General features: G+C 41.4%; 1 protein-coding gene and 1 pseudogene across 1 annotated transcript; both read right to left on the bottom strand.

The window, feature by feature from the left end:
- Positions 1 to 9,397: 9,397 nt before the first annotated feature.
- Positions 9,398 to 9,510, bottom strand: LOC132361403 (U6 spliceosomal RNA; annotated as a pseudogene).
- Positions 9,511 to 14,045: 4,535 nt separating this feature from the next.
- Positions 14,046 to 57,858, bottom strand: KIF5B (kinesin family member 5B). Its single transcript, XM_059909915.1, has 26 exons — positions 57,304 to 57,858; positions 50,502 to 50,589; positions 42,405 to 42,478; positions 41,297 to 41,401; positions 40,751 to 40,799; positions 40,172 to 40,227; positions 40,000 to 40,087; positions 39,711 to 39,835; positions 38,218 to 38,322; positions 37,764 to 37,909; positions 36,969 to 37,117; positions 36,379 to 36,572; positions 35,457 to 35,525; positions 33,276 to 33,482; positions 31,240 to 31,383; positions 25,609 to 25,797; positions 24,839 to 24,956; positions 24,228 to 24,289; positions 24,022 to 24,131; positions 23,159 to 23,260; positions 22,099 to 22,159; positions 21,917 to 21,988; positions 21,664 to 21,768; positions 20,570 to 20,786; positions 19,912 to 20,025; positions 14,046 to 16,506 (listed from the first exon to the last, which is right to left on the bottom strand). Exons 1-26 carry the CDS (start codon positions 57,427 to 57,429, stop codon positions 16,490 to 16,492), a joined length of 2,892 nt encoding a protein of 963 aa, XP_059765898.1. The 5' UTR covers positions 57,430 to 57,858; the 3' UTR covers positions 14,046 to 16,489.
- Between the last annotated feature and the right edge of the window lie 66,877 nt (positions 57,859 to 124,735).

A 124,735-nucleotide genomic window follows, 5' to 3' on the forward strand; every position in this document is an offset into this window, starting at 1 on the left:
TGTAGGACCCGGAGAAGAAACAGAACCGATGAATCCATCTTCGCCCCCAGAGCCAAGAACTTTGACTCCCCAGCCTGGGAGTGGGTAGTTTGCCCCAGAATCGTTGCAAAGCCAATGTGGTACCAGCTCAGCACCATTATGGAGGGATTCTGTGAACCACCACCTTGATTTTACATTGAAAAGCTAAGGTTTCTTTATCCCAACTCCAGATAATTCCACAGAGAGTTGGTTATGGCCTTTTTTTGCCGTGCAGCTTGTGGAGATCTTAGTTCCCCGACCAGGGATTGAATCCGGGCCCTCAGCAGTGAAAGCGCCAAGTCCTAACCATGGGACCATCAGGGAATTCCCAAGAGAAATGGTTATTATGTACGCTTATTAGCCTACTTAAAGCAGAAAAGACTTCTATATATAACAGGAAAGAAAAAAAGCCATAAAGGGGAAGACAAGATTTTGCTACAAAAAGAGGAAAAACATATGCAAGTATAAAATATATATATATATCATAAATAAAACTCACAGGGAAATGAAAATGATGGCAGGTATTTGCAGAACGTATGGCAAAGGATTAGGGCTAATGTTTTTAATACACAGAGAGTTCTTTCCAACCTCTATAAATAAAATTAGGCTTCTGTTTCTTTTCGCCTTCTGGGTGTAGAGGCAGGTGGCAATGTCTACGTTGGGCGACAGTCCTAGGCCGGCTTACGACACAACCGCCCGTCGAATCAGGCGGTCCTGAGCCCCTGGCGTCAGCGTTGTTCACTTTTACACGAGGCCGAGTGGGGCAGCACCGGAATCCACATGTGGCCTGTGCCCGGGTCAACCCCAAGGGGTTCGCGCCTGAGACTGAGCATTCCTATGAGATGCCGAAAACAAAAGCCCACGTCATCCCGGCCCACTCCCGGCTGCTAAGCGTGTCGGTGACAGGGTCAAGTGCCCTTTTCTTCTGAGGAGCAGAAAATCACTAGGAAAGTATTGCAGGCACAAGCGCAGACTCAGAAAAGCTAAATTTAAGTGTTTTTTCTTTGCAGACTGTATTGAAGTAGATTTGGTTTACAGCGTTGTGTTAACTTCTGCTGTACAGCAAAGTGACTCAGTTATACGTATATATTCTTTTTCATATTCTTTTCCATTATGGTGTGTCACCAAAACCTAAATTTAAAGATGAGCTTTTTTCTGAATAATAATTTTTTTTTTAAATCAAAAGGCTTGTAAAAAAAATTGTCACGGGAAAGTGGATGGGCATATTTTCACCGAATTGGGGGATATGTTTGGGGTGATGTGACTTTAAAAGTAGTCTATGTGTTATACCAGGAACCCAGCTGGGGGACCCTGGGGAAAGCCAAGGGAGGTGGGCAGTCCTACTTATGGCAGCCGAACCTGAGGTTCAGAGCAAGGCTCTTGGGGCCCCCGCTGGTCAGAGACGCCTGTGAGCGCGGTATTCACACCAGGTAAACAGAGAGAGTTGTCAGGACCGGATGAGATAACCCAGGTGGAGGGCTGCCCTCGGTGCCTCACACGTTCACTTATTTGTTCATTTATTCAGCAAATTTTTATTGAGTGACTGCTGAGTACCAGGAACTCTGCTAGGTGCTGGGGATACAGCAGTGAACAAAAGAGATGCTAGTCTTTACCCTCTCTGGGCTTACATTCTACGGACACATAGTAAACAAGCATAAAATGTAGCTGGCGTTATAATATAATACAAAACATGCACAATTTAAAAACCAAAATACGAACCCTACCTGCACTGTTGACGGGAATGTAAATTGGTGCGGCCACTATGGAAAACAGTATGGAGGTTTCTCAAAAAAGAGAGCTACCATATGACCCAGCAATTCCACTCCTGGGTGTTTATCTGAAAAAAACCAAAAACTCTATTTCAAAGAGATACATGCACCCCAATGTTCATAGCAGCACTATTTACAATAGCCAAGACATGGAAACAACCTAAATGTCCACTGACAGATGAATGGGTAAAGAAGATGTGGTACCTAAATACAATGGAATATTACTCAGCCATAAAAAAGAATGAAATTTGCCATTTGCAGTAACATGGATGGACTTGGAGGGTGTTATGCTAAGTGCAATAAGTCAGACAGAGAAAGACAAATACTGTATGATATCACTTATATGTGGAATCTAAAGAAATATGACAAATTAGCAAATGTAACGAAAAAGAAGATGCACAGATATAGAGAACAAACTAGTGGTTACCAGTAGGGAGAGGGGAGGAGAGAGGGGCAGTATAGGGGTAGGGGATTTAACTGCTATGTATAAAATAAGCTACGGGGATATACCGTACAACACAGGGAATATAGTAACTATTTTTTAATAACTATAAATGGATTATAACTTTTAAAATTGTGAATTATTACATTGTACACTTATATAATGTTATACATCAACTATACGTCAATTAAAAAATAAATAAAAATCAAGATACCTTTTTTTTGCACCAGCTAGATTGGCAAAGTTTCTCTGCTAAACATGATGCCCACCAGGTTTGGCCAGTGGTGTGGGAAAGGAGAAGCAGTATGAGTTGATGTAACTTTCAGGACAGCAGACGACAGTACGTGTCAAAAGCCTTCACTCCCTCAGGTCCACACCTCCTGATTTAGTACCCTAAGGAAATACTCGTGGATTGCCCAACTATTTCTACATATAAAGGAAGGTAGGAGGTTCAAGCCCAAGCCTGGAAGTGGACAAGCCGGGGTTGACAGGCAGGTTCTACATCTGCCATCTGTGTGACCCGCAGGCTACCTGGTGACTGTCAGCGGCTGTGCGACCTTAGGCAAGTGACCTTAGGCAAGCCTCCAGGCAGCGTGTTCCTCATGGTAAAATGGTGATAATAATAGGATTTACCACACAGGGATGCTGTGGGCAGTAAATGAGAAAATGCCCACGAAACACTTAACACAGTGCCTGGTGCATGACGGGTTTCAGCATACATAAGCCAAAGAGGGAAAAAACAAGGAATATATGTTCAGCCCAGCATCATTTACAATGGTGAAAAGTAAAAGAAAAATTGCCTAAGTGACTTAAAATAAATATAGAGAAGAAAGACCACCCCAACATCGAAAATCACATTGCAGATGAACAGTTAATGGCATAGAAAATGATCACGGTGCATTGTTAGGTGAAAAACAGTTGGTTATAAATAGTACAATAGTTCAATAGAATTCCAATTTCAGGAAAAAATATAGAAAGACAATACTATGTATTTTCCACAATGAACAGGCATTATTTTATAATTGAAACAACACTGCACGTTATTTGCAGCAGACATATGTAGGGTTTTGGATGTCCAGCGTCATCCCACTTTTTGTAACACCCCAGTTTTCTGACGGGGAGTAATCTTTCTCCTGCTGGGAGGAGTCTTGGCAAGAGGGCAGTCTGTAGCTCCAACATCCACCTCTCGCTTATGGAAGCCAAGAGGGCTTTGGCCCCGGAGGCGGTGATACAAGAAGGGTGGGTCTTTGGGCAGATGGTCTTAGTGCGGTGATGGCACTGGGGATGGGGAAGTGGGTGGGGCTGGGATTTGCTTGATCTCTGCCCTTTCCTCCTCCTATAGTGTTCATGAGCCCCTCCTAGCCTTCCAATAAATTCTTTTCTGCTTAAGTACACCAGAATCTATTTCTGTTGCTTGCAACTAAGAACTCTTACTCGTAAGTTATTTTTAATAACTGGAAAATGAAAAAGGCAAGCTGCACTTAATATAACAGCAGCTACAGGACCATTCTTTGCAGGGATAGTCTAATCCCAGGTGGGGCTGAGAGGGTCAGGAGGAAATGCTAAATGATCTGGCTGTGCCCACTGGATGCCACACACCTGGTTGGAGACAAACATTCATGAAAAAATTATAGATGTTGTGACACATCCAGTTGTTTGACATCGTGTGACAGCTGATGATCGTTATTCATTGATAGTTGTGATTTGGGTTGATTTAGAATTTAGAACAGTAAACTAAACTAAAATGAACAAAGACCTTAAGCATGATGCTAATTACCCCCATATACTAGTAGGTACAAAAGCTACCCCTGTATACTGCGTTATGAAACCATAGACATGTAGCTAATATGCTTTCAGACTCGACCCCAGGAGGATGATCCGAATGACAGCTTTGTCATTATGCTTTAAGAATAGCAAACACCTGGGACTTCCCTGATGGTCCAGTGGCTAAGACTCCGCACTCCCGATGCAGGGGGGTCCGGGTTCAATCCCTGGTCAGGGAACTAGATCCCACATGCCACAACTAAGACCCAGCTAGCCAGAGAAGTAAATAAATATTTAAAAAACTAATAGCAAACACCTGCATATATTCATCTGCACTTAACTTTGATAGCATGACACTATTTGTTTTTGAAAGATTTGAAAGCCATCTGCTATTAAAATGATTACTGCCCTTGATACAGTGAGTTTACTAGATATTAGTCACACATCCTCAGTGTTCATCTTTGCAAACTTTCAGGACTGTTGGCCTCTAAAATTTTTTGGCTTGCCTCAATTATTCTGCCAGTTTTTTCTCTCTCACGTGGAGAAGATACCCTCCAACTGTGAGCCTGACCCAAGCTTTGGACAAGTTCTAACACCTAGAGAACACAGCAGATTTAACAGAAAATAATTACCCAGCTTTCTAGGAATAATTACTCTTTATATGAGTTTCACTCATTATGCAGCTTTTCATAATTTGCAATCAGTGACGTTGAGGGCAGTAGGAGAATTCATGTTACCCAATTTTACTTAAACCAATACTTCTCACATTGTAATGTACACATGAATCACTGAGGGCTCTTGTAAAAACGCAGACACCAGTTCAGTCAGTGTTCTGGTTATCTGTTGCGGGACAGCAGATTGTCCCAAACATAGTGGCTCACAACAGCCATCAAATGATTCATCATTTATGTTGCTCACAGGCCTGCACTTTGGGCAGGGCTGGGCGGGGAGAGCTGGTTTCCATACCTGTTCAGATGGGGAAGTTGGATACTGAAGGTGGGAGCTGAATCATCTCACTCTGCCTGGTGGTTGATGCTGGCTTGTATTTTTGGCTGTGCCGCACGGCATGTGGGATCTTAGTTCCCCGACCAGGGATCAAACCTGCACCCCCTGCAGTGGAAGCCCGGAGTCTTAACCACTGGGCCGCCGGGGAAGTCTGATGCTGGCTATTGCCTTGAGATGCCAGGCCCGGTGCTGACCAGGAAACCCACACGTATCCCTTCCACATGGATACTTGGCTTCCTTACAGCATGGTGGTTGGGTTTCACCAAGTGGCCTGTTTATGACCTAGCCTCAGAAGTCACCTAACATCACTTCCGCCAGACTCCATCGGTGGTGGTTGTCCTAAAGATCTTCCCAGGTTTAAGGGGAAGAGACATTGCCCCTGTCACTGGATGACAGGAGGGTCAACCTCACAGCATGCGGGATGGGACGTATTGTAGCAGCTATATTTGGACAATACCATTTGCCCAGTAGGTCTGCTGGGGCCGGAGATTCTTCGTTTCTAACTTGCAGGTGATCTCAGAGCCGCTGATGCTGAGCCCACACTTTGGGTCGCGAGGGTCTAGACCACTGCGTGAGGCCACATCTTATTATATACAGTAGCCACTTTGGATTGCTTTGGAAGTAGACAGAAGACACTTACATGTATACGTGAATATTATGGATATTCTTGACAGATGCCATGTAATTTTTCTTCTTCCTTTTTTTTTGGTTTCATCTTTTTTTTTTCCGCACTATTCCTTTAGCTTAATATCATTTACTCTTCTTTCTTCATAATCCCCTTAAAGAAAGAATTGCTTCATATAATTTTGGTTAGATTCCTCACCTGTAGAATATTGCACCACATGTTTCATAAAGGGTACTTGACATTGTATTATAGTGTGTTTTTATTGAATGTTTATGGAAATAAAGATTTATTATTGAAAGTCACGATCTGTTTCTTTGGAGCAAAATTTGTGAATTCTACAGCTACTAAGTTTTATTTTATTTTTTAAATTAATTATTTATTTATTTTTGGCTGCGTTGGGTCTTTGTTGCTGTGCGTGGCCTTTCTCTAGTTGCATCGAGCGGGGCTACTCTTCGTCGTGGTGCACAGGCTTCTCACTGCGGTGGCTTCTCTTGTCGCGGAGCACAGGCTCTAGGTGCGTGGGCTTCAGTAGTTGTCGCTCACTGGCTCTAGAGCGCAGGCTCAGTAGTTGTGGCACACGGGCTTAGTTGCTCCACGGCATGTGGGATCTTCCCGGACCAGGGCTTGAACCCATGTCCCCTGCATTGGCAGGTGGATTCTTAACCACTGTGCCACCAGGGAAGTCCGTGGCATGTGAACTCTTCGTTGCAGCATGCATGTGGGATCTAGTTCCCTGACCAGGAATCGAACCTGGGCCCCCTGCATTGGGAGTGCAGAGTCTTAACCACTGCACCACCAGGGAAGTCCCCTCCTTGGTCCATTTTCTTCCTGGGTTTTCACCTTTCTTTTTCTTGTTAATTTCTAAGAGCTCTGTGTATATTAGGGATATTAGCCCTTTAATGTCATATGTGACAAAGTTCAATAATCACATATTCACAAGTCCAATAGCTAAGAGGCTCTGAAAATTAAGTTTTTTGTAAGTTTGGTGCAACTCTTTTGATAATAAAACATGACTTCAACTGACATGACACTTTTTTCAGCCTTTGCATATTCCGCTGAATGTGAATAGTGGTACATTTTGCTGAAGAGAAAAATCATGTTTGATTCCATGGTACTGGCCTAGACCTCACTGGTACTGCTGTATACATACTATGTATTACCTTTTCTAAATTCTGAAGAACTCAAAATTCCATAAAACATTTGTCCCCAAGGATTTCAAGTAAGCAATTGTGGACTTTATGCACATAATCCCTGGGGTTTTTTCAGTTCACTTTGGACGTGTTGAATTGCAGGTGCCTGTGGGGTCTTTAAGTGCAAATGGCCTGCAAGCATTTGGATACATGAGTTAGGAATTTATGGGAGCAATTAGGCTTGGAAAAGCAGATTTTGGATTTATCAGCATATAGATAATATTTAAAGTCATGAGGGTACGTGTTAGAAGGCGTGTTCTGCCAGAAGAGCGAAGGGAACATCCAAATCCAAGGGATGGATGAAGGAGTTCCTGGGGGGAAAGGGACAGAGGGAAGAGTGGAGAAGAAAGTGTGAATTGGACAGGGTAGAGGTGCCTCGTTCTGGGCTGGGCCCAAGGCTGCAGCCGTGAAGACACGGCAGTGGAGCTGCCAGCCGCAGAGTTCTCAATGGAACGATTGTTAGACATCAGAGTGAAAACAGAGCCTGGAATGTGTGTGGCGGGCAGAGTAGGAAGGCTCTCTGATGGTTGCCTCTGTGTCCAGGCTCAGGAACCAGGACCTCAACATTCCTGAATAACCAAGCATCCTTTCATCAGGCTTCCTAAGCAGGGGTCTCCAGCTCTCCTTCCTCCCCTGGGAAAGTCCTCTTAAAGGGTCTGCAGCAGCAACGTGGATGGACCTAGAGACGATCATACTGAGTGAAGTAAGTCAGACAGAGACAAATGTCATATGATATCACCTCTATGTGGAATCTAAAATATGACACAAATGAACCTGTCTATGAAATGGAAACAGACTCACAGACATAGAGCACAGACTTGTGGTTGCCAAGGGGCAGGGCAGTGGGGGAGGGGTGGCGTGGGAGTGTGGGGTGAGCAGATGCCAACTCCTATATACAGGACGGATAAACAACAAGGTCCTACAATATAGCCCAGGGAACTATATTCACTATCCTGTGATAAACCGTAATGGAAAAGAATATGAAAAAGAATATATATATGTGTAATGGGGTCACTTTGCTGTACAGCAGAAATTAACACAACACTGTAAATCAGCTATACTTCGGTTACATAAATTAAAAAAAAAGAAAGGGTCTACAGCAGTGTCCCAGCCCTGTCAGACCTCTGTGGGCCCCGCTGTCCAGCAGGCGGCTCAGACCTTGGGGTCAGCAGGTGGTTCCAGCGGTGGGTGCGGGAAGGAGCTGGCCCTCCCCCCCCAACGGGGCCGGGGGCACCAGAGAGAGGGCCCCGCCTCTTCCTGTTTATTCCTGCAGAGGGGTCACCTCGGGACCCCTGACAGGGGCATTTAGAAAGTCCTTGCCAGTGGGCAGCTGCCTTGCAAAGAGGGGACTGCTGAGAGGCTGCAGGTCAGCCCCCAACCGGCCTGCTGCAAAATTTTTCCAGCTGGTTTTCTATCAGAAGAAAAATCCGTTTTTCATTTTCAGTTGAATGTTCTCAGCCTTAAAATGTGCGCCTTTTGTTCATTCTAATTCGCCTACATTTGCATAAAACAAAAGTTCATTTTCAGAGCAGAATGCAGGGCGGCTGTGCACAATTCCAGTTATTGTAGAGAAAAGCTGTGTGCCTAACTTTTTATTCGGCAAGAAAAGAATATATCTAAGATGGTAACGTGGGTGTTTCCTGGAACTCATACTGGTGATGTCTTGTCTGCCGCTCAAGAAACAATGGGCACTTATTTGGGATTTCTCAGATTTAGTTACAGTATTTTGATTTTTCATTTCCAATGGCTCTTGACTGTTAAGTGGGTGAAAAAAATGAGTTAATTTCTTGAATATTTTAAATACTTGTCCTCAGTTCTGATTTTACCTACAGTGGAAACATCTGAAAGTTTATAATGTTAATAACATCATTCCACCAAGCTAATATGAACTGAAGAACATTAAATAAATATTTTGGTGTAGATCATGACACAAATATTTCCAGTCCTGAGCTAATTTCTGTGTACACACACACACACACAAAAACCCCCAAACCAAACACTTTTCTTCCAACACTACTGAACTGTACACTTAAAAACGCTTAAGATGGTAAATTTTATTTTATGTGTATTTTACCACAATTTTTAAAAATCCACTTCTCTTCTAAATCTTCAAAATTTGGAAGCATTCATTTAATGAAGAAAGAAGTACTTTCTGGGAATTCCCTGGCGGTCCAGTGGTTAGGACTTGGCGCTTTCAGTGCTGACGCCTGGGTTCAATCCCCGGTCAGGGAACTGAGATCCCGCAAGCAGCACTGTGCAGCCAAAAAAAAAAAAAAAAAAAAAAGTACTTTCAAGAACTGCTTACTTCAGTTTGAGAGACCTGTGGATTTATTTCCACATAAAGTCAGTGATTATGAAGGCTTAATTTCTTTCTTTCTTTTGCAGCATTCAAACTCTTAGTTGCCGCATGCATGTGGGATCTAGTTCCCCAACAAGGGACCAAACCCCGGGCCCCCTGCCTTGGGGGCGCAGAGTCTTAACCACTGGACCACCACGGAAGTCCCTGAAGACCTAATTTAAAATAAACAAACCTTTCAGATGTGATCTACATATATATATTTTTGAACTCAGAGGACATTTAATTAAAAGTAGGCAACAGCTCCACGAATTTGTGCATTATCCTTGTGCAGGGGCCATGTTACTTAATCTTTGTTGTTTTGTTCTAATTTTTAGCATGTGTACTGCTGAAGAGAGCACCAGATGTTAAAACTCTAGACCAGATTACTTGGCATCTCAGAATTACAGAACAAGAGGCCTAAGAGTCACCTCGAGGTTTTCAAGTGTTTTTCTACAAATGGGCAAGTTGAATTCTAGGTTGGGTCAAGAAGCTGGGACATGCTTCTGAAGTCATCCTCGGAGGAGAGCCACCCTACAACAGGATACAAACTGAGCCCTGAAAAGTCAAACACGCTCTAGAAAACTTGTTTCAAAAACAGAGGTTCCTTCCACCCCTAACAAAACAGCGGTCCCCTGCCCCACTTCACCTCTTTCCCACTCTCCAGAAGCAGCCACTTTCATTTTGCTTCATCTCCAAATCTCTGCTACTTATTGATTAGTCATGGTTAAGTGGTGCCAGTTGTCTTATCCTGTGGAAGATGAGGATTGAACCCTCTTTCACCACCATCAACACACAGACACAACCCCTCTTCCTCTCAATAAGGTCATGTTGTAAGTTCAGTTACTAATCCATGTTTCCATTACTACTACGATGAAATGTGCCAATCACAGCTGAGTCATGTAATATACTATGGTGACTTTTCCTCTCCTGCTTATCTTAGGATTCTTTTTTTTTTACACTTATTTAAAAAAATTTTAATACAATTTTTAAATGTTACTTCTCATTTACAGTTATTACAAAATATTGGCTATATTCCCCACGGTGTACAACATATCCTTGAATCTATCTCACACCCAATGGTTTGTGCCTCCCACCCCCCCAATGGTAACCACTAGTTTGTTCTCTATATCTGTGAGTCTACTTTTTTGGGTTATATTTAGGAGTCTTTTTTTTTTTCTGTTTTATCATTTAAATTTTATTACTTTATACAGCAGGTTCTTATTGGTTATCTGTCTTATACATATTAGTGTATATATGTCAATCCCAATCTCCCAGTTCATCACAGCACCACCACCCCCGGATTCTTTTTTGAATAAGTAACTCTTTTTTTAAAAAAAATCAATCAATCAATTTATTTATTTATTTATTTATGGCTGCGTTGGGTCTTCGTTGCTGTGCGCTGGCTTTCTCTAGTTGTGGCAAGTGGGGACTGCTCTTTGTTGCGGTGCACGGGCTTCTCATTGCAGTGGCTTCTCTTGTTGCGGAGCACAGGCTCTCGGTGCATGGGCTTCAGTAGTTGTGGCTTGCGGGCTCAGTAGTTGTGGCTCACGGGCTCTAGAGCACAGGCTCAGTAGTTGTGGTGCATGGGCTTAGCTGCTCCGCAGCATGTGGGATCTTCCTGGACCAGGGCTCGAACCCGTGTCCCCTGCATTGGCAGGTGGATTCTTAACCACTGCGCCACCAGGGAAGTCCTCTGACTTTTTTGTGTGTATGACTTTTCGGCAACTTTCTCAACTTCATCTTCTAACCTTCTTATTGTTTCTATTTTCAAGACTTTTTTTTGTTTTCTCAGTATTTCTTTCTTATGACCCCTTGGTTTTTTGTTTTGTTTAGTGGAGACAAACTCTTTTTTCACTATGTCAAAATCTTGAGGCTCTTACTATTAGGTTTTTTTTTTCCCCCAAGTTCTAGAATTTATATACCAGTGCTATTCTCAATAGACACAAACTGAAAATCACTCATATTGTAATACATATTGGAATATATTAATTGTTAAATGTTTACACTATGGAATCCTATGCAACAGTGGCAATGCATGATCACAACAGGCAACCATATAGGTGTATTCCCAAACAACATAAGGAATAAAAAAGCCCAATCCAAAAGTGGTTATACTGTGTCATAACATTTATATAAAATACAAAATACAGGTAAAGTGATCTTTTTGTTAGATACCAGAACAATATTAAACCTTAAGGGGAGTCACTAGAATGGGACCAGGGGGCCTCTGAGTATCTGGCAATTTTCTGTGTCTTTATCTAGAAGCTATGTATAGAATGTATTCAGATTCCGAATTCTCTGAGATTTGTCATTTCCTTACAAACTGTGCATGTTTTTAGTTGTTTTTTAATACATAACAAAAAGTAAAAAAGATATACTAGGGAAGGTAATTATATTAGCACTTTAATATCCATGCTTTTCAAGGTGGAAGTGAAAGGTATTAAATTTAGTATTAGTTTTTAAAAATGTTTTGTTCCCCTTTCATAGTTCCACTTTCCTCCATATTGTTGTTATTATTTTCTGTTCTGATCCTGTCATCGTAAAGGCTTTCTTCACATGCTTCGTGACCCTCGGCTGTCTGTACATATTTAAGGTGGGGACACGACGACGCTGACTGGAAGCAATTGGTTCATAGGAGAAGGACTGTTGACTGTGGCATTTCTGAAACTGTGCTTCTTTGGGTACTCCTCGTAACAGCTGTCAAACTTTTCACCGAAGTCTTCTCATCTCCTGGCTGGAAACCATAAGCCTGGTTGCCAGCATTCAGGTAACCAAGCAATGGAAAAAGGTTGGGGTTCTAAGTATTGTGATTACAAACGTTCGTATTACCCTCTGTATCAGGCCAGGTCAGAGAGGATTAACTATAAATGGGTACAGAGAACTTTCAAGAATAGTCTAGGGCTAAAGGGAGAGTACCCAGGGAAGGAACAGACTTGGAAGGGGCTCCCTCCCCATGTCAGGGGTTCAGGTCTCATTGCAAAGGCATGGCTGCAGCCCACTGGATGGTGGAGAAGCTTGCTAGGTTTCCCAGGCTAGAGCTGGTCCAGTCACCAGGTGAGCGGGAAGCATCCCTCTGGGGTGCGCGCAGGCCAGGTCAAGACCCTGGCTGGGACTGGGGGGAGGAAACACCTCACTGGATCCTAGTGGGCCAAGGCTGCCCTTCCCCCGCCCGCCACCATAGATCAGGTGGGCAGGAAACTCCTCTCTGAGGCTGAAGGGCAGGCTCCCAAAGGAAGGCCACCTGCTGCTGAAGCGGTGGCCATGTGGCCCGGGCTCTTCGCTCACTAAGGGACCGTGTACGCCTGGTGCCCTCCACCTGCCCCCTTCACACCACTGACAACTGGATGGTATTAACAAGAGGCAAACCGAAGGAAAGAAAGGAGGAATGCTTAGAGGGTCCAGCTCACTGCCAGTGTCGGCAATCACATTAGTCTGCTCGGGCCGATGAAAGCAAGCACCACAGACTAGGCGAGGTAATAGAAATGGTCTCACAGTTCTGGAAGCTACAAGCCCCAAACCAGGGTGTTGGCAGGGTTGGCTCCTTCAGAGGGCTACGAAGGGAGGACTGTTTCAGTCTCTCCATGGCTTGTAGATGGCCATCTTCTCCCTGTGTCTCCCTCCACGCATCTGTCAAATTCCTCTTTTATAATGTCACAAGTCACATTGCCAAGAGCCACCCTGATGACCTTTAACTTGATTACGCCTGAAAAGACCCAATCTCCAAGGAAGGTCACATTCTTGAGGACTGGGACTTTAACATAGGAAGTTTGAGGGAACACAGTTCAACCCCTAACAGCGACGAAGGGTAGCTCTGGCAACGAGGGAATACACTGCTAACTGGCACGCTCCTTGTTTTCAGCGCGTCCCCCCACCCTCAACTGCTGCCAGCGTCTGCATCTGGAGACGCTCTATTTCAGCCTTTCTGGGGAAGAAACAGGCTCACGCTGGGATGTCAGAGAGGCAGTGGCAAGCCATGTGGCGCTGAAGAAGGGAACTGCGGGTCAGACGGAAAGGTCTAGACAGACTTCCGACTAGTCCGATTTCAGCCTACTTCCACTCCTACTTCCAGAGGTACCGAGGTCATATTCATGACCATTTAGGGGTGCTCTGGGGGGGGACACCGAGTCGCTCCCTGGCGTTCCCCACTGCTGGTTGAGTCAGGTGTCTGCTGAGTTTTGCTCTCCTGCTTGTGGTCTCCTCTGTTGCTCTTTGTGGCTTGATGCCTTATAAATTAGTAAATAAACCTTTTATTTCAGAATAATTTTAACTTACAGAAAAGTAGTCAAGGTAATAGAGTCTCCCTCATACTCTTCCTCCTAATGTACCATCTCACATCAGCACTGCACCTTTGTCAAAACTAAGAAATTAACTGGCACATTACTGCTAACAGATTTCACCAGTTTTCCCCGATGTCCTTCTACCGTTCCAGGGTCCAACCCAGGACACCGCCCTGCGTCACTGCGTCCGGCTGTCAAGTCTCCCAAGTCTCCTCAGACTTATCTTCCTGGTTTTCCACGACCTTTCCACTTTAGAAGAGTACTGGTCAGGCATTTGGTAGAATGTCCCTCTATTTGGTTAGTCTGATGTTTTTCTCATGATCAGACTGGGGTTAACAGTTTTGGGGGAAGAATAACACGGCGAAGTGTCCTCATCACGTATCAGGCTACACTAACGTAAAATAACATAAGTGAGACTGATGGTTCATCTCTAGCTCTTAATTCTTCAGCCTACATATTTAATACTTGATGTCCAAAGCATATGCAATACATTAGGAGACAAAATACACGTGAATATAATGACATATTAGTCACTGTTCTGTCAAGAAAGAAGGCCACTTGGTCATGTAAAATCAACCTAATACGTCACTGAATTGAGTTTTAAGAAAGTCATCACATTTCAAAACATTTTTTCCTCTTTATTTAAACATAGAAGACATTTACAGCATGCAGGTTAACTAAAATTATATGGTGCCTTCCCAAATCAATTATCTTTGAATGTATCTTCAAGCACTGAAACGAAACCAACACATTCCACTGGTGGACTCAGACTCTTTTCTATCACCTCCTGTCAAATTGAGAGTTATGCACAGTAGTTTTCTTAAATTAGGCAAATAATTTAATTGATCACCATGAATAAATATTACTTTTATTTCACTGAGTTTCTGTTCTGAACCATTTATCAATACCATTCAGAAGAACATTAATATAGTCAGTCAAAACAAAGACACTGCAAATTGAAATAAGTGTCAATGTTCCAGATGATCAGAAATTTTCATTTATAAGAGTAAATGCTGTGTTTAATGACCTACCATAGCAAAAGCAGTTCAGTGAAAACAAATTTAGGAAATTCTCTGTACATTTTGTGAAAGTTTGAAATTATAAATAGAAAAGAACCATTAAGATATTTTAAAAACCCTAGCATTGTATACTCTGAACCACATGCTAGTTACAATTCATTGTTTGTTACACAGCACCAATACCATGATGTATCTTATAAGAATGACACTACCATATTCAGACAAAAGAGAGAAAAAAAATTCTGCTTCATTTAACAATATTGCCCAAAAAAGCAAGCTTTCGTTTGAAAACAAAGTACAAATGTCTATGTGAATGCAGCCAAACATTTCTCCATTTAGAAAACTATCATCACAAATAGGCGGTAGCATTTTTTTTTTAGTGAACTGCACTGCTTCAATCTTGCTGCTCTACAAGGTTTCATCTCAATTTTTGGAGTGTTTCTTTTGATCATTCCTAAAAACAATACAATCATTTTTAAGGTTGCAGATCATAACAGCAAGGATTTTTGACTGTTAAAAAAATAAATTTATCTTTTAAATCAAAACTATTATAAAAGTGGAAATTGCAACAGTTAAGGAAATAGAAAAATATGCCAATTATGATCTGAGTCTTCTGACTACGGCTCCAAATTTAATACAAACATCTGTATATAAAACTTTTTCGAAAAGTTAATTCTGCCACCCAGATCCTAACACAGAACTTTCCAACTTTCTCTTCTGAGTAACCTTAAATCCCCATTCTCTGCAAATTTCTGCTACCACAGTTGCAGTTACCCACCCCCAAATGATGAAGCAAATATTGAAATCTCTTTCCCTGTTACTTTTATAGCTTCTAAAACAAACTGCTGACTTAGTTTAATCATCTGAGGAAGAAGAACAGGTACACCTAACAACAAAATTACCAGCTACCGCCAACAAAATAACTTATTTGAGGATTGTTAGTGACTTGCAAATAATTTACTACTTCTAGACTAAACAAGAAATAAATTATAGTGTATGACTTAGTGTACCAGGTAAAAAACCTCAGGGATTTCAGACCAAAATTTAACCTATGTATTTATAAATTTACCATATATTTGTCTTGTCCTTCCACATTTTTTCTCAATTTCCATAGGCTATAAATTTAGATCAACCAATACAGTACTAACAATATAAAATTATGTTTAATCCTATAGTATCTTAGTTCACTTCACTATATTAAGATGACAAATCATTATCCGTCCAATTCTTATATTAATTAGTGGGCTCACCAAAACAAAGCAGGGTGTTTTCATTCCGTTAATCTATGTGGATTAAAGCACTGGGAAGAACAGAAATAAATTCCTTTTCCAAACTCTCCTTCTTAAACAAAAGCAAAAGATTTGCTTTTGATATTGTAAAGTATTTCTATTCAAGATAATTCAACAACAGTCATTTCATGAGATAATTAAGTAGCCTTGCTCAGTCTCAAATATCTAGTTAGGCAGTTTTAAAGGTTACAGTGCTCAAAGAGTAGTTTTCAGAAGCAAACTTCAGAGATGATACAGATAATTTTTAACTCCGAAGTCATTTCAAGGGATTTTAAAGTACAGTACTGACCTGATATAATTTGTGGGCATGTAGTGTTATAAGTGGTAAAATTTAAGACATTTAATCTAAAGGTTCCATTTCCCCTAAAATATTGTTTTAATAAGAAAAGAAAAACAATAAGCAGTAGCAGCTAGGTAACTTAAACTGAGATTAAAAAATAAACACACAAAAAAACAAGTACAAAAAGCACAGTCCTGTATGACACAGTTAGGTTGGCACAGTGAAGACTAAATTTAAGACATGAAAGACAAACTGTGTAATAAATAGGGCCACAGTTATAAACTGTCGTTTTTCCCTTCTAAGACACCAAAATTGCACTCTAGTTGTGTTGGGAAGCAGCAGAGTTTACGAGAAGAGAGGGCAGGAAACAGCTGTACAGGCCAGGTACAATTTATACACTAAAAATAGGTTATAATTCTAAAGTTCCCAAGGGATACAGGCTATAGTCATTGATATAATGTCCTCTTCATACTTCAATTACTTTTAACACCTGAAGATGGAAGAAAGCACAGAGAAAAATATTTTTATTTATACAAAACTTGTGTTTGAGATAATCATGAAAAGAATTAAATAAAATATACCAATGAGTTTAAAAACATTTAGCCAACAGCTTCGACCACTCTCCCCAAAACAGAAAAGATGGCAACATTAAATGATTGAATTTCTTTTCCTTTTATATGCCTCCGAAGCAGAGCCATTTAGGGACAGTACAATATTGAAAGGAGGTCACCCTGCATGTTTTTACTCCCCACAAGAGCTATGAGTGAGTGGATGTATAAGTTAGATTTTTTTTAAAAAGAAAAAGATGATTAATAAAATGGCAGCCAGTAGACAGTGGCAGTGACATTAAGCCAAGGACCACTAACTAATTAGCAATGTTACATACATGGTAGCTCTAAGAAACAAAAAGGGGTGGGGGAGGGATAAGCAAGAGGTACATGTGGTGGGGAAAGTGACAGTGAAATGAACAATCCCAGGGACTTCCCTGGCGGTCCAGTGGTTAGGACTTGGCGCTTTCACTGCTGTGCCCTGGGTTCAATCCCTGGTCTGGGAACTAAGCAGCTGCAAGCCGAGCGGGTGTGGCCAATAAAATAAAATAAAATAAAATAAACAATCCCAGCAGCAGGTGTTACCTAGAGGCATCCTTGTGTTCAGCTGCCTATTTACCTCCGTGTTTATTAGAAAACCTCCACCTGTCCAAAGCATTACGCAGTTAGAAGAACCAGCCATGTAAAACTGGGTACTGAAAGTATCAGTATCATTCATACATTGCCATCTTTTCCCAAAATAAACCCAGTGTTTTGAAATGTTTTTCTTAATAATTAAATAATTTTAAAATCTCTACAAAGTATCTAATTTTTTCAACAAGTTATCACTTATGTAGACCATATACTCCTCAATCATGGCTTAAGATTGATCGATGCAAGACTTTAAAAAATAATAACCATTATCCTTTGGACCAGCAATGAAACAAACCTGTAGGTGGCTATACTTTTATAGTTACTTCAAGTCTTTGAAAACCTGGGTGAGCGAGCTTAGCCATCTCCCTCATGTGCTTAAGTGCTGTCATTACACTGCGATCAGCATTCTACTCTCAAGCTAAAACCTAGCTATATTTAACAAAGGCCACGGACTATCCTCTCTGCAAATGAGACAGGAGTTCAAAGTTCACATGTGAATTTTAACGTGAGGACAATATCCAAAACGGATAAACTTTTACCTGTATTTATAATTATCCTTTGAAAATTCTTTTGCCCACCTCCACTTCCAGAAAAGGCAGCTTGCATCTACTCAGCACCCGTGCTGTACTAGGTAATGACATCTTAACTTGCGTAATTCTCAAGAATGACTTTCATTTTATTAGTAAAGGGGCTCAACAAGTTATTAATCCAAAGGGGGAAAAACAGAGGCCATCTCTTAATTGGCAGGAAAACTCCTGTCATGTCTGCTGATGTGACACAATATTAAACACGTATCACCCACAGTGTAGTCTGTAAACATGTTTAAAAGAATCCAATAAATGCTTCTAATAAACAGGGAATAGAGGAACAAGGCAACTACATACAGAAACAACCGAACACATCCGAGAAGGCATATGCTCAAGGCAACTGGCCTCGTCTATTTAGTAAGTCAGTGTCATTAGAAAAGGGGGGGTGTTACTCTAGATTACAAGAGACTTAAGGGAAATAACCTCATGTAAACATCAGTCCTGGATTATTCCCTGGTGTAGACAAACCATCTGTAGAAGACTTAACCACAAATAATTAGAAAAATCTGAATATGGATTGGTATATTAAAAATATTTTGTCAAGTGTGATAATGTTATTGTGGTATGTAGAAAAATGTTTTACTTCAGAGATACATTAAATAGGTTATAAATCCGTAATTTACTTTTACACTTAAGAATTTTTTAAGAATTTTAAAAGGAGTCAAAACGAGACAAATTAACTGTTAAAAAGTAACTTGCTCAAACTCATAAAAGTAGAAAAATCAGGATGCAAACTTAGATGGGACTCCAATATCTGTACTCTTTTCACTGTATCAATCCTCTACCGTGTGGACAAAAAACTGTATTAAATTTATGGAAATGTGATTCCTCCAGAATACTGCATAATTTTCCACTCAAACTGAGAGCCAATGTTATGCAAAAATGACAAAGTAAAGAGCAGGATTAAAATAAACTGACTTTAGTACTGTTAGAAACAAACCCAGTCACTATCTCAAAGTTATCTACTGCTTTTAGTTTCCAAACCACCTACACACTTGGGATTTGCTGAAGAATTTAATCTGAATTCCTGTCATATGATAAAATATTAGGCAGCTATAATCAGTCATGCTGTATAAGAAAATGTTCAGAATATATTGGCAAGTTAAAAAAAGCTGGCTACAAAGTAGCATATATAGAATAGCGTAGTATGTTGGTAGTATGTTATATTAGAATGTTTATTAGACACTTTAAACTTTCTAATTTAAAAGTTATAATATGTAAAGAAAGCTCCAGAAGCATATATACAATATATTGGGTGGTGTCTCTGGATGACATTTATCTTCTGATTATTATTTTTTTGATAATTCTTCATCCCCCTACAGGGAACAGATATTACTTGTATTTAGAAAGAAACAAACAAGAACTCATAAATCAGTTAGAAAAACCACTCACAACAGGTAAATGGGAAAGGACACAGAAATAATTCATAAAAAACATACGTATATAAATGGGCCAATAAATATACGAAAAAATCCAAATTCATTAATAAATCAATGAGACGCTTATTTTAGCCTATTAAATTAGAAACTTAAAAACTATTAATACTCAGTACTGGCAAAGATGCAACAAAATGCACAGTGTCCTTGGCTAAATACAATTTGGTGCAGTCTTTCTGAAGAGCAGTGTGTTAGTATGTGTAAAGAGTCTTAAAAATGTTCATTTTCTCATAATTCCACTTATGGGAATCTTCTGGAAATAATCTGAAAGTGAGGAGGTATAAAAAGATGTTTCATGCTTCAAATTTCATACACAGAAATTTCAATTTTGGAAAATTTCAAGTATGGAAAAACTGACATAATTAAATGTCCAGTAAAATAGTTATAAACCATGGTATATTCATTAGACAATACCCAGAGCTTTTAAAAATGACCCAATATTACGTTAAGAACAATAGGAGCACAAATTTGAATATACATATAGTATGATCTGAACTATGAAAGAACTAGATGAAACCATGCTAAGTTACTTTTATAATCACATACATTAAAAAGAAATCATAACACTACTGTGAGAATCCAAAACACTGTTTAGCCACCAATGGCTGAACATCTCCACAGACAGCTGTGACTCTGAAGCCAGACAGAGAGCACAAACCCGAGGGCGCCACGTGAAGCCACGCCTGCTCACCTCCTCCGCCTCGCACGGCCGGCGGGCCGTTCTGCACAGACGCACCTCCCCCACGAACTGCACTGGGATGAGCCGGAGAAGCTGCTGGATGCTGCCCAGGACGAATAGGTTTAGCTGGGATGAGAAACAAACACTGACTTCAGAACAAATAACACACGACCCCAAGGACTTGTTAAGTCTCTTTTCTTATTTACAACAAATTCCCAAATGTCTTGTTTTTCTTTGCCTTCTTGTTTCTCAGCGAATCCCTCTATCTCTCTTTTTCTTTTCAGTTACACCCTTTTCTCCAGGACCTATACAATCCTTAGCCTCTTAAAAACCTTATTCCTGCATCAATGCCTAGCAATTAAAGCGTGAAATACCGTGCATGACATTTTCTTGCAAGTCTCTTCATGCTTTCATAACATCGCTCTACACAGTTGCTCCTACACCTGACCAGTCCTGCTTGTCTAGTTCTGATTTATCTCCTTGTCCTGTTAATTAAGGTGGCTATTCCTCAATGCTCTGCATTCCCAACAATGCCACTCTTTGGTAAATTAGAAAATACAGACAAAAACCACCGTGACATCCCATAACAAATCAATCAGATTATGTTCTCAAGTAAATAAAAACATTCAAACCAAAGCAAGGTTTAAAGGTTTTATTGCGTCCTACTAACCAATTTGTGCAGAATGCCCTCTTCTGGCCATATTCTTTGACCTGACTGCTTCCTTTATACGATCTACTTCCTGCTGATAGCGTTTGCGATCGCGAGATGCATTTTCTTTGGCCTCTTTCAGCGCTGACTCCAAAGCTTTCACTCTCTCAGCTGTAGCTCTGAGTCGCTTTTCCAGCTTAGGAAGCTCACAGCGAAGATCTGCGTTATCACGTACCAGCTAAAGGTATACAGGAAAAATAAGGATTCTGGCTTTAACGATGATTTGAAAAAACAGAAACATTTCATAATTTCTCTTGAAAGAAAAACTACATTTTATATTAAGGTTTTCCCACTTAGCTAATTTAAATAATTTAGACAGCAACAAAGAATACATATACCCATAAATATCATCCTCACACATGTTTCTCCCCAAAATATAATTTCACTCAATGCTGGGGGAATGGGGAGACTGTTCTTTCTCCCTATGACAATAATATGCTACAGCACAGTGTTAGGTCTCCTCATTAAGATACTGATCTGGTGGAAACAAATATCTTTTTAGATACAGCAAGACCCACAAGTACACATAAACTTGGCAAGTCCAAACATCAGGTTTCTAGTAACAAAGACATACAACAATAAAGTATGCCAAGAAACTTAAAAAGTAAGTAACTGAATCAAATATCAAGCCTTAATAAAAAATAAGCAAAAAACCCCACAGTAAGCATTATTTAAAAAAAAAATACAAACTGCCTCATTATTATAGTATTTCAGACTCCAGGGCATTAAATGTATAAACACCAAAAAAAAAAGGGGGGGGGGTATTTTAACTCAAAGACTTGTCTACCAGAGATTTTAAAATGACCACGAATAAATTAAGAAAACTAACAGACCTGAAACCCTACAAAGAAAACAACACATGTTTTCATTGACCTCTTGCTAAAGGCTGTTAGGAATATTAACTCCCATAAAAACTGCTAGTTGTTTGTTTATACAATTGCGTGATAAAATAATGGAATGGCTCAGGGTATGAAAATCCTTAGGACTCTGAAGACTCAAATACTTGCCACTCTTCAGATTTTATTGCAGCGAACACAAAATATTCTCCTTGTTACCTGTTTGTGGACTTTGGTGAGTTGTTCAAGATTATTCTCAAGAAAGGAGATTTTTTGCTTCTGAGCGGCACTGCCTCCAGTGTCATCCGAATCAACCTCTGCGCTCTAGAGAAGATGGGCAAGTGTTATGAGACCAAATAAGGGCGACGCTTACCCCCCAACTCTTATGACAGTGTGAGGCTACTCCACTCAGAATGCAATTAGACACAGTAAGCACCACTATATAAACACCGACCCAGTATTATTTTATTACCTTTTTAACCCTGGTGGCCAGGTCCTGAACAAAGAGCTTCCGCAGGTTGTGTAACGTCTGAAGTTCCTTCGCCTTGAATTAAGAAAGCAGTATTTTTAGAAGTAGGTCTTCAAACTGAGTATAACCAGGGGAAGAACCCATTAAAGATTCCCCAATCCTATTTATATCCAAGTTTTTCTTACCACTGTCTCTTCCAAACCCTTCAGGTCTTGTCTCGCTTGTTCTCGTCTATCTTGCATAACCCTAAACAGTGGAAGAATATACAAATACACTTTCAACTCTGAGTCCATAAATTCTAGATTTATTTAGCAGAAATATTGAATCAAATGTTTTTATCTGACAGGATCAATGCTTACATTCAAATAAGTAAAAGATCATCATAGTTTTAAAAAACAGCTTACCAGTGTTGTGTCTTTCAAAGAAATTTCTATATGCCTTGTAATTTTCTAAATCTATGGTTTATTAGAAAAAAACTGTCCTAATATAGCAATGGAAGCGATGAAAGAAAATGTGGCAGAATTCAAGGAATAAGGAGTGGTTCTTTTTATATTTTAAGAATATGCATTATCATATAGCATACTGATCTTTATCCAAAATAATTCTGATTAACTGAAAATTAGAGATTATAAATTATTGCAGACTAAAACATTTTATGCATTTTAAGTTAACATTACTCTAAACAAAATTATGGCTGAGATTCAGTAGAATTATTAAAAAATCAACTCTGAGCTGGTCCTGTTGGTGTGCCCATCCTAACCAACTGTTCCTTTATAAATTGTCTCTGATAAATTCAAGGTATGTGAAAGTTATAATCATGAGTTTTCTACCTGCTCAGATTACAGAAAACTGTGTGTTGACTATACTTTTAGTCAGTAAATCAAAAACAATAAATGGCAAAAACCTCTGTTCAAAAGGCAAGGCTAAAACAATAATGTTCTTTTATTTATGCAAGATCAAATCTGACAAAAATTCAGTTTTTGTGGCAGATCCTGAAATCTTCTAAATTACCAAATGTCATGTTTTAGGTGATAACCAGTGAAATATTAAGACCTGGCTTTCACTAAAGTACAAGAAAGTATTGCAAGTTTTTAGGTATAAATCAAACCAACTCAGAGGGTTTAAGAAAAACATCCTTTAGCCTACACGAAGTGAAAACTTTATCCACTGGATATTTCTGAGAGTAATGCCAGTAACACTCTCGCTTAGCTTTTATTTTTATACTTGAATGAAGGGTCTACTCACGTAAGTTCCCGTAGCTTTCTGCTCTTGTCCTGCTCTGCGGCTTTCAGCTTCTCGTGCTCCGCTCTCAGGCGCCCCTGCTCCAATGCCATCTTCTGGTTCTGGCTGACAAAGTAAAAACCTCGCAGCGTCAACATCCCCATCTTCTGGAGGCTGCCATTAGAGCTTTCCAACTCTTCAATTCCATAGTCTCGCCATTCAAACGCGGCAGGCCTCCTCTGTTAGGATGTGCCCCCCAGCAGCAGAAAGAAAGAGGGCTGGGCTACGTTCAGCCACACAGTACTTTTTATACTTTGGTTTGAAACCGTAACTTGATTCTGTATCTTTCATCTCCCTGAATTCTTGTCCCTAAATCCATTAACAATAAGCCCCATGTCCCAAACTTTGCCATTGTTTTTTGTTACTCTCCTCTGGTTCCTACTCAAATCATGATTTGGTCACAGATCTCAAATTTCTATAAATTCTGTGCTATACGCATATGGTTCTGGAAGTAGGAAAATGTGTCCCAGAAAAATGGAGACGACAACTCCTATTAAAACACACACTTCTAAAACCCACAATTTCCAATAAAGTTTTTCTCAGTTAAGAATATTTTTTAAAAGTTAAGGAAATGATTCAGAGGAGACAGTGGTATCTATTTGTAATAGTGGCTGAAGTTGGGAATTCTTTACTTTTTACTGAATATTTACATCAAAAGACCTAAGAACATTTTTCAATAATTTCCTATGGAACTTAGAAGTTCCACTCATAAATGAAAAGATTCTTTATTTTCAAGTCAAAAACTGTTTCAAAGAAAAATGCAGGTTTCTAATAAGGATATATTGTCCACCAGTAGTTTCTGCTATCTCAGAGGAAAGCATACTTACTCTTGAAGATCAGTGATAAGTTTTTCTTTTGCCTCGACTTCATCTCTCAAACTACTAATTTGTTTTTGATGCGTTTCTCTGTGGCTTTGGATCTGCTGTTCAACAGCTTGCTAAAATCATTGGGGGGAAAGGATATTAAGTCAGATTACTCAAGATTAACAAGGATGAATTAAAACTGTGAGAATCCAATGCTACATCAAACTTGCCTTAACTTCATTTGCAGTCTGAACTTTATTCAAGTGCTCCTTTTCCATTTCATGCACTTTCTCTGTTTGGGTAGGGAGAGAAAACAGAAGAGAGGAAATGAGCCTTAGAGTTCTTGATATAAACCAAGGGGCAAATGGGTTTTATGAGGCTATGTTCCTTAACAGTACTTGACTTTAAATTATCCAAATGCCAAACGGTAAATCTTGCTCTCTACGCTCAAGACATACTGACTAGTAACCTTAGTTATAGTCTTTGTGTTGATATTATGGTTTCCTTTACTTTCTTTGCCGAATCCTGGAACAGATGGGTTAGCACATGGTAGGGAAATGAAACAGCTTTCCCCTGTGTCAGGACACACACACACACACACACACACACACACACACCACTTTACAACTTTGTGGGAAATTCCTAGACTGGTCACTTGACTATTCAAACACGATTTCAAAAATATGTTTCAAAGCCACATTAAAATGTGTTATTTGTTTACTATTCCAAGTTATCTGTATTCCTACCAATCTCTATCAGTGTGAATGCTGACTACAATCATACTAAAGTCGGTAACAACTTACAATAGAGATGTAACTCATAAGTAACTGGAAGCGAGTACCTTGTGCTCGAAGCTGGACGAGTTCTTCACTGAGGGAATCCACAGACTCCTCCAGCTGTCTTTTCTTTTGCTCCACATTTTGAAGGTATTCAGTCAATGATCTGATTTTGGCTTCATGCTTTTGGGAAAAATATACTGATATGAAGTGGAATAAAATCTCTGACACATACTTTGTTGTTCAGAATATTTGAAAGTAAGCAAGTTTTATCGACATTATCTAAACATATAATACATTTACAGAATAAGATATTTAAACCTAAAATGTTCAGGGGCAAGATTTACAATGATAAAGAATTTAATCAATGAAATGGTCATGCGTACAAGTTTTTAACACTTACAAAATAAGGCACTAAAGGCTGACATATGAGATAATATTCTTACTGTTATCTCCAACTAACATTATTACCCTCATCCCTCCTGCTACAATTCCTATCTTGGTGAATGGTCTCACCCATGTAGTTGCCAAAGCCACATAACCAGCCCTGCATTTTTATTCACCCTAGAATTCTTCTAGATTCTTCAACAGTCACATCAGTCACAGCTTTCTAGTAAATTCCTATACGTAACATACACGTTACCAAACATAACCCACTTAAATCATTCATGTTATTTTACTGCAGCTAGAGTAAGAAAAACTAATTGAATTAACCTTTTAATGTTGTTACTCAAAATAACCTACAGAAGGTCATTTTTATTAAAACATTTACAATAAATAAAATTTACATACGGCTGTTCAAAAAACTGAGGAAACTTTGCTCTGTAACACATACTTGAGAGATACGAAGCTGGCATGCTGCTAACTCCTTTTCATTTTCTTCCATTTTTTTGTTGCTCTCAGTTTGTGTGCTTTCTAGCTGTTTGCAGCGCTTCACCATGGTTTTCACTTCTGACTTCATTTTGCTAATGTAGAGCCTTGCAACAGTGAACTCTTCATCTATCATGCCAGTTCCCTCAGGCTGCTGTGAGAAAAAGGGAAACAGAAATGAAAGACAGAAATGTCTAGTCTGTGTTTACCCAATTATGACTCTAAAATCTTAAACAAAATTAAATATTTTTAATACTACTCAACATTTGTAGGAAGTCTGGAATTTTTTCTTTTATTAAATATTGTTTTTAATAAAGGGTGAGTAAAGCAGAGCTTAATTTTTGCCTTCCTTACTTCCTAAAACTTAATGTTAATACATGCCTACAAGGAAGATGGATGTAAGCGTAAAAACAAACAAACAACACTAATGAACCCTGCCTCTTTCAATTTTTGGATTTCCTCCTCAAAGGCCCTCTTCAGTAAATTCACTGTTAATCATGTATATGTCCAGTTCAAAACTTAACAAATAATGATGTTTAGGTGGCAGTGAAATGATGACTTTTAAGTTCTCCAAGGAGGAACTGTGGTCAGTGTACATTCCTTAGTAACTTTCATTACAAAATATCAGTACAATATTCAGTGTCAAAAATAAGGAGCTCAGGGGAATTCCCTGGTGGTCCAGTGGTTAAGACTCAGCACTTTCATTGCTGGGGCATGGGTTCAAGCCCTGTTCAGGGAACTAAGATCCTGCAAGCTGCACAGCGCGGCAAAAAAATAAGAGCTTGACCTTCCTGCTAAAATCTGGAACAAGACAAGACACTCTCACCAATTCTATTCAACACAGTATTGGAAGTTCTAGCCAGAGCACTCAGACAAGAAAAAGAAGTAAAAGGTATCCAGACTGGAAGGGAAGAGGTAAAACTGTCATTATATGTAGATGACATGATATATACTATATATAGAAAACCCTAAAGACTCCACACAAAAACTACTAGAATTGATAAAAGGACTTCAGCAAGGTAGTAGGATACAAGATAAACATATAGAAATTGGTTGCATTTCTTTACACTAACAATAAAACAGAAAGGGAATGTAAAAAAACCAGTATCTTTTAAAATTGCACCAAAAAATTAAAATACTTAGGAATAAACCTGACCAAGTAGGTAAAAGACTTAACTGCCAAAGCAATCCTGAGGAAAAAGAAAAAGGCAGGAGGCATAACCTTCCCAGACTTCAGACAATACAAAGCTACAGTAATCAAAACAGCATGATACTGGCACAGAAACAGACATATGGAGCAATGGAAAAGAACAGAGAGCCCAGAAATAAACCCACACAACTATGGTCAATCACACAGCTTTGACACATGAGGCAAGAATATACAATGGGAAAAAGACAGTCTCTTCAGCAAGTGGTGCTGGGAAAGTTAGACAGCCACATGTAAATCAATGAAGTTAGAACACTCCCTCACATCATACACGAAAATAAACTCAAAATGCCTTAAAGACTTAAACATAAGACATGACACTATAAAACTCCTAGAAGAGAACATAGGCAAAACATTCTCTGACATAAATCGTACCAATGTTTTCTTAGGTCAATCTCCCAAGGCAATAGAAATAAAAGCAAAAATAAACAAATGAGACCTAATCAAACTTAAAAGCTTTTGCACAGCAAAGGAAACCATAAACAAAATGAAAAGACAACCTACGGACTGGGAGAAAATATTTCCAAGTGATGTGACTGACAAGGGTTTAATTTCCCAGATATACAAACAGCTCACACAACTCAATATCAAAAAAAAAACAACCCAATCAAAAAATGGGCAGAAGACCTAAACAGACATTTCTCCAAAGAAGACATACAAATGGCCAAAAGACACATGAAAAGATGCTCAACATCATGAATTATCAGAGAAATGCAAATCAAAACTACAATGAGGTACCACCTCACACCAGTCAGAATGGCCATCGTTAAAGTCTACAAATAACAAATGCTGGAGAGGGTGTGGAGAAAAGGAACCCTCCTACACTGCTGGTGGGAATGTAAGTGGCTGCGGCCACTATGGAAAACAGTATGGCAGTTTATCAAAAAATTAAAAACAGAGTTGCCATATGATCCAGCAATCCCACTCTTGGGCATCCCCTTTTGGTTGCCAAGGCGCAGGAGGGGAGAGAGGAGTGGGAGTTTGGGATTAGCAGATGCAAACTATTATACAGAGAATGGAAAAACAATAAGATCCTACTGTATAGCACAGGGATGTATATTCAATATCTTGTCATAAGCCATAATGGAAAAGAATATGAAAAAGAATGTGTGTGTGTGTGTATATACACACACACACACACACACACATATATATATATATAAAAGTGAATCACTTTGATGTACAGCAGAAATTAACACAACATTGTAAAATCAACTATACTTCAATTTAAAAAAAGAGAGGAAAAAAATAAGGAGCTTGAGAAGGAAGAAATAAACCTGTCTTTGTCTGCAGATGACACGGTTGTTTAAATGTAACATAATATGTATAAGATCCAGATGACAAAAGAAATCAAAGAAGGACTACATAAATGGGAGACGGTCCATATTCATGGACAGAAGACTCAATGTTGAGATGTCAGTCTTTCCCAACTTGATCTATAGATATAATATAATCTTAATCAAAACCCCTCCAAGTTATTTTGTAGATATTGACAAAGTGATTCTAAAGTTTAAATGGTAAGACCTTGAATAGCCAACATAATATTAAAGAACAACAGAGCCGGAGGACTTGATGCCACCCAGCTTCAAGACTTATTATAAAGCTAGTAGTAATCAAGATGATGTGGTATTGAAAAAAGAACAGAAAAATAGGTCATTAGAAATGAATGGAAAGCCTAGGAATAGACATACACAAATACAGTCAATTAATCTCTGACAAAGGGAATTCAATTCAATAAATAGGCTTGGAGATGAGTTTTTAGATATAACACCAAAACCACAATCCATGAAAGAAAAAAATTGGTAAGTTGGACTTTGTTAAAATCAAAAACTTCTGCTCTACAAAAGACACTTAAAAGAATGAAAAGAAAAAAAAAAAAAGAATGAAAAGATAAGCCAGACCGGGAGAAATATTTGCAAAACACATATCTGATGAAGGACTATCATCCAAAACATACAAGGAGAACTCTTAAAACTGACGGTAAGAAAACCAACAACCAAATGCAAATTAAAACAACAATGAGGACTTCCCTGGTGGCGTAGTAGTTAAGAATCCTCCTGCGGGGCTTCCCTGGTGGCGCAGTGGTTGAGAATCTGCCTGCCAATGCAGGGGACACGGGTTCAAGCCCTGGTCTGGGAGGATCCCACATGCCGCGGAGCGACTAGGCCCGTGAGCCACAATTGCTGAGCCTGCGCGTCTGGAGCCTGTGCTCCGCAACAAGAGAGGCCGCGATAGTGAGAGGCCCGCGCACCGCGATGAAGAGTGGCCCCCGCTTGCCGCAACTAGAGAAAGCCCTCGCACAGAAACAAAGACCCAACACAGCCATAAATAAATAAATAAATAAATAAATAAAATAAATAAATAAATAAATAAAATAAAATAAAATAAAATAAAATAAAATAAATGTAAAAAAAAAAAAGAATCCTCCTGGCAGTGCAGGGGACACAGGTTCGAGCCCTGGTCGGGGCAGATCCCACATGCTGCGGAGGAACTAAGCCCATGCGCCACAACTACTGAGCCTGCGCTCTAGAGCCTGTGAGCCACAACTACTGAAGCCCACGCGCCTAGAGCCCGTGCTCTGTAGCAAGAGAAGCCACCCAATGAGAAGCCCGGGAACCGCAACGAAGAGTAGCCCCCGCTCACCGCAACTAGCGAAAAGCCCGCGCGCAGCAACAAAGACACAAGGCAGCCAAAAACTAAAAAAAAACAAAAAAACAAAAAAACCCACAACAATGAGATAATATCACACATCTGTTCAAATGGCTCAAACTAAAAAAGCTGATGACCTCAAATACTGGTGAGGATGTGAATTAACAGAACTTTTATTCACTGCTGGATGGAACAAAAAATGCTATATAAGCCAGTTTGGAAGACAGTTTGGGAGTTTCTTACAAAGCTAACATAGTCTTAACATATGATCTAGTGAACCATAATGTAAAAAACACAAAACAAGTAGAGCTCAAGCAGCACTTACTGATGCTTATTAACAGGAAAAGAACTGCATGAGAAACACAAAAATATCGAGGATCCTTTTTTTTTTTTTTTTTAAAGAACCTATTTGCAAGGCTGACTTGTTTTCAAAATACTGTAATGGTTTAGTGAAAAAAGCAGTTTAGGTGTCAGGGTATCTGTACTATTATCACTGGCTCTGCCACTAGACATAAGCCAGTCTTACTCTTTATTTTCTCTATCTTTACCACTTTTTCACTTAAATTAAGATTATTTGAACATGAAATGGAAGGATTTTTCTAAAAACAAGTCACAAATCTACAAAGCAAATTTTGAACAACACCTTTCTAGTGTTCAGTAATATGAAGGAAATCTACTTTTTCATCCCAGAAGATTCCCACAGAGCTCGACCAATCTCACATTGCTTCACCATAAACAGGACAGGGCAGGATGTTCAGACTGATGGGAAAGAAAGAGCAAGCCATGTCATCCAGCATTTAATAACAACACTTTGCTCTGTTTCGATGAGGTGAGCCAGCATTAAAAAATGACATGATTACGAGAATGAAGGCTTGCCTCCATCAACAAACAGTAGCTCTGAATAACATCTAACAGAAGGAACGTGTGCTCCACAGTGAAAACTTTTATTTCATTTCCAATTCTTGTTAAACTGGGCTGCTTAGTTGGTTCTCACTATAAACCCAAGTTTAAGTTTGTTCTTTTTGTTACTATTATTAGACTTTAATCAAAAAAGGAAGTCTAAACAAATACCTACTATAACATACAAATCTTTCATGTTACGTGTATGTTTTTGCAGTTAAGAGTCTTTGGTTTTTTGGGTCTAAGTTTTAATATCTACCAGGTCACAATTTTTTTTTTTTTTACCACAAGCTAGTGCTAATATAACCAGTATTAGCATCCTGAAAAAGATTATTAGAAAAGAAAAAATAAGTGTGGCAAAATTTTGATTACTGATTAACTCTAAGGTTCATATTATTCTCTTTATTGTTATATGTTTGAAATTTTTCAAAATAAAGAGAGAGAGAGAGAGCATTAATTAGCAGTGCTCACCTTTCATCTTTTTAAACATTTAAAGCAATCAAATTCATTCACAGTTTACTCCTTGAGCTAACTTTCACTGTTGTTTCAATTACATACTTCCTGTGTGGTAATTTATTAACATAATCTCTAAGCGCAAAATCTTTACACAGAGGAAAAAACCAAACATGGGGTCCAAATAAATGCTACTTACTGAGCATGTCTCCCCAAGCACCCCTTATTCTCCCCCTTGTTCCTCGGCTATTTAAAATGAAGTTAATACCATCTACTACAAATGGCTGCTGTGAGGAGGAGATAATGGGTATGAGAAGAACTCTGTGAAAAATGAAAGTATGAATTGTGGAAAGATTATCATACTTAATATTTGGTAGTTACAGTTACCTTCACGTCGTTGTTTCCTACAGCAATCCCTATTTCTGCCAGGTCTTTCAGTAAAGATGCCATCATCTCTGCTGCTCGCTTTTTCTGGTGGTTGGTCATTTCCTTAAGTTTCTGAAGCTCAGCATCTATACTTGCTAAACTTGCCTAACAGAACCAAAACAAAAGGTACTGTTAAATCTATTAAATGAAAGATCAATTCAAATATTGACACGTATTTCAAGTTTTCACCTAGTACTCACAAAACCATTATTTTCTGCTTTCATTTTCTTGAATTCTCTACTGAGTCTGCGAAAGCTCCCAGCTCAAACTTAAAAAATATTTTAGGCCTAAGAGACCATGTAAAGTAGCTATATTGTAATTCCATTAAGGGCAAACAGTTTGTATTATTTCACTCATTTTTGAGATTGGGTAATGTTTTCTACTTAGAAATGGAAAACTTCCGAATTAACTATATTTGATTTTCATTTATGACCACAGTATGGTATGTTTGTGGAAACTGAGTCTGAGAAAATAAATGTTAGAATGCAATTGACAGTTTTCTAGATGGCTGGTATGTTTTCTTCATCTGCTTTTTATATACTACTTAGTCTCTGAAAAGAATCCACCTGATAATTACTACTACTTTTGTACTACGATACAGGCAATTATCCAGGAGAGAGTGATAAAGTAGCATTACTATCTGAGTTTAATTACTATAATTATAAATTTAAAATACTAGCTAGCTTACCAGCAACAAAGTCACCACAATTTTGAAAACCCAACCGAATCTGGTTGCTTTAAAACTATTCATTATATCACAGATCAGATACTGCATTTTAAATGCAGGTTATTGACTTTTAGTCAATATCTTTTAGTAAAGATACCATCATTTCAGCTGCTCATTTCCTTAAGTATCTGAATAGCGGTATATTGTGTGTTCACTCAGTTTGACCTACCGTGTAATACCAGGTCTAAATTACCAGACATTTTCTCTAGCAGCTGAACAGCAATATTGTAAGCATATAAAAAGATGCAGAACACTCTAGGGGTTTCTAACTCCTTACCAATACAGTGCTGATATATAAACTGGGACACAAACAGAACTGTCTTAAAGACTGAAATCAGTGACCAAGGACCCACTTACAGTTTACAGAGTTGTAAGAAACTCCTATTGTTCTTCCAAACAGAAATTAGGTTTGCTAATAATGCAACTCAGTTAAGAGTTATAAAGGTGTCTTGATCTCCATGGTATTAAATTGTAACTTCAAGCTAACTGTAAGCTGGGAGGTTAAAAAGGGAAAAGGAACTTCTCCAGGGGCAGGAAGCCTTTTAAAAATGCCATTTCATAGTGTTGACTGCTTTCCTTTAGACACTTGACACGGATAGGGAGATAAATAGTGAGCAGTGATCCTGGGTCCAACTCTAAATGTGATTCGTAAACAAGAAGTTAGCATTAACAACAAGAAAACTTTTAAGAAACAGAGCTCATCCATGGTGATACTCAAAATACTGCAGCAGCAATCACAGCTATATACTATTCCTGGCATCACTGTTGGGGGGCAGCAATCCCCGCCTTACAGCTATGAAAACAAAACCCTCATCCCCTGGGGAATCACAAGGAAGATCCAACTACACTGTCCTAGGAAGGCACTGGTCCGAGTACTGGAAACGTAACAGTGAACAAAACATAAGTTACATATCCTGCTATTTTATTTTTATGTGCACATTTTTAATTCTAGTTTGAACAATTAGCTAATAACTTTACTGAGCAACTAGAAGCCAACTTTTACTTTTTTAACAGTAGAATAATATTTGGAATAGTCAATATGTTTTAAAATATCATTTAATTACGTATTAATAGATGTTTAAAAACTAAAAAGATAACCCTCCTCCCTCTACCTTTAAGGCTTCACATATGGGAGGAAATAAAGTTGACACTTGAGTTCCTTAAGAACTGACGTTATCAATCTTGAGCTTATATAGAAATAAGTTACTGAGGTAATTTTTCAATTAAGAACACTTGTAGTATAGTATTAGGAAAGAAAACTATACCCTACCGACTTCTGATTCAGCTCATCACTAAGTAATTCATACTCCTTAGTTTTGTCTTCAACTTCCTGAGACTTCTGATCATAGTTGACAGCAAGTTCCTCTAAGGCTTGTAAAACTTCCTTTACTTCTTCTTTAGAGGCATCGTTTTCTGCCTGAAGACGATTCAGCTCAGCCTGCATATTATCTTGATCCCTTCTGGTAGATGCCAGAAGCTATACAAAGGAATAAAAGTATCTGTTTTACCCAAAGTACACAGGTTTTTAAAACGTATACAAGTTAAAAATAACCTATTTCCGTTATCATCTGCAAATCACAAAGGGAGTGAAATGTGGATGTTATTATGCATGGTAACATTTATTCATTCAACCGATCTCCTGAATGCAGGCTCTGTGCTAGACACTGTGGGAGATGGAAAGGAAATCAAAGATTCCTTTGAGGAATCTAGTGGAAGAAAGACAGGTACACAAATAAATGCAATACAAGATGAAATGTAAGAGCCATAAAGGAGATAGGACATGACAAAGTGCTTGGTAGTATAGGAAAAGGGGGGGGATATTTCTGGACAGGTATTCATGGAGAAGGTGGCCATGACAGGAAGATTTTTGTCATGTACACACTAACATAACAGAAAGAAAAAGGCATACAAGGCTCACAATAGTGGGCACAGAAAAAGAAAGAACTCAGTAATGTTTTAAAAGTTTAGATTTTCTTTGGGCAACAGAGGGTGGCACCTGAGCCATGCCTCATGAAAACATGTTATCAGTAAATAAAATTTGAACTGGAAGAAGCCAAGAGACTAGTTAGGAGAATACCGTAATCGCCCAGGGTCGGCGGCTCTTAAGTAGGGGCATCTGGAAATGTGTAGGAGTATTCCTAATGGGGCAGAATGACAATGGCCCTTCAAAGTGGGAGCCAGGAATGCCAACTGTCCTACTATAATGTGCGGAACAGAACCATATAAATGACGAATTACGCACACGTTACTAGTGCTCCTCTGAGAAACAATGCTAGAGGTCAAATAAGAATAAAGACGATCTGACAAGGATTAATCTGACTGATGCTGGATGTCTCTCACTGAAGCTGTATAGTCTTTGCTCCCATCCCCAGAACAAACCTTAAACAAAGGACCATTTTTCAATTATCCCCCCATTCTGCCAAGTGAGATAAAACGAGGGTCCAAAGTGAAAAACTAGAGAGAAGGAACTTGAAAGAAATAAGATGAAAGTGAAGATGACAGAAATGAACAACAGGTTAGATGAGGGTAGAAATGGTGAAGGGGTAAAAAATGATCTTATTCATTGACATTCTCATTTCCATGATAAAAGTCATACCCTAAACTACAAATTACTAAAAACAAAGGCAATACAATTCAGAAATCAGTATTTTCTTTAATAATCCCTTTAGACATATATCTGTGTTTCCCTCATCACTTCCATGAGGAAATACGTTTCATAAAGGGAGGGGGAATCTAAGGTTACTCCAGCTCAGTGTAGTAAGTCTTTCCCAAGGATGAGTAAGAAATGGTTTGGGGGGCTTCCCTGGTGGCGCAGCGGTTAAGAATCCGCCTGCCAATGCAGGGGACACAGGTTCGAGCCCTGGTCCGGGAAGATCCCATATGGCGCGGAGAAACTAAGCCCGTGCGCCACAACTACCGAGCCTGCGCTCTAGAGCCTGCGAGCCACAACTACTGAGCCTGTGCGCCGCAACTACTGAAGCCCATGTGCCTAGAGCCCATGCTCCGCAACAAGAGAAGCCACCGCAACGAGAAGCCCACGCACCACAACGAAGACCCAACGCAGCCAAAAATAAATAAATAAAATAAATAAATTTTTAAAAAAAGAAAAGAAATGTCTTGGGGAAAATAAGACAAAACAGCACTGTACAAGGAAAGAAGACAGAGTTAAAAAGAAAAAAGTCATCTTTCCCCCTCCAGTTAGAACTCAAACTGAAAAAAACCAAAAAACCCAACCCCAAAAAACCTTAAGAGGAAGTCAATCTTTGCTTCAGTCTGTATGATGTACCGGTCTCATAGAATATCCACAGTGAAGCATGAACATATTCAAAAATTTTTAAAAATGTACTCAAGTATATTCCGAGCTCTGTAGATGCCTTCATCTTTTATATTTAAGTGATAATGACAAACTATAAAGCTTTTCTGGAAGCAATATGAAAGGTATTCAATTTACCTCTTCCTGATCCAACATTTGTGTCTTCAGTTTCTCTACCAATTGGCTCTGTTGATTAATTTCTTCATCCTAGAATTTTTAGTAACAGGTTAACAAAGTAGCTCACACCCTGGTTCTAACTGATTCCTAACACAAATTGTGATTACTACCCATCCCCCCAATATTTCAAAGTCATTTTCTCCAAATTCAACATAGCTTATTCCAATCTCTTATCTTAGGACAGTGTTGAAACAGATGGAATTTCAATTATCAATAATAGTAACATACTTATCACACAATAAGAAAAAAGGCTTATTTTTATGAAAGCTATTCATTAAATACTTTAAATGCTAAAAAGTAATAAACATGTTTAAAGCTTTGTATTGAAAATAAAGCCATGTAGCCACTTCAAACCTACCTACCATCTGTTTAAAATACAATAAAAACATCAGCTAATAACAAAAACCAAAAACAAAGCCAGAACAATTTTCTTCTGGTCTCTTTACTGTTGTTTTTCCCACCCTCTCTACTTGGTTCAAAATTGTGCTATTTTTCACACTACTGATATAATCAAAGCAGAAGAGGTTATTTCCACTCCATTCTGTTCCCTCTGTCTAATCTCTTGCATCACTTTTATTATTAGAGCCCTCAGATCTCTGACTCTAAGAACATTTCATTAAGGCTCTCCAAGGACCCATGCCAAATTTCCTTTTGAAAGTTCTTTTAGCTTAAAGGGAAAAAAAGATATGCCTCATATACAGTTTCTACATACAAACAGAGATTGTGATTTTATATTTTTTGTTAATACAATGATCTTGAAAAGGTTAACAGAAATCTAGGAAAATGTATATAGGTCACAAGGACCCATAATATTGAAATTAGAACATAAAAATACCTATGTCAAAAATGTTCTAAAACAGAATTGAACGTGAACAATACCTACCTTGTCATCAAGTTGTTTGTACAACTTAGCAATTTCTTCTTCACACTTTCTTCTTTCAGAATCAGTAAAGTTTCCAGTAACTCCAATTGTGGCTGCTGGTTTATCATTGGTAATAGTAATATCCTTATCCACTGCAAAAGCTTCCAAATTGGCTTTCTCTTTGTCAAACTGTTCATCAATAGGCACTGTCTCTCCTAAAATAAGACAACAGAATGGTTAATAAAACTCACCTGTCTAAAACTAATTTCAATTTTACTCAATTTCAGCAGCTCTTACCAACTTTATCTGCTCAGTCCCTGAGATATGAAAAGCTGGAATTACCTTTGACTCTCCCCCATCTTCTAAAGCCAGTCATCAAATCTTATCATTTTAATTGACTTCACCCTAAGCTAAGCATCTTGCCATCTTGAGACTTTTATAGCTAGCTAGTTGGCCTTTATGCCTCTATTTATTATTTCAGGTAAAATCAGAATTTAATGTAAAAGATTTTATTCATTTTTATCTGATGATCCCTAATGCCTTTTAAATTTATAAAACAGGTCTAAATCTGTATTCAGCAAACTCAAAATGACAAATTCATAAGTTATTACCATTACGCCATCGGTTGAGTTCATTTTCAAGCCACTGAATGGTGTTCCGCAGGGTCTTATTTTTTTCTTTTTCTCTTTCATACTTCTTTTTCCACTGTTCTGCAGTTAACTCTACATTGACACAAACTGTGTTCTTAATTGTTTTGGCCCTAAGAGAAGTAGTTGGGGAAAGGGGAGGGGGGAAGAATGTGACAATTACTTTCACAATCTACTTTCAGGTAGATTTGAATATCTACCTGAAACTTTCCTAGATTTAATAAACAAAAGGCCTATCTACATTTAGATTACATTTTCTTTTCTTTTCTTTTTTTTTTTTGATATCCCATTCAATTTTATTTAATTCAACAAGCATTTTCTACAGAGGGTATGTAAATGTAATACTTGGTTTTCAGGTGATTCTAGTCCAGAAGAGGAGACAAAAATATAAACCAGTAAGTTAAAATATGGGTGATAATATCAATCACATAAAGACTTCTGTTGCACTTATAACAAGATAAGAAGCAATTGGGATTAACATATACATACTACTATACATAAAATAAAAAACCAACAATGACCTACTTTATAGCACAGGGAACTATACTCAATATTATGTAATAACCTATAAGGGAAAAGAATCTGAAAAAGAATATATATACATATATATGTATATAACTGAATCACTATGCTGTATACCTGAAACTTACATGATATTATAAATCAACTATACTTCAATAAAAAAATTTTTTTAAAAAGATAAGAAGTAATTGCAGCAGAGAAGGAAGTGGTATAGACTACATTTTCTTAACAACAAACCTCTGACCAAACAGGAGTGTAGATTTTGTTTCAGATTCATTGTACGATGATGGAGAGCAGCAAATTACAATAGTGGTTCTACAGTTCCCACCTAATGAATCTTGAAGGATTCTTGTCATTTTACTATCTCGATATGGAACATATGTCTACGTACAAAAACAAACAAACAAAAAAACAAAGAGGACCAATGGGTTTCTACGTAATAAAATTTGTTGTAGAAATATGCTACTTTACAATAACTACAAAGTGATTTCAGTTGTTTTAAATGCTAGTTATTAAGATGGAAACTAGGATATACATACTAATACTATAAAATAAATCCCTAAAAGACAACTTATTCATACATACTGATTCAGTGAATCCCTCTCTCACTCACACATCCATGCACATGTATGTATCTATCTGTAATTCTCCACTAACTAACGATAGGGAAATAGAAGACAAGTATACTCACACTACCCTCAGCCAAAGCAGAAATGACATTTCCAAGAGCAGAAAGGGACTTGTTGATGTTCTTAGCTTCATCCAGCACAGCACCTTCAGCTCCAGTTTTACTAACCTATACATAAGATTTCAAAAAAAACAAAACAAAATTACGAGTTTAGGTGATTTTCTTTGATTTTCTAAAAAGCTCAGAAGTCATCAGTAACTAGTAAAAAAGAAAAGGGAAAGGTTCATGATTTTATTTGCCAAGTATTTACTGTAAGTTATCATTATTATTGAGTATGACTCTTCTGAGACCTTGGTCAAGTAACTAGCTGCATGACAAAAATGGGATTAAGAAGATACCAAACTTTATTTTTAGGTGTGCTCCTGAAATTAACCAATTTACATGTACATTTGTAGTTTACTAATTTGTTACCCCGCCCCCCCCTTTTCTTGGCTGCATTGGATGTTCGCTGCTGCGCGCGGGCTTTCTCTAGTTGTGGCGAGCGGGGGCTACTCTTGGTTGCAGTGCGTGGGCTTCTCATTGCGGTGGCTTCTCTTGTGGAACACGGGCTCTAGGCACGCGGGCTTCAGTAGTTGTGGCTCGCGGGCTCAGCAGTTGTGGCGCATGGGCTTAGCTGCTCCACGGCATGTGGGATCTTCCCAGACCAGGGCTCGAACCCGTGTCCCCTGCATTGGCAGGCGGATTCTTAACCACTGTGCCACCACGGAGGCCTGTTAACCCCCTTTAAAGAGAAACTTTAAAAAATTTACTGAAGCATAATGTTGATGTTTTAACTGTTAAAGAGAGAGACCAAATTTATATTATATAAGCAAACTTGCTTCTATTAAAAAAATATAAAATATATATATTAAAGATAATAGAATAATATGTTAGCAATGATGGCTGAAAAAACAGCCTCTCAGTATTCACAAAATTAGAGACAGGCTTTGAAGTATGTGTATAAGACTTTGCGTAGAAGGGAGCAGGTATGTCATTCTAATCAGAAGAAACAACACATTAGCAGAACAACAAAAAAGTTTCACATATAGGTCAATATTAAAACATTTGAACTTATTTTGATTTTGACATAAACTAGAATCAGATTGTATTTGACTGTAATAGTTAAATAATCATCAGAAAGAAAGAAGTACAGCAAAATCCGAAGGACTAATGGATAGTTACCAGTTTTCAGAGAGAGCCCACTGCCAATATGAATAAAATAGATACCAGAAACTAGGAAAAGGATACCTCGTAAAATTCTTAATGACATACATTCAACACATTCTCAATAAAAGCACACACCTTAAGTCAAGGATAACACTTATTGGTTGAACTGGACTGTGGCCCCAATGACAGTAAATTTGTAATGACAAAGCATTGGCATAAATGCTTGTAACTCTCAAAATGTATAATTGGATATACATTTTCAATATATGACAATAAATAATACACAAGCCCAAATCTGAGCTAAAGTTCGTAAAAATGCTTAGGTATCTATCAGAATATAAAGATTTTACCTTTTCACTACCAGCTAAATCAACCAGATAAAGTTTTCCACTCAGCTTTTGTTCCGTTTGCGTGTTCTCTTGTTTTACATTAATAAGAAATATACTGTGACTCCTAGAGCTATGTTCATTCATATCTGCAAAGAAACCACACAAACAACTATCAACAAACACGGCTTTCCCTTACTAATAATTTCTAAAGCATTATTTCACCTAAGAAAAATCTTACAATTAATCAACTTGATAAAGATATTTTAAGGCAGTCTGTACGTTAACTAGTGTTAATACATAGGCTACTTACTTGTAACCGCTACGTGTCTGTTGGATTTTCCTTCATCTATGGTGTCCATAACTTCATCTGGACTACATACGAAACGCTCTGTACACCCCTGTAAAACAAATTTTTAAAGTATGTCACTATCCTAAAAAAATGTTATTGTAGGGCTTTTCTAAATATTCTGTATCATACGTACCTTTACATAGGGAACTCGGTTTTTATCTTCATGAACTGAAAGATTGGTCTTTGAAACTGAAAAAGAAAAATAAATAACATTAACAACATTTCCCTAAACTCTAACACTGGCTGTGAAATAGTCAATCAACTGTTTGTCTCCCCAAGCAGCCTAATAATAATACATAAACTTCAAATATATGTAAATATCACTATAAAAGCAAGAGCCTATAGAAACAGTAGGAGATGTATATAGAAATCAATGCAGCAATATAGAATTTTAGGTCCAGGCCAACGTCCGCCACCCACATTTTGGAGTGGTTCAATGGTTTGCCAAGGACAGTATCTCTGACCGACAGCGGACAGAAGATGAGGGCTCAAGACTCAGGCTCCCGGACTCCAGTCCAATGTGCTAATTACTACTTACAAAGCGCCCACAACATATGCTTTCAGTAAGTCCAAAGGCATTCAATTAAAACTTTTTCCTATAATTTAAGTCAATTTCATGTAGGTTACTAAGAAATGGTCTCACATTTACTACTAAAAAAAAAGCAGTATGTGGTATATTGAAAAATGATTGAAGAGCAAGAATTTAACTTACCATCTAACAGGTCCCTTATTTTGTCCAAATAAATTTCAAAATATGAAACCTACAGGGCAGAGGGAATAAAGGAAAAGAAAAATCAACCACTTAAAATTACAAAGTAATTTATTCACTTATTCATTAAATATTTATTGGGGTCTGAGTTCCAGGTACCATCTAGACTATGGGGACAACTCAGCCACAGCTCTTATTCTAATGAGAAGCCCTAAATCCACTAAACCCCTTATGTAACTAAAGTACATTTTCCACTATGTATCTTCTCCTAAAATTAGACTAATTAGGTGTAATTAGTCAGAACTTTTGAGCTTTGTAGCCAAACTCCCTTATCTTACAGAGAAGGCGGCTAAGGCAAGAGAGGCTCAGCTTAACTTGTTTACCACGGCAGATGAAGGATCTGAGTTTACTAATTCTAATAATCTTTCAGCTACACCTGCCCATAAGATAATTTTTAAAATATTTTAAAATACTTTTTTAAAAGAAAAAGTACTGAACAGAATTATTCTAGGAATAAAATAAAATACAACCTTTCCCCAATGATTTTACCTTAATATGAAATTCCAAATTTTCATCCATGGAGTAAATATAATTAAAAATATCTTGCACTATTCTTGGAATAATTCCCATGCCTTCTGGATCATGAAGTTTACCCTAAACAGAAAACAAAACCAGTTCTTAAACAAACTGTAACATACAAATTAAAAATCAAAACTTTTAATCTATAATTTACAGTCAACAGAGGACAGGAATTCTAATAGTTGCCATTTTTTGGTGAAAAAAAATGTGGCTGTACAAAATACCTAAAAAAACCTAATTCAACTGTTACATATTTTCGTAAGTTACACATAAATAATATATGCCAACCATATGGGTTACCAACTGATCTTAGCCTTTTATTTAATTGTTAGATCAGATTATGCACATTTGTAAATGAACACATTCTAGGAAAATGTTTGTTAGTTGCTCGGCATATAAATCTGCATTGTTGCATCTACTTCAAGTCAAATTCATCCAAATGCTAGGAATGTGCTTGTTCTCTGACGTTATGGAAATGAGTAACATGAGTGACACTAAAATAAGCAGTCATTTACTTTATATGGAATGCTCAGATAAATGATAAAAGCAGATACTCTGTAGCAGTGGCAGAAAATTACAGGCTGTCTTCTAGAAGCAAAGCTTGAGCAGGTTCACATTTATTATTAATAGCAGCTCTGATAATTTTGGAGACCTTATCAGAGAAGAGGGGCAAGTATTTGGCTGGGGGTGGGGAAATGGGACGGACACACGGACACGACCAAGGAGAGGAGGAAAAAATTAAGTGCTCTGAATAGAACTGAAAGCACACAAACATTAAAAATTTCAAAATTTCCCATTATAAGGTGACGGAGAATTCTTACTTAATTCTAAAACATTCATAATTTTGTGGTTATGTGGATAAAACAAAGCTAGATATAATTTCAAATATACGGTTTCACCATTCAAACTCAGGAACTGATTAGATTGCAACAACGATGTTACTCATATATAACGTGTATGAGACAAAGCAAAAGGGTAAATAAAGCTGTTTAAGCATATGGTAAAACGATGTCACAAATAATGAATGAGTGCACCGCGCGCAGCCAACTACATCTAAGTACAGACTGTGAGATGTTACCTCCATTGTGTGTGTCTTCCCGGAGGAGGTCTGTCCATATGCAAATATGGTTCCATTGTACCCCTCAAGCACATCTATGAAAAAATAAGAGATTTTATACATTAGGGATTTTTCTCTCCCCTTAAGCGAGGCATTAAAGGACATAAGAATATATTAATAGTAATCCTCTTAGTGATGATCCACCTAAGGAACTCCTTTCTCTCCAGCCCAGATTACTTCCTGTTGTCAGTAAGAAGCAAATTTTAAATTCCACTGCTTATAATCGTCTCTCCTGTCAATGTACATCTCAGATGTCATTACACCTGTATTCCAAAGCTTTATGTGACCTAAAAGAAAAAAAGTGCTCTGGCAGCTTGCATACATACATGAAATAGCTTTTAGAAGTAGGACTGATTGGTGGTTAACTGGTGGTTAAGCCTCACAAACCCACACAACATACCTCCTTATACAAAGTGTAACAAGCCCAGTCCTACCTCAAAACCGATTATCAGGGAGGTCCCGAGGAATTAAAAAAAAAAAACAAACAAACAAACAGCAAAAAACTTTTCTAGCCTTTTGTGTATCCTAAGGCCTACCATTAACATTTAAGCATCTTCCTTTACTAGGCTAAAGGGGGGGCTGGGAGGGATGTGAGTGAACAAGGTGACCTTTTAATTTCCAGTTTTCAGGGATTCAGTTTGTTCTGTTTTTTTGTTTGGTTGTTTGGTTTTGCTTTTGTTTGTTTTGGTGAAAAGAAAGGTACTATAAAATTACATTCTAGGACTTCCCTGGTGGCGCAGTGGTTAAGAACCCCCCTGCCAATGCAGGGGACATGGGTTCCAGCCCTGGTCCAGGAATATCCCACATGCCGTGGAGCAACTAAACCCGTGCACCACAACTACCAAGCCTGCACTCTAGAGCCTGCGAGCCACAACTACTGAGCCCGCGTGCCACAACTACTGAAGCCTGCACACCTAGAGCCCATGCTCCACAACAAGAGAAGCCACTGCAATGAGAAGCCCACGCACCGCAATGAAGAGTAGCCCCCGCTCGCCACAACTAGAGAAAGCCTGTGCGCAGCAACGAAGACCCAACGCAGCCAAAAATAAATAAATAAATAAATAAATTTATATATATAAAAAATTACATTCTATTTTAGAGGAAGCCAAAGTAAAAAGAGAAACCTCAGTTGGAAACAGCAGATGGTAACAGTGGAAAGTAAACCTGTTAGTAAGCAAGTCAATTCTCGGTTTTTTTTAATTGATTAGTTTAAAAAAGAAGAAGAAAAAAGAAAAGAAAAAACTTTTTAAGGGTCCCAACGTTGGGCACAGCTAACTAGGTAACAGATTTGCTACAGAAATATTTAATAAGGAAAAGAAGGTATTACTACTTACTTCCCTGGGAAGATTTTAGGAGATCTCAAACATTTGAAACTTTCATTCAAAATCTTTTCAGTTTTATGAAGGGAAGCAAAATAATTTCAAGAATCACATTTAAAACAGGTAAGACTGGACTTCCCTGGTGGCACAGTGGTTAAGAACCCGCCTGCCAATGCAGGGGGCACGGGTTCGAGCCCTGGTCCGGGAAGATCCCACATGCCACGGAGCAACTAAGCCCGTGGGCCACAACTGCTGAGCCTGTGCTCTAGAGCCCGTGAGCCACAACTACTGAAGCCCACGTGCCTAGAGCCCGTGCTTCGCAAGAAGAGAAGTCACCGCAATGAGAAGCCCGCGCACCACAACCAAGAGTAGCCCCCGCAAGCCGCAACTAAAGAAAGCCCGCGCGCAACAATGAAGACCCAACGCAGCCAAAAGTAAATAAAAATAAATAAAAATATGGTACATTTGTTACAATTACCAAAGCAATATAAAAGAATTTAAAAAAGAATAAAATAGATAAGATTACAGTATTTCTGTAACTCTGAAGAAGCAATCATCTGGAGAAAAAACAAGCACCAGACCCTTTCCAATCCACTTCCTTTACATATAATTGTTCTCAGCATGTCGGTATCATACCCTCTGCTTAAGATCTTTTAATCAATCACATAAAACCTAATTTTGTTAGATCTATACATGAAAGGTTCATTCATGATACGATCCAATTACCTAGCAACTACCACAATAAGTACTTAATAAATACTGTTAGGTGAATGAATAAGTGACCTTCCCAAGATCATATTAGTAGCATATGTCTATAGGATATTATGGTAATTTTGTGTTAGGTGAAACACATCATATGAGGGCTCATAGGATAAACAATGTATGCCACATGTCTGTATTTGGGACTTCAAGCAAAACTTAAAAATTTTATATGATTACAGAGATTACGGGATAGTCAATGTTCAAGTATTTACTGAGCACTATGATCTAGGCTCTCTGTTCCGGAAGCAGGGATGTAACAGTGACTAGGTGATTTCTAGAGGCACCAGGCTATCATTAAAGTAACAACTGTTATCAATTAGGAAAATAATCCCTTCTTGCCTACCTTCAAATCCATTCCTGACCTTTGCTTTCTATAGTGATTTAACTGCCAACACTTTATTATAAAAAAGTCTAAACATACAGAAAAACGGAATGAATTTTACAGTGAACACCCCTATAACCACTACCAAGATTCTATCATTAACATTTTATCATTTTACTGTTGGCCTTAATCATCTTAATCCGTCTTATTTATTTAATGCATTTCAAAGTGAACTGCAGACTTCATTTCCACCTAATACTCCAGCATGCATACACCATTGGCTAGAATTCAGTGTTCTGCAGTTTTTATTCTTCAGAGATAAAATTTGCATACAATGAAATGCACATATCTTAAAAGTACAGTTCTTTTAAACACACACACACACACACACACACACACACAAATAATACTCATCTCTTTGAAAATCCCAGAAAGCACTCACCTGTAATCAGATAAAATTAGGCACCTTTGGAACTGGCTCTTTTTTGCCTACTCAGCTCCATCTCCCACCATCCTTCCCCTCACACTGCTGTTTTTGTTGGTAAAAATGGTTGAATCTGACAATTTCAAACGGTTCAACGTCACAGTCATACCATAATGTATGTTCTTCCCTACACAGGTGATACTTTTCTCATGTGGGCTGCCTTAGTTAGCCCACATGCATCTCTCTGTCTGGAGTAAATCCCTCACTCTCCTTCCCACTCTTGTGCATCCTTAAGACTAGCTTAGGCTTTACTTCTCTCCAATCCAATTCCACCCCCAAACGAATCTGGGTAAGAGTCCCATCCTATGTGTTCTTGTAGCACCTGCATTTAATCATAATACTGATGACTGTGTATTGCAACCATCAGTTTATTTGTCTGCCTTCCTCACTAGCCTGTAAAATCCTTGAGGCCAGGGCTGTGTTTAACTCCTAGCACAGTGCCTGGCACTTAGTAGGAACTCAAATGTTTGTTGAATGATTACTACTATTACTCATACAGCATCTTTCTAAAGTGTCCCTCCCCTTCTATAATATACTTTTGCCTTTCTTGTGAGAAACAGACAGAGGTGGAACTATGGACAAATATTACTTTCATACTTTGTAAACAAGAAAAACATATTTAGCAAGTGAAGGAACAGCTTATCACCTTCTAAAAGTCACTTAATCCCTCTGAACTTCAGCTTCCTCATCAGCAGAATGTCTGCTTAGGGGAAGGCTGTGAGAATTAGAAGTCATCATATAAAATTATTACTGCTGGGCTTCCCTGGTGGCGGTAAATGCCACAGAGCAACTGAGCCCGTGTGCCACAACTACTGAGCCTGCGCTCTAGAGCCTGTGAGCCACAACTACTGAGGCCGTGCGCCACAACTACTGAAGCCCGCGCACCTAGAGCCCGTGCTCCGCAACGAGAAGCCACCGCAGCAAGAAGCCCGCGCACCGCAACGAAGACCCAACACAGCCAAAAATAAATAAATAAATAAATAAAATTTAAAAAATATATACATTACTGCTAACATTTGAAAAGCATTATGTGCCAGGCTCTAATAATCTTTCATATATGAATGTACTTAATCCTCACAAAACCCTATGGAAGGTACTATTTTTAGTCCCATTTTATAGATGAGGAAACTGAGAAACTGTGGCCTACAGTTCCACAGCCAGTAAGATAGAGCTGGGATGCAAACCCAGACAGTCTTGGTTCCAAAGACAAGCTCTTAACTACTACATTATATTCCCAGGGAACAGAGGAACCAAAGTAAATGCATGGCAGGCTACACCCGGAAAAACTAAGGCGGACACAGCGGCGCCCAGTCCAGGTCAGGAAGCTATGGCGGGAAACTGGGGACTCCCTGGAGGCCTGGTGAGATGCCTGGCACAGAGCAAACACTGAATACGTGGCACTTACTTTATAAGAGGGAAACCAGCTTGTAGACTTCACTCGGGTTCAGAGTTCTAGAGAATACAAGTGGATAACCATGCTCAAAAGAAAACAAACAAAAAAAATCTATCTGATGAATCTACAGAAAGGAAAAGGTAACAACAGCCCTATACGTAAGTTACACACTTGCACAGATATTTACGAAACAATGCCACCTCGGTGGGCTGGCAGGAGCCCAGAGAACACCAGCTGCTCTCACCTCATTCCTGGCAGCTTGCTCATCGAATCCACATCGCGGAAGAAGCACCAGCTCACCCATCATTTTGCCAATCCTTGCCTACCAGTTTCTTACCATGGCCTTCTACTTGATCTGTGTGCCAGTGAGTATCCCAAGTCCAGCGCGCCATGTATTTAACTGCTTTCCTGCCCTGACACCTCACCTAGCCCCCACCCCCATCACTCTCCTTAAAGCTACGTGTTTACTGCTAACTCCGCCACATTTGTGTCTTGTCCAGGGCGAGTCAGTACTTTTTCATGAATCATCTTTTAAAATCCTCATGGTACCCTTATTTTGCAGAAGAGGAAATGGAGACTTAGAAAGGCTGGGGAACTTGCCACAAGTCACAAAGCTAGAAAGTGGCAGAGCCTAGACTTCAACCTAGGTTTGTCTGATTCCAAAGCCTATGCTCTTAACCATACTGCAAAGAAGGGAACTGCTATCCAGAACTCAGTTCCCAACAGTAAAGCAGGAATCTGCTGGTAAAACGTAAAAAGTAAAAGGAATCAAAATGTTGAGAAAAGGAGAGAGATTTCAAAAAAAGAATGATGTCATCTCAGAGTTGTAAATAGAAATGAAACAGTACAAAAGGTAGTAGAAACAAGTACCCTAGATGTCAGGACCACAGACTGCAGAGTTCTGAGAAAGGTAGGTATGAGCCTATTGTTAAGAGACTACATAACTGAATATGTACAAAAGAGATAAAAATCACTAGAACAGTATGAGAAAGGTAAAAGCCCAGGATAAGTGAGTCTTATAAAAACAAAACAAAATAAAAAGTAAGGCCCTAAAGAGAGCTTTTAAAATATTCAGAAGTGAGTAGACCTGCACTGCCTAGAAAAGGTGATTATGTCAACAAACGATGTATTACCGTCTTCTACAACACCATCTGCAAAATGAACAACAGAAAAAACACTGCTGAGAGCGACTTTGGGGTTGAGGTGGGTAGGATAGCCAAAGAATGGTTTTAAATGAGCCCAAGTTTCTAGTTATAAGAGAATTACATCCCATGGATAAAAATTTCACAAAAACCACAGGGAATGGAGGTAAAAGAAGATGACTAACTTGTAAATGCTACACTCGTTTTCAAAAAGCAAAAAGTCAACAGATTCTGGGAACCTCAGACAAATATACCAAAATTTCACTGAGGAAAAGCTATGGCTGAACTAATCTCATTTCCTGTTTGGGTCACTCAACCAGTACACTTTGGGGGAACACCAGAGTCATGCACCATGATTTCACAAAAGAATGCAAGTTTTCATCATATTCTTGTGGATATGTTGGCAAGCTAAGAACTAGACAACTGTACAGGTAGGAGAATCTGAAGTTGGTTAAATACCACGTATGATTTAACAACTGCCAACAACCTTATTCCGTTTTTAGAAGATTAGGCTAAGAACCATGGCCCATTAAGTACTTTATAAATGATTCATAGTAATACTTTCCAAACTCCACTGTGCTTAAATAAAGACCTTAAAAAAAAAAAGCCTTCAATATCCTTGTCACCATAACAGACTTATTAAAACATGCTGATAGCCAACTCAGATCCCTTGTAAGACAACTGTAAAAACAAAACTCAAAATAGGATTATGAGCTAAAATGAACAAAATGGAATCTGCACTTTAAAGCCTTGTGCAGATGCCAGATTAAAAAAATGTGCAATGCTGGTTCTATGCCTGATGAAAAAAACTCCAATACTTAAGTGTGGATTGGGGTCTAATGTTGGCTGCAGCAGATGTGAAAAAGTTTCATACATTTAAACTGCCCATGAATTCATGAATCAACAACTTCATGTTATTAAAAAAGCAATCTTTTGCTGTACTGACGACAAAAGTTAAGTCAAAATCAAAGAATGTAGTATAACTACGTTCCATGACAGACCCATCTGGAAAACTCTGTGATGCTCACAACGAAAGCTGACACTGCCTGCTCCTCTTTCTTGCAGTCGTCTACAGCATCACCCATTAACTCTCCCTCCAATCTGCTGTCTCTCACCAACTCCATACCTGTCGTAATTCCTGGTGGTTTCATGTCCACGTAGTGGGTGATCCCACTACTAGATGTCCATGTACTAGATGATACTCCGGCCTCTAGATCCGTGAACCTAATTTTCTCCATGATCTTATCCTTTTCTCCTTCAGATGCCGAGTCCATGGTCACACTCTAGACCTTTCATTACTAACTGCACTGCCTTCCTAACACCAAGTATCCACTTCCTTTTACTCCTTCTATTACCCTGATTCCAAAAAACCTTTGACTCCACTGAGACTATAACACACTAACCTTACCACCTTTTTTCACTGTCCCTTAAATTCTGCCTCCCCCCACCCAGGCAGCTTAGATTCCAGGGTTCACCATTAGCAGCACTCTCGACTACATCGCTTGCCCTTCTCTCCCTCTTTTGTACTTGCCTGGCAAAATACAACTGGGTAAATTCAACTCTCTGGCAGCTAACCTAAGTGGGCTCTTACCGTTGCCTGGCAATGCTGCCACATTTCCCTAATCCGTTCACCTCCACACCTGCTAGAAGACTCTGCACCTTTTCCTAGAACCTCCTCTCCCAGCCTCACTCCCTGTGATGACTTTGCTCCCTACATCAGAGACACACTGGAATTAATATGAAAAGAACATATACATTTTCCTTCCATCACACGAATGGACCTACTTCTATCCATAAACTCTGCGTCTTCTCCTGTTACTAGATGAAATGTCTGTGCTCCTACTTAATCCTAACCTTCCACTTGATACTGAATCCCAACCCCTCTACGCTGGTGAACACTATAGGAAGACAGATGTTGCCTCAATCTCGTAAGTACTCTTTAACAATTAGACCTGTCAAAAAGTGATATAAAGCATTTCACGAAGTAATGGCTATTTAATCATAAGATCTCTTTGATGTAAGATATTTCTGCAGTAACTGGAAGTAAGTTCAGATAATCACTTAACACCCGCTCAGCTCTAAGGTTCTATGGTTTTAGAAAACATAAACCTGAAAAATACCTTAGTATAGGTTAATAGTATTAACTGGAATGTACACACTTTTCTCATCTTTGGCAACCCCTGTTGAATTCCTCAAGGGTTTCGCAGTTGACTACAAGGTAAGTCCCTGGGGAAGGAATAACAATGGAATGGGAGAATGACAGACTGCCATTTCCTAATACATTATAGAAACTTGTCTAGCGATTCTGTCTTCATCCTCATGCTGCTGTGTTTCTACAATTGCTACCTTAGAAACTCTCCTGGCAATATCTAATAGAAATGCATCTACCAAGAACATGTGTGTAACACTATAATTATCATAACACCCTTTAATAGGTACTGTATATAAATTAGTTCATGGAATATGAGCAATAGGTTACTAACTATATTTGACCTTTTTATTATTTAAACAACCTCTGCAATTAACTAAAGGGAAAGGGAACGTAAAATGAAAAAGAGAACGTTGGGTAAACAGGAGAGATCACAAACAAAATTTGACTTATTGCTGTGACAACTCAGCAGGTTAAATATATTTACCTTTAACAATCTTCTTTGCACAGTCATTATACACTTGCTCTTGAGATGTGTTTGACTGGAACACCCGGTCAAATGCATAAGGCTTGGACTGAAAAACAGAAACAAGGGTTTCAACTACACAGATTAAAGGTGAACAGACAATTCTAAGCTCCTTTAAAGATGTCATCATATATTCAACCTTCAAATTAGGATACCTACTATGCCTCACTTCATGTCACAGAATCTTTGCGGAAAGGACCTTAGGGCCCAAGAACAAATCTACTAGAATAAACTCCACAAAAACAAGCATGTCTGTTTTAGTCTGTGTTGTATTTCCAGAGCCTAGCACAGAAATTAGCACTACTGTGGTGGGCACTCATATTGCTGAGTGAATTTTTATTTAATGCGTATCTTTTCTGGCAGATATTGAGACCCTATTTTCAATACTAACATCATCTTGCAGGTAAGGAATTAGCATCGTGAAAGGTCCAAAAGTTGTAAATGACAAAATTAAAATTCAAACCCAAATCTCCTGTCTTCCGGTTCAGGGCTCCTTCCACTATTCCATTCAGCTTTTCAGTTTACTGCAACAGCATTTCAACCGTTCATCCACTTAATAAGTATTTATGGAGTGCCGATTATGCCGGACACCATGCTAGAATGATGACCAAGACAGATTCATTCTCTGCTTTAGTGGAACCTAAGTAACAGTGGGGCAGACATCAGACAAATGATTAAGTGACTAGAATTCCGACTTGCGCAACAGAGTGATAACGAAAGTGCTATGAGAGCACTTAGAGGAGAACCTGAGACTGGGGAAGGCAGAAGAATGCCAGAGACACACTCTGGAGAAGGGATGTTAAAGAACTGAGGAATAAGAAGCACCCAGCTCACTGTCATTCTCTTCAATGTTACTCATGAGGGAGGGTGAGCGTGGGGAAGTACTCCAGGCATTGGGAACAGGATGCTGAAAGAGCCTGAGGCTGAAGGGAGCTTGTAGCATTCAAGAAACCAAAGGATGTTGTAAGTTTGAAGTGCAAGGATGCAAAAATCAAATGCAAATGTCAACACGGTGAAAGAGGCAAGTAACATCTGAGTGTTATTTTGAGAAGTTTTGATCTTGTGGCCCCTTAAAGGCTCTTGGGGACACATTTAGAGAACTGCTGACGTAGCCTGAGAAGGAGCCAGAGACATGAAATGAAAAAAATCAAGATTATGATGTCCATGCAAGTCAAGGAAGAATTTTCAAGGAGGAAGTGATTGTGTCAAATTCACCTGTGAGGACAAGCAAAACTGAAAAGTATCCAACAACCACAAAGATCAGATTGGAAAAGGTTGAAAAAAGAATAGGAGATAACTGAACAGAAATCTGGCTGTGGCTCAAAGAAAGCTGTTTTTTAAGATAGACAAGACCTGAGCAAGTTTAAATGCTGGCAGGAACAATCTAGTAATCTAAGAGAGAAAGTGAGCATCTAAAGATGAGAGAGGGAGCAAGGGGATTCTTGGTATTGAAAGTAAGTGTATGACGGCTCTCTAGTCTCTTCTAAAGTAAAGGAAGGGAGCTGGGCCCCAAAATAAAGTCACGACCCCAGAAATAATCCTTAACATTATCAAATACTTCCTAGGTCTCAGCTGGAAAAGACTATACTTTTTAGAAACTCTACCCCACAATTCCCCTCCCCAAAGCTTGGAATAACAGTAAAGATGACGCAAACAGCCCCTAAAGGCCTGTCCAAAGCCATTCCCAATTCCCCGTCCCCTTCCGGCCTCCCACCAGACAGGCTGGAAGCTAACCACCTGCTATCTGAGTCTCCTTGCAACTAGTGTCACATGACCCAGCTCTAGATACCATGAAGTGAAGCGATGGTCTGCTGGGAGGTTTCAGAGAAGGGTTTTGTTTTCCTGATAAAAAGGACTGCCTCAGCTGAAGCTACCCTTTCTCCTTTCTGGAATGAAGCTCTGGAACTGGAACATCCATCTTGCAAACACGACAAATACGATGAGGGAAAGTCAATAACTTAGGATGACAGAAGGTAACAGAGTCAGCAAGTAGAACTAAAGGCCCATCTCCAGACTTCTTATGTGAGAAAAATAACCTCTTATTTATTTAAACCACTATTAGTTTGTTTTCCCTCTGCAGCTGAAAGCATTCCTGAAGGATATACTCAGATGACCTCACTTTGACATCAATTAAATGTAGGCATCTCAATGTCTGATTATTCTTTGGCTACGACATACATAAAAGTGTCCTTTTGCTAAGATTCTGAGACATGAACATTCAAATCTACAGGTGTGGCTAATAAAAGATAATCTATTGTTTCACTGATTGTACAAGATGTATTCACAATAAACAACTGTGAAAACAAACACAAGTACAGTCAAAATAACAGAAATAAACTATACTAATATTTTTTCTATCAAAAAGAAAGTAATTTTCCCTCTTCATTTATCCAGCAAACATTTATTAAGCACCTATAAGGTAAAAGATATTGTAAATGAGTAACAATTTTAGAAATGATATTAATTAGTACAGAGAGTAGGGTTCAAAAAATAATAGAGGATAAGGCTGGATAGATTCTTGAATACTAAGCTAAACAACTATATACTAGGATCGAATATAAGTGATCAAGTAATGTTAACTAAATCGAAATGGAGACAGCTTCTAGGGTTAAAGAACTCATGATTAATTTTAATTTTACTTGCAAGAAACAAGTTAACAAAAAACAGGTAATAGTGTGACAACTGCATCTCTCCAAAATAAGGCAAATAATATTTTTTTGTTGCGGGGGAGATTTTGTTTGTTTAATTTTTGGCTGTGTTGGGTCTTCGTTGCTGCGCGTGGGCTTTCTCTAGTTGCGGCGAGCGGGGGCTACTCTTTGTTGCAGTGCGCAGGCTTCTCATTGCGTGGCTTCTCTTGTTGCGGAGCACGGGCTCTAGGCGCGCTGGCTTCAGTAGTTGTGGCATGTGGGCTCTAGAGTGCAGGCTCAGTAGTTGTGGCTGGTACACATGCTTATTAGCTGCTCCACGGCATGTGGGATCTTCCTGGACCAGGGCTCGAACCCGTGCCCCTGCATCGGCAGGTGGAGTCTCAACCACTGTGCCACCAGGGAAGCCCTTACCTTAGATTTCTTAAGTGAAGTGGTTCCTATTTGAATCTGCACGGACCAGGCTGAACACCAAATTTGGTTACAAAGGATACCCTCTGGCAGGAATATGTCTTTCTCTGGAATTCTGAATAGTGATTTTCAGATCACATGGGATTACATCATATTAGATTTTCCTTAGTTAGATTCCTTAGATAGATTATGGGTGAACATTCCACAACTGTAAAGGTATATTATGATGGCTCCTTCTCTATTAATTTTCGTATTTAAGGTAATCAGGATCAAACACCAAATCATCATTCATTTGAAAGGGGAAATCATGTTGTGCTAGAGGTTAAGAAACTGGGTCTAACTTCAATGAACTACAACAGCCTGTTTTGGGTTCCGTCAGCCTCTACAGTATACCCACATAAGGAATGATGATTAGTAAAGATGCTTAACGATGCAAATATGCATGTTCCACTTTCATGATGCACAAATAAATGTGGGAATAACCTTTTCTATTGATTTTTTTATTTGGTGTTTTCAGCAGGCTCCTTTGAACTATATAAGGTGTTGCCCTGGTCCCCCAGTTTTTGTGGATAACAAGTTTGCATATCTAAAGCAAAGCTGTATCATTCAAAGTTGTTCAAAAAATAATGCATTTATTTCATTCAATATGTGATATTTATAGCACTTCACTGAGCACTTAATTACAAAAAAAAAAATCTGTACAAAGGCTGTAAAGCACAGAGAAACACTACAAGATTACATTGCCATGGGGTCACATTACATTAAAATCCCTGATTATATGAGTAACAGGAAAAAAGTTTGGACAAAATATTGGAAACTGAACTTATAGGAAAATCAGAATCCTAAAAAATTATCTCCTACGTGAGCACTGATTATACGCACAATTCAGTTAACACCGTAAACTAAAATACTTATTTTTTAAATTTTGATTTAACCAGAAAGCTGTGTACAAAATGTTGTAAAATCGTTTAGATAATTTAATTTTAAATGCTGCACTGCAGCAATTCCTTCTTAAACTATTTACTTTGAATCAGGATCAGGATCCTGTAAAATGAACAAAATAAACCACGAGATGACTTTTACCTAGAGATTTTCTAATTCCACTCCTCCTAGCTGCCCTTATAAATTCCCAGACAACTTTTTAAAAAGATAAAATGAAGCACTTTAAAAAATTGGAAAAAAAAAAAAGACCTCAGAGTAATTAATGACTTACTATATGCAAAAGATTGGTTTCAGAAAATAATGAATTAAACATGTTGCCTTACACTTTTTAAAGCTGTATCACACTCAGTTGTAATGTATTTTTGCTTAGACTTAAACAAAAAACAAAAACAAACGACTAAAATGCTTACCAGTTTATCTAAAGGCCAACTGTTCATTACTGATTCACAACTCAAATCACTCACCCATGATTTCTAATATTATCACTTAAATTTATTTAAATGTTAAGGAAACCTAAGTAAAGAAATTAAAAGGAAACAACCTAAAATAAACGTTATAATTCCTGTGGTAATTGTTTATATTCTTTTAACTCTTTCCTCATATCTTATGTCACATTTGGCCTGCGTTAGAAGGTTGCCTTCTAACCTAATCATAAAACATTTTGTGAATCCTAAATTCTATCATTCCAACACATAAATCTTTTTTTTTTTTAAAGAAATTCACGTTCTTTTATTTATTTATTTATTTATTTATTTATTTATGGCTGTGTTGGGTCTTCGTTTCTGTGCGAGGGCTTTCTCTAGTTGAGGCAAGCGGGGGCCACTCTTCATCGCGGTGCGTGGGCCTCTCACTATCGCGGCCTCTCTTGTTGCGGAGCACAGGCTCCAGACGCGCAGGCTCAGTAATTGTGGCTCACGGGCCCAGTGGCTCCGCGGCACGTGGGATCCTCCCAGACCAGGGCTCGAACCCGTGTCCCCTGCATTGGCAGGCAGATTCTCAACCACTGCGCCACCAGGGAAGCCCCAACACATAAATCTTGATAATACTTATAGATTTGTGTAAATACGCACACAAAAAAAATCTGAAGAAATAAGACATTCTTACTACAAATCTGACAGGAAGACAGCTGTGATGTTGAACCACTGTTGAGAGGCTGAATAATCATATAAACTCTGTGAGAAACTAGCAGCCTACCAGTGTTTGCCAACTAACAACCCAGGCCTTGCAAGCGTCCTCTGATTCCACGCACGTACAATATTATCACCCTAAAGGAAAAGGATGACTATTTTCGTGCTTAACTTCTTGGCCTCGCTGTGATGTCATTTATAGCCTGAGTTTTTCTGTGGACTTGCTAACAAAGAACCAGCCTGACAGTCCTCACACAGTAGTAGCTGGCAGTTGTTGGGAACCTAACGACTTGTTTGCCAAAATCCTCCTGAGCCACGTGGAACTATGACATTCATATTCTAGAGCTGAACTTTGGAAACGTTCACATGAAAACTCTAAAGAACTTGAGTTCTGTCTTACACGTCAATGCTTTTCATCTTCCATGTTCCATCTCCCGTGATCCCTTTGTCCGGTTTCCAAATTAAACTATCCAAACATATGCCAAATGTGGAATACCACTAGAGAAAAAGTCAACGTTAAAACTGGGTACCATGACAGCAATGTAGAAGCAAGTTGTGCCAAACGGCATCACCAAGAAAGATGACTTTCATTTCCAGTCACAGTTCACCGTTCTGTGGGCAGTATCTTGCCACCCATTTTAATCTCCGTGAGCTGGGGATGTTATTTTCAGAGACCTTTCAATACCAGAGATCAGACCTCAAAAAAAAAAACAAAAACAAAAACAGACACCAACCCCACCTTACTTTCTGGTCTCTGAGAAGTTGACAATGATCCGCCAACTCTAGTCATGTTATGGTTTATACTACGAAGGACAGTATCTCACCATCCTCGGCATTATCAAGTTCTTCAAGGTAGCTCCTGACTGTAGACGTAGGAAGCTGACACTAACAAGAAACCTAGTTTACTGGTCCAATTTTACCTTTTTCTCAAAAACCTGCTGTTGTAATGCTTTGATATACACACAAAAGAGTGAACACTCTTTCCCATACTGTTACCCCGTAAAACCCAGTGAGAGTGAGACTCATTTATAACCCAGCGTGAATCGGCCAGATCCGATGCAAGACGAAACGAAGTCGAGCGCTCCGAGTTCAAAAGACACCTACTTCTTTTCGCAGCCCTCCCCGTCCGCCGTGTGTAACTGTAAACCCGAAGGCGGGCTGGGCGACCACCCAGGGCACGGGTCCAACTGCGCCTGGTGCAGTTTCCCTTCTCCCGCAGGGGACACGATGCAGTCTAACGCACACGGCTTTCCCCAAGACCACGCATCATGACTATTTAAGGTATGGAGGGCAGGTCTCAGAGCTCAACGCGCCCGAATGGAAAGTCGGGGGGAGGCGGCGGCGCGACCCCCCGACAGCACCTGCACCAGGACCCGCACGCGCACGGAAGCCGGCCCCGGTGCCCGCAACCCGCGCCCCGCACCGCCCCCCCCGCGCGCGCCCCAGGTGCGGGAGGGCCGCGGACCCAGGGCGGGTGCTTCCCGTCGCTGGCGCCGCAGACCAGGGCGGGGCGACCCAAGAGCACCCGAGGAGGCGCCGCGCCCCTCCCCGGGGCCATCGGGGCCCCCAAAGCTCGCTCCCCGCTTCCCTGAACTCCAGGAGCGGCCGGGCCCGAAGGAGGTGGCCAAGGGCACTCACCGCGATCATGATCGTGTCTTCTCCCTGAAACTTGACGATGTACTTGTCGCCGCGGTTCACCTCGGACTCGTTCAGCGGTCTGAAGCGACACATCACTTTGATGTTGCACTCGGCCGGGTCCGCCATCTTCCTGGCTGCCGGGGTCGGAGGCCGGGAGCCACTCCCCGCCGCTTAGTCTTGAAGGAAACGGGCCGAGCCGAGGGGCTGGGGTCGCGAAGGCAGAGGGCCCGCGGTCCGCGGCGTCGCGCTTCCCCGGCGGAGCGGCCGGGACCGGGGCTGCAGCGCCCGCGCCGGCACCGTCGCCCGCAGGCTCACTTCCGACCCATCATGGCAGCCATGGCGGCGGCGGCGGCGGCGGCGGCTCCTCAGCTTCTCCTTCGCCGGCGGGGCAGGCTGCGGGGCTGGGGGATCCCGGAGACCGGGAACACGACCTCCTCTTTCCTCCTCGGAGAGAGCAGGCCGCGCTCACCGTCGGCCCGCCCTGCTGTCCGCTCGCCGGCTCGCCGGCTACCGCCTTCTCATTCCAGAGGCCGCAGACTGGCAACGGGCGGTGGGAGGGGCGGCGCGGGGCGGGAGGAGCATTGCGCACGCGCGGCGGGCCCGGCACCCCGGCGACCAATCCGCGCCCGCGCCGCCGCTCCGAGCCGGGGTCGCAGGGCCAAGTTTCCCGACGCGCACGCGCAGAGGGACCTGTGGACCCCGGCGGAGGATTCGCCGGAGTTGGCTGAAGCGCTAGCTTTATTTCCTTTAGAGTACAAGGGACTTGTTAAGACTGCTTGATGTTGTGGTTTAAGTAAAACACTATATTCCTGTTGGGAAGTGTTTGCTTTCTATTTGGTCTGGAAATACATTTATTCCTAGCCCACCTTTTTAGAGCGCTTTGCCGGAAAAAGGAAGATTTGAATGAAGGGCGGTACCTGGCTTCTGATTCAAGCGGTCGCTCATTCCCGAGAGAGTGGGTTGGGAAGACAGGACAAAGCAAGAAAAAGGAGATTTCGTCTGAGGAATACAAGGTGCTGAAGAAATGTGGAACAGTAGGGTGAGGTGGGAGAAGGCCCTCGGGGAACTGGGGGTCCCAGTGACCCCGTAATAATCGTTATGGAACTCGTCAGTCTCGGTACCTGGAGTGTAAAGACGGAAGACCTGCAAAGACAACTAGAAACCCTTCTCCTGGTCCCCAGGATTTGTCTGTGAAATGGAGGAGTGTACGGTGAAAGCCTCCCATGCTCTCTGTCCTCGCCCGATCGTCCTAATACCCCTAGAAATGAATCTAGAATCCACAGATTCAGGTTTATTGATCCACGGTAATGGGGGAGAGTTCACATCTAAGGAGCCCTGGGGCATCTCACCAAACACAGAAAAAGATGGAGTTGTTACAGGACTTTCGGGGAAGTGTGGAGTTTAGGTAAAATTTAAATGAAGTTGTGTTTTGATCGGTCCCAACAAAGCAGAGCTGTGAGTGGCATCATGTCTGGACTACAAGTGGACCCAAAGCCTCGTTTCCTTGGAACTACAAGGTTAAGATAGATGTGGAACGTTGTCTCCAGAAACCCCTTACCCGCAGCTCTGCACCTGGCTTAGAAATCAGTCAAGGCTGCCTCTCTGTGTCTGAGACTCTTCGGCAAGAGTGGGATGTTTTCTTCTTACTGATGTACTTTCAAGGGGCAGTTTCTGATAGTCTGTGATTTTAGAGAACAACGTTTTCAGTAAGAAAGCAACAGTCACTCCAGGAGGTTGACGTGGCAGGTGGGTCACCACTTTTCATCCTTCGTAGCAGGGTCTCATAAAGCTTCTGTTCTCAGCTCTCTGCTCTTTTCTCTCCGAACTCACTTCTTCAACAGTTGTTGGAATCTCTTATCTACAGCCTTGACCTTTTCACCTGTGTGACATTCCCATCTCTCCAGCTGCTTCTAGGCCACCTTGTTTAGAATGCTCTACCTTAACCTCCGATTTAGCATTCCAGAGATGAAAGTAATTATCCTCTGCTCCCTGCCAATACTGAGTGCTACTACTCAGCTCTCCATTTTTGATGACCAGCATCAGCAATCTTCCATACTCCCAGGCTTAAAAAGTTCCGAGCGGGACTTCCCTGGTGGTGCAGTGGTTGGGAGTCCACCTGCCAATGCAGGGGACGCAGGTTCGATCCCTGGTCCAGGAAGATCCCACATGCCGCGGAGCAACTAAGCCCACGTGCCACAACTACTGAGCCTGCGCTCTAAAGCCCACGAGTCACAGCTGCTGAGCCTGTGTGCCACAACTGCCGAGGCCCGCGCGCCCAGAGCCTGTGCTCCACAACAAGAGAATCCACTGCAGTGAGAAGCCCGTGCACCACAACGAATAGTAGCCCCCGCTTGCCGCAACTAGAGGAAGCCCGAGTGCAGCAACGAAGCGTCAACACAGCCAAAAATAAATAAATAAATAAATAAATATTAAAAAAAAAAAAAAAAGTTCCGAGCACCTGTCGTTCCCTCATCCCCTCTACGTGCAGAAGAGAAACATGGGAATCTGTGTATCTGAAGTTCCTCAACCTCCGTTCCACCATTCCCGACTGTTCCCCAACTCAGAAGAGCTGAGGAATCATGGTTCCAGAGCAGTGATTTTCAGATTCTGCTCCATGGAGTAGAGGATCCAAAGAAGTGACTCAGGAGGTTTCACGGGTCTGGCGAGGGGACGGAGGTGGGTGGAAAGGCAAAGCCGTGAAGCTCTGGGAACCTCTGCTGTTCAAGGTCCTTTTGTTGCCTTTCGACTCTCGCCTTTCCCCTCCTCCTGCACGACAGAGTCTGGAAGCTCAGGCTTTATGAAAACACAATCCAGAAAGGGAAGTGTCTGCAAGAGTCTTCTGCTTTCAGGTCTGACATACACACTTCTCCTGTGCGAGGGGGCACAAAGGGCCTGATTGCAGAGAACCAGGAAGGAGAAGAAGGCTCTGTGAAAAACAAAATCTTTCTTTTTCTTTTTTCTTTCTATCTTTTTTTTTTTTTTTGACTGCACCGCGTGGCTTGCGTGATCTTAGTTCCCTGACCAGGGATTGAACTCGGGCCATGGCAGTGAAAGCGCTGAATCCTAATCACTGGACCACCAGGGAATTCCCAAAACCAAAATATTTCTAATAATTGCCCTATCACACGAGTGAGGACTAGCAGGCAAAAGGGTTTAAGAAATATTTTCTTAGGAAAATAGAATTTTTTAAAAATGGTTCATCTCAGTTTTTCTTCCAAATCTAGAAAAGACCACCATTATTCAACATTAGCAGTGAAACAGTAGGTTTCCTTGAGGGTATAGTTTGAGACTCATCAACATAACTTTTTTCTTATGAAAATGTGAGTGATACTTTCACCTATACAGATTTTTTTTTAAATTAATTAATTTATTTTTGGCTGCATTGGGTCGCTGTTGCTGTGCGTGAGCTTTCTCTAGTTGCTGTGAGCGGGGCAAGCAGGGGCTACTCTTCGTTGTGGTTCACAGGCTCTAGGCCTGCAGGCTTCAGTAGTTGTGGCACACGGGCTTCAGTAGTTGTGGCTCATGGGCTCAGTAGTTGTGGCTCACGGGCTCTAGAGCGCAGGCTCAGTAGTTGTGGCCCACGGGCTTAGTTGCTCTGTGGCATGTGGGATCTTCCCGGACCAGGGCTCGAACCTGTGTTCCCTGCATTGGCAGTTGGATTCTTAACCACTGCGCCACCAGGGAAGCCCCACCTATACAGTTTTAGAACATTAAATCTCCACTGTGGAAGTTAGCCTCCAAAGAATGTCCTCCAGTAAACCATGCCTACTTGGATCACACTGTTGTGTAGCCTCTCTCCTTGACTCTTGGCTGGCCCTTTTATTCACTTGTAAGCAGTACAAGGTGACAGAAGTGTGATCCTGCAGGCTATCTGAACCTGCGTGAGGAGAAGCCTGTAGCTTCCACTTAGTTCTCTTGGAACACTCTTTCAGGGGCTTCTGAAATGCCACATGAGAAGAGCAATTACCCTGAGAACACCATGCTGGAGTCAGTAGAACCCAGCTGATCCCAGCCTTCCAGCCATCCCCACCCAAGCACCAGACTTGTGAGGGAAACCACCTTGTACAGTCCAGACCAGCACACCCACCAGCTGAGTACCAGTGAGTAATCCCAGTTGGTACCCTTGGAGCAAAAGAATCACCCAGCTGAGGCCTGCCCAAATTCCTGACCCATGGAATCATGAGATGTAATAAAATGGTTATTGTTTTAAGGCAATCAATTTTGAAAATTTGTTACATAGCAATAGATAACTGGAATAATCACCTACAACTTGGAACTTAAAATTTATCTCCTGGAAATAATCCTATAAAATGTTACTTATGTATAATAGGTGTATTTAGGTTGGACTGTATTTTAGAGTAATTATAAATAGTTGGAGGGGGTCTGAGAACATAACCACTGTTTATAACATTACTATAAGAAAATTTGTTTCATATTTAATGTGAAGTGACTTTTAAAAATGGGCATTTTGAATAGGAAATTAGAGTATTTCTCTTTTTCAAATGTGTTCAGGAAATACCTGTTCCTTTCCATTGCCACTACTCATTCCTGGTCCATGGCCCTACTACTTCATGCTTATATTCCTCCAACACCTCCCAGCCTCTTTCACATTTGATCATTCAGGAAATACAGGTTGAGCTCCTATGAGCACCACAATAGGTGCTGGGGATGTAATGGTGAAAAAGACTAAACAATTGCCTCCCATATCCACTAGTTGCATACAATTTTCAGATTAAATTTCCTAAAATACTTCTTTTATTACATCATTTCATTTCTCAAGAATCTACAAGTCCCTTTTTTCTCAAACAAGTTCAAGTTCCTCTACTTAAATCCCAAGTCCTTCTTCCATCTGACTTCCCCTTATGTAAGCAAGATTTTCCCACTGTTCCACAACTTACTTTCTTGACTCCTGGCAACTGGCCATTTCACTGAACCCCCCCCCCATAATGTGCTAATTTCAAGGTCATGTTGATCCCACCCTGAATGTCTCTCCCTTGTGTCATCCAAATCCTACCCATCTTTGATCAAGTCCCCCCTTCTGCAAATGGTTTTTCAGCACAGAATTATTTCACTGATCAGACAGAAAACCCCTGTACTCTACTTACTATCATAGTTTAATTCTTTAGGACATTTAAAAAATTTTTTTTTAATTAATTAATTTATTTATTTATGGCTGCGTTGGGTCTTCGTTGCTGCTCACGGGCTTCCTCTAGTTGCAGCGAGCGGGGGCTACTCTTTGTTGCCGTGCATGGGCTTCTCATTGCGGTGGCTTCTCTTGTTGCGGAGCACGGGCTCTAGGCGCGCGGGCTTCAGTAGCTGTGGCTCGCGGGCTCAGTAGTTGTGGCTCACAGGCTGTAGGCGCGCAGGCTTCAGTAGCTGTGGCTCACGGGCTTAGTTACTCCACAGCATGTGGGATCTTCCCAGACCAGAGCTTGAACCCGTGTCCCCTGCACTGGCAGGAGGATTCTCAACCACTGTGCCACCAGGGAAGCCCCTAAGATATTTCAATAAAAATAACACATGTTCTAGTTTAAAAGTAAAATTACAACAATGAAAAACAGAAGTTCTTCCTCCACCCAGTCCAATCCTCATTTCTATTTTTCAAAGCAATCACTTTAACTCTGAGCAATCTCTTCTGGTATTTCCCTTCATATTTGTTTTCTTTTCTTTCTTTCTTTTTTTGCCAAATGCTTTCATTTATTTTTTTTCTTTATTGAAGTATAGTTGATTTACAATATCATGTTAGTTTTAGGTTACAACACAGTGACTCGGCTATATATATATGTGTGTGTATGTGTGTGTATACTTTTTCAGATTCTTTTCCCTTACAGGTTATTACTAAATATTGAGTATTTTTGTACTCAGTAATACCTTGTGCTATACAGTAAATCCTTGTTGGTTATTGGTTATCTATTTTATTTTATTTATTTATTTTTAAAATTTTTATTTATTTATTTATTTATTTTTGGCTGCATTGGGCCTTCACTGCTGCATGCAGGCTTTCTCTAGTTGTGGTGAGTGGGGGCTACTCTTCGTTGCGGTGCACGGGCTTCTCATTGCAGTGGCTTCTCTTGTTGCAGAGCATGGGCCCTAGGCACATGGGCTTCAGTAGTTGTGGCACGTGGGCTCAGTAGTTGTGGCTCATGGGCTCTAGAGCACAGGCTCAGTAGTTGTGGCACACGGGCTTCGTTGCTCCGCGGCATGTGGCATCTTCCCGGACCAGGGCTCGAACCCGTGTCCCCTGCATTGGCAGGCGGATTCTTAACCACTGTGCCACCAGGGAAGTCCCTGGTTATCTATTTTATATATAGTAGTGTGTATATGTTCATCCCAACCTCCTAATTTATCCCTTCCCCCTACCCTTTCCCCTTTGGTAACCATAAGTTTGTTTCTATGTCTGTGAGTCTCCTTCTGTTTTGTAAATAAGTTCATTTGTATCTTTTTTTTTTAAGATTCCACATATAAGTGATATCGTATGATATTTGTCTTTCTCTGGCTTACTTAGTATCGATATGATAATCCCTTCATATTTCTAAATAACATTCTTTTACTGCTGCTGCTTTGTTTTTCCTGGCTGCGCTGGGTCTTTGTTGCGGCACATGGGCTCTTCGTTGTGGACTTCTCTCTAGTTGCGGTGCACAGTCTCCAGAGCACTGGAGCTCGGTGGCTGTGGCTTGTGGGCTTCTCTCTAGTTGTGGCATGCAGGTTTAGTTGCCTGCATGTGGCACCTTAGTTCCCAGCCAGGGATCGAACCCGAGTCCCCTGCCTTGGAAGGCAGATTCTTAACCACTGGACCACCAGGGAAATCCCTACTGCTGCTTCTTGATTTATTGTTTTTTATTTTTAAATGAAGTTATAACTCCTTTGCACTGCCCTTCATCTGAATCAACACACACATTTTCTTCCCTTTATCTTCCCAATGTATTTCTTTTTCTAATTTAATTTAATTTATTTTGGGTTGTGTTGGGTCTTCATTGCTGCGCACGGGCTTTCTCTAGTTGAGGTGAGCAGGCGCTACTCTTTGTTGCGGTGCGTGGGCTTCTCATTGTGGTGGCTTCTCTTGTTGCGGAGCGTGGGCTCTAGGTGCGCGGGCTTCAGTAGTTGCAGTATGTGGGCTCAGTAGTTGCAGCACGTGGGCCCTAGAGCATGAAGGCTTCAGTAGTTGTGGCACATGGACTCAGTAGTTGTGGCTCGCGGGCTCTAGAGCACAGGCTCAGCAGTTGTGGCGCATGGGCTTAACTGCTGCACGGCATGTGGGACCTTCCCGGACCAGGGATCGAACCCGTGTTCCCTGCATTGGCAGGCGGATTCTTAACCACTGCGCCACCAGGGAAGTCCCTTCCCAATGTATTTCTATCACCATTTAAAAATTAGTGTACAGTGTTTACATTCTAAATAATCGTTATTCACAGCTTAGCCATGTAATGTACTATGATTACATTTTCTATCTTGTACAATTTTTTGTTTTTCCTGCAGTTAATAATTGCCTCACTTTCCCCCAGTTGTTTGCTTCTGACACATTCCAAATCTTCATTAGAAGAATAAAGCTACTCTTGATAGTCTGAAGGCATTTGTCCACTGTCTTCTAGCTCCTATTGCAGTGGTGGAGAAGTCTGATTTCCCCTGAGTCCTGATCATTTGTGCGTTATCTGCGTTTTTCTTCCAGGCAGCTTTTAGTATCATTTTATCTATACTTCTCTTTTCTTTCCTATTTTCCATTTCCTCAGTTTTTGTTCTCCTTTTTGAGAGATTCTCTCAACTTTCAACTCTTCTGTTGTGTGTGTGTGTGTGTGTGTGTGTGTGTGTGTGTATATGCATATATAATTATATATTTATATAGATGTAATTTTCTGAATTTTTATTCTCTAAATGGATGTTTTTAGTGAAATTGGTTCTTGCTTCATAGAACAATATCTTCTCTTATTCTGAGGCTCTGTTTTGTTTTTTAATTTTCTAAATTTTTTCTGTGGTTTGTTTTGGTCTCTGTCACTCACGTTAGAGGATTTTCTCAAATGTGTGGTGGCCCTTGGTGTCCTAATACACTGAGTGAGAAACTTAAACACTTAGAAGCTCTGTACATGTGAGTAGGGTTTGGAGATTGATGGTTTTCACCACTGTGTGATTGGGCAGGACCTAGCAATTTCATCAGGGAAACTCTAAATTGTCATTTTACGTAGACATTTCTTTCGGACTGGTTAGTTTCCTGAGAGAGGAATTCTCCAATTTCTTGGGAGGTGAACATGAGTCTTGTGGCCAGTTTTCTTTGAGGTGAGTAGGTTTGGGTGATGTCAACATTCAGTTTGTATACTTTCATTTTGTCTCCCTGTCTTCAGTCAGGCAACTCACCTCCCTCTTCAGCAGAGACTGGTGTCCCAGAATCCACAGATTTTCTGGTTCGACTTCTCCACAGTGAGCTTCCTTCCCTGTGTTGTGCTGGGGAAGCTGCAATCTCCTGGCACTTTGGCTGGGAGAATTGCATTTTAACAGCTCCCTATATAAACTTCCAACTAAATCTTCCTATTTTCAGCTCTACCCTGCACCCTGCTTCCTGATGCCTGCAAGCTTTCTGGTTTTCTGTGTGGAGAATTGACTGACTTCTTGGCTTTCTGCCCTGCAAGCTTAGGTTTTAGCAATCTTGGGGCTTTTTAGACAGTTACACACTTCCAACGTTTTGCTGAAATCCTGTTTGCTGATGATCTTTTTTCAAGTTTTCTCTCCATTTATGGCTTTAGGATTTTTGTAATTCTGTACTGTTACTTTAGTGGAGCGTCAGGGGAAATCAAAGATAAATGTGAATATTTAGGTTATCGTATTTAATTGGCCACCCTTAAATGGTCTCTAGCTGTTTAAGTGGGTTATAACCCCAGGAATCTAACATGTTCCCGGAGGGTAGTAACTGTGACTCATTTTCTCAAACAATGTTTAGCTTGGTGCCCAAGATCTCATAAGTGCTAATAAATCCTGTACTGATTGAAACTGGAATTCAATAAGGGCCTATTAATTACTATGCTCAAGAGGTAGAGGGATACAGATGTGAATAATTTCCCACTGAGGAAGGCCTAGTCTAGTGGGGGAATTAGAATAAGTATACATCACAGGGATAGGTTCTGTACAAGCGGTGCCATGACAGCACAAAGAATGGATATTTGGGGTAAACTTCCTGACATTTTGAAGTTGATATCAGGGATGACTGTCAAGATCTTTCACAAAATCTGCCAGAACATTGGGCTGGATGTACCATGATTTGACCAGGTACATCTTGGTCATGTCTTCAATGCCCAAGGTCTCATTCTTATTCAGAGAGTGACTCCATATTAACAATTAATTGTATTATAAGGAAAATACACATAATGGAGAAAGTAGAAACTGAAGTCTCTCCTATTCATTCATATATTTACTGTGATTTGACAAGCTTGTTAATTCTATTTTCTAAGAACCAGACTTGTATATATTCTACAATTTTTTATTTTTACCAGGTACACTCATTTCTAACTGGTCAGCAGAATCAACTCCTTCCAAGTATGTTTCTTAATGTTGAAGAACCTTTGGAACCTTGAACCTTGATGTGTCACCACTGCCCACCTGCCTTTCAATTCTGTTCATTACTGTCACTCCACAAGACTAGAAGTCAGGACAAAGCCTATTTGGAAAGGTAATGAAAATTTCTCTCTAATTTTGGAGGCCCTGAATTATGATAATTATCAAGAATAGAGTCTGATATTTTATCGTAGGCATCTTAGTTACAGACAGGATTAAACGAGGAGAATCTTTAAGTGAAGAAGATGACGTATCTCTTACCCTAATCCTAATCATGCTGTAGCATGTCTATTCCGGTTAAACCTTTCGCAGGAGTGTCCTACCTTTGGGTTTCACCTGTACAAATACACGAAGTAATCAAGTTACTTACAAAGCTGTATAAATACAATCTTTATAAGGGTTATGGTCTTTTTCAAGATCCGGGATGGTAAATATATCCTGTATGGGTGGTAATTAAATAAAGCCACAGTAAAATAGTACTATAATAGCTTGTTGGCTGGATGAACCTATTAGGTTTCAAACCTTTTATTCAACAACATTTAAATGGATGTGATTGTTTGAAGTTTCTAAAGGTGGTTTGTACCCAGCCCATTTGCAGTTGGTAGTTCTCCTGCTCATGAGGATGAAGAGCTACTTTACTACTGATGAATGAGGAAACCACTAGAAGGAAAATGTGTCGTTTCATTCAAATCAACAGTAAAAACAAAGATTTTAGGTAGGAGGAATCTCTGGTACTAAGCTTTTTTTTTTTTACTGGCAACTCTTCCTCTTCTTTGATTTACTCTAAAGGTTATAATAGATTTATGTATTAAAGGGAAGAGGTGTTTTTTTTTGAATAAATTTATTTATTTATTTATTTTTGGCTGCGTTGGGTCTTCGTTGCTGCGCGCGGGCTTTCTCTATTACGCACGTATCTGTGATACATACTTTATGTACATATAATCTGTAATTCGGAGTCCATCATTTGTTTCTACATTATTATTTCCTCCTTGACCCCCTCAAATCCTACTTCCCTGTCCCACTTGTAATAACCTTAGGAAGAACAAACAGCCACAAATTCTGTTCCTGCAAATCCTCAAGGGAGCTCTGTCAGCCACTGAGTGAAGTCAGGATAACCTCGCATCACTCATCACTCATCAGTGAGTTTGTTTATTTGCCATCAGAAGTCAGTGTGACAGTTGCATTAGCTCAGCTGATGAGGAACAGAAAAGAGGGTGGACTCGGGACTCAGCTCCCCGGCTCCAAGCCTCGGCAACAGCACGGATCACAGAAATCCTCCGATCCACGGCGTATCTCCCAGGACTGAGGCCTTCATTCAACAAATATTTACTCACCACCTAGTAGACACCAGGCCCTGGAGTTACAACAGAGAAAAAAAAAATAGGCCTGGAGCAGTTCAGTGCAAAAGACTAGACCATGGGGATAACTGAGGTAGGGATCCATTTTTTTATGGACAACTGCTTTTCACAGCACCATTTATTAAATAGTTAATCATTCCCCGCTACTTTATATTGCTAGTCATACACTGAGCTCCCATATACTCCTGGGTACTCTTCTGGGCTCTCTATGATTAAGGATTCTATTGATCTATTTGTGTATTCCTTTGCCTTTAATTTTTAAATTTACAGCAAGTTTTTTTTTTATAAATTTATTTATTTTATTTTATTATTTATTTTTGGCCGCATTGGGTATTCGTTTCTGCACGCAGGCTTTCTCTAGTTGCGGCGAGCGAGGGCTACTCTTCGTTGCGGTGCGCAGGCTTCTCATTGTGGTTGCTTCTCTTGTTGCGGATCCCAGGCTCTAGGTGCACAGGCTTCAGTAGTTGTGGCACATGGGCTCAGTAGTTGTGGCTCGCGGGCTCTAGAGTGCAGGCTCAGTAGTTGTGGCACACGGGCTTAGTTGCTCCGCAGCATGTGGGATCTTCCCGGACCAGGGCTCAAACCCATGTCCCCTGCATTGGCAGGCGGATTCTTAACCACTGCACCACCAGAGAAGCCCTATAGCAAGTTTTAAAATATAAAAATAAAAGTTTAAACTTACAGCAAAGTCAACAGAATTGTATAGTGAACACCTGCATAGCTACGATCAAGATGCTACATTTACAAACACTTTGCTGTACTTTATCACGTATCCGTTCAGCTGTCCATTACTCCATCCATCCATCCATTGATCCATCTTCTTTTTGGTGTACTTCCAAATAAATTGCAGATATCAGTACACTTTTCCCTAAATACAATACCACACTTTAAAAATTATAATTATAATTTTATGGTAAGGTTATAGTTTCACTGTTACCACAACTGAAATCTTCAATTATGTCTCAGAAATTTTGATATTTAAAGTAATTTCCTATTAAGACTATGAAAAATGAAATAGTTGGGACCTTGACGACTTGCTGGGTCAGGGTAAATGGAGCTTATGCTCCTCTCAAGCTCTCTTGCTTCTAGACCAACTGGAAGGAGGTGAGCTCAGATAACTTTACCCTGATTATCTGGGTCCCTGGGATCTTTAAAACTGCGAGATACTTGTAATTTCAAAGGTTCAGTTTCACTTCGCCAGAGGAGGAGGCTTGAACTTAACTCTGAGGGCAGACTGTTCCCTTGTTCCCCTGTTCTTGGACAAACATGTTAATGGACTTTTTGGTAAAGAAAGATCCTATTTTGTAATAAAAAGATCCAAGAAAATGAGGAGCTATACTGTTCTGAGTAATATTGATATTTCCAACATTTGTCTTCATTGTGGGCATTACATCCCTGCAAATCTGAGTCCTTCCATTCTTTTCTATAAAGAAATGTGATTTCTTTAGGATAATTTTTATTTATTTATTTATTTTTGGCTGCGTCGGGTCTTTGTCGCTGCGCGCGGGCTTTCTCTAGTTGCGGCGAGCGGGGGCTACTCTTCGTTGCGGTGCGCGGGCTTCTCATTGCGGTGGCTTCTCTTGTTGCGGAGCACGGGCTCTAGGCGTGCAGGCTTCAGTAGTTGTGGCACGTGGGCTCAGCAGCTGTGGCTCACGGGCTCTAGAGCGCAGGCTCAGTAGTTGTGGCACATCGGCTTAGTTGCTCCACGGCATGTGGGATCTTCCCGGACCAGGGCTCGAACCCGTGTCCCCTGCATTGGCAGGTGGATTCTTAACCACTGTGCCCCCAGGGAAGTCCCTCTTTAGGATAATTTAATGTTGACCAAAAGAACCATGCTGGTAAAATAACCACCAAAATGAGTTTACTCAGGAATAGCAGAGAATTGTAATTTGGGACAAGAAAAGTAATGGCGAACCATAGACAAGGCTGGAGAACACAGGAGAGGGGCTTGCTTATATAGGCGGAAGAGGAAATTTGGGAGGGCTGGGGTGGTTTTTCATTTGCTGCAGGTGGTGGGCAGCTGCATTGAAGGCTGGGGTCCATAAGCTGCGATGAGTGAGTGCGCCCCCTTCAGGGCTTTCCCGGCTGCATTTAAAAGGAGGTCGCCTTTATCCATTTTCAGTTTCTTTCTTAAATGTGCTTTTGCTCTTTTCTGTCCTTGAAAATTACTGAGTTTTCATGCAGATGTATATGTGTGTCTGTGTGTTCTTGTTTAAACTAAGATCAAAGTACCCGGCACATAATAAGTCCTCAATAAAAGTTAATTATTATTAATAATAAGAATCCTGGACTTCCACTGATGATACAGGATGGAGGCTCAGACTATTCCTATTTCGGCATAAAGGAAGTGAACTCTTACCAGGTTGAGGCATTGGGCATACCTGAGTCACAGATTATTACAGAGTATTATTGCCTTATTGTCTAGTTATCATGGTTAATTTTTCAGAGAAATGAATGCTACCTATTGGGAAACTATTGGCTAGAGATTTGTGCTTGAGAGTTAGGCGGATAAACAAAGGAGAACTTTAAGACATGGAGGGAGACAGAAAAAATTATGGGAAAAGTATGGAAGGACTCAGATTTCCCAAGCTCCCACCCTCTCCTCTCCTTCCCCTTCAAAACCTCTCCTCAGTAGAGGATTTTATTTATTTAGTTATTTATTTAACATACATGTATATATATATATTTTAATATTTATTTGGCTGCACTGGGTCTTAGTTACAGCATGCGGGATCTAGTTCCCCAACCAGGGATCAAATCTGGGCCCCCTGCATTGGGAGCACGGAGTCTTAACCACTGGACCACCAGGGAAGTCCCCAGTAGAGGATTTTAAGCTTAGTCACAATAAGGTACCAACTAATAACAGTTTGAAGTATTAGCCTCCCCAAGGGGTGTTTTCACTTTAACTGGGATTCAGTTTTAATTTAGACTCTACGGGGCTGCCTGTAACATGTAAAACAAGTGAGCAAAACAGCCTAGTCCAAGACCACAGGGTCTGGTGGAAGCTGTGTAAAAATTCAAGCTCAAGTTTTTAAAAATCACCATGCTAAACAAGACGTGTTGCTGGACCAGATTCAGTTTGTCGCCTGCTGGTTTATAACTCGTGGGTTAAAGAAAATCTAAATGTGGACTGGGGGAAGAGATAAATTGGGACACTGGGATAGACATATACACACTACTCTATATAAAATAGGCAACTAATAAGAACCTAGCACAGGGAACTCTACTCAATGCTCTGTAATGACCTGTATGAGAAAAGAATCTAAAAAGGAGTGGATACATGTATATGTATACCTGATTCACTTTGCTGTACAGCAGAAACTAACACAACATTGTAAATCAACTATACTCCCATAAAAATTAATTAAAAAAAAACAACAACAACAAAGAAAATCTAAACGTGAAATTACAATTATCATTCAGTGGATGGTTGAAAACGATATGTATGTGGGTCTTTTTTTAGGGGGGGTAGAGAGGGAAGGGTAGGAAGAATAGAGGGTTTAGTAGTGTCTCCAGGCCCTTATGTGGTTCCTGGGAGGTTCCCTGCTCTTAATCAATGGAGAGAGCTCAGGCTTCCAGGGCTGTGTAGCCCTGGTTTCAAACTCCTATTGGATGAAATATTGCAGAGGGAGGAACACTGCCAAACTCATTCTACGAGGCCACCATCACCCTGATACCAAAACCAGACAAAGATGTCACAATGAAAGAAAACTACAGGCCAATATCACTGATGAACATAGATGCAAAAATCCTCAACAAAATACTAGCAAACAGAATCCAACAGCACATTAAAAGGATCATACACCATGATCAAGTGGGGTTTATTCCAGGAATGCAAGGATTCTTCAATATATGCAAATCAATCAACGTGATACACCATGTTAACAAATTGAAGGAGAAAAACCATATGATCATCTCAATAGATGCAGAGAAAGCTTTTGACAAAATTCAACACCCATTTATGATAAAAGCCCTGCAGAAAGTAGGCATAGAGGGAACTTTCCTCAACATAATAAAGGCCATATATGACAAACCCACAGCCAACATTGTCCTCAATTGTGAAAAACTGAAACCATTTCCACTAAGATCAGGAACAAGACAAGGTTGCCCACTCTCACCACTATTATTCAACATAGTTTTGGAAGTGTTAGCCACAGGAATCAGAGAAGAAAAAGAAATAAAAGGAATCCAAATCAGAAAAGAAGAAGTAAAGCTGTCACTGTTTGCAGATGACATGATACTATACATAGAGAATCCTAAAGATGCTACCAGAAAACTACTAGAGCTAATCAATGAATTTGGTAAAGTAGCAAGATACAAAATTAATGCACAGAAATCTCTTGCATTTCTATACACTAATGATGAAAAATCTGAAAGTGAAATTAAGAAAACACTCCCGTTTACCATTGCAACAAAAAGAATAAAATATCTAGGAATAAACCTACCTAAGGAGACAAAAGACCTGTATGCAGAAAATTATAAGACACTGATGAAAGAAATTAAAGATGATACAAATAGATGGAGAGATATACCATGGTCTTGGATTGGAAGAATCAACATTGTGAAAATGACTCTACTACCCAAAGCAATCTACAGATTCAATGCAATCCCTATCAAACTACCACTGGCATTTTTCACAGAACTAGAACAAAAAATTTCACAATTTGTATGGAAACACAAAAGACCCCGAATAGCCAAAGCAATCTTGAGCACGAAAAATGGAGCTGGAGGAATCAGGCTCCCTGACTTCAGACTATATTACAAAACTACAGTAATCAAGACAGTTTGGTACTGGCACAAAAACAGAAATATAGATCAATGGAACAGGATAGAAAGCCCAGAGATAAACCCACACACATATGGTCACCTTATCTTTGATAAAGGAGGCAAGCATATACAGTGGAGAAAAGACAGCCTCTTCAATAAGTGGTGCTGGGAAAATTGGACAGGTACATGTAAAAGTATGAAATTAGAACACTCCCTGACACCATACACAAAAATAAACTCAAAATGGATTAAAGACCTAAGTGTAAGGCCAGACACTATCAAACTCTTAGAGGAAAACATAGGCAGAACGCTGTATGACATAAATCACAGCAAAATCCTTTTTGACCCAGCTCCTAGAGAAATAGAAATAAAAACACAAATAAACAAATGGGACCTCATGAAACTTAAAAGCTTTTGCACAGCAAAGGAAACCATAAACAAGACCAAAAGACAACCCTCAGAATGGGAGAAAATATTTGCAAATGAAGCAACTGACAAAGGATTAATCTCCAAGATTTACAAGCAGCTCATGCAGCTCAATAACAAAAAAACAAACAACCCAATCCAAAAATGGGCAGAAGACCTAAATAGACATTTCTCCAAAGAAGATATACAGATTGCCAACAGACACATGAAAGAATGCTCAACATCATTAATCATTAGAGAAATGCAAATCAAAACTACAATGAGATATCATCTCACACCGGTCAGAATGGCCATCATCAAAAAATCTAGAAACAATAAATGCTGGAGAGGGTGTGGAGAAAAGGGAACACTCTTGCACTGTTGGTGGGAATGTAAATTGATACAGCCACTATGGAGAACAGTATGGAGGTTCCTTAAAAAACTAAAAATAGAACTACCATACGACCCAGCAATCCCACTACTGGGCATATACCCTGAGAAAACCATAATTCAAAAAGAGTCATGTACCAAAATGTTCATTGCAGCTCCATTTACAATAGCCAGGACATGGAAGCAACCTAAGTGTCCATCATCGGATGAATGGATAAAGAAGATGTGGCACATATATACAATGAAATATTACTCAGCCATAAAAGGAAATGAAATGGAGGTATTTGTAGTGAGGTGGATGGAGTTAGAGTCTGTCATACAGAGTGAAGTAAGTCAGAAAGAGAAAAACAAATACAGTATGCTAACACATATATATGGAATCTAAGGGAAAATAAAAGTTATGAAGAACCTAGTGGCAGGACGGGAATAAAGACACAGACCTACTAGAGAATGGACTTGAGGATAGGGGGAGGGGGAGGGGTAAGATGTGACAGGGTGAGAGAGTGGCATAGACATATATACACTACCAAATGTAAAATAGATAGCTAGTGGGAAGCAGCCGCATAGCACAGGGAGATCAGCTTGGTGCTTTGTGACCACCTAGAGGGGTGGGATAGGGAGGGTGGGAGGGAGACGCAAGAGGGAGGAGATATGGGGATATATGTATATGTATAGCTGATTCACTTTGTTATAAAGCAGAAACTAACACACCATTGTAAAGCAATTATACTCCAATAAAGATGTTTAAAAAAAAAAGAAAAAACTCCTATTGGATGAAGCTAATTAATTGCTGCAGGACCTTAAATAAGTCACTGCAACCCTCTAGTTTACTCATCTGTCTAATGAGAATGATTCATACCCTGTGGGCTATTGAGAGGGTTCAATGAAATCACACACAAAATGCCGACCTCATTATGTAGCACCAAGCACATTCTGTCAACTGCTGGTTATTGATTTCTAAACGTGCCAGGAACCACGGTAAATAAGAGACGCTCTCCCCTCTAGTGAGCAGGGCAGGCTTTAAAACAAATACTTGCATAACTAGGCATCTAGTAAATGTTGGAGCCATTCCACATTCATATAAGAAGCCATCCCCTCCATCGTGTGTGTGCAGATACATGTGAATGGGAATGAGTCCCATTTCCCATGAGATGTTTCATTCTTACAGAGGCATCTATAAAAAAATAACTTCTGTGGTGACTGTAAGTCTGCTCCAATTTGAGAAATGCCTTCATGGTTTTCCAAATCAAACAAATAAAGACTCTAGTCAAGGTCAACCAACCAAGAAATAATTGTTGTACTTCAGGTAAGAATAATGCCCAGGGCTGGACACCATGGGAAATAGAGGAAAGCATGAAATCCATGGCCTTCAGGTATCAGGTGCTTTTAAAAATAAGCCATTATGAATGTCTGACTTGGGCATGTTTTGGGTTTCTTTTCCCTTCCTGTGGATGTGAGGTGTATAGGTTGGGAGATTAATGAACAATTTGCTATTCATCTCTGAGACTTATGGTCTGTAAACTTTAACATGGAAGACTCCCTGATAGCTAATCCTGTCATATTTTATGTAACTAATTCGTTCTATAATATAAACAAGCATTATGACCAAGAAAGATCTTAAGACCTGAAAATCAGTGGAATGAATTCTAACAGGAAAAGAAGGGTCCTGATATCTGACAGCAGCCCCGTCTGGGACATCTCTCCAGGCTCCTAGGACTTTCCTAACTTCTCAGAGTCAATTCTTCTCTGTGAAGCAGGGATAATATCCTCTTCTTCTCAGGGACTGGGGGTGGGGGTTAAAAGAGACAATGGATGTTCACACTGAGTGAATGAGAGCTATTTCAATCACCATCCCCCTTCTCTGGTGCAGTTTGAAGTCACCCATTTCAACCCCCAGCTCTTTGTTCCGATTCTGGCCTGTTCTTGCCTGGGTTCCTGCGACAGCCTCCTTGCTGATCTCACGCCAAGCCATTCCCTATCCTGCTGCTGAAATATGTTCCACAACCTCTTACACAGCAACTTAAGAGACTTTCAACATCTTCTTTTATGAAGGTATTACTTACATGCAGTCAAGTTCATGTATTTTAAGGTATTTGACGAATTTTGGTAATTGTGTAACCGCCATCACAATAGTCCCCCAAAACGCACCAACTGCCCCTCTGTAGTTGGGTGCCTCTCCCTACCCCCTCCTCTAGGCAAACATTGGTGGACTTTCCGTCACTATAGTTTCTTAGAATTTTATATAAATGCTTCCCATTACCTTTATTTATTTATTTATTTATTTTTGGCTGCATTGGGTCTTCGTAGCTGTGTGTGGGCTTTCTCTAGTTGCGGCGAGTGGGGGCTACTCTTCGTTGCTGTGTGTGGGCCTCTCATTGTGGTGGCTTTTCTTGTTGTGGAGCACGGGCTCCAGGCACATGGCCTTCAGTAGTTGCAGCACGCAGGCTCAGTAGTTGCAGCACACAGGCTCAGTAGTTGCGGCACGCAGGACCTAGAGCACACGGGCTTCAGTAGTTGTGGCTTGGGAGCTCAGTAGTTGTGGCTCATGGGCTCTAGAGCACAGGCTCAGTAGTTGTGGCGCACGGGCTTAGCTGCTCCGCGGCATGTGGGATCTTCCTGGACCAGGGATCGAACCCGTGTCCCCCGCGTTGGCAGGCGGATTCTCAAGCACTGTGCCACCAGGGAAGCCCCAGCTTCCCATTACCGTTAAAAAATAAACTTTAAAATTTTAGATTTACAAAAAAATTGCAAAGTTAATACAAAGAGTTTTCATATACCCCAGACCCATTTTCCCCATCACTAACAACGTACATTAATATGGCATATCTGTTATAATTAACAAACCAATATCAATACATTATTATTAACTAAAATTCATGCTTTATTCAGGTTTCCTTAGTTTTTACCTAATGCCCTTTTACTGTTCCAGGATCCCATCCAGGACACCACATGACAGTTGTTCATCATATTTCCTTGGGCTCCTACTGACTGTGACGAGTTCTTAGACTTTCCTTGTTTTTGGTGATCTTGACACTTCTCCTCATTCCTTTTTAATTTTAGATACATATTCATTTTTAATTGTGGTCTTGGAGGCCCTCTGATAGCCTATCCTACCTGTATTAGATTACTAGGGCTGCTATAACAAGGTATCACAGGCTGGGTGACTTGGCAATTTATTTCTCACAGTTCTGGAGGCCCGAAGTCCAAGATCAAAGTGGTAGCAGGTTGGTTTCTTTTGGGGCCCCTCTGCTTGGCTTGCAGACAGACACCTTCTCAACGTGTCTTCACAAGGCTTTTCCTCCATGTACACACATGCCTGGCGTCCCTCTGTGTGTCCAAATTTCCTCTTCCTATAAGGACACCAGTCAGATTGGATTTGAGCCCACTTTTCTGGCCTCATTTCAACTGAATAACTTCTTTAAAGACCCCATCTCCAAATACAGTCACACTGTGAGGTCCTGGGGGTTAGGGCTTCACCTGTGGATTTGAGAGGGACACAACTCTGCCTGCAACATTACCTTTCACTCTGCCTCTAGCCCCAGCCCCACATTCCTCGCTCCTTTCTCCAGCATCCGTCTCCAAGCTGCCCCAAGTTTAGCAGCTTTTCCACCAGTAAAGCTGACCTAGAGGAGAAACAGGTCACTTCTGCCCTGCGGCCACCACCAGTCAGTGTGCAGTGTCACTTAGAACTGCCTAAGAAATGGCTTTATTTATCTCTTGGCGAAAGGAGGTACTTCTGAATACAGAATCGCCATTCTTCTTGTTTGCCAAGCCATAAAATGCAACTACCTAGTCCTTGGAAAGTGTACTACAATTACCTTTTGTATAATTTATGTTGCTGTTTCTTTGCGGGTATCCTGAACTCATGGTCTTTCCTGGATTCAACTTGTCCTAACTACATTAACCATAACCTGCATTGTTCCAGAGGCTGTTTTCACAGTGGGAGACTCTTTAAAGCAAGTTGCTTTGCCCTTGAGCTCTGTTTCTGGCCTTCTTAAAGGCATCCTTGTTTTTTGGCAAAACATGATGTTCCAAAACCATCCTGATTTTTCTCGTCCCAAGACATGGAATCAGGTACCCTCCAGGATTCCTTTCTCCTATTAGTAGAGAATAATATTAGGGCCCAACAGTTGTGATTAAGTAAATAAATAAGCTGCCATTGCTGTGGGACCAGATTTAATTGTGACAGAGCTAGAAAATGTATGTCTTTTTTAAAGCCAGAGTCCCTGATGATTTTTCCATCTTTACATCTGTTACTATACTTTCCTTTTCTTATCAGCAGGGATTTTCATCTTTGTGTAGCGAAGAAAAGCCACTCCTTAGCAACAAGAAGGAAAATCTCATTCTAACTGCTGAAAATTCAATTCGCCAAAACCACTCCTGGGGAACATTACCTCCTCCAAAATCATCCATTTTGACTTCTTAGCCTATTTAATTAAACCAGTACCATAACTGGAGCATTCTGAACTCTCTGGGGCCAAAGATCGTCTCCAAAATCAGCGCACGAATGCTGTCAGTGTTACCATAACCAAGCTTAAATGATTTTCCCTCTGTTTTCTAGGGACCTTGGGAGCGCAAGCAATGAAAATTTTAGCTTGCACAAAGGTTTTGCAGACGGTTCTCAATTCTCATTGAAGGGCTTTGTGTCCTCTTAATTTGGGGTTTCTTAATTATCCAAAGGCTGAATGCTCTGAATCATTCACATGTCTCTTTCATAACATTAAAAATTGAACACTTCCATTTTTAGAGCAGGCAATTTACTTCTATTGGCATTTCTTGGGTAGTCTCCCAGCCTTCAGGACAAGTGACTTACTTTAGCTCTGTTTCTGGCCTCCTTACAGGTATTCTTGTTTTTTGGCAAAACATGATGTTCCAAAACCATCCTGATTTTTCTTGCCCCGAGACGTGGAATCAGGTACTAACTGAGATCACAGCCACATTCTCAACTGTGAGCTTCCATTGCTGTGAGTTGCCCAGACAGGGGGCACTCTTCAGCCTGTCAGCACACATTTATTGAGCCTTTATGACACTCCTGGCCCAAATATATATGGGAAATAGAGGTTGGGAGATGAAAACCATTTTTTTTTTCTTTCCTCTAAGACACCTCCAAAAGCTAGCCTAGCCTTTCAGAGCCAAGGATGCAGTACAATACTTCTAAGAGGACCAGTTCAACTGCTCAGTGTTCCGTGGGAATGGGGTCAGTCCTCACGATGACTCATGGTTTCAATCTGGCCTTGGATAGATCAGCAGTGGCCCTGATTGTGTGTTTGTTATACAGTGGGAGGAAGAAGAAAGGGGAGATGCGGAATAAGGAGGGAAGTCAGGAAGTGAAAGGACCACAGACATCCAGACAGGCCCTTTCTGGAGGGATTTGAATGCCAGATCTGGCCCCTGGAGGACCCCTTGGACCACACTGAAACAGACTCAGAACCCCAAGGCTGGAGCTCTTTTCCCATCCAGGGAAAGCTGATCGGAGGCTCATCTCATTCCGTTCTATTTCACATGAGTCCAGGCAGCTGCTCACACTAGCACCGCCTCTTTCCTGGGATCAATACTGCACCTGCCGAGAGTGTGTTTCCTTGCACTCGGAGTGTTTAGGGAGCTAGTAGGAGAACTAGTGTTTCAGACATCAAAGAAATTGTGTTTGTTTCAGAAACAAGTTTCAGCATTTAATCCTTTGGTATCTCCAGATGATGATCTTCTCTTCCTTACATTTATTCCTTCACTAATTCATTGACTTAGCAAATATTTTTTTTTAATTTGGAAGTTGAATTGTTTCATTCTTTTATTTATTTATTTATTTATTTATTTATTTATTTATTTATGGCTGTGTTGGGTCTTCGTTTCTGTGCGAGGGCTTTCTCTAGTTGTGGCAAGCAGGGGCCACTCTTCATTGCGGTGCGCGGGCCTCTCACTATCGTGGCCTCTCCTGTTGCGGAGCACAGGCTCCAGATGCGCAGGCTCAGTAATTGTGGCTCACGGGCCCAGTTGCTCCGTGGCATGTGGGATCCTCCCAGACCAGGGCCCGAACCCGTGTCCCTGCGTTGGCAGGCAGATTCCCAACCACTGCGCCACCAGGGAAGCCCCTGACTTAGCAAATATTTATCAAGATCTTTATGTGCACAGAGCAGTAATTAAGAAGCTAAGGGATTAACAAGAGCAAAATGTATTCTGTACATAGGTAACAGCAGGAATTATAGAGTGTGACAAACCCACAATTTAGGGACAAGTTTTGACAGTGACATTCTCCGAATTTGAAGTTAATTCGAACAAAACATAAAATGCATAAGATTAGCCATCGATAGAAGTTACTCCACCTGGATGATATGGATGTATCAGTCTCCCCTGAAATATCCACTATAACTGTAAATTTATTTGTGACTTGGGGAAACAGAACACGAGGCTGTGTTGTAATGCTGTAATGACAGAAGCATTAGTGTCTGGGAAAAAAAGTTGGAAAAGAAAAGTATTTACCTGCGTGACTCCAGTGCTGTCCAGGGAAGAGGAAATCATACATGAATATTCATTATCTAGATGGAGATACCTCCAGAGACAAGGCTAATAACGCTTGCAGAGTGCTTTAGTCTATGAAGTGGCTTTGTGTACATTATCTCTTTCAACATTCACAATTGCCCCATAAACTCAGTGCCATTATCAGTTCTGTTTTATTAAGGTGGAAATGGAGGCTGGGAGGCTAAGTGACTTTCCAAGGTCACACTGCTTAGGAGGAGCAGACTATGAGTGATCTGACTTCACAACAAGACTACTCTCCACCACCCCTTAGCTGTCTAACATGCACCAGAAAACCCCACCACCCTGAGTTACTGGGACACGCACAGCTTCTCGGCAACACCCAATTTCCTATCTGACTCTAGGCTCACCAAGTCACCTTTTGATCAGTAATTTGGACTCTTGGGAGAGGCCAACCTCCAGAAGATTATCATTGCACTCAGGACATGCTTCATGGGTATATAACCAGTATAGTTCCCCAGGGCTCTGTGCTTGGAAAGGCCTCTTGGTTTAATGCTTTGCTGTCACTGTCTTGAAATTTTTAAGGATTTTTGAACAAGGGGCCCAGTATTTCCATGTTTTCACCAGATCCCACAGATTAGGTTGCTGGTCCTGACTGCACAAATGATGGCTTCCGTCTGGGCATGGGTCCCTGGGTCATCAACCAATGCCTTGGGAATTTAAGGGAATGTGGGATTTAGGAATGAGGACGGGAGAGGAAGTGGAGGACAGTCTTGCTGTGGGAGAAACTTTGGGAAGGCCGAGGGATAGAGCTGACAAGCCATGTTCTCAGCAGTAATACCATGTTGCAGGCTTGCTCCCTTTGGTTCATTCCAAAATATCACTGACAGAAGAGTTCTCACAGCAGGTCTGTATGCTTACTCCTTACATGTCTCCAAAGGAACCATGATTGACCTTTGACCAACACCTAGGAATGTGACCCCTGGAATCTTCTTTATGTTAGCCATTGATAATTTTGTTATATATGCTTGGAGATAATGGGTCATGCTATACTGGCTGGTCAGGTTGCTTTGCACAGATCTCAAGAGTGATGATGTGCACCTGTGTTGATGAGTCTTGATTTTGGTTGTCATGGCTGTTTGTGTAGCAAGAATATACTTATGTGACCTGCCCCCTATAAAGGGACAGGGACATTCCACATAATCCCAAACAGCTCTGCCAGAGAGAAAGTGGTCCTGTGTGATCTTCAGGGAAAGACATCAGAAGCCTGTGCTGAACCTCTCTGGACACACGGATGCACATCTGTTTCCTGCTGCTTTAGCTCTGTGTGCTTTGCTGTAATACATTTTAGCCATGAGTGTAACCTGCCACTGAGTCTTATGAATTCTTCTGGTGAGTCACCAAACAAAACAGTCTTCTACTAACTTCAAAAACAGTTTGTGCACCATGAAAAAATGCTCAACATGACTAATTATTAGAGAAATGCAAATCAAAACCACAATGAAGTACCACCTCATGCCAGTCAGAACAGCCATCATTAAAAAGTCTACAAATAATAAATGCTGGAGAGGGTGTGGAGAAAAAGGAACCCTCCTACTCTGTTGGTGGGAATGTAAGTTGGTGCAGCCATTATGGAAAACAGTATGGCGGTTCCTCAAAAAAATAAAAATAGAGTTGCCATATGATCCAGCAATCCCACTCCTGGGCATATACACAGACAAAACTATAATTTGAAAAGATGCATGCGCCCCTATGTTCATAGCAGCACTATTTACAATAGCCAAGACATGGAAACAACCTATATGTCCATGGACAGATGAATGGATAAAGAAGATGTGGTATGTATATTTAATGGAATATTACTCAGCCATTAAAAAGAATAAAATAATGCCATTTTCAGCAACATGGATGCAACTAGAGATTATCACACTAAATGAAGTAAGTCAGAAAGAGAAAGACAAATGCCATATGATATCACTTATACGTGGAATCTAAAATACGACACAAATGAACATATCTACGAAACAAAAAGAGACACCAACGTAGAGAACAGACTTGTAGCTGCCAAGGGGGAGGGAAGGTAGGGGAGAGGGGTGGGAGTTTGGGATTAGCAGATGCAAACTATTATATATAGGATGGATAAACAACAAGGTCCTACTGTCTAGCACAGGGAACTATATTCAATACCCTGTGATAAAGCATGATGGAAAAGAATATGAAAAAGAATATATGTATTATGCATAACTGAGTCACTTTGCTGTACAGCAGAAATTAAATACAACATTGTAAATCAACTATACATCAGTGAAGTTTTAGAAAACAGTTTGTGGGCTATTTTCTGCTTTTTTAGTGACAGAGTCATGTGTTTTTATGGAATATAGTGATTTAATCATACTAAAAACAGATAATGGCAATATTTATAAATTATAAACTTTAATCCCAATATATCTTTTCCCTTAAATCCCTTTCTAAAATTTGAAAATTGTTTGTTTTACTGAAGATTTTTAGAGTCTGGTTGGATTTGAAATGATTTTAAAAGACTTAAAAAAAAACAAAACCTATATGATTCAGATGCCATTTGACCACTTGGAGAGTATCTTTCATTTTGCAGACATGTGCACTTGCTAAAATAGACTTGGAACAGCTCACAGAGCGCATACCTTTGTGTCCTCTTGGGTTGATTACTGCCATTCTTTCTTCTCCAACATTCCAGAGGTACTGACTCATAGATTACAAGTGTTTCAAAATTCTATCACATACTTCCCTGCCAACCATAGCTTAATTTGTCTATCTTTGCAAAAACTTGGCCTCTAATGAGGTCTTAGGTTTATTTTATAATCCCTTTAGTTAAAAATAACGAGTTAAATTTCCTTTATAAAATATTTGTCTCTATACTTAGCTCTTATATCAATAGTATCGGTTAAGACTACAATTAAAAAACCTAAAGGTATATTTAGAAAAGGTCTAATGTCTAAGTCTTCAAAGTTAATTTCTTTCACTCTATCTCTCCTGGCCATCAGGGATGCTCTTATTGATATTACGTATATGGCTATTTTATAATTTTAACACCTTTAAAACTTCTTACTGAGGGACTTCCCTGGTGGCGCAGTGGATTAGAATCCGCCTGCCAATGCAGGGGACATGCGTTCGAGCCCTGCTCAGGGAAGATCCCACATGCCGCGGAGCAACTAAGCCTGTGTGCCACAACTACTGAGCCCGCGCACCACAACTACTGAAGCCTGCCCGTGCTCCACAACAAGAGAAGCCACCACAATAAGAAGCCCACGTACCACAACGAAGAGTAGCCCCTGCTCACCGCAACTAGAGAAAGCCCGCGCACAGCAACGAAGACCCAACGCAGCCTAAATAAATAAATAAAATAAATAAATTTATTAAAAAAAACAAACTTCTTACTGAGTGTTGAAATAGAGCTTTATATATATATATATATATATATATATATATATATATATATATATATATCCCTTGCTTTGCAGAATGTGTGTATTGTAATCAGTTGACTATTAAAGGCAAGTTTCTGTAAACTAAATAGAATCTTTATACTTTCATCATCACAGCTGAGGTCTGTATAGAATGCTCACTATTTTACTTGATCTCTCAACTATCCTCGGAGTCAGGCGTTATGTGAAGTGAAGGAAATTGCCACTGTCCAGTGGTCATTCACTGGAGAAGCTGAAGTTCATTTTGCTATCTTGTAATTCAGAAATCTTCAAAGGCTCTCCATTTCCGAGCAAATCAAGTTGGAACTCCTCTGCTATGATTTTTTTTTAATAAATTTATTTATGTATTTATTTTTGGCTGTGCTGGGTCTTTGTTGCTGCGCACGGGCTTTATCTAGTTGCGGTGAACAGGGGGCTACTCTTTGTTGCGGTGCGCAGGCTTCTCTTGTTGCGGAACATGGGCTCTAGGCACGCGGGCTTAGTAGTTGTGGCGCATGGGCTTAGCTGCTCTGCGGCATGTGGGATCTTCCTCAAGCAGGGCTCGAACCCGTGTCCCCTGCATTGGCAGGCGGATTCTTAACCACTGCTATGACTTTTAATATCTTTTGTAATCTGGCCCCATCCAACCTCCTTGACCTCATTGCTAACCATTTCCCGACACGGGCATTTAACTCCTCGTTGTGCTTAGAACAATGCTGAGTACATAGTAAGTGTTCAGTAAATGCACACTTATTGATGGATTTTTAAAGGTAAAAACAAGATATTCCTATAGGCTATCAATGAGATACAACTCTGAGGCTATTTTGAAATATATTTCTAAGACAATTGGGACAAGTTGAACTTTGACTAAATGTTTGATATTAAGAGAGTACTGTTACTATTTTTTCTTTCATTTTTAAAAAAATTGAGGTATAGTTGATGTACAGTATTATATAACTTTCAGGTGTACACCATAGTGATTCACAATATTTAAAGGTTATATTCCATTTATAGTTATTATAAGATATTGGCTATATTCCCTATATTTCCGTGTAGCTTATTTATTTTATACATAGTAGTTGGTACCTCTGTTGTTAGTATTTTTAGGTGCGATAATGGTATTGTGTTTATATTTTAAAAATCGTTGTATTTTGGACTGAACTGTGTTCCCCCCAAATCCCTGCCTTGAAGCCTTAACTTCCATGAGAAGATAGGGCATTTAAGGAGGTAATTAGGATCAAATGAAGTCATAAGGATGGGGTCCTAGTTCAGTAGGACTGGTGTCCTTATAAGAAGAGGAAGAGACACCAGAAATGCACAGAGGAAAGGCCATGTGAAGACACAGTGAGAAGGAGGTCGTCTGCAAGCCAGGGAGAGAGGTCCTACCAGAAACCAACCTGTCGGCATCTTGATCTTAGACTTCCAGCCTCCAGGACTGTAAGAAAATGAGTTTCTGTTTAAGCCACCCAGTCTGTGGTATTCTGTTGCGGCAACCTGAGCAGACTAATATACCTGTTTTTAAGATAGCTACCTATTTATCTATCTATCTACCTACCTACCTACCTATCATCTGTCTAAATGGTGTGATGTCTGGGATTTGCTTCAAAATGCTTGTTGGAGTAGATGGTGATAGATGAGACATCAATGATAACTCTTAAACCTGAGGGATGGATACTTGGGAGTTAATTATACTGTTCCTTCTACTTCTGTTTATCTTTAGAAATTTTATTTTAAAAGTTTTTAAATTTTGGCAAAAATGAAAAACTAGCAACAAAAACCTGTGACTGAGAGGAGGCTGCACTTGTTCCCAGGCCAGTGATATAGGCAGAGGGTGCGGAGCTGGGCAGCGAAGACTATGGGACTTTGTGGCTTTGGAGACTATCAAAACTCACCTGGCTCTAGGAGGTCCTTTTTCTCAGTGATCCCCTTTGCTCCTCCCTATATCTTTTTGTAGGCCTTTCTCCTGATTCCATCCAATCATTATGAGATGGAATAATGGAACTGGCTTGACCTATCAGTGAAATAGTTGGATACTTAAGAGGTAGGTCAGAAAGACCACGTCACCAAAATAAAAAAACCACTTTGCTTTGCTCTGTCATCCATGCCTGAAGTTCCCTGAACTAAAGTACTAGCATCAATCAACGGGCTGCCTTCAATAAAAATAACACACACATACACAAGCACAATCACACAAGGTATAACTTGCTTCTCCCCTTTAGGGCACAAATACAGTCTTGTCACATGTGTACAGTTGATTGCTTCCACACCTACACGCTCCACTCATAATGTCTTCTTAAGGACCCTTCCCACCTCCAGGTGTTCAAATCCCCCAACTTCTGAAGTACCATCCCCCAACACACACACATACACACACACACACCTGCATTCATGCCAGGCAGAGGGGGAGTTGGAGACTCCACAGTCCCTCTCCCCATCCCACCCCTCCCTCACTGCTCCTTGCAGCCTCCCTGTGTTGTAACTGAAGGCTGGCCAACTGTAGTTTGGCAGAAAATGGTTGTCGACCATTACTGGGATGACTCCATTGGTTCATTTTTCTGCCCGAGCCTCAGATGCACCGCCACATTGGAGGCTAATGACCCTTCTTAGTGAGCACTCTTCTCCTCAGCCATTGCTCCCCAAGGCACAAATCGCCAAGGTGACTAGGCCTGGAGTTGCTTTGAACAGCAACCACGTGCTGGGTTGTGTATAGTTTTCCCACGGTCCCCACATGCTGAGCTTGAGTTTCCAACCTGGACGTGTGTCCTTGTCAAGTTTTTTTTATTTAAACCATCTCCTGGCTCTTCTCTGGACCCACCTCGATCCACTCCAACCAGCCTCTCCAACACCGACCTTTGAGGATCAGGGAACGGATGACCAGGCCGCACCAAACCCGAGACAAACACCAAGCTCTTCAACTGGTCCACCACCATCTCCCAAATATTTTTATATCAATGGAGAGAAGTTTGGGAGGGAGGGTCAGCTTTGTTAATTCAAGGAAGAGATCCACTTGAACTCTGAACTCAGAACCAAGAGATCCTGCTGAACATTATTATTGCAAAACTAAAAGGGCCACTGAAGTGACCTTCACACAACCTAGAGGTTCTGCTTCATGGTGACTTTCTGTCTCTCTCTATACAAAGAATGTCTGCCACCTTCATTCAAGAAAACAAGCAGGACTTATCTGGTGGCATAATTGTTGAGAATCTGCCTGCCAATGCCGGGGACATGGGTTCGATCCCTGGTCTGGGAAGATCCCACATGCCTCAGAGCAACAAAGCCCGTGAGCCACAACTGCTGAGCTCGCGTGCCACAACTACTGAAGTGCCTAGAGCCCGTGCTCCACAACAAGAGAACCACTGCAATGAGAAGCCCACGCACCGCAATGAAGAGTAGCCCCTGCTCGCCACAACTAGAGAAAGCCCGCGTGCGGCAATGAAGACCCAACGCAGCCCAAAAATAAATTTAAAAAGAAATAAATAAAAAAGAAAAGAAGCAAGAATTATTAGAGAAATGCAAATCAAAACAATAACTAGGTATCACCTCACACTGGTCAGAATGGCCATCATTAAAAGGTCTGCAAATAACAAATGCTGGAGAGGGTGTGGAGAAAAGGGAACCCTTCTACACTGTTGGTGGGAATATAAATTGGTGCAGCCACTATGGAGAACAGTATGGAGGTTCCTTAAAAAACTAAAAATAGAACTACCATATGATCCAGCAGTCCCACTCCTGGGCATATACCCAGAAAAAACTATAATTTGAAAAGATACATGCACCCCTATGTTCATAGCAGCACTATTCACAATAGCCAAGACATGGAAACAACTTAAATGTCCATCAATAGATGATGGATAAAGAAGATGTGGTACATATATACAATGAATACTACTCAGCCATAAAAAAAGAATGAAATAATGCCATTTGCAGCAACATGGATACAACTAGAGATTATCATACTAACTGAAGTAAATCAGCAAGAGAAAGACAAATACCATATGATATCACTTATATGTGGAACCTAAAATACGACACAAATGAATATATCTATGAAACAGAAACAGACTCAGAGACATAGAGAACAGACTGTGACTGCCAAGGGGGAGGGAGGGTGGGGGAGGGACGGACTGGGAGTTTGGGATGAGCAGATGCAGACTATTATATATAGAGAATGGATAAACAACAATGTCCTACTGTATAGCACAGGGAACTATATTCAATATCCTGTGATAAACCATCATGGAAAAGAATATATTAAAAAAGACTGTATGTATATGTATAACTGAATCACTTTGCTGTACAGCAGAAGTTAACACAACATTGTAAAGCAATTATACGTCAATAAAATTTTAAAAAATGAGAACAAATAAAACTTACTCTGTTTATAAATATGAAGGATATACCTACCACATCATCCTATCTAAAGAGTGGGTTTACAGGTGATTTTTATTTTTCTTGCCTGTACTTTCTGATTTTTTTCTTTGATGACCATGTATTTCTCATGAAATAAAAAGTCAGTATAAAAGAAATTTGAAGCAAGCAGGCCTTAAAAGGAAGACAAGAGGATTCCAGATAACCAACGAGGTCCTACTGTAGCACAGGGAACTCTACTCAATCTTCTGTAATGACAGACATGAAAAGAATTTGAAAAAGAATAGGTACATGTCTAAGTATAATTGAATCACTTCGGTGTACACCTGAAACTAACACAACATTGTTAATGAACTATACTCCAATCGAAAATAAAAATTAAAGGGACTTCCCTGGTGGTCCAGTGGTTAGGACTCTGCACTCTCACTGCCTGGTCCCCAGGTTCAATCCCTGGTCAGGGAACTATGATCCCGCAAGCCACGTGGTGGGACCATAGTTAGATAGATAATAAAATTTTTTTGAAAAGAGGATTCCAGAAACACAGTGTGAGTACTCTTGAGCTCTGCTTGGTAAGCAAAGGTCTCTACAAAACATCTTCTCTATACAAATAAGCTATAACCATCCAGGAAACAAGACTGCTTGTTGGTGGAGAAAGAGAATGCAAAGTCCAGCTATTAATGGTGTCAAAATTCGTATTCTGAAGAGAATTCTGGATTGCTTCTTGCCCAAAACAAAACTAAAATGAAGAATAAAAATTCAATAAACTTTCCCTAGACAACTTTACACATGGAACCTCTTTCAAGTCCCATTTCAGGTTTCATTTTTTAAAAATAGAACCTTGCTTTGCCTTTTTTCAACGCATTCTTTTCTACTAGTGTTTTGGCTCTAAAATTTAATCCCATGGGCAATGAAAGAGAGTCCAGGCCCAGAGGTTTTTATCAGGTGGATCCGGAAACTGCTCCTTTTTGTTCTTTTCTAAATACCGGGGGACTATGATTCAACCAAAGTAACAAAACAAAAAACAAAAACCAAAAAAGCCCACTCCACCAAATGAAAACATAAATGTCCCTTTGCTGCAGTTTTGTTTATATCGTGCTTACTTACTATCTGCAAAACGCCATGATATTGAAAGTGTTGTCTTAGGGATAAAACGCAATTTAGCTCGAGCTGTTAGACACCAAGACAAACCAGGATGCTCTGGGCGTCGGTTGTCAGGAGCCAAGTGGTGGCTTTTGCTTCCCACCAGAGAGGCACCACCTCCCTAGGGGAAGCATTCGATGCCAGGGAGCCCTGAGAACTGACAGACCTAGGCCCTGGTGTGCACCCAAATGAGAAAGCAAGTCCTTTTGCACAATGGCTTTTGGTAGAGGAACCTTGGCTGAACAATGGTGATTGTAGCTAAAGTGGATGGTAACACGCCCCTGGGGAGTCCTTGCCAGGGAAAGTGCCCCCCAACTCGACAAGGGGAGAGAGTATACGGCTGTCTTTGTTCATGAATCTTTTAAGCTTACGGGGGCACTGGCTGACCTGCTGGAGGCTGGTCTCCGGGTGGGAGTGTATGGGAGGTGGCCCAGAAGGAAGAGGACAGACACAGCACTAGCTGTTCGGATAAGCACAGATGTTGAGAGGGGATTCTGAAGGCAAAGACTGGAGCTGATTGTCTTTTTGTTTTTACTTACAAAAATAGGGCACAACACAAGGAATACATGTGAACCTGTATTGTTACTTAATGGGGGTTAAGCTTTCGATTCTGTGATTGTCTTATTTTACTTACTGTTTCTTACTAGAAACCCTCAGATATCACAGAAAAACAAATTTCAAAGGAAGAAATTTTGAAAAAAAAAAAAAAAGATGCTTTTTCCTACATCCTACTTACTCTTTGAAGTTGGACAAAGAGGGAGGTGGCTTTTGATCAAGTTGGGATCAAACGGCACCTTAAAGTCACTAAGCTGGATATTGTGAACAGTGCTGCTATGAACATAGGGGTGCAGACTTTATCTAAAGAATGGATAAACAACAAGGTCCTACTGTATACCATAGGGAACTATATTCAATATCCTGTGATAAACCATAATGGAAAAGAATATTTTAAAAAGTCAAAAACTGAGTCACTTCGCTGTACAGTAGTAATTCACACAACATTGTAAATCAACTAGACTTCAATTAAAAAAAAAAGTCACCAAGCTGGGAGCCAGTACAGCACTTCAAGGGCAAAACTTGGTGCTTAGATATTTAACACAGGGACAATGGGAACGTTGAAAAGAAGATGTAACACTACTTTGTCTTTTCAGTGTTCCTCTGAGTCATTACTTTATGTCTTTTTCTACCTACAAAGATGGATTTACATGTGTCAAAGCTATCTCCTTGTTTGACTTGGGCACAAGCTCTTTGTGGCAACCCCCAGACCTGTCAGTGTCATGATGATTCATGTGACGTGTCCAGGAGGGCTGGCGGTCCACCTTGGGAAGAACGGACCTGCCGGCTCAGACGTGCTGGTTTGGTTCAACGTGGTACATACTTATTAAGCCACTACTAGGTGCCAAGGCTGACTGTGGAGAGAAATTTAAAAGATTAGTAACATGCTTCTCAATGGAGACAAAGGAAGGAAAGGCTAGTTTGGGGTAGAACAGTTGGGCAAGATTTTACAGATTTGAGCTGGTCCCTGAAGGGTGACTAGGGTCCCAGCCGGCAGAGGAAGAGAATGCCCTGAGATGCCTTTGGGGTGTGGTCAGAAGCCTTGCAGGTTCCAGGGATTCCTGGTGAGAGGGAAGGCAGCAGAGATTAGGATGTAGTACACTTTATGTATCTCAAGGCTTTGGGGCAAGGTAAAGAGTAGGCTCACCTCCGCAGGGGACCTCTGTGCTCCTGAGGTCGTGATTAAGGTAGGATCCAGGACCTGGCTGGCTGAGTTAAGGAAGGAAGGGGTAGATGTTCACCAAGCAGGAGCAAGATGCTGCCAGGACCTGAGAGCCTGGATCCCTTCCCCCCTGAGACCCAGCATCTTTTCTTTCCTTGGGCTCCATGAGACACTTGTACCCTGGAATAACTTTCTCTTTGCTTTAGCTAGTTTGAGCTGGGGATCACATACACCTTATCAATCCAGTATCATTGTTTTCTCTCATAAATCAACAATTAAATCCAAGCTCTGATGCCTTTTCATCTCTTTTTTTTTTTCTCTTTAATCACATTTCAAATATATTCACCCGGCTAGAGAATCACGTTGATCACTCATGGCCTTGGGCCATGGGAATGCAGAGTGACAAATAGCCCCAATATGGGAAGGGTGGGCAGTACATAGAGAGCTCTCAGCTTTGTGGGTCACACAGAGCCAGGGATCCTTTCTGAAAAGTGTGCTTGGGTAGGGCTCCATAATATGGGACATATCCTGGGACTCTAACAAAAAATACTTAGTTGCATGAAGAATTATCCTGTCTTCTAACATACACACACTACTATATATAAAACAGATAACCAACAAGGACCTACTGTAGTACAGAGAACTCTACTCGATACCCTGTAATGACCTATATGGGAAAAGAATCTGAAAAAGAACAGATACATGTATATGTATAACTGAATCACTTTGCTGTACACCTGAAATTAACACAACATTGTAAATCAACTATACTCCAATGTAAAATTTAAAAAAAAATTTTAATGGGAATTCCCTAGTGGTGCAGTGGTTAAGAATCCACCTGCCAGTGCATGGGACACAGGTTCGAGCCCTGGTCCGGGAAGATCCCACATGCCTCGGAGCAACTAAGCCCATGCACCACAACTACTGAGCCTGCACTCTAGAGCCCGAGAGCCACAACTACTGAGCCCACGTAACACAACTACTGAAACCTGTGAGCCTAGAACCCATGCTCCGCAGCAAGAGAAGCCACCGCAGTGAGAAGCCCGCACACCAGGCTTCCCTGGTGGTGCAGTGGTTGGGAGTCTGCCCGTCAAAGCAGGGGACACGAGCTCAAGCCCTGGTCTGGGAAGATCCCACATGCCACGGAGCAACTAGGCCTGTGTGCTACAACTGCTGAGCCTGCGCTCTAGAGCCCACGAGCCACAACTACTGAGCCCGCGGGCCGCAACTACTGAAGCCTGTGCACCTAGAGCCCATGCTCCACAGCAAGAGAAGCCACCACAATGAAGAGTAGCCCCAACTAGAGAAAGCTGGCATGCAGCAACGAAGACCCAACACAGCCAAAAATAAATAAATAAATAAATAAATAAATAAATAAATAATTTTAAAAAATTTTTAATGAAAAAAATAAAGTCAACTGATTAGAAACCTTAAAAAAAGAACATTAAAAATATAAAAATCTGTTCCATAAAAAAGAAGGATTGTCTTCTAAACTACTTTACAGTTCCTCCCTTGCCCCGACTTGCTCCTCCCCATCCCCCAGGGATTCTCAACAAAGGCTGAGTCTCAAAGACCCTTGAGACAAAGGCCTATTCACCAATGCAGTGGGAAAGGCAGCAATCTAGGCATTTGCATGAGTGAAGAAAATAATTGTTTGTGTGAATTTTTAACCTTTCAAATCTGTTTGTGTTGCCATGCAGACACAATCTCACTGGTGCCCCTTAGTTCTCAGACTTGAAGAATTGAAGAAGAAATTTTTGTATCTTCTTATCCCTGCTATTGTAAATTTCAACATGAGTCACTTTCAATTTGATCTCATTAACTTACAGCCGTGAATTTTTAAAAAAAATTCTTAAGTGATCATAGCATTCAATATTTTTCTCTCATTTATTCTCTACGGTTTCATTATTTGTCAAGACCAAACTCTTGTTTCTTATTCATCAGTTCCTGTAGCATTTCCTAAGATCTTGACTGTTCATGGGCTTTTATTTTCTGTCTTCTTCTCTTACCCTCAGCAACATGCTTTTGAGAACACACTTTATCAAGAATGCAACTCACAATGCCAAGATACAACTCCAAACGTACTATGTAAAATCACCATAGGTTTAGTCCAACCTTTTCCCCAAGGCTGATGGTCAAAGAAGTATCCTTACTTAGACCTGGCCAAACATTACCCAGCACTCTCTCTGAAAGGCAATTAATGAAACAAAAGGAACTTGCAGCTTCAAATGACACAGAAGAGCTTGGATAAGATCCTGATGACCCAGCTCTGCCTGATTCTGGTCCAGGCACCGGATCTCAGGTCCCTGCATTACTCCGGAGTTTTTGATCCATATAAGTACTTCTCTAATTCTTCTAAGCAGATGTCCAGGTTATCATTTGTAGGTCCAGGTATCACTGAAGAGCCAGAACTAGCCTGTCCATACCCAACAGGTGTACAATACAAGCTTTGTCAAGGGCTTTTTTTCAGGAGCGCTCACATTTGTGGCCTTGTGCCCAGACTGCTTCTGCCTAAATGAGCTATTATTGCCAAATAAACTTTTAGTCTTAGAGGCTTAGTTTAGCCTCTCCCAGACGCTCAATATATTGGCCTGGTTTCCTGCAGTTACTTCCCAGCCCTTAGCCTTACATCACGAATCCTCACGGAGATTTTTTTCCCTTCTCCTTCTTGTGGTCAAACAATCCACCTTTTCTATGTGAGTGGTGAGTGGTTTTCAATCACATATTTACTTCTGCTCATCGCTTCATACATGCAGGGTTGTCTCCCCAGATACAGTCTAAATTGCCTGTGGGAAGGGATCCTGGGTGTGTTGTTTATATCTCTCTGCCACATCTTGCGTGGGTACATCTGATGGCCAGTTAAGGGGAGACATCTTTCCAGTGGAAGAAAATATTGGATAGACAAAGAAATAAAGAAAACCTTTCTAACAGGTGAAGAACAGAGATAGCTAGAAAGGGAAATTAAGGACAGGGGAGGCAATAAAAAGAGAAAAGAAAAGAGAAAAATACACCTTTATTCCTTGGACCACTAGAATTCTTCCTCATCTGAGAGTTAATCTAGTAGGTGCTTTGTCATAATAAACAAAATGTTCAATCTTCCTATATTTTATAGTCCATTTCTAAGGCATTTTAATGTTTAATCCCACTTTAATTTCTATGGCATGTTGATTGTAAAGGTCCCCCTTTCACTATTCACTACAGCAGGAAACACAGCTTTGTTCTTGAATAAGAATTGAATCAGGGCTTCCCTGGTGGTGCATTGGTTAAGAATCCGCCTGCCAATGCAGGGGACATGGGTTTAATCCCTGGTCCGGGAAGATCCCACACGCCGTGGAGCAACTAAGCCCGTGCGCCACAACTACTGAGCCTGCACTCCAGAACCCACATGCCACAACTACTGAAGCCCATGCGCCTATACCCCGTGCTCCGCAACAAGAGAAGCCACCGCAATAAGAAACCCACGGACCGCAGTGAAGACCCAACACAGCCAAAAATAAATAAATAAAATAAATAAATTTATAAAAAAAAAAAAAGAATCATTCTTTTTCAACACACATATCTTGGTAGCATAGTATGAGGGCATATACTGGATAGTCTCTCAATATATCTCATTCCTATAACATGTTTAATAAAAGCAATGCAGGTATAGAAAGTACTTTCTAGTATCATAAAATAAAAGATAATAAACCATAATGGAAAATAATATAAAAAAGAATGTCTACATGTGTCTGAGTCACTTTGTTGTACAGCAGAAATTAACACAATATTGTAAATCAACTATACTTCAATAAAAAAAAATTTTAAGGTAAGCATTAAAGACCTAGTTGTTATTAAATTCAATTTTGTATTCTTTTTCGCAGTAGGGATTTCTCATAATTGTGGTTATATATAACATATAACTATAGCTAATACAATAGCTCTTTACTTTGACCTGTGTATAAAGTGTTGCCTATAGTTCCAAATATTCACATGCTAAAAATGCAAAGTGTCAAAAAAATGTCATGTCATTTCTAAAATCAGTACTGTAACTCGGAGACAATTGAAATTGATCTCTTACATGTCACATCCAAGGCAGGTAAGAGCATGGACACATTTCTCACAAAGATGCATTGAAACACAGGGCTGCCTTTCTTTTCATATCCATTTTAAAGCATCTATTCAGAAACCAGCTCCATGCTCTGGATCAGAGTCAGTTTTTGTCACCGATATGGGTGAAAGGCTCATCACTATTTATCCAGGATGTTTGACAAGTGAACCATATCCAAGAAAGTGCCGGCAGAAATCAAAGATTATTTGGAACAGCCTGGAAGAAAGCTAAAGACTTGGATGTAATTTTTAACCGGAAGAAAATTCCTCTTCACCAAACATTCCAAGTTCTTACATTATTATTTATCAATATAGTCAGAGAAAGATCTTTTCACCTATTTAATTTCATTCAACTTTCCATTTTTTAAGTTCAGAGAATGTCTATTTCTATTATGTGTGTGGCTATCAAGGGCACCCACTGAAGACATGCAGGACAAACAACTAAGGATTTAAAACTATGGAGCTGAGGTTATCGCTGATTCAATGTTAATTAAGTACCTTCTTCTTATTTTTTCTTTACCAGCACAAAGATGATAAACAGTGGTTCTAGCCCCAGGTCCAGAGGTGAAGGAAGGGAGTTGATCAGACAGCTCTGCCAGGAAGTTTGTCTGCAAATAGGAAGGTTATTTTTACCAACAATTACAGACGCCAGAGCATATATTTTGACTGTATTTTCTGGGTGTGTAGGTGTGAAATCGAGCAGGACACCGTGGGGTCCTCCCGGGTACAAAAGCCCCTCTGTGTCCCCCATTTCTTGTTTGTAGAAAAAGGCTTTAGTCTCCTAGGCCTTCCCTGAGTTCCAAAGAGCAGACTCAAGCAGTTACTAATTAGGGAAGTGAGGGATTGCAGAAACAAAGGAAAAGCAGGTAAGCAAAAAAAGTAATGATACCTTAAACAATAGTTCAGAAATAAAACAGAATTCCTCCTCAAGACATATATATTATCAGTCTTATGCATCTCTTTGAGTTGTTCTTCAGAAACTAAGACTCCTGCCCATGTGGAAGATGCTGACTACATGCTGACAACAAGCACACAGACCCCAGACTGGTTGGAACCAGAAGGTTGATGGTTAAGATTTCTGAAACATTGCCCTGTTACCTCACCACCAGCCAATCAGAAGAAAGTCCACAAGCTGCAACCCTCACCCCAAATGCTGCCTTTAAAAACCCTTCCCCAGGGACTTTACTGGTGGCACAATGGTTAGGAATCCACCTGCCAATGCAGGGTACACGGGTTCAATCCCTGGTCTGGGAAAACCCCCATGCTGCGGAGCAACTAAGCCCGTGCACCACAACTACTGAGCCTGCGCTCTAGAGCCTGCGAGCCACAACTACTGAGCCCACGAGCCACAACTACTGAAGCCTGTGTGCCTAGAGCCCGTGCTCTGCAACAAGAGAAACCACTGCAATGAGATGCCCACGCACTACAACGAAGAGTAGCCCCCGCTCGCCGCAACTAGAGAAAGCCTGTGCACAGCAACAAAGACCCAACGCAACCAAAAAAAAAAACAAAAACCAAAAAACACTTCCCTGAAAGCCATTGGGGATTTGGGGTCTTTTAAGCATTAGCTGCCCATTCTCCTTGCTTGGCACCCTGCAATAAATACTGTACTTTCCTTCACCACAACCCGGTGTCAGTAGATTGGCTTTGCCAGGCAGCAGGTGAATGGACCCCAGTTTGGTTCAGTAACAGACGGTCTGGGTAGAGCTATTTTCCTCTTTTGCTCAGGTCCCACTGTCATCCAATACATAATATGTGGTCCTGAACACAGTCTTGTCTGTGACTCTAACGAGGATCCAACTCATGACCTTGACCTCCTGGACATAAGGGTCTAGAGCTGTGCTGACCCGTACTGCAGTCACTAACCACTTGTGGTTATTTACACTTCAGTTAAATTTAAAACTTCAGTTTCCAGTACCACATTTCAAGTGCCCCACAGGCAAATATGATTATGGCTCACGGCTACTGTATTGAACAGTGCAGATACAGAAGATTTCCATCATCACGGGAGGTTCTGCTGGACTGTGCTAACTAGATCCTGGGGACTCAAAGTCTGTGAACCAGCAGCAGTGGCATCACCCAGGAGCTTGTTAGAAATGCAGAGTCTCAGTTACCCCCAAATCTACTGAGTCATAATCTGCAGTTTACAAAGACTGCCAGGTGATTTATGCACCATTCAAGTTTGAGATGCATTGCTCTAGACAGTGAAGGAAGCACAGCCTCAGGTTTAGAACAAGGAGAGAACTGTATCCAGGTTGGGTTCACCAGGGGCAGGGTCACTTCCTGCAGGAAGATGTGTTACTGTGGCTTACTAACACCAGGAAGAACATAAGGTTACTTCCAGCCATAATTTAACAATCAACATCCCTACCAATTGCTGGTGTTGATACATGTCTTCCTTCCTCTTGATCCCCTCAAAAGAACCAAACATTGATTAATCCCTTACTCTGAGCTATACCTTGTTCTAGGTGTCTCATATGTTTTGATTCATTAATCCTCACAAACAACCCAATAGGTGGCTTATGTTATTAACCTCATTTTACAAATGAGGATTTTCAAGGTGCAGAGAATGGAAGTAAGCTAAGGTCACCATGGCCAAGCCAAGTTTCTATGGAACTCACACAAGAGGGTCTCTCCAGGCTGCTGGCAGTTCCTGGAAAACTACAACTTTGGGGGTTCTTACCAGGTGCTCTGAGCTCCAAAGCCAAAGGGGTGGAAAGGATTACTTGTTTGTCCTGTGTTCCTCTTGGTTCCACTTATCTCCCTGAGAGGCTCCGCAGTTCAGATTTGCTGTCACCTACTTTAAGGTGATGGCTGGCAAAACCCCACATTTCCTTCCTATTTGTCTAGCTTAGCTCATCTGAGTGCTCAACTCTCTTTCCCCAAATTCCCAGGAAGAACCCAAGAAAGATGGAGAGCTGCAGTTAAACTCCTGCCGAGACCCTAATGCAACCTGCCCACCAGGGGATGCAGGCCCCGCCTAGAATCAGCTGCTTCCTGCCCTACCTAATGGCTCAGCGTGAGTCATCACTCTCCCCAGCCCCACTAGGGCGTGGCTCCTCTGATCCCTTACCAGTAAGGGATCAGTAAGGCCGCCCAGTACGGCTGGAGAGCCAGCTATTTCTCCTTTGCCTCTCATGAATTTAAAATGACTGCACTTAAAGCCCCAAAGTGCCCACAGACCTGAAATTAACTCTGTCGGCCTTTGGCAGACACCAAACGACCTGCATGCATTAAAGCCCAATGAGGGGTAACTGGGGGCTTGCCAGGGCCTTGCCTCTCACATGGCTACAGAGGGACCTGCCTCAGCATCAGCCTTGTGTGGTTATTCACAGTGTCAAGTTTTGTGGAACCAATAGGACACACCACCCAGGACCTTAGTTTCCTCCCCTCCTGTACTCTGCTTGGCTTGCTTTCAGTAGGAAATGGTACGTTCTGGAAGGACAGAGATTGTGTCTCTGTACCCCGTGGGTGTCCAGCAGAGGGCCCTGCATACAGTGGGTGCTCAATAGATGTTTATTAAGAGAAGGAATGCAAATGAATGGGGATTCCAATGATTGCTGTTACTACTCAATAGCCAATAAGAGCAGCACGACACTCTGTAGCCCTCTAGGAGCCTTCTGCAATAAACTTAAAGTACTCTATAAAATTTCAGGTGATAAATGCATATACTAGTCTTATCTGATAACCAGGAAGGCTGGTGTTAAGTGAGGTTATGATGTGGCTACCATCGAACCTGGCAGAATAAAATTCAGTCTTTTTTGTTTGTACCGTGAACCTCTATAGTCCAGGAGGAACTGAGATCTAAGAGGAAAAAGGGTATCATAAACAGTCACGGCAGCTGACTGATTTATGTCCGTCTGAGGGTGACCTGAGACAAGACCACTGGATTTGCTAATAAGAAGGGTACAAATGAACTTATCTACAAAACAGAAATAGAGTCACAGATGTAGAAAACAAACTTATGGATACCAGGGGATAAGGGCGGGGGGATAAATTGGGAGATTGGGATTGACATATACACACTACTATATATAAAATAGATAACTAATAAGGACCTACTGTATAGTACGGGGACCTCTACTCAATACTCTTTGATGACCTATATGGGAAAAGAATCTGAAAAAGAGTGGATATATGTATATGTATAACTGATTCACTTTGCTGTACACCTGAAACTAACAACACTGTAAATCAACTATACTCCAATAAAAAAAAAAAAGAACATTGGATTTGCTCTGTGGCTGCAGAATGTTTCAGGAGCAGAAACAAAGCCAAGGGGCAGGGCCTCCAGAGTTGGTGTGGACTGCTGCATTTTTCAGCCTGGAAAGGAAGAAGGGTGAGAGGTCGGGGTGGAGTAAACCAGTGAGATTCCGATGTCACCTTTGGAGGGCACAGGCCAGGGCTGGGCCCCGTGGCATCCATCTCTGCCTGGACACGCTCTAGAGCACCAGTGAATGGATTCTGATGAGAGCACTTATCTGAAATATTTGCCAACAACTTCACCCTCCTTGGAAACTGAGAGGAAATACTCTAGGGAGGAGGTGATTACATCATGCTGGCTTCTGCCCTCTTCCTGGCTCTGAGGGCTGCACCCTGTATTGTCACCCTGCGTTCTGCCAACACCCATGTCTCACTTTTCCCTTCAAGCTGGTGAGATGGGATAAATGGATTCTTTTATGTCTGGAGAGGCGTCTGATCCTTAAAGGACCTCATTGAAGAGAAAGCATTTTTTGAGAGTCATCGAGTTTAATGGGTCTTTATGTAAAGACGGACTTTCCAAAATCCCTCCTGAAGAAGGCCATTTGCACCACTGTCTTGAATATTGGTGTCCTCAGTACAGCCTCTGAGGAACTGACTGTGGATGAGGTCAGTGGGTGACAGAGACCGCAGGGGACTTTCCACTGCAGAGAGGATGCAGGTCTTTGCATGATGGCTTACAGATGACTTGGACCTTTTATTTTATCTTACTTATTAAAAGTACTAAAAGTAACATGGTTAATTATTAGAGAAATGTAAATCAAAACTACAGTGAGGTACCACCTCACATCAGTCAGAATGGCCATCATCAAAAAGTCTACAAATAATAAATGCTGGAGAGGGTGTGGAGAAAAGGGAACCCTCTTGCACTCTTGGTGGGAATGTAAATTGGTACAACCACTATGGAGAACCGTATGGAAGGCCCTTAAAAAAACTAAAAATAGAGCTACCATATGATCCAGCAATCCCACTCTTGGGCATATATCTGGAAAAGACAAAAACTCTAATATGAAAAGATACGTGCACCCCAATGTTCACAACAGCACTATTTACAATAGCCAAGACATGGAAGCAACCTAAACGTCCATCAACAGATGAATGGATAAAGAAGATGTGGTACATATATACAATGGAATATTACTCAGCCATTAAAAAGAGTAAAATAATGCCATTTGCAGCAACATGGATGGACCTAGAGATTATCATACTAAGTGAAGTAAGTCAGACAGAGAAAGACAAATACCATATGATATCACTTATATGTGGAATCTAAAAAAATGATACAAACAACTTATTTAAAAAATAGAAATAGACTCACAGACATAGAAAACAAACTTATGGTTGGTTACCAAAGGGGAAAGGGGAGGGGAAGGATAAATTAGGAGTTTGGGATTAACAGACACACACTACCATATGTAAAATAGATAAACAACAAGGACCTACTATATAGCACAGGGTATTATAACCTATATTATATATTATATTATATATAATTATATTATATATTATAACCTATAATATCTTGTAATTATATGTATCTTGTAATTATATTATTATATTATAACTTATAATATCTTGTAATAACCTATAATGGAAAAGAATCTGAAAAAGAATATATATATATATATATCTGAATCACTGTTCTGTACACCTGAAACTAACACAACATTGTAAACCAACTGTACTTTTAAAAAAGAAGTACTAAGAGTGTAAATTGTGATGATGATATAGCAGCAACCATCATACGTAGCACTTTATTTTTTCAAAGTCCTGAGGTATTATAGCATTCCTCTCCTTCTTTAACCCCAGGAAGAATCAGCCCTGTCTTACGTGTCCTAAGAGGACATGTCTCTAGCTGGGATGAAGGAGAGAGGGCACTGAAGTTAAATGAGGTCCTGAGTTTGCATCCTGACTGTCACTGACCAGTTGTGGGGCCCTGAGCAAAATATTTCATCCTCTGAGCCTTGGTTTAATTATCCGTAAAGATAATCATAAAATTTATCTCAAAGAGTCATTCTGAGGACTATATGGGATCTCAAGTGAGAAGTTAAGCTTTCAGCAAATACTTGATGGGAGAATTAACTACACTGTCATAATTCATGGGTCACACGCCTCAGCAGCAGTGTAACCTTCCTGCCAGTGATGGAACAGATCTCACTCATCTGTGTACACCCGGCACCCAGCCAGAGCCCCACCCATTACAGTGCTGAATAAATGGTACTGAATAAATGAATGAATGAGTCATGTAGCTCATGTTGCTTCTAGGACCACTGGGCTGACCAGTGTTGTCAAGAGCTCTGCTGGGCTGGAGGGGCCTCCCTGGCGGTCCAGCGGTTAGGATTCCATGCTTCCACTGCAGCGAGCTCGGGGTCCATGCCTGGTCAGGGAACTAAGATCCCGCATGAGAGAGCTCTGCTGAGCTGGAGAGAGCTGGACTGCCAGGTGTCTTTTGGAGCAACCGATTAGGACAGTGAAAGTAACAGTGAAAGTCACAGTCAAGGCTTTGATTACTCACTGCCATAGTAGAAGCAGGAGGCTGGGTTGGAGAGTGAGCTGGTGCCTCCTGTTCCATTTCCCCCTGAACAGCACCAAGCGAGGGTCAGGAGTAGCAGCACAGATAGGTCATTTCTCACTATTGGGAAAGCCCTGAGCCAAAGGTGCCTGCAGTTTTGTGGACCTGGGCTGGGATGGGGGTCGGCGTGGAACAGTTCTGAATACTAAGTCAGCATGGAGAGGTGTCTTCAAGGTTTCTGTATTAGGAGGGCTTAGCAGTCTCCTGAAGAAGATGTCTGCTGAAGGCTCCCCAATAAAGATGCCTCCAAATAGAGACATCTGGCCTGGGAATACAGATGAGTGCAAGTGCAAGGCCAGGGCACGGAGTCCTTCAGTTCAGCTCCCTTGGAGGCTGCAATGCACGAGGCCTGGCAGGTAGAGCCTGAGGGTCAGGCCTAAAACCCACACGTGGGTGTTTGGTCAAGAGGTAGACTCTTCCTCCAGTTTGTCACATCAGACAGATAAAGTAGAGGGAGACACAAGACTTCAGCTGCCTTGTCTAGGTTCACCTGATCTGGCAGGTGCAGAGCTGGGATCAGAAGAGAGTTCCTTCGGTTCTACCTTGATTATTTCGCACTGGACCAGCAGTGGATAAGTGAGCACTTGTAGCCCCCAATATCACAGGAAGTTGCTTCTGCTTTGGGAGGTTGTCCAACCCTAACCAGAATAGCTGTCGACTTCCAAAGTCTGTTGGGGTAGGCAGAATTTTGGCCCCATGATCTTTGCCCCTAGTGTTAGCCTGTGTACTGCATTACACAGCAAACGGGACTTTGCAGATGTAATTAAGGTCATTAATCAGTCGACCTTCAAATAAGGAGATTAACCTGAGCTATCTAGATGGGCCCAAGGTAATTCCATGAGTCGTTAGCATAAGAGGAAAGCAGGAAGTCAGAGAGAGAGGTCTGAGGCTTGATGAGGATTTAATGCACTGGTGCTGGTTTGAAGATGGAGAGGACCATGAGCCAGCGATGTGGGTGGGCTCTAGATGCTGGGAATGGCTCCCGGCTGACAGCTGACCAAGACACAGGACGTCAGTCCTAAAATGCACGAGAAGGGACTAAGTTCTGTCAACAACCTCAGTGAGTCTGGAAGCAAATTCTCCCCCAGGACCTCCAGATAAGAGCCCAGGCTGGCGACCCCTTGATTTCAGCCTCATGAGACCCTAAGCCTGGTTAAGCCCACCTGGACAGGTGGCCTAGAGAAACTGAGATAATAAATGGGTGTTGTTTTAAGCCACTAAGTTTGTGGTAATTTGCGGCAATAGAAATCTACCATGTGGGCTTCACAGATAACAAATAAGGACCGACTCTATAGCACAGGGAACTCTACTCAGTACTCTGCAATGACCTATATGGGAAAAGAATCTAAAAAAGAGTGGATATATGTATATGTATAACTGAGTCACTTTGCTGTACAGCAGAAACTAACACAACACTGTAAATCAACTAGACTCCAATAAAAATTTTTTTAAAAAGCGCAGTGTGACAACCCATCCTGCCCCCTCCTCCTCATCCCCTCACTACCACCTGGTAACCACTCCCTTGGTCAGTAGGTCTGGGGACCCTGGGGACAGGCTGTTGCCAAGCCCAGTGTACACGTTCATGAGTGTAGCTCAAAGTTCATTTTAAGCTTGTGGGTTAGGAAGGCACTGGGACGATTTCTCTGATGTCAGGACGCTTCATGATGGTATCTTTATCCCTTCTGTCTGTGTGACATCTCAGTGGAAAGCTTTCAGGTCAAAGAACTAGGGTTGTCAGGTAAAATACAGGCTACCCTGTTAAACTGCAATTTCAGATTAAAGAACAAGTAATTTTTTAGTATGCCCCAAATATTGCATGGGACATACTTACACTAAAAAAAATAATAGATATTTTAAAGTCTGCCAACCCTATAAGTGGCAGACATTAAAAGTTAGAGTTTTCCAGAGCAAGTAGCACTGACTAGGAAAGTATGAAGTGGTGACGTAGATTTGATCTGGCCTCCCTTTTCTGGGACCAGTGCCCTTTTGTGCCTGTCACAACCAAATCTGGTATCAGGAAAGGACCTCATATCAGGTATTCACACTTCAGTGGGAATTGTCAGCAGGCGTGTCTGCCTCTTTAATGTTCTAATGTGGAGCAAAGGACCCTGCCTCCTGTTAAAAGTGAAGTGGGGCATCACTGAGCAGGGGCTGATTGATAGATCTTCGGTCTGAGTTCCTTCCCAAGGCAGGAGGTAGGGGGAAGATGTGGACTTGCAGAGTCAGATGGTCTTCAGATCCTGGCCTGTTGCTTCCTGCTTTGTGATTTGCAGTCAATTATTTCTCAGTGCATTTATTCTCACCTATACTACATTTACCTTCAGGGTTATCGTGAGGATTGATTGAGTCTATACATGTGAAGTATCTGGCACATAGTAGATGCTCAGTAAATATTATTTATCTTTTTCTCCCCTGAACTCTGACCTTGTCGCCATGTGCTTATTCTATGTACTGGCAAAGATGACCATGTCTATCTGAGGCTACCTGTAGGTACCTATCTAAAATGCTAACCTGGAATGTTACTCAGCCATAAAAAAGAACAAAATAATGCCATTGGCAGCAACCTGGAAGGACCTAGAGATTGTCATACTGAGTGAAGTAAGTCAGACAGAGAAAGACAAATATCATATGATATTGTTTATATGTGGAATCTAAAATAATGGTACAAATGAACTTATTTACAAGACAGAAATAGAGTCACAGATGTAGAAAACAAACTTATGGTTACTGGGGGGATGGGGGGGAGGGATAAATTGGGAGATTGGGATTGACATATACACACTACTCTATATAAAATACAGAACTAATAAGGACCTACTGTATAGCACAGGGAACTCTACTCAGTACTCTGCAATGCCCTATATGGGAAAAGAATCTAAAAACGAGTGGATATATGTATATGTATACCTGATTCACTTTGTTGTACAGCAGAAACTAACACAACATTGTAAATCAACTATACTCCAATAAAAATTAAAAAGAAAATAATAAAAAGCTAACCTGGGGACTTCCCTGGTGGCTCAGTGGTTAAGAATCCGCCTGCCAATGCAGGGGACACGGGTTCAATCCCTGGTTGGGGAAGATCCCACCTGTCACAGAGCAGCTAAGCCCGCGTGCCACAATACTGAAGCTGGTGCGCCTAGAGCCCGTGCTCCGCAACAAGAGAAGCCACTGCAATGAGAAGCCCACGCGCCGCAACGAAGAGTAGCCCCTGCTCGCCGCAACTAGAGAAAGCCCGTGAGCAGCAATGAAGACCCAACGCAGCCAAAAATAAATAAATAAATAAATAAATAAATAAATAAATAAATAGAGTAAATAAGTAAGTAAATAAATAAATAAATTTATTTTTGAAAAAGAAAAGAAATATTATCTTTTTCAAAAAAAAAATGCTAACCTGTAGGGTTAAAGATCACGTATAGAATTACATAAAAGGGACCACTCTTCCCCTAATAATACATTCCTACAAACCGTCTATTGGACACTTACTATAAGAATGGTAGAAAACACTTATAAAGGACATATTATGTGCTTAGGATGGTTCTAGATGCTTCACACATATTAACTCATTGGATACCCGAAACAGCTCTATGAGGAGATGCTATTATTATCATTTCCACCCCATTTTGGATGAGGAAATGGGAGGCACTGAAAGGTCGAGTCACTAACTCTACTCACCTGCCTAGTAAATGGTAGAAACAGATTTTTGATGCAGGTAATTGGAACGAGCGTCCCCACCATGAACTACCTCTTTCTACTGCTTTCTGTGGGCCGGATCTCTGATCCACGCCCCTTCTCTCATTTAAAACCCATGAAGTAGAGATTCCTAAAATCTTTCCCAATTTATAGTTTGACCAGCCGCTGGTTAGTGGCAGAGCCCATCTCTGAGAACAATCAAGAAGACGGTATGTATGTATGTATTCAAAACACTTTGAATCTTAATATTGTTATATCTGATACTGTTGAATTGTGGACGTTTCATCCTAGAGATGGTGAACCTCCCAGAACTGACACAGTTAGGTGCTCTCATGTGTCAGGACATCGTCTGTTCAAGAACGTTCCCCTGGGGTCTCAGAGAACCTCCATCCAACCCCTGGGAGGGGCTGCCTTTCTGGGCTTTTCTCTGACGCCTTCTTCTCAGCACACAGGGTGATCAGCTGTGTGCTGAGAAATAGGATCCCAGGACAGAGGTTTTGTCCAAATCCTCTGATGCAGCACTCTGGGTTTTTTTTTGGTGACAAGTGAATCAGGTTTCCATTAAAAACACTGATGCCGAGAGAGAGAAAGAGAGGAAAAAAAAAAAAAACCTCCGACATCATTTTGGAGGGTGATTCTTTGTCTTAATCCTGGAACCCAGAATGGAAAATTGGCAGCTCGGCCTGAAAGATGAGAGTGCGTCAGGCAGCTGCACGGCCAGGAGATAAAAACCACAAAACGGGGGCAACTCGCTTAATCTGAACTTGGATGGGTGGGTGGAGGAGGGGTGGCGAGAAGTAAGCGCCACGTTAGAATCCAGATCTCAGCCTCCCAGGGTGGTAATCATGTTGCTTAATCATGACATCACTCAAGTCATTCCCACGCCTTTGGCCCACTTTTGAAATTACTTAGCAATGGGCGCTGAAGCCAAATTGGAAAGAAATTACCGTATGACTCAGACTGTTCATCTCTGTTTTGATAACCAACAGCAAATCATTGGAACTTAGCTTCTATTTGGTATGAAAATATCCTAATGCATTGCAAAGTTCTCCTTAATTTACCCCCTGCCTCAAGAAACTGCCAGTTGTGTACAGGTGAAAAAGCAGATTCACGTGCATTGGGGGAAAATAGCTAGGATTCCTCTTCAGCAGAAAGCCTTGGGGAAGAAGCTGAGAATGCAGCCTCTGGCATCAGATCCACATTTGAATACGGGCTCTCCACCCCAGTGCCCTCCTCTGCAGGTGGCAATGATCATATGACCCACTTCGAAGGGCTGCTGGAGTGATCCAATGAGATGAAAATTTCTGGCATGGTAGGCATACAGAAAAGGCAGGCAATTGTTATTTATACTTCTGTTTGTAAACACATAGTTCAGAGCAAAAAAAAAAAAAAAAACACCCAAAAAACAAAAAAGAAGAGGAAGTCGTTGATCCTGTTGGTTATAATTTCATGCAGGTGGGGGGTTTTATAGCTACCTCTTCACAATGAAGCCCTGAACACCTAGGAGTTTCTGGAAAGCGTGTTGAACCCTCCACCCAAGTCATTTAATAGGAGTGTTGTATACCCGGCCTCCCCTTAGAGGCTGTGGCATCTACGGTCCAGGGGCATCTTCTTTCTCTGATACAAGTAACTGTGAGATGCAAGAATTAAACTCACACCAGGTGGCCTTCACCGTGTTTCCTCCAGTGACACAGACTCATATCACTCCACCCTCTCCCCTCTGCTTTCTTCCTTTTACTGTTGTTATTTCTCTGCCTGTTTATCCATCTGATTTGGCTCTCAGCTTTGTGTTATCTGAAGATTGGTCCATGAAGCAAAAACAGTTTCCTATGGTTTTCACCTTGTCTTTCCTTTAACCAGAAATTAAAGCATTCACGTTTACTGCCTGCCTACAACTTGCTTGGGTTTCTGAATTCCAAAAGGGAATTCACAAAAATTCTTCAAAGTTCCAAGGAACTCTTTTGACTCTTATCTCAAATACCTCCCTGAAAGCTGGATGGGTTCCCCTCCTGGGCCTGAAGGAGCTTTGACCCGGAGCCATTTGCCAGCCCTGCTGCTTCCTCTTCCATTTCTGTTATTTACCCTTCTACCTCTTTTGTGCCCTGTTCTATGTCTTTTGCGGTCTTTCTCTCTGCGATACTATGATTTATAAAAAAATATATATTTGGTCATTCAGATGACAAAAATATATTTTTCATCTATGTTTGGTCTTCGGCCACAGTTCCTGGTTTACAGCTTCCTCAAACCCTTGGAATTTCCTGTGTTGAGAGTGATAAAGGTGTCATGTGGATGAGGTGACTTTTAGAAGCATCTAAGTGGGGACTTGTTGCCAGGAGAACCAACCCTGTGATTAGAGGGTTGGAACTTTCCTTGATTTCCAGGGAGGGGAGAGGGGCTGGAGGTTGAATCAATCATCAGTGGCCAATGATTTAGTCAATTATGACTACGTAATGATGCCTCCATTGAAAAAAAAAACACACAACAAAACCCAAAGACAGTTTTCTGGCTCTTTTTTTTTGGAGAGCTTCCACATGGGGGAATCAGAGCACCTCCACGTGCCACCGTGCTGGCCTCACACTCCACCAGGACAGGAGTTCTTTTGTTCAGGACCTCACCCTATGGGTCTCTTCATCTGGCTGTTGACTAGTATCCTTCAACATCCTTTTATAATAAATCAGTAATCTAGGGAGTAAATGGGTTTTCCTGAGTTCCGTGGGCCGTTCTAGCAAATTAATTGAACCCAAAGAGGGGGTCGGGGGAACCTCTGATTTATAACCAGTGGGTTAGAAGTACAGGTAACAACCCAAGCTTGCGACAGCATCTATAATAGAGGGTGGTCCTGTGGGACTGAGCCCCTTACCTGTGAAATCTGATTCTATCCCAGGGTAGATGGTGTCAGAACTGAGCTGCATTCTCAGACAAGCTGCTGGCATCCACGAATTGCTTGCTGGTGTGGGTAAGCCTCCAGACACACGGAATTAGGTCCAGGAACCCTATTTACTCTCCTTTCAAAACCTTATCATCCCCTCACCCCTATAATCCCTGTAAGACAACTGGATACTCTGCAGTGGACAACTAATATATTTGCCACCCAGCATTTCTCCCTTCTGCTAACAGCACTTCCCTCCCATTTGGTGGGTGGGGAAGGGGAGGGGCAGGCTGTCAGTCACAATAGCCCACCTCCTGACCACAGTAATGGGCCCAGGATGGGTATGTGACAGGACAGGTCAATCAGGGTCCTTTCCTGGGGTGTTGCATTTATGTAGATAAATAGATAGGTAGATAGATAGATAGGTAGATGGGTAGGTAGATAGACAGGTAGGTAGGTAGATAGATAGATTAGATAGATAGATAGATAGATAGATAGATAGATAAATAGATAGGTAGATAGATAGATAGATAGATAGATAGATAGATAGATAGATATAGATGGCTAGCTAGATAGGTAGATAGATATAGATAGACAGGTAGATAGATAGAGATAGATGATAGATAGATAGGTATAGATAGGTAGATAGAGATAGGTGATAGATAAATAGATATAGATAGGTAGATAGATTTAGATGGCTAGCTAGATAGGTAGATAGATAGCTAGATAGATATAGATGGCTAGCTAGATAGATAGAGATAGAGATAGATGATAGAGATAGATGATAGAGATAGATGATAGATTTAGATAGGTAGATAGATATAGATGATAGATAGATATAGATAGATACATAAAGATGATAGAGAGATAGAGAGATAGATAGACAGACAGAACCCCTTGTCTCTTGGATCTACAGCTCTAAGATGGTTACTCTTTAGTCATGTCCGTTGAAGGAAGCCTGGCTACTACAGGATAGAATGAGACCACTTCACAGAGAGAAGAAAAACTAAGAGATAGAGTTATGTGAGCTAGTAAATTTCTGGTTTGCTTAAACTGGCTGGATTCAGATTTCTGTCACTTACAGCCCCAAAAGTCCTGATTAAGATATAATCTTCTCATGAATTTGAGCTATTTGTAGTGAGGTGGATGGACCTAGAGTCTGTCATGCAGAGTGAAGTAAATCAGAAAGAGAAAAACGAATATCGTATGCTAACACATATATATGGAATCTAAAAAAAAAAAAAAAAGGTTCTGATGAACCTAGGGACAGGACAGGAATAAAGATGCAGACGTAGAGAATGGACTTGAGGACATGGGGAGGGAGAAGGGTAAGCTGGGATGAAATGAGAGAGTAGCATTGGCATATATACACTACCAAATGTAAAATAGATAGCTAGTGGAAAGCAGCTGCATAGCACATGGAGATCAGTTCGGTGCTTTGTGACCACCTAGAGGGGTGGGATAGGGAGGGTGGGAGGGAGACACAAGAGGGAGGGGATATGGGGATATATGTATACATATAGCTGATTCACTTCGTTATACAGCAGAAACTAACACAACATTGTAAAGCAATTATATTCCAATAAAGATGTTAAAAAAAGATATAACCTTCTCATTTTTAAGAATGTCTACTGCCTTCCATTCATATGTTATCATGATGTCCTATATTTTTTACTTTGTAAAAAAACTTTTAATTTCGAAATACAGTCTGTCCTTGAACAACATGGGTTTGAACTGTACGGGTCCAATGATATGCAGTTTTTTTCAATAGTAAGTACAGTACTACCCTTTCCACAGTTAGTTGAATCTGAGGTTGTGGAACCCCAAATATTGAGGGCCAATGATTGGACTTGATTATCCATGGATTTTGGTGTCTGCTGCAGGCACTGGAACCAATCTCCCATAGATACCGAGGGGCAACTATAATTATACATTCACGAGAAGTTGTAAAGATAGTACAAGGAAGTCTGTGTACCCTTCACCCAGTTTTCCTCAATGGTTACATCTTCTGTAGCTATAGTGCAATACAATATCAAAACCAGAAAATTTACGTTATTGTAATGTGCATGTGTGTAGTCCTATGTCATTTTACCACATGTGTAGACTCATATCACTGCAATCAAGATATAGAAGTATTTAATCACTACAAAATCTCTCTTGTGCTACTCCTCTATATGCATAACTTATCACAGTCTACTGATATCAAGATTTAACCAGTTTGAGTGAAGTGTACAAACTTCACCTCCCTTTACTTCCCTTTACTCTTCCCCATTATAGAATTGTCTTGAATATTTCCACTACATACACTGAGAACTATATCAGACAGTGTTATATTTCTTGCTTCAATTGTCAAACAAAATTTAGAAAATTCCAGAGGAGAAGGAAAGTTTATGATATGTATCCATATTTTTACTCTTTCTGTTCTCTTTTCTTTCCTGATGTTCCAATATTCTATCATTTCCTGTTTAGAGAACTTTCTTTAGCCCTGCTTTTAGAGCAGTTCTGCTAGTTTAAAATTTTCTTAGTTTTCTTTCATTTGAGAATGTCTTGATTTCCCTTTCATTCCTGAAGGGACTTTTCACTGGATATAGAATTCTGGGTTGACAGTTCTTTTCTGTCAGCACCTGAAAAATGTGGTGCCACTTTCTCCTAGCTTCCGTGGTTTCTGGTGAGAAATCTGCTGTTACTCCATTTGTTTCTCTCTTATAGGTAAGGTGTTTCTCTCTCTCCTTGCTCTCACATTTTTCCGCTTGTCTTTAGTTTTCAGAAGTTTGACTGTAATGTGTCTTGGTGTGGATTTCTTTGAGTTTTTCCTGTTTGGGATGTCAGATTCTTGAATCTGTCAGTTTATGTCTTTTGCCAAATTTGAGGATATTTCAGCCATTATTTCTTTAAATATTTTTCTAGCCTCATCCTTTTCCTCCTCTCCTGGTATTTGGTTGACATAAATCTTTTGGTGTTTTCCCACAGGTCCTTGAGGCTCTGTTCATTTTTTCTCTCTCTGGTGTTCAGACTGGGTAATTTCCATTGTTTTACCTTCTGATTCACTGATTCTTACCTCTGTCCCTGAATTCTTCTGTTGAGCCCATTCAATGAGGTTTTCATTTTGGTTATTGTGGTTTTGGTTCTAAAATTTCCAGTTTGTTCATCATTATAGCTTCTATTTCTTTACTCAGACTATTTTTCATTTATTTGGGGCATGTTTGTAATTGCTCTTTGAAGCATATTTATCATGGCTGTTTTAAAATCTTTGTCAGATAATTCTAACGTCTGTGTAAAGTTGGTGTTGGCCTGTTGATTGTCTTTTCTCATCCAAGTCGAAATATTCCTGGTTCTTGGTATGACGAGTGATTCTCCACTGAAGCCTGGACGTTTTAGGTATTATGATGGGAAACTCTGGATCTTATTTATTTGTGTGTGTGTGTATATATATATATATATATATATATATATATATATATATATATATTTTTTTTTTTTTTTAAGATTTCACACGTAAGTGATATCATATGATATTTGTCTTTCTCTTTCTGACTTACTTCACTTAGTATGACAATCTCTAGGTCCATCCATGTTGCTGCAAATGGCATTATTTCATTCTTTTCTTTTTTATGGCTGAGTAATATTGGATCTTATTTAAATCTTCTGTTTTAGCAGGCCCCTCTGACACTGTCCTGGGGTTGAAGTTCAGGTTTTCCACCGTTTCTCCCCTGACACCTGGGGGAGAGGGGATCCCTGCTACTGCAGAGCAGGAGTGGGAGTTTAGGCCCCCGCTAGTCCTCCCTGATACCACCCTGGGTAGGAGGCAGAGGGATGCCCTGTTACTCTCCCTGTGTGTCCCCTAATGAGACCAGGACGGGTGACCTCATTACCTCTGGGCAGGGGTGAAAGTTTTGACTCTCTGATGGGCTTCCTCTGACACCACCCCAGGAGGTGTCTCATTACCCCAAACCCGGGAAGGGTTGTAGTCTAGGCTCCCCACTCAGCCTTTGCTGGTGGGAGTGAAGGTGAAACCACAGTTTCCTCTGTGGTGTTTGGCTGGAATTGAGTGGTCACTTTCTGCAAGCTTTCTGTCTTGCCAGGCTGCCCCCTTTTCTGTTTCACTTCTACTGATTGATCTGTTCAAGTTACCTATTTCTTCTTGATTTGGTTTTGGTGGGCTCTATGTTTCTAGAAAGTTGTCCATTTCTTCTAGGTTGTCGAATTTGTTAGCTCTAGCCTCCTCTTTTCATTCATGACTCCTCCGTGAGCAGGGACTATCTCCCCCAGGCTCCTTTTTCAGGACCTTTCCCCCATCAGCTTCCCATGAGCCATTGCAGCAGATGGTCAGGGCCCCAAGCTCTACCTTTTCAAAGGCCCCTAGAGTTTTCCACATCTTAATGTGTAGTCATTCTGGGGACACTTGGAGAGACGGCAGGTCAGCTCACCGAGTGATGAGGGTCATGCAGGCAGCCAGCTACCTTATTGGGCACAAGACCAAGCCCAGATGTGACCTTCATTCTCTGATTTTGTGGCTAGTTCTTTTAATTGGTAGCTAAATGTAAGCAGTGCCTTTTTTTTTTTTTTTCTGATTTGGATAGCACAAAAAGCATTTGGGATAAACAACAAGGTCCTACTGTATAGCACAGGGAACTATATTCAATATCCTATGATAAACCATAATGAAAAGAATATGGAAAAGAATGTATATATGTGTATAACCAAGTCACTTTGCTGTACAGCAGTAATTAACACAACACTGTAATTCAACTATACTTCAATAAAACAGACTTTTCAAAAAAAGGCATTTGAAGGGCTGTAAGCTGTTATACGGTCTGTAATTTACTTTTAAGTACTTCAGCAAAGATGGGGTTTGTGTGTGTGTGTGTGTGTGTGTGTGTGTGTGTGAATTTTGATCTTCACCATTCTTTTTTTTTCTTAAAGATTTTTTTGATGTGGACTATTTTTAAAGTCTTTATTGCATTTATTACAGTATTGCTTCTGGGTTTTTTTTATGTTTTGTTTTTTTGGCCATGAGGCATGTGGGATCTTAGCTCCCCAACCAGGGATCAAACCCGCACCCCCTGCATTGGAAGGCGAAGTCTTAACCACTGGACTGCCAGGGAAGTCCCTGATCTTCACCATTCTTAACTGGGGTTTCGATTGAGGGGTGTTTATTTAGCTTGAAAGACTAATCAGAAGCCCATATTCCAGAGAGGAAATCTCTAGACCTTTCAGTTAGCTTTCTCTCTGATCATCATGGGGCTTTGATAATTAGCATAATGGGCTTTATAAGTGGCTTGACTTTGGTGAAATGACTGGGGTGAAGCCACGTGGACCGGCTTCCAACATCGTGGCCTTGCTGGGACCCTCCTGCCCCTGCAAGCCTGTTGCTGCGTACTTTGGAACAGAGCCCAAGGTTCCAGACGCAGTCCTGTGTCCAGGCTTCCAGACACCCGGTCCTGACCACGTCTGCCGAATCCTCCTGCTAGGATATCATGGAGCCCGCCTTAGGCAAACTTTTCATGCAAGGTCCTGGATGGTGTGTCTCAGAGAACAGAGCTGCCATTTCATGGAACTTACGGAACAGGCTCCGCGACCAGGATTTGCCAGCTCGCTAGTAAATATTTGTAGGTGTGACAGTTCTCTGAGACTTGCCTTTATTGTAACCACCTGCTTGATAAATAGTGGTGTTATGGAACAAACTCACCTACATCTGTCTTTGTGTGATGACCCACAACCATGAATCCTTACAAGGGCCTGATGATTATGAATGGCCAATTTGTCTCAGGTAGGTCACAACATAAACAATCTCAAAAATGTTTCTTCTTCTTTTTCTTTTTTTGTTTTGGCCACGCACGCAGCTTGTAGGATCTTAGTTCCCTGACCAGGGATTGAACCCGGGCCCTTAGCAGTGAAAGCGCAGAGTCCTAAGCACAGGACCACCAGGGAATTCCCAAAAATGTTTCTTCTAGACTTGCCCACCCTCCAACAGAGCTGGATCAGCCCTGAGGGAACCTCCTGGAAAAGAGGAGATGCTACAGCCAGCATCAGTTGCCCAGAGGTGCCCAACCCCACCCTACCCCAGAGAACCTAAACCTGTAACTGCAACGCTGGCCCGTGGGCTTTCTGGGAAAGAACACGAGGCCACCTGTGTGTGTGTGGTCATCTATCCCGATGACCAGAAAAAAGCAGAAACTGGAACAAAATTTCAAAAGAGCTCTGCATCACACTTTTGGGAACGTACAGGACGTCAAGGACCTTAACTGGGTTCAAAAGCAATTCCCAGGAGTTTGGGGTTGGTAGATGCAAACTATTAAATTTAGAATGGATAAACAACAAGGTCCTACTGTAGAACACAGGGAACTATACCCAATCTCCTGGGATAAACTATAATGGAAAAGAATATTAAAAAAAGAACGTCTATATATGTACAACTGAGTCACTTTGCTGTACAGCAGAAATTGACACAACATTGTAAATCAACTACACTTCAATTAAAAAACAAACAAACAATTCCTGGGTTTGCTCGGTGGGGCCCGGGCTTGGGTAGGTGGAGGGATGGTAGAATGAATATGGTTTAATGAAATTTGAAGAAAAATGTGGGTCAACCTACTTCTCTAAATAATATAATAAGGAAGATACTCTGTGTGCTTCTCATGTGCCAGGAATTGTGCCGAGCGCCTGAAATGGATTATTTAATTCAATCCTCCCAACAAACGAAGGAGGTATGTGCCATTTTCTTCTCTCTTGCTGGAGGATAAAACTGAGTGGGTTCGTCAGTTGCCTCGGTCACAGAGACAACAAGTGCGAGAATCAGGACTCAGACTCAGGAACGTCTCATCCCGGAGTCCAGGCTCCCATTTCCTGCTTCTGAAAGAATTGAAGCCACGGGTATTCAGAGGGCGGAGTAAGCTGAGTCCTTGGAGACTTTCACCAGCAAAACCACACAGAATCTTGTCTAAAACCTGCTACTGTGTTGTTCCATCAAGTATCTGAGTCACAGGGAATGAGGGTGTGGGGAGGGTCCTAGCTGTTGGTGAATCGATGACATCTGTGTGGCCTCTTCTCTGCCAGCTGTGTGTGTTAGGGGTGGGCTGGGGAAGGGTGTGGAGCCTCTTGATGACCGGGCGGCTGGGGATGGCGGTGCCCCAGGAGCGTTTGCTCATCCTTCTCAGGTGAGAGTAGGAGCAATGTCCGGCCCGAAGCCACTTCCCAAGAGAGAAGCAGAGAATGAGGAAGATCAGAGGGAGAGACCCTGAGGAGGAGGGACAGCTGTGAATGGAAGGGTGTTAAGGAAGGAGAGCTTTGCCCGCAAGGTGAAGCTTTAATGGTCTTGCTTTAATGGTCAGGAGTTAACACCTGGCGGTATTTTGGTCCTCCCCAAGCTGGCCTCTGAAGCACTTTGACCACTCCTCCTTCAGTTACACCCTTGCTAAGCCCGGTCATGAAACATGACATACGTTGCTCTCGACAAGGTCGGCAAAGACTGGATCAGGTACCCCAGACTCTTTGCCCATCTCTTGTCTGCGTTCAGTAGTTAGCACTATAGTGTTAGTTTAAACCTGTGGCTTGATATGGTCCAGCAATCCCATTCCTGGGCATATACCTGGAGAAAACTCTAATTTGAAAAGATACATGCACCCCAGTGTTCAAAGCGCACTATTTACAATAGCCAAGACATGGAAGCAACCTAAGTGTCCATCAACAGATGAATGGATAAAGAAGATGTGGTACATGTATACAATGGAATATTACTCAGCCATAAAAAAAGAATGAAATAATGCCATTTGCAGCAACATGGATGGACCTAGAGATTATCATACTAAGTGAAGTAAGTCAGACAGAGAAAGACAAATACCATATGATATCACTGATATGTGGAATCTAAAATATGATACAAATGACCTTATTTACAAAACAGAAATAGACTCACGGACATAGGAAACAAACTTATGGTTACCAAAGGGGAAAGCGGGGGAGGGATAAATTAGGAGTTTGGGATTAGCAGATACAAACTGCTATATATAAAATAGATAAACAGCAAGGTCATACTACAGGGGAACTATAGTATGTACAGGGAACTATATTCAATATCCTGTAATAAACCATAATGGAAAAGAACATGAAAAGAATCACTTTGCTGAATCACTTTGCTGTACACCAGAAACTAACACAACATTGTAAATCAACTGTTCTTCAATTAGAAAAACCCATGTGGCTTGGATGGTTTTGCTGGTATTTGCAATGTCATCTCCAATTATGGAATGAAATACCTAAAGTTTTTATTGTCACTGGAGTGGATGGAAGAGCAACACGTGGGGAGAGGAGACGGGGATTCCTTCCCAGGTTAGAGACAGTCTAGGTCATGCAGCAGGGGGCAGCCCACTGGTCGAGGCAGGGGTGTATTCAGCAGGCATACACCGTAGACACAAGAACCACAGGGAAAGCTGCAGGCAAACACAGGGATGAAGAACATCTCCTTGGAGCCACACCTTGTCTCTGAGCACCAACACAGCCCCAAGCCCCGGAGCCCCTCCCATGATGTGCGCACACTGAACAGTCTCCTGGCCGCGTGCACCTCCCGCCCCAGGGGAGCGGGAGGGGCCAGAGACTGATGCGGAGAAAGGAGGTGATCTGTACTTAACTATAGAGCTGCTGACTGACAGTCCTCATAGAAACCAACCAGAGCCGCCCAACGATAGGGAGGCTTAACACGTAAATGTTATTATTATAAGCTGCTGATCACAGCAGAGAAGAGACAAAAAGAAAACCCGAGACGTGGTCACGCTGACAAGTGTTAGTCTCTGGGCTTTGGTGTTGGTGATAGATCTTCTTAGAGTAGATCTATCTCTGGGCAATGGGGCGTTTTGTTCCAGGGAAATTTACTGAGTTTCTTGTTTGCGTTACGTTAGTATGTGGGAGGCAAAGTTACCAACAAAGTCTTTGACCCCAAGGAACATACAGTCTAGTCGGGGAGACAAAACACATGACTACTGTGTAAGGTAGAATTTAAGACTTGAAGCATTTAAGGATTAAGAGGAGAAAAGAAGGTAGTCAGGAAAGGCTTCAGGGAAGAGGTGAGGTTTCCGCTGAGCCTTGAAGATGAGCACGCTTTTAACAGAAAGAGGTGGGCGAAGCCAAAGGAGTAGGCTGAGAAAGTATGTGGAAGAAGGTAAAGTGAGCGGTTTAGTCTGATTCACAGAAAGAAGGAGAAACCCCGAAAAGGTAGTTGGGGGGCAGGTCACGAGGAGGCTGAAAGCCAGGCAGTGGAATCGGTGCTTTGTTCCGCAGGCGGTAAGAGCCACTGCAGGCTTTCTCAGGGATCCGGGTGCAGTGACCGGCCGGAGGGCCACTGTGGGCAACGGGGTCGCCCTGCCGCTGGGGACGCTGCAGAGGCCGTGGACCACGCCTGAGAACTGACCTCCCACCCCCAGGGCTGGGGAAGGTGGTGTGTTTATCCCCCATCCCCCCTCCCCCCGGCCACGGGCTGAGGGTCGCTGCTGGGCTTTAACTCTGAGGCAAAGCTCGCAGGGAAGCCCTGTCGTAGGGAACTTGTCTGTAAGGGACCTCTGGGGTTTGCGGAGTGTGTGCGCGCGTGTGTGCGCGCGTGTGCTTGTGAGTGTGAGATGGGGAGGTCCCGCCAGGGTCGGCTGCGGGCCGAGGAGGCTCTTTGGGTCGGGAAAGGGAATCCGAGAGCCTGGTGCTGGGCACACCCGTGGGCCGGAGGAGAGCACAGAGCTCGGCACAGAGGCGGCCCTGGGGGAACCCGCCGGGCTGCTCTGCGGGGATGGTCCGCACGCGCCCAGGGAACCAGCCTGAAAGTGTACCGGCTGGCGAGAAGGGACCCGAGGGACTCGGGAAACAGGCAGATTATCCATCGTGATCAGATTTCATTTCCGGCTTCCTGGAAGTCACCTGATTTGCGGGAAGATTGGGATTGAGGAAGGTTTTGTTTTATTTATTTTATTATTATTTTTTTTGGGGGGGTTACTTTTTTTTGAAGAGTAGCGTCATGTTCACAGCCAAACAGAGAGGAAGGTGCAGAGATTCCCACGTGCCACCTGCGCCACAGTCAACATCACTCACCAGCAGGCACGTTTTTTTTTACTAAGGATGAACCTACACTGACACATCATTATCACCCAAAGTCCAGAGTTTCCATTAGGGTTCACGCTCGGTGTTGTACATTCTGTGGGTTTGGACAAACGTATAACGACACGTATCCACCATTATAGCATCATACAGAGCGTTTTCACTGCCCTCAAAATCCCCTGTGCTGCACCTGTTCATCCCTGCCCCACCAAACCCTGGCAACCACTGAACTTTTTACGTTTCCATAGTTTCTTCTCTCCCAGGAACATCATATAGTTGGAATCATACAGGATAGAGCCTTTTCAGATTGGCTTCTTTCACTTAGTAATATGAATTTAAGGTTCCTGAGGGGAGATCTTTTTCACTTTGAAATATCGAAAAGAGGAACCTGTGGGAATTTCCTGGCCATCCAGTGGTTAGGACTCTACCCTCTCATGGCCAAGGGCCTGGGTTCGATCCCTGGTCGGGAGACTAAAATCCCACAAGCCGCGTGGCATGGCCAAAAAAAAAAAAGAAAAAAAGAGGAACCTAAGAAAAGTTAGGATCCACAGTCATATTGCTTCTGGTAAATGAAAACCTCAAAGTGTATCATTGAGTATTTACCTGTGAGACTTGGGAAGCAGACGACCAAACATCGTGATGTAAACAGCCTGCCTGGCTCAGCATCACACATGGTTTACCTTTAAGGGTTCCAGCGGCGTTCCCTGCATCAAGAACACCTTCCCGGGCTTCCCTGGTGGCGCAGTGGTTGAGACTCCGCCTGCCAATGCAGGGGACACGGGTTCGAGCCCTGGTCCGGGAAGATTCCACATGCCGCGGAGCAACTAAGCCCACACACCACAACTACTGAGCCTGCGCTCTAGAGCCCGTGAACCACAACTACTGAGCCCATGCGCCACAACTACTGAAGCCCACGAGCCTAGAGCCCGTGCTCCACAACAAGAGAAGCCACCGCAATGAGAAGGCCGCACACCACAACGAAGAGTAGCCCCCGCTCGCCGCAACTAGAGAAAAGCCCGCGCAGCAACGAAGACCCAACGCAGCCAAAAATAAATAAATTAATTAATTAATTAATTAAAGAAGAAAAAAAGAATACCTTCCCAACGTGGGGTGACCCACACCAGCCCGTCAGGGAACTGCAGGACAAGGAGCCCAAATAGTTGCTAGGCGAGAAGCCCTTGATGGGTAGAAAGATGCCAGCTGGAAACTTCACATCCACAGACTCAGCTACTGCTCAGGCAGCCCCTGCAGGGCTGAGGGCAGGGACACAAGAGGAGTTAGTTCTCCCACTGTGGCCACAAGGCCACAGAAATGGTGTTCCGGGGCCCAGCCCAGGACAGGCCGGCCTCCTCACTGCCTATCACTTACTAACCTAACCCTGGCGGGAGCAGCCACCTGATTATGCTTGAAGGATGATCTGACTACGAGCAATTCCTATCTAGGTCTGAGCTGAGGCACCTGCTGAAATCCACATGACACGAGATGAGGATTGCCTCCATTTCTCTGAAATCCACCACGTACAGGAGCACAGTATCTAACATGCTGTTCTACGCTGTTCTATGCGGTACTTTGTAATCCTATCAAAGAAATCTGGTTAATTTAACACGATGTATCGTCTAATTGGGAAAATGCTGTCTCCTTCATTTCACGTGGTTCCTGTCAAGGTGATTATAGAATCAATATCTTATTTTCCCAGCTCCTGAGGTTAAACTAATTGACTTTATTTTCCCAGATTTCTTTTCTCCTTCTTTCCTTTAATTTGCCCTTTTCAAATACCTTTTTAAAAAATCTGTGCTCCAAAAAACTTAGTCAAAAGGATTTATGATCCTGGCTTCCAGGATGGACATTCGCCAGGTTCATTACAGTTTTACCCTGAAAAATTCCAAATCCATCAATAAATAATCAAGATGCAGCAGAACCCTGTTATTGTACCAGGGAGAGAGGCCCAGGATAGCAGTTCCATCTCAGGCCTCAGCATCCCAGGGGAGGCTGTGTGGAGCACAGGGCAGGACATGAAGCTGGAGGCCCAGAGGCAGGTACCAATGATAAGCTGTGGTACCTTGGAGTTAAGTTAACCTCAGGGTTTCAGTCTCTACCTGTAAAATGAGAAAACTGGATTAAATCATCTCAAATATATACATGTCTAAAGTAGCTAAATATACAATTGGGAGGTAGACTGTGATGTAATTTCTGGTTTTGATTTGGAAGGAGAAGGCTACAGTAATAGTGACTTTAGGAAAAAAAATTCCCCAGAAATCTGTCCTGAAAAACAAGCACAGTTCCCTCTGAGGAAAGACACGTCATTTGAGCATCTGCTGGAAATGTGAGTAGGTCAGGGAAGAACTGACTTTCAGCTAAAGGTTTATCAAGAGGAAAACCCACACCTGTCTTGCTTAGGCTCAAGGGAGGAGAGTAGAGGATGCAATCATATATGATGTGGTCTCTGCCTCAAGAAGCTTATTTTAGGGGCTTCCCTGGTGGCACAGTGGTTGAGAATCCGCCTGCCAATGCAGGGGACACGGGTTTGAGCCCTGGTCTGGGAAGATCCCACATGCCGCAGAGCAACTAAGCCTGTGTGCCACAACTACTGAAGCCTGCACGCCTAGAGCCCACGTGCCGCAACTACTGAGCCCGTGTGCTGCAACTACTGAAGCCCATGTGCCTAGAGCCCGTGCTCCGCAACAAGAGAAGCCACCGCAATGAGAAGCCCGCGCACCACAACAAAGAGTAACCCCCACCGGTCACAACCAGAGAAAGCCCGCGCGCAGCAATGAGACCCAACGCAGCCAAAAATAAATAAATAAATTTGTATTAAAAAAGAAACTTATTATAGAACCATCATTCATCATCATCACCATCATCGTCATCATCATAGCTACCCTTAGGGAAATTGTTATGTTCCAGGCAATGTTTATATCTGTTAATTCATTTAATTTACAGGGTCATGGAAAAAGGTTCTCACGTCTGCGAGTCTTTGAACTCCCTAATTCTGTATCCCTCTCTTGCTTTTTCTCTCTTCTACTTACATATACATTTACAAGAAGCTTCTCTTTTGCTTTTCATCCTGTGCTCGTGAAGACAAGTTACAGCAGTGACATAGTCATAACAAAGAAGACTGGGGGAGACTGGAAGATGTAAAGAAATAAACTGCTTATTGCAATGCTTGGCAAAACTTAGGCCCTTAAGATTTTTTAGTTCCCTTTCTTTTTCTTACAACCGGTTTGGCTGTGTCTGCACTAATCATTCATGACACTAGATGGCAGACTTTTGGTCTAAAATCTACTCTGACAAATTCATACCTTAAAAGATTTCTTGGGTTCTCCCTACCTGTAATACATGGTGGCTTTTAATGTGCCAAAGTAATATAAATCTATTTGTTTGTGTCCCAAATAATGGCAAACGTAAATATGTGGGCAGCAAAGAGCTGTTAGGCGGGAAAACTGTCTAAAGCTATGCCCTGGCCAGTACCAGGCACACAACTCTGCACAGGAGTGATCACTGTTCATTGGATGTTAAATGTCTGTTTATCTCACAATGTCTTCAGCATTAACTGGTGACAGTGCTTATTTCAGGTTTAAGAGCTAATCGTATTTGCAGGATATATATATATATATATATATATATATATATATATATATATATATATATATATATATAGTTTTTTTTTTTAGGAATATATTCTTTGAAGTAATTATGTTGGGGAGATTGCTGACCACAGACCACTCAGTTACCTTTCTCCTGATGGAAGGAGGACCATCAGGAGTTCTTGGAGTCACACTGTGCTTTGGTTATGGGTAACCTGAAACAGTTACATGTGTAAGCTGAAGCTAAGATGCCTTTGGTACCCTTAGAACCATGACGGATGCCCGCATATCATGGGGATTTTCCCAGCCTTCTCTGTGGCAGCCCAGTAGTCCCACCTTGTGGGCCATGGAGGGAGAGGCAAGAGGCAGGTTCTTTAGCAGGAGACCTGTTTGCCTGGAAACAAGACCGAAATTCAGAGAGTAATCCTGCCCCTTGGTGGGCTTGGGCTAAATCTGGTCATAGTGTATCTGTACTTAGTTCTATAGACAGTTTTCGTGGTGATCTTTTTCTTTTTTATTAATTTTTTTTTGGAGTATGGTTGCTTTACACTGTTGTGTCAGCCTCCACTGCACAACAAAATGAATCAGCCAGACATACAGATATCCCCTCCCGTTTGGATTTCCCTCCCATTTAGGTCACCCCAGTGCATTAGGTAGAGTTCCCTGTGCGATACAGTATGTTCCCATCAGTTGTCTACTTTATACACAGTATCAATAGTGTATGTGTGTCAATCCCAATCTCCCAATTCATCCCACCCGCCCTTTCCCCCCTTGGTATCCATACATTTGTTCTCTGCGTCTGGTGTCTATGTCTTATAGACAGTTTTAAATGGGCTTCTCAGTGGGGAACAAAAGCCAGAATTGCTGGCTCGTGTCTACCCGAGTCCCCCAGGCCTGACCCAACAATCTTCGGCTCTCTGCAGCAGCATACGGTAGTGCATTAGGATGCGTTAGAGCATCTCAGGGACTTCCCTGGCGGCCCGGTGGTTAAGACTCCACGCTTTCACTGCCGGGGGCCTGGGTTGAATCCCTGGTCAGGAAACTATGATCCCACAAGCCAAGAGATGGGTCCAAAAAAAAAAAAAAAGATGCTCTAGGTGTTCAACATGTGATTGCCAGTCTGGAAACGTGGTAGAAATGCACCAGGCCCCACTGAATCAGATACTTTGCAGGTGGGGTCCAGCAACCCGTGTTTTTACAAGTTCTCTAGGGGATTCTGATGCCCTGGAAAGTTTGAGAACTGCTGTGTTTGATTTTGAGAATGGAGTTGAACTGTAACGGAGAGAACGGGTCAAGGCTCTAGCTGCTGCCCTGGGAGTGTGCTGTTTCCACCCCTCTCTGCAAGCCCACCTCCCTGCGTTGAGGGCAAGCCTGCCTCTTTGAGAGCAGTAAGATGCGGGGAAACACAGATGTGGGTGGGTAGGATTCCACTAGCATAAAAGGCAGAAATGGAGCCAAGAGTTACCTTATTGCCCTAAACCTGGCAGCTCCTGGTGGAGAGGAACGAGGGCAGAGACACCTCGAGCCAGTCCCACGTGAGGCTCCCGTGCTCCGAGATCCAGTCACGCCCCATCCAGAGATAGACCCCTTCCTGCCCTGCCCTTAGAGTGGGGGGATGGCTGATTATGCTGTTTGGTTTTCCGGACAAACTGATTTCAAGAGCTAAATCTGACTTTAAAATGTGACCTCCGTGGTAAACACGCTTTAAAAGGCAGCTGTTGTCTATTTCTGTTTTGGTAAATCAAAAACAGAATTGATCTTCTTATCCCGCAGAAATGCAAGAGGGTGGAAACAGCTGTTCTGTGTTGGCCTTAAAAAAGCGCTGGTCCTCGTAAAGGGCCGCACAGCTGTGGGGTTTGCTGGGTCGGCTCTTAAACCTACTCCTGTCCTGCTTTTCCGTGGACGTATGCCACCATTTGTGGGATAAAAGTGAACGTGGACAAAGGCCACAGGAAAACGTGGAGGAACAGGGCGGGGATGAGCAAGATAAAGCAAACGAGTGACTGAGGCTGGCACATCATTAACAGAAAGGAGGGAGAGCCCTGTGTGCCCCGGGCAGCGCTTCTCATGCTCTGATGTGCTTCCCAGCCACCGGGGAGCCGGTCACGGTACAGAGTCTGATTCTGTGGGTCTCGGGGGAGCCCCAGAGCCTGCATTTCTAATAAGCACCCTGATGGGGCTAATGCTGCTGGTCCGAGGGCTGCTCTAGACCAGGCAAGCTCTAGAGATGTCAAGTGCATGTGATGAGGTTGCCCTCTAGTGATAACCCCATGCAAGGCCACTTGAACAGAGAACCAGGTCAATCAAGGTGTTGCTTTTTTTTCTTTAATTAAGATTGTTAAAACAACAAGGTCCTACTGTATAGCACAGAGAACTATATTCAATATCCTATGATAAACCATAATGGAAGAGAATATAAAAAGGGGGGACTTCCCTGGTGGTCCAGTGGTTAAGACTCTGCACTCCTAATGCAGGGGGCCTGGGAACTAGATCCCGTATGCATGCCGCAACTAAAGATCCCATGTGCCACAACTAAGACCCGGCGCAGCCAAATAAGTAAATAAATTTATTTTTTAAACGAAGAATGTATCTATATATATAACTGAATCACTTTGCTGTACAGCAGTAATTAACACAACACTGTAAATCAACTATACTTCTATAAATATATATATATAAAAGATTGTTACCACCAAATTAA

Source organism: Balaenoptera ricei, chromosome 2 (genome assembly GCF_028023285.1).
Source record: "Balaenoptera ricei isolate mBalRic1 chromosome 2, mBalRic1.hap2, whole genome shotgun sequence".
NCBI classification, from domain to species: domain Eukaryota; kingdom Metazoa; phylum Chordata; class Mammalia; order Artiodactyla; family Balaenopteridae; genus Balaenoptera; species Balaenoptera ricei.

Excerpts from the sequence above, each read along its gene's own strand:
- KIF5B (XM_059909915.1), bottom strand. The coding sequence starts at position 57,429 with ATGGCGGACCCGGCCGAGTGCAACATCAAAGTGATGTGTCGCTTCAGA. Across the intron at positions 42,479-50,501 it reads TGCAAAGAAGATTGTTAAAG|ATGTGCTTGAGGGGTACAAT; the intron begins GTAAATATATTT and ends ATTTTTTCATAG. Across the intron at positions 36,573-36,968 it reads ACTCAACCGATGGCGTAATG|GAGAGACAGTGCCTATTGAT; the intron begins GTAATAACTTAT and ends GTCTTATTTTAG.